Source organism: Corvus hawaiiensis, chromosome 2, assembly GCF_020740725.1.
Source record: "Corvus hawaiiensis isolate bCorHaw1 chromosome 2, bCorHaw1.pri.cur, whole genome shotgun sequence".
NCBI lineage: Eukaryota > Metazoa > Chordata > Aves > Passeriformes > Corvidae > Corvus > Corvus hawaiiensis.
In genome coordinates this window covers 116,817,900-116,962,078 of record NC_063214.1, presented here as the reverse complement: position 1 = coordinate 116,962,078, position 144,179 = coordinate 116,817,900, and the positions used below count along the sequence as shown (strand labels likewise).

General features: G+C 42.5%; 3 protein-coding genes across 4 annotated transcripts in view; all 3 read left to right on the top strand.

Moving 5' to 3' along the window:
- FUNDC1 (FUN14 domain containing 1) overlaps nucleotides 1-11,585 on the top strand; it is a 46,111-nt gene extending 34,526 nt beyond the window's left edge. For both annotated transcript variants that reach the window (XM_048289749.1, XM_048289751.1), the window contains exons 2-5: nucleotides 1,204-1,360; nucleotides 3,213-3,288; nucleotides 9,280-9,408; nucleotides 10,939-11,585. In XM_048289749.1, the coding sequence (XP_048145706.1) occupies nucleotides 1,204-1,360; nucleotides 3,213-3,288; nucleotides 9,280-9,408; nucleotides 10,939-11,016 (440 nt within the window). In that variant the 3' untranslated portion in view covers nucleotides 11,017-11,585. The remainder of the gene's footprint in view (nucleotides 1-1,203; nucleotides 1,361-3,212; nucleotides 3,289-9,279; nucleotides 9,409-10,938) is intronic.
- Nucleotides 11,586-33,744: 22,159 nt separating this feature from the next.
- LOC125321174 (spidroin-1-like) lies at nucleotides 33,745-36,413 on the top strand. The gene is made up of 2 exons (XM_048293568.1): nucleotides 33,745-33,816; nucleotides 34,491-36,413. Exons 1-2 carry the CDS (start codon nucleotides 33,745-33,747, stop codon nucleotides 36,411-36,413), a joined length of 1,995 nt encoding a protein of 664 aa, XP_048149525.1.
- Nucleotides 36,361-107,507, top strand: EFHC2 (EF-hand domain containing 2). Its single transcript, XM_048289745.1, has 15 exons — nucleotides 36,361-36,523; nucleotides 44,223-44,408; nucleotides 48,691-48,841; nucleotides 55,963-56,186; nucleotides 59,234-59,488; nucleotides 61,029-61,139; nucleotides 61,459-61,597; nucleotides 69,979-70,144; nucleotides 71,178-71,320; nucleotides 75,417-75,613; nucleotides 79,899-80,032; nucleotides 84,232-84,429; nucleotides 85,016-85,108; nucleotides 105,308-105,413; nucleotides 107,043-107,507. Exons 1-15 carry the CDS (start codon nucleotides 36,482-36,484, stop codon nucleotides 107,136-107,138), a joined length of 2,241 nt encoding a protein of 746 aa, XP_048145702.1. The 5' UTR covers nucleotides 36,361-36,481; the 3' UTR covers nucleotides 107,139-107,507.
- The last annotated feature ends 36,672 nt before the right edge of the window (nucleotides 107,508-144,179 follow it).

Sequence of the window (144,179 nt, the reverse complement as noted above, 5' to 3'; positions counted from 1 at the left end):
GCAGGGAATATTTTTCATCAGTAGAAAATGCTCTGGCAGTGTTATTTGCCACAGAATGTGTTACACTTGCGTACACGAGTTTTGGTTTAAATAATAATGATTTAAGGGCAGAATTAATATAACTGTTTATGACAGTGTTTTAATATTGTTCTCCATCTGAAGAACTTAAACAGATTGTCCTCAATACCTCAAAGAAAGACTATTCAATAGCAACTTTTTAGCATTATGGATCTTGCTATTTATTTTTTAGTACTCAAGAGCACTTAGGTACTAATAAAGGGAAATAATCCACAATTGCATGTGTACTTCTTGCAGTCTTTGAAGTTTTTACCCATATTGGTAGTAAAAGTTAAAAAGCTGTCAAAATTCCTAATAAAATGTTTTTATCTACAGTCTTACTTTATAATTCTAGGTAATAATTTAACTGCTCTTCTTTTCTGGAATGTCCCACCAGGATTGCTGATTTGAGATTTAACCTCAAATATATTTAGCCAAAGTGGGCTTCAGTTCATGTGTATATCCACAGAATGTGATACACTTCTAAAATATTTGTCTTTAAAAATCTAGACCCATCTCCTTCCTCTGTTATTCAAGTAGACATGGTGGTGAGGATCTCTAATTTGAAGTTGTAGGATACTTGTTTTGAAAACACTGACAGAATTGCCCTGCAAGCATGGAGCTTAATTGAAGTCCCAGCATCATCTGTTTCACTTGTGGAAAAGGAACAGAAGTGGCTTCTTGGCTTAGTGGCATATGCTGATGTCTGGTCCTCTGAGGAGAGCAATGGGCCAGGAGTTTTTAATCTTTTGAAGTGTTGGTTTATCCCTTTGGGTTTTGTTTTTGTTGGTTTGTTTTTTTTTTTTTTTGTTTGTTTGTGTTGAATGAACTAACTGGTAGTTTCATCCGATGCCTCTTGGTTCCTGTGCTTGAACAGGTAGGGGATTCTTCACATTTGTAGTGCCAGTCATGGATTTTATAGGTTATACACCCCTATAGCCTTCTACATCTTACCTTGATGATTGCATATTAGCCCCAAAATCCTTTGTCCTGGAGCTGCTGGACCACAGGTAGCTTGTACGCTACAATTTAAACCATTGCATTACCCAGTTAATGCCCAAACTGGATCTGGGGTTTTTACAGAAATTGTTAATGTACTGTATAACTGAGAAAATAACTTTAAAATTTTTTTTTTTTCTTTTTAAGACCACGACAGTGACGATGATTCCTACGAAGTGCTGGATTTAACAGAATATGCGCGGCGTCACCATTGGTGGAATCGTGTGTTTGGCCGCAATTCAGGACCAATTGTAGAAAAATACTCTGTAGCCACGCAGATTGTGATGGGAGGTGTGACTGGCTGGTGAGGGAGCTTCCCTTTCCATAACTGACCTAGACCTTTTACTCTGTTAGAAGATCCATTTTCCAAGGGTATTTGAAGCAGATAAATGTATCTTTAATGGGATTTCCTTTAGCATTGAACAAGATAATTCATGTGTGAACAATTTTAGCTTGTTACTCTGACTCATCATTATGAAGGTTTTTTTAATATTGGTGAAGCACCAGTTATCCAAGGGAACTCGTACTAGCTACTGTGGAAGGGATTTGGAAAAATGTCAGAGCTCTAAAATTAGAAGAATAATGGAAAATTACTGCATATAGCTTTTATATGTATGGAAAAGTTGATTACCTTACTAGACTATAGACTTAGAAAGTTATATTATGGCTGAGGCATATTTTACAGGTAAAACACATGAAGGGAAAAAAAAAGATGGCAAAATATACTTTTACTTAAGAGCCCCATTTAATGGAGACTGTTTTTTCCTCTAAATGGAGCTGGAGCTATGTTGAGCAAATTCACAGTCTGCTCTGATGTTAACTGGAGAGAGATACCATAGCCTAGTTATACCAGAATAATTCATGGTGAAAGCTAGACAGTAAAGATGAGAACTTAAACTGGACGATGTGGCTACAGCCTGAACAGCAGTGTCAAGGTATTTGTTACTTGTCAGAGCTATTTGAATGGTATTTGTCTATTCCAGTACTCAGAAAAATGGTAAATTCAGTGGAAAACATCATTATGGCAGCACAGTGACTTTTAAAGAGGGATTATGCAAGAACTGGAAGATGAGATAGACTAAAAATGAAATTGTTGTACCCAGGCTCAGTACAGCTTTGAGGTAGTGGAGGTTTAGCTTTTAGTCTGAGTTTTTTATTTGCTTCTGTAGCCTTAAAATTATTTTTAAAACTTAGATGTGTACATGTAAACTCAGAAGTTTCTAGGGAATAGTTCATCTGGCATCCATAAAAACTGTCTTATTGAATGATCTGGAAAGTGCATATTTCAGTATCTGTAGATGCACATATCTGTGTGTGCCTACTGATGAATATAAATACGAATTCACTGTTCATATGCAGGGGGAAAAATTCCCCTCTGTGTGTGGGCCAGTGTTTAGACACACTGGAATTGCCCAGGGAAGTTGCGGAGCCCTCAGCTCTGGAAATTCTTGTCTGAGTCAGGGTTCTTGGCAGCCTGACCAAGCTTCGGGATTGGATTGGGCTCTGCAGCAGTTTTGGGAAGGTGACCTTCACCTTTTTTGCCCAGGTGACCTTCAGAGGCCCCTTCCTGCCTTATCACTACTCTGTAATATCAATATCTGTGCTGTTCTCCATTTAATGTGGGAGGGTTTGGAGACTGAGAACAAGGTAATTTTCTGGTTGCCTTGATCCATTAAGAATAGACTAATGCCATGTCCCAGTAGAGTGGCCTTGCTGAGTTTAACTCTTGTATAGGGATGTGCTTCTTTTTACTGAGATCTTTCATTTAGGAGTTGTGTAGTTAATATAAATTATGGTATAATGTATTTACCTTCCATTTGGGAGCAGTTATAGTAGCACTCTTATATAATTATGTTGTGCTTTATTAACGTGCTACATTTAATAACAGTAAGATCTGGAGATCTCAAGCTTACTTTAAAGGGGCCATCAGACAGCCAGGAACAGGCAACCATTACTCACATTGTCTTGTTTTAGACATCGTTAATTTAATATTGCTTGCATTAAATAGCCTTGATTTTTAAATTTGTAAATATGAAATTATACGTTTGCTTTGTTAAATGAGATAATGGTAATAGTTGCAGTCAGGAATTGTAGTGTGGCATTGTTCAGCAGAAAACTTCATTGGATTGGGTTTTTTTTTGTTTTGTTCCCCTAAGGTGTGCGGGATTTTTGTTCCAGAAAGTCGGAAAGCTTGCAGCAACTGCAGTAGGTGGTGGCTTTCTTCTGCTTCAAGTATGTAGCATTTCATGCTTTATAAGTTGGCAAATGTTATTTACTAAACAATAGGAATAACACAGCTGTTGGGTAACATTTAATTAGGAAGGCTTCTTACCTACTTCATCTTTTTAGTCTTATCAGTCAAAACCTTACATTTCAACTGGAGTATTGTGTACAAATGTATCGAAGAGACATTGCAAAAATCAGAGGTAAATCAGAATCTACTCTGTCCTGTAAAATAGTTTGTAGTAAGATGAGAACCTTCTGGGCAGAAGCTGAGGTACTGCGTGTGATTCAGTGCTGCCAGATGAGAGGAATTGCCTGTAAACCTATGGTTAGGGAGAATTTAAAATGTGTTTATTTTAAATTGGTTTGAGAATTTTATCAGAGCTTTAGAAGAAGTAGGCTGCTTTGGCAGTTGCCTGGAAGGCTTGTTCTGGTCCCAGTATGACCCATGTTCTTCTCTTTTCTCCCCTTGCTATGTTATATTTGTTGAACCTCTAAAGCCTGCCTGAATCTTGACAGCTTCATTGCATTCCTCTCTTTGCTGGCTTTCGGGTTCAGAAGTTTTTGATTATGTTATCTGGCATGATCATTTTTATTTTTCATCAGATACTGTGATTAGGGGAGGATATATTCCCAAAAAGCCTTTGAATTAGATGACAAACTTTAAGTGAAGGACAATTTCATGTGCTCTTCTTTAAGATGCCAGATTTTTTACTGGCGTTTTTCATGTCTTAATACCTGTGAGCTTCTCATTTTTCCTCAGGTTGTTCTAGGGGATATAGATTGATGCCTACTTAGGCTCAATGATACACAATTTCTTGAGAGGGGAGGTTAAAGATGTGTTTATTCTTTCCAGCATCATCCTGGACGGCTTCTGAAAGGCATATCCTGCATTTATTTCCTCTTTGATTATAATAGCTGGTGCAGTCAAGCATTGATCAGGAAGGGTGGGGTAGTAACTGCTGCTGTGTGATACATTGAAATGTCGCTGTTGTGTTGAGTACACACGCTTCCTTCATGATCATGGTCCCTACTGGTTTGGGGGCTAGTTTGGTTCTTTTCACATGTTTTGTATGCTATTGGTATTAATTATTTTAATAATAATTCTTTTTATCAATATGACTGAAGAGCTGCCAGGACAGAGGCACCTGGGGTGGAGGCAGCACATTGCTGCAGGTGCCTTCCTCAGTGCTCCTGACTACAGGAAGCTGAAAAGTTAAAGCTGAGACCTGTAAACAAAGGAGAATGGAAATTGAATAAAACACATCCCCTCTGCAGGATTTTTGCTTGTTGAGCTGTGAGGTTTGGGGAGCTTTCCTGTATATGCAATAGGTTTGCCCTGTGGTTGAGTGTCTGATTTCTTGGTTGATCTCATTTACACTGAATCCAGAAAGGAGTATTATCCAAGAGGAAATATGAGCTAAGTATTTTGATTGGATTGTCTATATCTTAAGTAAGATCAGATTCTCTTGGAAGGAAATGAAGTAAATGCCTTGGTCTCTCCTTTAATTCAAAACATTTTGCATTTTAAGGCTGAGTCATAAATTCTATGGTGTAATTACATTTTTGTAGTCTTTAATTTTTTCATTTAAAGATCACACATCCTGATTCTATGAATACATGTTCAGTGCTTCCCGTGAGTGGGCAGAGTGTTTCAGCACATTACTAGAAAGTTCCTTTTTATCTGTAAATTTCTCTGAAGTTGCAGATTTCATTTCAACTGCTGATTGCAACATTGACATTATAATTACATGCTAGAACAAGAATAATAACTACAGAAGGCAAGATTCTTGGCTGAAGCCCATTCAGTGAAACGTTTCAGTCTTAAAATTTAAAAAATACTTTTTTTTCTGCAGTGGGTGATGACTTCATCTTGAGAAATGTAATGGGAAACTGAAAGCAGTACATTTTTTGACTGTCAGTTTGTACAGGAAGCAAAAAAGATTTTTCATATTTTTGTAAGTGATCTAGAACTTCAGTCTTCGTTTTGATTATATGAAAAGTAGTTGGAGGAAAAAGATAAAACTGACATTAAATTTGCACAGCTTTTCAAAATCAAGATCAGTTATCACATCTTTGCAGTGGATATTTCCACAGCTTAGTTTAATGAATTAACTATCTTTTTTATTTAGTGAAATAGATGTAGTTCTTCAAATATGCTGGTGTAAGATCAATATCCATGCACTATGTTAAGGAAAATGCAATGCATTTCTCATAACAAGTAAGGGATTTTTCTTGTAACTTCTCATTTATACAGCACAATTTAATGAAATCCTGAAGAGGATGAACTCGTGTACTCTTGGTTCTGCTATAATGAATTGGTTAAAAACAACTGTTCTTAATGAGCACCTAATATTTATTAATTTTTAAAATCCTATCTCCTCAATAGCAGTTTCATTGTTTTTTGCTCTGCAATGAGCATACAAATTACAGGTTTTTCTGAACTGTATTGTCTATTATTTAATAAGGAAATTGGATTTTTATTCAGTTATTTGTGCTTTCATTAATATACTGCTCCTCAGCCCATTAATACACCACTGATGAATTAAATTCAATTCTTCATTAAGTTATGTTCTAATTTGGGAAAAGTAAATACATGAAAACAACACAAGAAACAAAATAAACTCCGAGATATCCTTGGCTTCATCTTGTACAGGGATTTTTGATACTGCACCATGATGATGATCATGGAATCATAGCATGGGTTGGGTTGGAAGGGACCTTAAGGACCATGTAGTTCCAGCCCAGTGTGGCATCCTAGTCACACTCCCAGGGTGGGACCAACCTGCTTCTGGAGCTGGGGACTTAGTGAGGAAGAGTTGGATTCAATTTTATGTTGAGTATCCCACTTGACAATGAATGTGTGCAGACTCAGAGGGAGTATTCAATGGAACAGCCAAAGCAAGTGGGAGTTGGAAGTTGGACTGATAAAGAAATGCCAAGTTCCTGGCAGGTTCTGACATGAAGTGGAGGGACAGAGTGTCTACGCTTCTGTAACCTGCAGTGCTGGCTGTGGGGATAGCAGAGCTGTGCCTGCAGATGGTGGCTGAGGGTACAACCTCTGCAGTTCAGCTCTTACAGAAAGTGGTGTGTCGCTTCTCAGTCCCTGCTTGTCTTTGTGCGTTGAGCTTAGAGATTTGTCAGATCTGTTCTGGAAATTGGCGGAGTGTGATGGGGGTTGTTTCCTTCCTAGATAGCAGAAAATACCTCAAAGTGCCCATGGCTTCTGTGCACTGCACAGGCAGCTGAGCACAGGGGAGCTCACCTCTGCCTTCTGGCCTTGCTTGGGCTCTTCTTGAGAGATTTTGCCTTGAGGAAATTAAAAGTTTTTTGTCCCATCTTACTATATAAATTTTTGCTCATTACTCCTATCAGTGTTTCATAATAGCAAAGTTCCTGTGTGCCTCTCCAGTATCACCCCCAAAATGAGGTCTGCCCTTGAAAATTCTCAGTTTTCCTTGATTAATGTAAAGAAAGGTACACATATTCTTAGTGTTCCTGCACTGATGTATTTCTTCAATTGCCTTTTTGAAAAAATTCTGTTATTTTTTCAACACTTTTGGAAGGTCTTGAACAAATAATGAGCTATGAGGTATATAGATAAGTATATAATATATTATTCCATTATCATATATAGAGAGATTCCTGTATAACCAGAAATCCACCCCCCATAGGTATCTTTAGTAATATATGCAATTAAGATGTATAGACCTATATGACTACTTTATATATCCATGGATATGATAATGGGATACTGTTATTTTACTTTGTTGTTGTATGGCCTGAGTTTAAAAATACTAGTAAATTTTGAGAATTTGCATTTATGTAAATTTACTGTTATAAGCAAGTAGTTTTTTTATGATGAATTAGAGTCTAAAAATTGAAGTATATTTTTCCAGCATTTGAGTTCAGGGGTATTATTTCTGCACGTATATATGAAATTATGTAATTAGTGGGGTTGCAGCCAAAGTAGATACGACACAGGCTCTATCACTGCCAAAGTACAGGGTCTTTTTCTTCTCAGTTAAAAATTGTATATTCAAACCGTTACCCTCTGTTGCTTATTTTATAGACTTGTATAAACACTCAAAAGTAGAATTTGGAATCTCTAATTTCAGGGCTACTAAGTTCAGGGAGAAAAGATGTCTGGTTTTGATGCAAGTGTAAGCTCTGCAGTAGTTACAAACAGAAGTTAATTAAAAACTTCTGCCTCATCTTTGTGCTGTCAGGGTAACTGAGCTAATTAAAGTTGTCTTAATGAAATGTTTCTTCTAAGATCCATTTGCATTTTACAAGCAAGCAAATACATTAGCATTTCTTACATTGTGTTGGACTGGGTAGATCAGTCACATTTAATTTTCAGTTGTATGGGTGAGAAGGCACCAATTCGATGCTTGGGCCTTCTTGAAATTCTTGTGGTTATGTTAAATTCATAAAATAACAATTGCCCCAATGTACAACTATTTTTCTTTTCTTGGTATGTCATCCAGTGACTGGATGTGCAACCAGTACAGCTTTCAAACTGGTTTCCTGCTTTCATACTGTACAGACAGCCCTTAATGAGCTGTCCCTGCCTGGTACTAGTGCCCCTGTGAGTAAATGGTTTTACAATAGACAGGCAAAGTCAATTAATTTGTTACATTCTGTGGTATGAAGTAAAAGAGAGTTTAAAGTATAATAAGTTCATTTTGCATCTGTCCAGTGAATTGGTTTTTTGAATTACGCGAAGATGGAAACCGAAATTTACTTTCTTGCATAGGTGGTCTTTTAGAAGCTTTGTTTTAAATTCAAACAAAATCTGTCTGACACTTGTTTAATTTTAGAGTTTTTTTCTGGATTATGAAATCCTCAGTTTGTGGTGAAATAGGTTGCTTAGTTACTGTAGCAGTTGTAATGCAAGCTAGATGGTCTAATTTCAGTTATTTGTTGGAAAGAACCATGTGAAAGTCAAACTTCAGAGCCCGTAAGTGATGTGAAACATTTCTTTTTAGGCTAAACCGAATAAATTGTATATTTAAATACCTGTTCCACAAAAGTTCATTATCTGTGACTTACGTTTACCAGTTGAACAGTTTGCATGGCAGGCTGTTAGGTAAATTGAGTTGATTTCACACCCACATGTGACCTTAAGAAGGACCTGAGAAATGTCACTCTTTACAAAGAGTTTTTATATAACAATCATTTACATGTAAATTTAGTGGTTTATATCTGTTTGTCCTAACAGTTAAAATAAGCAGTAATCCTTAGTTTTGATATTTTTCACTTCTTTTTTTCCCCAAATAAGGAGTTGTTTAGCTGTTTTCTAGAACATGCAACAATCGAATCTTAGAAATAAGGCAAAGGTTTGGGATGATGGTTAGACATGCTAAAAAAATTGGGAGTTTGTGTGTAAATTTGTCATGAACCAATCTCCTCAAACTTAGCCGTTTTTCTCATTTTACAGAACTTGTGCTGTTCTCAGGCTGTGTTATTTTTCTACTTACTGGTTTTATTTTGTAAAAAGTGTGAGAATTCTCTTGTAATGAGTATTTTTATTGTTGGACAGTTTAAATTGTGTAGGTTAAAATACGAGTTTTCAGTATTTCTAATGATGATTTTGATTAGCCCCAGATATTCTGTCACAAATCAGAATTCTACAATTCTGAAAGAGGCTGAAATGAAACAGTTTTTCATTGTTGTCCTATGAATGTGTTTTTCTTACAAGCTACAGGAAATGCTGAAGGAAAAACATTTCAAAGCTTTTATAACTAAAGAACAGAGAACTGGTAAAATTAACAAGAGTCTACTGAACTTTGCCATTGCTTGTTCTAATTTGAACTGCTGTCACTGAGGAAAGTATCAGTGTTTGAAGCAGAGAACCTGCTGAAATTGGAACAATGTCTTTTCCTGTATCTGTAATTAAAAAAAAAATAAGAAAAGTGACTTTGTAGGCACCAAGACAATGTATTTTGACTCACGAAATGTGAATTGCAGCTGTACTAACTGCCTTTATTTTCCTAGATTGCTAGTCATAGTGGATATGTACAAGTTGACTGGAAGAGAGTTGAAAAAGATGTAAACAAAGCAAAAAAACAGTTAAAAAAGCGGGCAAATAAGGCAGCTCCCGAAATCAACACTCTAATTGAAGAGGTGAGTCTAAGGTGATACACTGTTTTCTACCAGCCAGGTTTCCTTACCTTCCACTGCAGGTGATGATGAGTTGAAAACACAAGTGCTAAATTGGAGGGCATCAGAAATAGTCTGGCTTTATAATATATTAAAAGTTACCAGATTGTGTTGTCTTTATTAATTCAGTTTTCTGGTTTGGTCACTGTTAAAGATGACACACAGACTTGTTCTTGTTGAGTGACAAAGCCAGTAAGGTCATGACATGGTAAAAAAGTTCAGGGTGGTGTGGTTAAAACATGGTAACTACAAAGACAAAAGCCAGATCTTCTCAGACTGCTGATAATAAAATTACTTGTCTGGACAATAATGACTTTACTGCAGAAAAGCTATAGCTACTTTGTAACAGTAGTTGTGATTTTATCTCATTTTTACACATTTTGGAGAATATCTGTCTGCAGAATCTGCCAGGTGCCTGCTATGTTGAGAAGAGGTAGTAGCTGTGATACTGATCAGTGTCACTGGGACTGTTGCACCCTGTCAGTTGAAGACTTCCATTTAATCAATTTTGTGGTTGTTTGGGTTTTTTTAAAGCCTGCTTCTACATTTTTGCACGTTCCGTGCATGCAATCTAAGTTTCATTCTGAATAACTGAGAATCCTGACAGGGAACGTGCTGTAGACAGTGAAACAGCAGCCACACTAGAGCTCTGTAATTAATGAGTTTAGACATCTCAGGTTTAACCTGTGTGGAGTTGCACATCGGTTAATCAAAATTACCTTAAATTTTAATTTGAATATGAACTGAAAATTCAAGAGTGAGGGTTTTCTTGCTTCTTCTGTACCTCAAATAGCTTAACCTCTTCTTCTCCACTGCCCTTAGAAATGGGTGGGACAGGATGGGGTTTTTGGTTTTCCTTTGGTTTTTTTTCCTCTCAGATTATATGACTCTCTTGTAACTGTGTGTTAGTTGCCAGTCTGAAGTGTTTGAAGCAGAGGATTTATGAAATGGCACATTTGATAAAAGGTGCTATACTCTGTGCTGCTAGTTCATGAAATACTCCGTACCTATGTCATCATACATAAGGTTTTTTTTCCAGGATTAAGTTGTTAAGAAACTGGCTCATAATGGAGTCAAGTGTATTTCTTTTCCAATGATCTACTCTTCCAAAAACCAGTATTTTTTAAAACCTTTTATGATGTGATTGCAATTGAAGTCACGGTGGTGCTCATGTTTTTTTTTGTCAAGGTAGTTTGTAAAACATCAGTCTTGTTTTAATCAAAACTAGAGTGGTATTGGCATGAAATTGCTCTAACAATTCCTCTGTATTTTGACTTTTAAAAGGCTCACTGTGTTTTAAATATATTGTTAAAGACATCTGAGAGTCAGTTTGCAGTCCATTGGTGCCACCTGTTTTTATATGGTTTTAGACACATTGCTTCCGCCTGCACCCTTCTCCACAATCTTAGTGTTCTTGTTCCCAGGAAATTGTGATAAGTATTAAATAATAAAGTCAGACACAATTAACTTTATGAATTTTATTTTTCTTCTCAGTCAACAGAATTTATCAAACAGAACATCGTGGTGTCCAGTGGGTTTGTTGGAGGCTTTTTGTTGGGGCTGGCATCGTAAGGACCCGAATGTCTCTCTGCCTGATGGGATCCGTGTTGGCGAAGAACAGTTGTGGTGACACGCTGTCTGCAAGCAGTGTGGGTCACTGGGCCTGCCAGAGCAAGACAAGTGGACTAGCTAGAGAACTTGAGAGCTTTTACATTTCAGGCTTTTGCCTCTTGAAGCTTGGCAAAACTAGGATTTGCTGAAAAACTGTGCAGTGTGCTCATTATAGCATTTCTGGGCAAAACTGGTTCATCCTCATCATGACTCTTTTTATCTATGGCCTTTCAAGATCTAGCATTTTTTAAAATGTTATTCTTGGAATATAGCTATGTAACCATACTGTAAGGATGAAAGCTCCATTTCTATGTTTTCAGTTAAATATTGTTTATTTAAAAAGTATTTTTCTTCATGCTGTAGTTGGTAGTATCTATGACTACATACTGTATATGATACTGTAGTTTCAGCCTCCTGGCTGTCCATCTTCTTTAGAAGTCACTGCAATAATAATCAATCTGTAATACCTTTTTACAGAGTATTAAATAACAAAAAACCATGAGCTTATTAAAGGTGAAAATTAACTTTGACTCTCGCCTTTGTGTACATAGAAAATAAGAAAGTGTCTCAATTATAGCCTGCAGGGACCTGGTGCCAGTGTTTGCCCAGACAGGTTTTTAAGGTGGTTTTAGTGATTTGTTACTGTTATTCTAAAGAAGTTGAGAATCCAAACAAACACTCAGTGCATTTTTCTACATTTCAAACTTGTGCACCTTTCAGAAGTTTCTACCCAAGGAGGAGTTTGCTCTGCCCTGATTCCTCTGGTTTTTACTGTAGCAGCAGATGAATGTGAACTGGAATCTCTCCCACCAGGGTTGTGTTGGGCTCCTGTTCCCTTGGCTGAACAGCAATAGTGGTTCATTGGCATCGGATGGATGGATGGGTGTGAGCTTGGGATGCACAGGACATGGGATGTTGGATGTATTAACCTTCTAAATATTTAGATTAGTGCGTCCCTTGGCTCCAGAGGTTTGTATTACATGTTGACCTCGTGTTTGTGGTGTGCTTGTGGCCAAGGTGAGTAAGGTATGAAGCATGTCCTGCATACCTCTCAGCTTTAAGGGTTTCATCAAGCCTGCTTAAGGCTTTGGAAAATAAATCTCAACACACATGCCTCACAAACTAAACCCAAGGTACATGAATGGCCATGAATCCTAAATATTTAGTTTTATAGTGAATATCTGAAGTTACATAAGCACAGTTGCAGTTTACTGGAAAAGGGAAGCCTGTGGAGGAGTGTGCCTGCTGGGCTGAGATTTAGAGAAAAACAAAGAAAATGAAAATGTTAAAATGTGAAAGCCTTTGCCGTAGTGTTCAGCCCAAAGAATAATGGGAAGGTAACCAACAGTCAGCTCTTTTTTGCTGATGAAGCTCATGGGTTTTTGGCATGTCCAAAGAGTACTGAAGCCAACTGCTGTGAGTCACCCTGACTGGAATGAACTGGGTGTCCTGAAGGGCTTTGGAGATGAAGTGACCAGTACCAAGAACCTGTAAATGTGCATTTTTGGTGTACTTTGTGAAAGGATTTAAAAGGAGCATATTTTAGTGAGCTTGCTAAAAAGGCAGCTCATGTGACTAAGGAATACACTTCATTGTTAGAATTAAAACCAAAAGTACTTTGCAAGACTGATTTCTACAGAGGAAAGTTGTTCTGCTACTCTGTTGCCATCATCTGAGATTTTCAGTCAATGAATCAAGAATTTACTGAAATATGTTTGAGGGTTCTATAGTTTTATTTTTTGAATTAGATTTATTTGGTGATAGATTTTTTTAAGCCTTTGGAATGAGAGACATAATGTTGCACATGTAAAATTGTCTGAGGGACTAAGAAGGCAAGGAGAAATGGTGTTATTGAAAAGGTGAACACTGGTGGTTTGTACTGGGATTGGCTTCATGTCCTGGACTCATGACTGGAAAAGGAGAATGGCTACTGGAACAGCAGCACTTGCTGATGCAGTTCCTTGGGCTGGTGAGGCAGAGGGGATGCTGCCGGCAGCTCCAGGTACAGCTGGCAGGGTGAGGAGGTGATGGAGTGGCAGCTTTGGTGAAGGACCACGACATGTAAGTGCAGCTTTTCTTGCAGCTACCTGAGATTTTTTATGTGCCAGCTCAGATCGGTCTCACCTGTCACTGTGTGAGGGAATGCTCTGTAAAGGTACAGTCAAAAAATGGATGTTGATGGCGTTGGGAACAGAATGGAGTGTAACAGGAATATTTAGTTTCTGGGGGTAAAATCTTCTCTGGGATGATTTCAAAGTTACTGTTGCCCTGTCTGACAAAAAAATAATCCAGGCTAAGAAGATTCAGAGGAGAAAGTGTGGTGAGGCCCTGGCACAGGGTGCCCAGAGAAGCTGTGGTTGCCCCATCCCTGGAAGTGTCCAAGGTCAGGTTGGACGGGGCTTCAAGGCTTGGAGCAACCTGGGATAGTGGAAGGTGCCCCTGTCCATGGCAGGGGGGGTGGAACTGGATGATATTTAAAGTCTCTTCCAACCTAAACCATTCTGTGACTATATGATTGTAAAAAAACCATGGAATAAAATTTTTTGAAGAGCATTTGGGAGGGGGAAGAAAAATCAGTTTTAGAAAGATGATTAAGAAGAAAGGTGTTAGAAATACTTAAATCAATGAAAGGCTGACCCAGCATTTCTATGGGTTTTAATGTATAGCTGAAGAACTTAGCTGAAAGGTGAAAAACATGGACCTAGCAGTGGGAAACAGCTTTCCATACTGCCCAATGGGTCCATGGAATTAATTTCCACTGTGTGCTACTGGGACCAAGGAAGAGCCTCCATTCAGGGAAAGATGGGGCAGCATTGCAAAAGTCTGTTATATCTAATGGTGGGAAAAAAACCACTTCAGGTTTCTCTGGCCATAGTTAATATTGTTTGGTGCAGTTCATAAGAAAATTATTCCAGTGGGCAGCTGATCCTATCTTTTCCCTCTGCAAGCTTGTGTAATTTTTTCCCCTCAAATAGTTGTTAGCAGCCACTTTTCAAAGTTGAAGGCTAAGATAACGATTGAGGAAGGCATGGCATATATCCCTCTGGTGAACAGCTTTTGAAAGCTTATTAAGTAGTGCATTTGGGGAGAGATTGCTAATAAATCATCTATTTGTTTTCTATTATCTTAATGGGATAATCAATTTCCTAAAATTATTTCTTTTTAGTTAAAGCAGCATTAGGCAGTTTTAACTTAAAGTGAGATGCCAGTGTGATCTTATTACTGAATTTTAAGAGGCCAGAATTTGGCTGAAACTTTGAAGGCTGTTTCTGCTTCAGCAGCCAGACTGAAAATTAAAATCTTGTAGTTAAAAGATAGAGCTGCCTCCCAGATTCAAGTGCATTTTTCATGAGGGCTTAAGAAGGGGGGATACAAACAGAGTAAAATGCAGGAGTCAGGACTGTAATTCAGTACTTCTGCCTGTGCAGATTCCCTAAATTATAGTGCATAGAGTAATGTGAAAAAGAATCTGTAATACCTCCCCCTAACCTTTTGAAAATTGTTGGAAATCTCGAAGAATTACTTTAAAAATCAAACTTTTATGGTATGCAACTATCTGGGGTCTGTAGGTGACAGTGGAAAAATGTAATGTTCACCCAAACTCAGCACAAGTAGAATAATGTGACATTTTGGAAGAGAGATTGGGCACAAAAAAACCCCAGCGTTTTGGTCACCCTAGGACTGTGCATGGGGTGGGTGAGTGGTGGAGGAGAACAAGAGTCAAATCTACCAGGGGAAGGAGGTGCCATCCTCCCTTGCTGGACTGGGAAGCAGGTCTGATGCAGCGTGGTGATGTCCCAGTACTGGGACACGTGGAAGAGCTGGTGTTTCTTATTTTGAGGCAGTTTGGGAAGTGAGTCAGCTGACATTCATCAGGACCTGTAAGACTGGAAACCAATTTTAATTAAGATAATTGTGGGGTGAGTGCGCACAAAACATCTGGTGCTGATAGAGCACAGCCTGAACCCTTGATTGTGTTTGGTCCCACATTCAAGCTCGGAGGCATCTAAATCTTGGAGTGCTGCAGGACGTGGCACAGAGGTGCAATACAGGATTTTGTGCTCACAGCCTGGGCTGGACGCAGCACAGCCAACTCCAGCACAACTGGTGCCAGGCTTGGACTAGGAAATTTTGCTGGACCCAGGCTGGCTCAAATTTATAGTTTGGGTTAACCAGTGCAGTGGTACAAATTTGCCTAGTTCATGGATTCCACACTCAGAGGTTTTCTGCCTCCCTTTTCCCAGTTCCTCAGAGCACTCCATGTTCCTTCCTCCCTGCTTTAGTTTTGCCTGCCTTCTGGTTTTTTTCACAGCTCCTGGAACAGAGCACCACAGCATACCCTGAGCTGTGAAACAGAGGAAAGGCAGTGCTTCAAAATGAGGTGAAGTTGGGAATAAATCCCACAAATCAGCTCAGCTGTGGGACTTCCTGACAGCTAATGCCTCTGGCTTAGCTCAGGCAAGCTGGAGACCACATTCCATTACCTTTTCCTGGGAAACCTCTCCTGCTTCCTAGACCAGTACCTTACCTTCCAAACCATAAGGTGTTTTGGCATGAGATGTCCTTGGTCTCTGCTGCTGGCACATTTGGGTGTGGATGTATCTCAGTGTTCATGGAGCATGGACAGGAACTTGGGTCTGATCACCTCAAAGTTTACCTGAAGTCACTGGTAAGCAATTGAATGTGCTGCTTGAGGTGGAAATGCTCCAGCAGGAGGGAAGGAAGACAGGTTACACCCAGGATATTTTGCTGCCCGTTTGATAGGATGTTTACCTGAGAACTGGAATATATTGTTGTACATTCAGTCCTTGATAAGGGTTTTTCAGTTTCACCATCAAACCCCTCATATCCGTAAGCTGTAAAAAACCCCATTTCTGCACATGTGGACTGTATATTTTAAAAAAAAAACTTAATAGAAGATGTTAATCCACAAAGAGAATTGAGTATTGAGCTATATGATTCCCATTTAATATAGATCATTTGAACTTTGATCTCAACAAGAGGCTTTTAAACACTTGCCACACACACTTACGGGACCTGGAGAATTAAGGACCAATATCTACTATCATTTGTAATTGAACATCTTACTTTCTTTAAGTATTAATGGGGAAGTAAAGGTTATTTTGTTTTCTTGTGTGCTTAACAGACACCAAACTCATACTGCAGCCAAATTACAAATCTTTATTACAGATTTCAAATCCTCTCCAGTGAGATAATCAAAATGCCTTGATAGCCTACATGTTGCTGAGACAGAAATCTAAGCCAAAATACATCTGAATGAATCCCTAAATGTAAGAAGACCCTACAGATGTGTGAAAGGAATGTTTGAAAATCAAGTGTTGCCAAATATTTCAAAATCCACCTGGGCCAATAAAGAGGAGGAAGGAAAATTAACAGCAATCAGGGAGCCTATATTCTTAATGCTCTTATAACAGTGTATGATAGTTAAAAAACATTGAGAAAATGCCTTTCTACAACATTAATAATATTTTTTCTATTTATGTGGAATATAAATATGTCATATGATGTATGATATCTAGTCTCCAAACTTTAAAGCTGAATTGCATGCTGGCTTCTTTAGGAGATTTGTTTTGAGGCTGCCTGTGCAAGTACAGCCAAGCACGTGCTTCAGCAACTCACCAGTTTGTATGTGAAAGCAAAGGTAGAAAAAACCGAGGAAGGGATGCACACATATTTCCTCCTTTTATGTTATTACAGGAGTCTCTGGTTAGGCTTTGAGACCCTCGGGTAGTCTGCACAGAATCAGGAAGCCAAGCACTGCTCACTCTGGGGGAGTTAGGGGTAAGGCACAAGAAGAGGAATTTGTCTGTCTGAACGTGGATGTCAAGCTGGGTGCCCTATATCCTGTTTATGTCAATGTTCTGCGGCAAATCTGCCTTACTGTAAATCAAAGACTCACTGAATGGTTTGGGGTTGCAGGGATCTTAAAGATCATCTCATTCCAAACCTCTGCCATGGTCAGGGACACGTTCCAGTATGCCAGGTTACTCAGGGCTGCATCCAGCCTGGCCTTGAACAGGTCCTGGGACAGGGCAGCCACAGTTTCTCTGGGCAACCTGTGCCAGGGCCTCACCATCCTCACAATAAAGAATCCTCCTAATATCTGATCTAAACCTGCTCTCTGACAGTTTGAAGCCATTCTCCCTTGTCCTGTCACTCCCTGCCCTTGTAAGCAGTCTCTCTCAAACTTTTTCATAGGCCTCCTTCAGGTACTGGAAGGCCACAATTAGGTCAAAGCCTTCTCTTTTCAAAGCTGAACAATCCCAGTTTCCTTGGCGTTTTGAACCCCATAGGCAGAGATTGCAGGAGTAGCAGCTCTGCTGGGGAAGGTGTGGAGGTTGTGGTAAACCTCAAACTGAATTTGAAGGAACCCTGCAGTCACTGCACATGACAGAAAACACAGGCTGAGGTGCCTTAGGAGCAGCATGGTCAGCAATTACGGAAATTCATTATCTGCCTGTCTGTACTCAGCCCTGGTGGGACCTCACCTGGAATACCATGACTGCTTTTGAGCCCCCCAGTTCAAGAGGGGTGTCAAGAAATAAGAAAGGGTCCAGAGAAAAACACCTAAGCTGATGAAGGGTCTAAAGCATCAGGGCTACAGGGGGAGCTGAGCTTGTTCGGCCTGGGGAAGCAAAGGCTCAGGGTGAATCTAAAACAGCTACAGCCACCTGAAGGGGAGTCACAAAGATGATGGAGCCAAACCCTTCTAAACAAGGGGCAGCAGCCACAAGTTGTGGCTTGGGAAGGTCACACGGGACATTAGGAAAAGATATTCCAGCAGGAGGGTGGTGCAGCAGTGGGACAGGTCGCCCAGGGTGGCTGTGGGTGCTCCCTCCTCAGGAATTTACAGGATTTAGCTGAACAAAGTTGACCTTACAGCGCTGGTTGATGCCCAACCATCCTGCTGTGAGCAGAAAACTCCAGTGCTCCCCTCCTGTGAACATCAGGTGTTATTATCCCACCCAGCTCCTCCATCCTTCTCCTGGATTTAGCCTTGTGCTCTTTCATGTCTGAATATGCAACAGAAATGCTCTCTGTGGCTGCTCTCTTCTTTCTGTTCACTCTGAGCAGGAAAAACAGATGCTGAGGGGGGGTGTGGCACTGCAATTAATACCAGGTTTTCACTTAAAAAAAAAAAAAAAGTGAATTTATTTATTATATCAGCATTGAAAAGGTTAGAGACCTGCCTTTTTTTTTTTTGGTGATATTAGATTTGCTTTTAGAAAATTAAGATCTTCTGGTAGCTGACACACAGGAATTTGTGTACGTGTGTGGTTTGCTTGGAGCTGTTGCAGCAAATTCTTAAATATGGAACAGCTGGAAAAATGCATTTCTGTCTTTTTTTTTGCAATAGGCACTCCTACACTAATTTAAAAATAGTAAACTGGGGCAAGGTAAGTATCACAGAGCTTGATGTAAAAAAAATACATCAATAGAAAATAAGGAATAGAATATGTGATGAAGATTGACACTGCAAGTAAAAAGGGAAGAGGAAAAAAATAACACAGAATAACACAAGATGCAAAGTGATTAGGGAGCACCAAGAGAGATGGGAATGGAAAGTTGGTGACAGATGAGGCTGATAAGGCAAAGGGCCTAAAGGAATTCCTCGCCCCAGTAATCACAAAGGCAGCAGAAGGCAATATCCCAGGAACTGGGATTTGTTTTCCTCAGGGAAGGAAGGAAAATGTCAAAAGGTTTTACTCTCGCACTGGAGTGGATAATAAGGCAATTAGTACTATTAAAAAGTTCTCAGGGCACCCAGACTGGGGTAATAACTCACATCCTAGGATTGTAATGGGAGTGGGAGATGCTGGAAAGCTTTTGTGGGGGACAGTTGTGATAACTTACTGGAATGGGAATTACTGAGGACTGGTGAGTGTTTAGTGAAGTTTGGGCATTTACAGATCTCTAAGCTTGACTGCACTTGACCTCAGGAGAAACGAGACACTGGTGAGTCATGGCTGTGTAGATTTGTAAGTGGCAACATGAACATATCGTTAAAACCACATAATTTTAACATACATGCCACGGGAGAAGTATATAATACAAATGATTTGGAGTCTGCTGCACAAAAGATTTATGCAAATAATCTCTATTAATAGGATTTCTCAGTGCAAATCCTTTCTTGTCAGTAGGAGAAGAGCAATGGCATGCTTATGATTTACTTTTCCAAAGGGTTTCTTGATGTTTCTACAATTTCAAATGGTGTTTTTCCCTACATTAATATATATTAGAGAGGAAGCAACTGCTAACCTTTTGCAAAGCTCTGTAAATATGTGAACTATGCAGTTTCTCATCCACAGGTTGAATAAGAAAGGAAAGGAATACAAATCCTTCATATGCTGTACCTACATACACCTCCTCTTGGTCTCCACATCTTTGTATTGCTTGATGCATTTCAGAAAGAAATATGATTCCTTTATAATACAGTTTAACTGCTGCCAATAATATAAAAATGAAGTAAAGATAACAGGCAAACTTCTCTGCTTGGTATTGTGGGCTGGTTGAATCCTGTGCTGCCCAGAGGAGTGAGATCTTGTTACCCCCATCCAATGGGATTGGAGCTGTGGGGTCTGCCCATGGTAGGGGTGACAGGGTATGGACTGACAGCCCAGAGTCATCCTGCTCCTTCCTGGAGCAGCCTGAGATGAAAAACGGCTGAAGGAATGAGACCAGGCAGAGGGAAGGTCACAAGCTGCAGAGGGTGTTTCATGTACCTTCTCCTACAGCTGCATTTAATTCCTTCCTTGGAGAGCACCACAGGGACCTCTGTTCAAAGGGAAAAAAAAGGAAATAAGGAAATGGGATGGAAAAATCTGAACCTTTTGAGGGGAGCAGCCTCTGCAGAAAGCATTTGGGTAAACCAGTCCACCTCCAGCTGGCAGGAGGAATCAGCTGCCCGAAGATGCCAAAGAAAGGATGGAGAAGATGCTTCCCACAGTGCTTCCACAGTTCTCAGCACCAGCCGCACACCTCTGACTGGGCTGGCAGAAGGAAACCAGTGAGGCAGGAGCTGTGGGAACAACAGCCTGTGTGGAATAAACACCACTGGAAAAAGGAGAGGAGTGTTCAGGGGCACAAAGGGAAGGAAGTGGCCCCATCTACAGAGGCCACCCTGCCCAGGGCACTAACACAGCACCTGCCTGAGGGGCTTCTTCTCCAGGGCAGATGCAGGCCCAAATCCCAGACAGGTGTCAGTGGGACATGATCATCCCTGTGGGGTGGCCAACAGACCCTCACAGAGCCTGCAGTCCTCTTGTGGTTCCCAAGGCTGGGGGACCTGCTGGGACCAGAGAGCAGCTGCACTGCCACAGAGCAGCCACAGAGCTGCCAAGGGCAGCCTTGACAGGACTCCCAGAGCTGGGACCTTGGGCAGGCCCCTGTCCTGCTCCCATCTGAGGAGGAGCTCCCCTCCGACACCAGCTCGTCCTCCAACACGGCCTCTGCTCTGCTTGGCGCCTGCTGTGCCAGTCTGGATGTCCAAGCTCATCTTTGGTTGAATTTCAGCACTCAGGAAAAATAAAGCCATAGCAGAGTCCAGCTGGAATTATCCTGCAGAGAGCCAGAGAATCTGGTAGGGAGCCAGTGAGTGGCTGTGTGTGCCCATGTGTGTGCACAAGCAGGCACCATCCCCCAGGGTTTGTGCACTGTGACCCCTTTGAGTCCTTGCTTCACCTCGAGGTGTCAAAGTTAATTCCTGCTTTTCCAGGAGAACATGGACAGGACACAGCCATACCTGTGTTTTGCAGCAGCTTCTCTCCATGTGTGGGACAGAACCCCTAAGGCTGGCAGGGACGTCAGGAGCTCAAAGCGATTTTACCGTAAGGGACAACAGGCATCCCAAAAAAGCTAGTTATGCCTTTGCAGTGGGAGGTAACACCAAAACCACAACCTGATCATCCCTAAATTCTGACTGGTCCCCAAACATCCTCACCTTTTTTTTGTTGTTGTTATTTTAAAGGATCCAATGTCTACCTGCACGTGTTTTCTCTCTTGAATTCTTGAGCTCTACCCCAAGCCTGTCTCAGCTTTCCCACCTCTGGCTGTAATTTTACCTCTCTAATCTGTGCAGTGACTTTCTGGGGGCTTTCTCAGGGCCTGACTTGAGGTTACACAGCTGTGCTGTGCCACAGCTGTGCCTTGGGTCCTTGGCACAGAGGCACCTGAGCTCCCCAGGGAGGGAGGCTACAGAGACAGGGAGAAGAGCACTGCATTGCCTGTGTTATGGTGTGGGTGTTTTGGGAAAGACAACCAAACCTATAAAATCATGCTTTGCTCCTCAGGTCACACAGATGGGCATTGCTCCAATTCCTATTGACTTGGGGGTGACAAGGCAGTGCCTGCAGCCATCCCCCATCACTTTTGCTGCTCCTGAGGAGCTACAGGACCTGCAAAACTAGTGTGTGCTGAGTGAAATTTGAGCACAAGTATTTCTTCAAAGTGCTAAAAGGGATACAGTTCCTGTGCAACATGTATCATTCTCAGTTTTGGGGTGGGTTTCTTCCAACCTGCTCAGCACTGGGAGATGCACACATAGTCTTGTTTTCTCCTTGCTTCTTTCTTGAGCCCTTCAAGACAGTGGGCGGTGATGGACTTATCTCCCTAGACCTGTTATCTAAACTGGAATGGTGGTGTGAGGGATCCACAGGTATTGCATGGATTTTCAAAGGCTGTCAGCACTTCTCATGGATGAGTAGCAGTGCTGTCTGATCCTGGATTTCAGAGAGGGCTTCTGTTCCTTGAAAAACAGGCTCCATTTTTCACAGAAGGCAAATGGAGTTTTGTGCAATTTTCTTTCTGAAGACACACCCAGAGCAAACACACACAGCTGAAGGGGCAGCATCAGTCCTACCCCAATGAGTAAATGCTCCTGAGTGACTTCCAAAATCAGTGTATTTTGGTTTTGCTGATTATCTGCACCACTTTTCCTAATCTCCAGCATTGTTAGAAGTAGGAAGTGTTATTATGCAGATTACCTAATGTAGCTTTCCTTGGCTCAGCAATCAGTGATTTAGGCCACTGCAAGTTCAACAGGGGATTGGAGGCACCAGTCAGTTAAAGTCTCCAAACATTTTTGTTGGAACAAAATTGCAAACCTTTATCTCATTAAAAGAATTTACAGATTGCACACGACACTGATAAATAAGACTATCAATTTAATGTCGGACAGGTCACCTCCCAAAGGAATAAAACCTGTGTTTGCAGAGGGATACAGATGGTTTTGAAATGGTCATTCCTGTCTCTTCCTTTTAAGAAAACTGCCTATTTTGTGGCCAAGTGGTACAAAAGCAAAATAATTTAGTAGAGTTATTTTAAAGCCAAAATCAGGTTCTCAGAAAATCTGTCTCCCAGTCTTCCAGTAGTTACAAGGTTGTTATAAAGAGGATTATCATCAACTGCTCATCATATCCATCAAAACAAGGACAAGAACAAATCAGCTTTGAAGTAAAGAAGATTTAGGACAGGAGATACAGAAAACTTCCTAATGATGGGAATCATGCAGCCCTGGAAGACATAACCCAGGAATGCCCCTATATACCCATGACAAAAATCTGTATTGTTGCACAGAGGGATTTAAATCACAATGACATAAGAACCTTTAATCCTGGCATCTGCTATATTTGTAACTGGAATGTTTTATCAGTCCTTTTTTTTTTTTTTTTTTCAGATCCTGTATTAATATTAATATGCCAATGAGTTGTATAAAATGACAAGTGGTGTTTGCAGTATCTCACTGTGATCTAGAAAACAGGTGGGGGAGCAACATTTGAAGGTGACACAAAGTTATCTAGGTTAGGCTGAACCACTGGAGAGAAAAGAATTCCCAGAAGTTTTGTCCAGTCTGAGCATGATGGCAGTGGGACAATAAAGCTGTGTTGATTCTCATCTATGCAAAATTGTGTCCAGCAGATGGACAGACCTGAAGTCCTCTGCACAGTGCTTGGTCCTAAATCACAGTCAGCAAAGTCAGGGAAAGACTGGGAAATTCACCTGGAAGCTCAGCATACACCAGTGGTCAAATCACAAACAGGATGTTGGGGGACATTTGGAGTGGAATGGAAAATATGTTCAATATTGTGACATTTCAGTGCCATTAGTGATTCCCCTGGAATACTGGATCTGGTCCTGGTCAGCCTAATACTCTGCAGAGACCTGCTCAGAAGAGCTGATTTAGCTTAAGGAGCTTACTCAGATCTCTCTGCAGACAGGAATGAGCTTTGGCTTTCTCCTAAGAGATATTTTAAGGATCTCATGGTAGGTGACTGTTCCCCAACATCCTTCAGAATAACCAGGTTTTCTCCCTTAAAAGAGAGGTGGCCCTTTCTCTATCAAGACACAGAAATGTAAGGCATGATTAATGAAAATTGTGAGAGAAGCTGGGAAAAACCCCAGATGAAAATGGAGGAACCTGATTTACCCAGGGAGCAATCAGAACTGTACAAGCTAAAGAATCCAAGAGCAGGTTGGCTGGGCACTTCTGACTTTTTAATAGTAAGACAGCAAAACCCCCAGTGACACTGAGAGGCAGGGTATGAGAAGAGAGGAAGGCTGTTCCACACAATGAGGGGATGAAGCTTCACTCCCTTACAGCCTTTCAGGATTAAAGAAAATGTCATCCTCTCCTCAACTGATGGGACAACCAGCATCTGTGCTGGAAGGGCTGAAACATAAGCAGCCCCAGGGCTTGGGTTGCTGCACTTCAGATTATGACTTTACTTAATGTAGAAGCTGGATTCTCTTATTTACTCTTCTTTCACCAACAAGCAGTTTAATCACCAGGTACCCCCTCATATGGCTTCTGTATTTCTCCCTGACAGCTCTGGCCTAGCTACCTCCAGAGACAAAATGTCCCACCCTCCGGATCATTACCTGTGATATCCTTAGTCATTTCTGAGTGAGGATACAGTTGCCAGCTGTGCAGAAGGAAAAGGGACCTCAGGAACAAGCCTGAATATGCACCTTGGAGCAAAAGGTGAGACAGATTGCCATGAGTGAAATGCCACCTGTCCCTTCCCTTTTCCAGTGAGGTTCCAGCCAGGCCATTACTGCAGAGACACACCAAAATATCTTGGGTGAGAAACAGTGCATACACTCATTTACAGCATCCCACTGACCCTGGGGTGGATCAGCTGTACCTGGCAGAAATCTCCCTAACCTGTTGTTACAAGCACTGGAAGATGAGGCTGCTCAGGGCCATGATGCTCTTCTTCACCATCGGAGCATTTTTCTGGTGCAACTGGATCACTTTTTGTCATGTCTTATCCACCACAGCCATTAAACACAGATAAAGAATCAGTTTTAGGTACTACATGCAAGAAAGCCCAAGGTTTAAAGTATCTTCCCCCACACTTGCTACTCTCCTCAAAGCATTGGCCCAACCATCCAGGATGCAGAACCACATCAAAATGCTGTCAGTGCTGGGGAGGTTGTCTCCCTCTTAACTGTAAAGCTTCTGGAATCTTCTCCTTGGCCACACCTTTTCCTGTTATTTGGCTTAGAAACACAGGCTGCTCACAGCCACCCAAAAAAACCAACCCCACCAACCCTCATCTTCCTCTACCTACTGCATCCTCTTTTAAAAAGGCCACAATTAGTCCCAGCTGTGAGAGCACACACCACTCACCTCTCTTCCTCCCCAGCTCCCTTCAATTCAGGTGGTCCCTGTATTTTACAGCTATTCCAGACCCCACAGTCTCCAGCATAGGCACCTGCATAAGCACTGGCAACAGAACCAGAGAGGATCTCACATTTTGTCTGTTTGAAAGCTCCCTCCAAACATACTTGTCTGCCCAGTCCTCCCTTGGCCCCCAGCACACACCCACACATATCCTTGTGTGCGGCCCACATTGCTTCTCTTGTACCTACAACATCTGTTTTTCCTTGTCATAAAAGGAAACTTGGTGGATTTGGAAGAAAGGCAAATCATATCAAGCCTCATCTAATTTTTAAACTGCATGTAATTATAAATCACCTGATTGGTTTAGTTTTTTTATCAGGAATCACAGGGGTGGTGATTGTTTCTAATTCCCTGGCTCCACAATTCCCTGCCCCGGCTTTTAACAGAAGCACTATTTTTGTCCCCTTCTAGTCTTCTTTAAAATAGGCACTAAGCTTTCTGAGCTTCTCAGCATCTGCCAATTTTCCTACCCATGGAGTAATTCTTCCCTTGTTTTCCCTTTTTGTTGCTATAAAAAAATACCCTTAAAATGCCTTATTAGTGTAAGCAAAGAATAGGAAAAGTATTTTATTTTGTGATTTAGACTTTCTGATTTTGTCTCTGTATGCTCATGCTGAGATTTTTTTTTTTTTACATTCATTTTTAGATATTTGACCTAGTTTCTGTGTTCTGTGCTTCCCTTCTTGCACTTGAGATCATAGAAGAGCTTGTGATTTCACAGATATCTCCTACTGCATTTTCTATCCTTTCTACACACTAGGATATTTCGTGATTCTGCTGCTACAGTCTTTTGTTTATTTATTTATTTTTATTTTTAATGAACCATCAACTCATTCTGGAACTCTTTTCTTCCATGGATTTGATTCCCAAAGGAATTTATCCTCTGTATTAAGTCTGCTGCCTTCAAGTCCTTTGCCTTGAGGTTGACATTCTCTTCCCCGCATTCCCTGAGGCTTACAAATCCTGCAACTCTCTCACCAACATCGTCCTCCACTTGCACACTCCGGAGTTGTTCCTCTCCCGTGGTAGGAACTCCAGGACTCCAGGGTCCCCACCTGGGAAGCTGCTTCCTGTATTGCTGCCTGGCAAAATGCTGGTGACACTCACCAAGGGCTGTCCCCTACTTTTTCATGTCCCTCAGAACTTTGAGGGTGGTAAAAGACCCCCTCAAACCAATTAGCTCTTTGTTGAGTTATTTTTTTTAAATGACTCTGCTATCTGCTCAAAAGTGAGTCTCCTCTCTCTGAATTTCTTAGTTAGGGGAAGAGGCAGAATGTAACAGATGTGATTTTTTGCCGCATCATTTCCTGCTACCGTTCAGAGATCAGGTTTATCGCACTCCACACTCTTTGTCTGAGAAGGGATGTGTGTATCCGCTTTTCCCTTGCCAGTTCCTATTTCTCCAGTTCAGTTCACTGCTTTCCATTTCTCCCTGCTGCCCACAGCCTCGCACAGACCCTGCAGAGCATCCTGGTGGGAGGGGAGGGCAGAGCCCTGGCAGTCCCTGAGCCTTCCCTGCTGTGAGACACCAGAGTTGCACAGAGCAGTAAGTGCCCTTTCACAGGCAAGACCTCTAAGGGAGATTACTTCACCCTTCCAAAAAATCACATAAATTTTGCAGTAAAATTTTGCCCAAACCAGCAGCCACAGCTTGACTATCAGGACCACTTTATTTCCCATTTCTTTAATAGGCAGCTTTTCTTCTTGATCATAAACCGCTTAAAATTTGATGCTGAGATCGCGCTGGATCACTCAGTTCAGTCTGATTCGATCTTGTCATCTTCACTATGAACTGTCCCTACAATTTGAAACAGAAACATCACAGCTACATTAAATACCAATAAAATTATGTGCAAGTACAAAGATTAACTCATTCTAACTTGATTTTTCACAGCATGATCCTATCCTCCTCATCCACATAAAAATCATTCAGCCGCAAAAGGCCCTTGAGCATAGCATGACATTTACAGCATCTCTGACTGTTTCTTGTTTGTTTCTCATAAATTTCCTTTGGTAATAACTTAGTCACTCAGCAACACTCTACAGCACACACATACATTACATGATTATCTCATATTTTATACAACACACGTTAAAGTAATTAATTTTCCCTGGCAAATGTCATACCAGTTAGTTCATCGTTAGGAGCCAAATATTTGTGCAACCATTTGTTACAAATATATGCACAACCACACAACACTTCAGCTCCCTGGTATTTATTAAGTGTAATTTAAAGGGACACTGTTGATGTTGTTACAGTCTCAACTTTCATGGTAGTTTTTGTTCCAGTTGAAATTCCCTTAATTATTGAACATCAACTCATTTATTTATTTATGAACTTACCTTGCTGCACCGTTTATCACACAAAAATAAATATGGTCTTGCTGTGGTGTGGAACATGCTAGTGACCAGCAAATGTCTGGCATGGCAGAAGGCTTTCTTCTCTCGTTTCATCTTTATCCTTTCATTGACAAGATCTGGAGTTTGCCCCATCTTTAAGGTAGAAATACAGCAAAATAGGTACCTCGTTCATAGAAAGAACTGATTTTAATCACAAGCTCAAAATGAACTCCAGGTGAAGAGATTTCTTTCTGTGCTATCACAGGTTGCCTCCAAACAAAGAGACAAAACCCTGCCAGGACAGCGGCTCAGATTTCAATGGATGGAAGGCAAGTTAGCCATGAAACATCAGGATCAGTTGCCTTGAAAAATACATTTTAAGGGCATGAAACCACCTCTGATAGACAGTGAAGTCTGCTTCTCCCATCCTGAAATTAGGTCTTACCCATACTCCTCACACACTGATACAAAAGCAAAGCCCTTCAAAGTGCATTTAGAGAGCCGAAGAACAGCAGTGGAGCCGTGCAGAGAGAAATTGTGCTCAGAGAGTCGGCAGGCTGAGCCAGACGTCTCCATTCAAGCTAACAGCCCAATAAATCCTATTCCCTGAAGATCACTTATTCTTCAGCACGTTCAATCAACAGGTTTGGAAAGGAGGACCCGACACTTTTCTCACTTATTTTGGCCTTCTATGAGAAAAGCGGCAGTGAAGAAAAGGAGCAGAACAAGTGGGAATGAGAAGGGGCAGGAGGAAGCACAAACGTAAGAAAGCAGAAAGGCAGGGGAAAGAAATATTGAGAAGAAATATTGAGAAGACATAGCAGAGGAAAGCAGAGATGAGAGTGACTGGAACAGTGCAGCACATTGGTGAGAGAGAGTTCTTTTAAGTTATTGTGCATTGCTACTTTTTATTGAAGGGAGACGCACTCAGACTGGAACAGAGAGAAAAGCAGAGCTGGGAGTTCAGGAGAAACATGAACTATCAGAAAGGCAGAGTGCCAAAAAGTCTGGTTCACTAAACTTGGCCAAAAGCTGAAGGGAGATGTGATTGCTATCTGCCATTATGTAAGGAGAAGACATTGGACAGCAAAAAAAAAAAAAAAATTACATTATTCAAAGGACAATGCCAAAACAAGGATCAAAAGGATCTGTTTCCCAAGAATGCCCTTAGGCTGGAAGTTAGAATAAAGTCCTAATCAGTAAAGGAATTAGGTTTGGGGTAAACCTCAATTCCTAACCTATTCATAACTGACCAATTTCAGCTGGTTTTGAGAAGCTGGTATTGACCAAGACTTTTGATCCATACAGATGACCCAGCTATCATTAAGACAGAGCTTGATTAAAAAAACAGTTTCTGGTGTAGTGCCTGCAATTGCCAATGTCTTGGTCTCTGTGACAAAGAGGATTACAGTCACTCCTGTTCTGCTATTATCCTGGCAGGCTTCACCAGTTTTGAGACCACTGCTTGGAAACCCAAAGTGCACTTGCTGCTTTGATAACTTAGACTACCTTAATTTTTTTCCTATGGACAATGAGCTATCATATTTGAAGCAGAATGGATGAATTCTCAAAGCAGCTTTGATCTGTCCTAGATCCTCAAAGCAGCCTGCAAGAATAGCTTGAAAGCTTTTTATTTAAAATAAGTGGCATTTCCTCCCCTCTCATTTCGAAATAGATGCTGAATGCAGGGCAAATTCTACTGTCAGCTTGATCATGAAAGCAAGTAGAATTCTAAACCGGCCTTGATCAATAGCAGTTTCTGGTAATTGACTGTAATCTATCTATCTAGTTATTGCCATGGGAATTTTAAATATTGTTGGTGGGTTTTTTTGTTGTTGTTGTTGCATCCATCAGCTGCAGAGATGAAGCTTGAAAATGGAGGATGGGAGAAGAGGGAGGAATTGATCAGTCATGCAGCCTCAGCTGATGGCATGTCCTCAAGGCAACTTGCAAGACTTGGGGAAACGCTGACAGAATTTTCCTGGGCAGAATGGAGCAGACTGGTAGGTCTGGCTGAACAGAGCCAGGGCTGGGGTTTCTTAGCGGCTTGCAGTGCCTCATTGGCTGGATGAGAGAGCTTTGGTAGTGGGCATGGAGAGTCAGGCTACTGGCAAGTTACACCCCTGGTGGAAAGCAGGAAAGGTGTATTGACACTTCTGCTGAGCCAAACCCCTGTTTTTTGTCAGAAAGGCAGCATGAGAGGAAAGCCAGGAAATGTTTGTGACCTGCATGAGTTCAGTCCCATCGACATCCCAAAGAGGTCAGGAGTGAAGGAAGGAGAGTAAGTACAGTCAGGAGGGTAATAGCCACCTCCCTCTTTTATTGTGCCCACAGGTGCAGCTCCCCATTTGTTCTGCAGTGTCTGACAGAGGTTTGGGTGCTGCACTTGACTGACAGCAGCATTTCCCTGACTTTCATGGGACTGCCTGGGGGTGGTTGCCCTGTCGGGCTGTGAGAGTCACTGTGCCTCCCTGCCTCGGGGGCTTTGTGTTCCCAAGTGATTTATCTTCACCCTAAAAGGGATGTTATCTGGAGGGAGGAAGGCATGCTTGGATCTTGCAGAGGTGACACACAACTGGGAGGCCTCAGCTGCACTTTGGCGTGTGGTTACGTTACTGCCAAGCTCCATGTTCATACTTCGTTCCCATCGGTGTTAGGAGTGTTACTTAAAAGTTTTTCCAACTCTTCCCAGCAACTGCTGCATGCTGTATTAAATGCATGTCTATAGCTTAATTGAGAAAAAAAATCTGCATTCCTCTCTGAATTAAATTAGAGGCTTTTCTGTCGGGTTCATTTTACCAGTGTGCCTGCATCTCAAATCAGCCCACATAAGGAGGGTGAAGAGGAGCTGAACAGCTACTCCCTGCTGCAGATCTCACTGAATATATGCAGCGGGGGCAGCTCAGAGGTATCTACCAGGCCCAGAATATTTCTCTTTTCATGTACTTTCAGAGGTGTGGGGGACAGAGGAAAGCAGCCCCCCATAGTCCCCCTGACTTCCATGACACGGAAGTCAGGCTGATTGCAAATATCCCCTGAGAAGCTCACACCTTATGTAAAAGAGCTGGGTATCAGATGAGTAGGAACTTCAAAACACTTCAAACAGGCACAGCAAAGTGAAACTTGCCCACCGAGCTTGTTCTGTGAGACAGAGCACTTCTTCTATCCAGTTTCCAGAGGCTGAGGAGGTTGTGAGATGGGATGGTGGGGTGGGGACACAAGGACAGGAAAACCAGCCTGTTGCAGGGCCCCTCACCCACAGGGAGTGTGCCAGGGAGGCAGCACCTGTGGGGATACTGTGCCTCCATCCCTCATCCCTGCCCAATACCTCTGTCCCCAAAGGGCATGGCACATCTCACTGAGGGGGCTCATGGTGGAGCAGGCTCAATTGGAGCAGTTGGCCATGGAAAGGTCATTCCAGCTAAGGAAACCTCCCAGTGAGACCCAAATGGCTCTAACTGTTTTTCTGTTCTCCTCTCCCCTATGGCATCATCAGGAGGAAAACGTTACAGGCCATGAGATGTGGAAATTCACACTTTGCCTTCCTGAGCCAGTAGGCAGCTGCAGGAATAATGCACCAAGTATCCATGTGGTACATGGCCAGCACAGATCTGTGGGCACAAAGGTGCCAGATTTTCCCCATGTGGGTTGTCTGGAGCACTCCACAGCTGCAGCCCAATGCTGTGGTCTCACCATTGTTTCCTGGCCACTGAAGAAGTATGTTCATGGGCTACGTGTTCATTGACTGGTGAAAACAAAATGAATGAGGTAATAAAAGACACGGGAAAACATAAGGAATCAATATTTCTAGGACAGTTCATTGATGGTAGCAGCTGACCCACAAAGTACCACAGTGCACAGCCACATTGGGGTTTGCCCTCCTTCCCCCACCATGGGCTGGCCAGGCAGGGCTGTGTTTGATTCCCCTAATCCAATCCCCTATGTGACTTCTGCAATGCCTCCCACAGCATTCAGTGTTTTTCTAAGACAGGCCTAAGGAAGAGGGTATTAATAGGTAGTAATATTCTATTCTTAATTTCTGGTACCTAATTAAGTGTATGCCACAGTTCAGCTTTGATTCAGGTTTCAGTGTGCTGTATGACGATCCACATAGGGTCATAATTCACTTTAAACTGGGAAGCCTGGGAACAATCTGATTTTGGGCAGCCCAGCCTTACCATGGCCTGTAAAACCAGTCCCAGGAAGAGGATGAAGTCACAGATATGGCAGAAGCAGAGATATGTCTTCACAGAGAAGCAACACTAAATTATGCTGATTTTAGTCAAACCTTCCTGGTCTCCTCTTCCTTCTAAATTTTCCTATTTTAAACTGACAAAACTTTATCAGACCTGGCCTTCCACTCAGACAAATGGTCTAAGCCTGGAGCCAGAAGCATTTGGTCAGAGTGAAAGCCAGTATTTTTTTTTTAAATTAAGCCTCTTTGGAAAGTTTTGCCTGGCTCAGTTTACAATTTGTACTCCCCTACTCATTTAAATTTTGCCAGTAAAACTCAATCCCAACACAAAGAGAGTAGAATAGCTGTCTTTTTATCACAAAAGCAGAGTTTTCCATGTTTTCCCCAGCTTTAGCTTCCCTCCTGCTTTCTCCCTCCTTTGAACTGTACAACTAATGCAGTCCTGTGTACATCCACCACTATCATCTGCACAGTACTCAGAACACACAGTTAATTTTCTACTGCCAACTGCTTACTGTTGTTGTCATTAACAATCTTCATTTAATAAAAAGCTTTTATCAAAATTGGTTTTCCTGGAGTACTTTCATTTTTCCCAGAAAAAGCATTAAAATTAATTTGTTTTCACTCAGTCTGTGCTACTGAGTGAATACAGCAAGGAACAAAAAAGATAAACATGTGAGAGAAACCCCAAAGAGAAGGTAATGTTGAAAGAAGCAATTGTGTTCTAAAGTAGATTATACTCTTTTTTTTTTTTTCATTTGAAAGAAAACAAAATTATTGAAGACTGGGAGAAAACATCAAATTGCAGTGGTGGTTTGGTGCACAAGGAGGTTGCTCCCCTTCTCTACAGTTCCCTGTGGCTTCTTCACTTGGGGAGGCAGAGGTGCAGAAAGATTTGACCTTAGGATTTAGGGACAATTCACAGGATTTTCTGCTGGAAATGCACTGGACTCTACTGATACTCTGCATTTCACTGACCTTCCTCCAGCAGGGCTGCTGTTTCCTTTGCATGTTTTTCACATGCAGCCTCTGCCCATACTGCCTGAAACCTTTGAGCAACAGTTTATTATTGATATCAGAGGGGATATTCAGACATTTCAACCACCCAGTTATGCAATGAGCCACAAAAACAGAACAGGAGATAATAATTCCTTCCTTCCTTCCTTCCTTCCTTCCTTCCTTCCTTCCTTCCTTCCTTCCTTCCTTCCTTCCTTCCTTCCTTCCTTCCTTCCTTCCTTCCTTCCTTCCTTCCTTCCTTCCTTCCTTCCTTCCTTCCTTCCTTCCTTCCTTCTTTCCGAATTCCTTCCGAATTCCTTCCGAATTCCTTCCTTCCGAATTCCTTCCTTCCGAATTCCTTCCTTCCGAATTCCTTCCTTCCTTCCTTCCTCCCTCCCTCCCTCCCTCCCTCCTGAATGTCTAGCAAAAAAACAAAACCAAAACCAACAAAACAACAAATCAACCCCAAAATAATTTTCCCTGAACTGACAGTTTCAGAAACTGGAACATTTTTGGCTAAATTCCAATTCAGAGAGCAAATTCTGCACAAGTGCTCCCAGGGGCCTGGACAGGGTGTCCCTCCCAGGCTCGCTCAGACTGAACACATCATCCATGCTCTTCCACGAGCCTCTGTTTGAGGGAGGAGGGATGACATGTTATGGGAATTTCATGGTCTGATGCATCATAGAGTATGAAATATGGCAGGGGAGATCCACTCCATCCATGAGAATAAGGACATTCAGCAGCTGAAGTAGAGCTCCTCTGAGACAGGGTGATGGCAGATCAGAATTGGAGTATTTCAGTTTAAGCAATTTCATCCATAAACTAATTTTTCTGTAAAAAGCCGTTCTAATTAAAAAAACCCATATTAATGAACAGCTTTACGTAAAATGGAGGAACATAACATAGCACACTTGCTGTTCTCTGGAATTGGCTTTGGAAGTGATCTGGAATGCATCTTCCCTTATTAACAAGGAAAATGTTACTTCCATTAAAGAAAGAAACAACCCTTCCCCCTGCCAGCCATCCGTGAGAAACTCTCACTGTATTTTGTGTTTGAAATTTAAATTTCTGCATAATACCACCCACTGTACAAAATGAATGTGATTAAAATGATGCTTCCTCTAATTTTCAATTAAAATATATTTTAAATATTTACCTTTCCACACTAAATGCAAATGCAGATGCATAGTACAGCTCTGGGAAACCAGAAGGTGGAAACCCACTGACCCAGTTTTGCCATCCCGGTGGACTAAAATGCAAAAAAACCAATAAAAAGCTGTAAAAGCATCCCACCTCCCCCTCCCCCAAGCCTGACAGGGCCCCAGAGTAAAATGTGCTGTGTAAAAGTCACAAAACGGAAAACATTAAAAATTAATTGGTGCAGAAAATGGCAAATGGGGTGAGATTTGCCCCATCTGTGACCCTGGTTCCAGAGGTATTGGGGGGCACCATGTCCAGTGAGGTCACTGCTCCTCACCAGGTGGGAGAGAGCAAGGGAACAAGGCAAAGATTTGGGCCTGAGGTAAATTTTCACAGAATCCTTTAGGATGGAAAAGACCTCTGAGATCATCGAGTCCAACCCATGAGCAATCACCACCGTGTCATCCAGACCACGGCTCTGAGTGCCACATCCAGTCTTTCCCTGAACACCTCCAGGGACGGTCATTCTGATGTCTTATCAGCCTTTGTGAAAAAATTCCTCCTAATGTCTGGCCTAAACCTCCCCTGGCACAGCTGTTGACTCTGTTCTCTCCTCCAGTCACTTGTTCCCTGGGAGAAGAGCCTGATCCCCACCTGGCCACAGCACCCTTTCAGGGAGCTGTAGGGAGCAGTAAGGTCACCCCAGAGCTCCCTTTTCTCCAACTATTGAGAGATGAGTGATGAAAAAGGCCACACATTTTGAAAAATTAAATAAATGGACATAGTATGTGCTAGTGTTGGATTTAATATGTATTTAGTATTCAGTAAATAATGATGTATAATAAATACTATATAAATATATGTTTCATAGATATATTTTAGATTTCATATATTTATGTATTTTAATACATATTTATATATTGTAGTATGTTTATGTAATACATATAATATGTAATATATAATATTTAGATATATTTCTATATTTATACACATTAATTAAAGGAATCTATGAAAATAATAATGAATTTATTTCTACTTCACTACCGCTGACTCCAGGCCCGCCCCCCTGCACCCCCCGCACTTGGTGGGGCCGGGGCTCCTGCGGAGAAAAGCCGGGACCTGCTTGCATCCCCCCGGGGCATATCCTGGGATGGAGCGGTTCGGGATGGAGCGGTCTGGGATGGAGCGGGCCGGGATGGAGCGGGTCGGGATGGAGCGGGTCGGGATGGAGCGGGCCGGGATGGAGAGGTCCAGGATGGAGAGGTCCGGGATGGAGCGGTCCGGGATGGAGAGGTCCAGGATGGAGAGGTCCGGGATGGAGCGGTTCGGGATGGAGAGGTCCAGGATGGAGAGGTTCGGGATGGAGCGGTTCGGGATGGTGCGGTCCGGTATGGAGCGGTTCGGGATGGAGAGCGGTTCGGGATGGAGCGGTCCGGGATGGAGCGGGTCCGGGATGGAGAGGTCCGGGATGGAGCGGGTCGGGATGGAGCGGTCCGGGATGGAGCGGGTCGGGATGGAGCGGGTCGGGATGGAGCGGGTCCGGGATGGAGAGGTCCGGGATGGAGAGGTCCGGGATGGAGCGGGTCCGGGATGGAGCGGGTCCGGGATGGAGAGGTCCGGGATGGAGAGGTCCGGGATGGAGCGGGTCCGGGATGGAGAGGTCCGGGATGGAGAGGTCCGGGATGGAGAGGTCCGGGATGGAGCGGGTCGGGATGGAGCGGGTCGGGATGGAGCGGTTCGGGATGGAGCGGTTCGGGATGGAGCGGGTCCGGGATGGAGCGGGTCGGGATGGAGCGGTCCGGGATGGAGCGGGTCCGGGATGGAGCGGGTCGGGATGGAGCGGGTCCGGGATGGAGCGGGTCGGGATGGAGCGGGTCCGGGATGGAGAGGTCCGGGATGGAGCGGGTCGGGATGGAGCGGGTCGGGATGGAGAGGTCCGGGATGGAGAGGTCCGGGATGGAGAGGTCCGGGATGGAGCGGTCCGGGATGGAGCGGGTCGGGATGGAGCGGTTCGGGATGGAGAGGTCCGGGATGGAGCGGGTCGGGATGGAGCGGCCCGGGATGGAGCGGTCCGGGATGGAGCGGGTCGGGATGGAGCGGGCCGGGATGGAGCGGGTCGGGATGGAGCGGTCCGGGATGGAGCGGGTCGGGATGGAGCGGGTCGGGATGGAGCGGGTTCGGGATGGAGCGGTCCGGGATGGAGCGGTTCGGGATGGAGCGGGCCGGGATGGAGCGGGTCCGGGATGGAGCGGGTCGGGATGGAGCGGGTCCGGGATGGAGCGGGTCGGGATGGAGAGGTCCGGGATGGAGAGGTCCGGGATGGAGCGGTCCGGGATGGAGCGGGTCGGGATGGAGCGGTTCGGGATGGAGAGGTCCGGGATGGAGCGGGTCGGGATGGAGCGGCCCGGGATGGAGCGGGTCCGGGATGGAGCGGGCCGGGATGGAGCGGGCCGGGATGGAGAGGTCCGGGATGGAGCGGGTCGGGATGGAGCGGGTCGGGATGGAGCGGGTCCGGGATGGAGCGGTCCGGGATGGAGAGGTCCGGGATGGAGAGGTCCGGGATGGAGCGGGTCGGGATGGAGCGGGTCGGGATGGAGCGGGTCCGGGATGGAGAGGTCCGGGATGGAGCGGCCCGGGATGGAGCGGCCCGGGATGGAGCGGGTCCGGGATGGAGCGGGTCGGGATGGAGCGGGTCGGGATGGAGCGGGCCGGGATGGAGAGGTCCGGGATGGAGAGGTCCGGGATGGAGCGGTCCGGGATGGAGCGGGTCGGGATGGAGCGGTTCGGGATGGAGCGGGTCGGGATGGAGCGGGTCGGGATGGAGAGGTCCGGGATGGAGAGGTCCGGGATGGAGAGGTCCGGGATGGAGCGGGTCGGGATGGAGCGGTCCGGGATGGAGCGGGTCGGGATGGAGCGGGTCGGGATGGAGCGGGTCGGGATGGAGCGCCCGCGCCCGCCCGCGCGTCTCCCGCCCCGTGACGTCACGGCCGCATGACGTCAGCGGCGCGCGGTCTCCGGGCGGCGGCGGCAGCGGTTGAGGGGCGGCCATGGCGCTGCCGCTGCTGCCCGGCTTCTCCCGCCGCCGCAACGTGAGTGACCGCCCGGGCGGCCTCCTGCCCGCCCTCCTGCCCGCCCTCCTGCCCTGCCCCGGAGCCGCGGGGGCTGTGGGGGCCGTGCCGAGGCGGTTCCCGGGGGTGGCGGGGCCGTTCCTGCCGCCCCCGGCCCCCGTGGGTGCGCTGAGCTCCCCCGGCCTTAGCGGCGGGGTGAGGGTGCTGTGCGGCCGGACGGGAGGAGCTGCGGCTAAAGCTGCGCCGGGGGAGGTTCAGGCTGGACATCAGGAGGAGTTTCTTCACCGAAAGGCTGATTAGACATCGGAATGGGCTGCCCAGGGAGGCGGTGGAGTCACTGTTCAGGGAAAGCCTGGACGTGGCACTCAGAGCCATGGCCTGGGTGACATGGTGGTGGTTGGTCATGGGTTGGACTCGATGATCTCAGAGGTCTTTTCCAACCTCATTGACTCTGTGATTCTGGATCTGACAGCTGCTGTGGGGCAATTTGAGCTTTTGTTGCAGCTCTAACAGAGCAAAACAAGGAGAGACAGATACCCTCTACATAAACCAAAAAGGCCTTTCAGAGGGGGCAGTGCCAGGGATGCTGATGTGCTGTTTCAGGGCTGCCAATACCATTAATGCAGGCTAAATAGACAAGATGCTATTTTTATCTTAGCAAAACCAAGAGAAGGCTGCCATCACTTCTTTAAAGTTTTTTGTCAGGGATAGGTAGGAATTCACTGAACACACTATTGTAAAGCGGAGCAGGTGGTAAGGCAGGATTTGTGCACAGCACTCTAGCTGGTGCCTTCAGGAGGCAAACAAAACAGTGTATTTTAACATTTTTAATAATGTTGAAATATCTGGAAGAGAATCTGCCATTTTCACACTATAAACGTGTTGTGGCCAAGGTTGCCCAGAGAAGCTGTTGATGCCCCATCCCTGGATGTGTTCAGGCCAGGTTGGGCGGAACTCTGAGCAGCCTGGTCTAAGTGGAAGGTGTCCCTACCCATGAAACGGTGTTGGAACTGAATGATCTTTAAGGTCCCTTCCAACCTAGGCCATTCTATGATTCTGTGATACATATGTAGACACAATCAAAGCTGCCCAGGTACAGGGAGCATGAAATTGTGTAGAAATACGTGGACTCCCAGCCTCACTCTGTGTGTCAGCACTGCACAGGTGTGTGCAAACACAGGACCTCTTGCAAGAGCAGCTCAGCCAAGAAACTAAGGATCTTTCAGGCAGCTTCTCCCCTGGAAACAGCTGGGTGCTGTTGTTTTGGAAGGGGTTAAAAAAAAGGTCTGGTGATGAATACTCAGTCTCTTGCTGAATTGAGATTTGTGTTGTTAAGGGTTGGTTGTGTGTATAACACTTGAGGTGGCTGCTGAGTGGGCATATCAGCAACGCTGGAACTGGTGTGTGCCATTGGTACCTGCTGGGTGGAAGCAGAATAGCTCAACTCAGTGATATCTGTGGCTTTATTGTTCTCCAAACTTCAATTTACCTGAATTGATTTAATTTAACTTCATACGCTTGGGAAGAGTTACTAACAGAGAGTGTTGAGCACCCCATGCTGAAGTGCATACAGTGAGTATGTTATGAGAACCAAAGGTGTGAAAGCTGTCACAAATTGCCATGAGACAGCATTGTAAACCCATGGTTAGACCCTTGTTTGGGCTCCAGATTGCTCTTTTTGTTAATCCTTGAGACAGTGGAGTTAATAATGCTAACTCACCTCCACAAATGAGAGCCTGAGAACAACATATTTAAAGGAAAAAAAGTGTCATTGCTATAGATAAAATGAAAAGGAAGAAAGGGTTTTCACCTGTTAGGACACTGAGCTTCACCAGCAGCGCCTCTTATTGCGTGGAAACAACAGTGGCAGAGCATTCCCTGAGGAAGGATGCACAGCGGACAGGGAATTGCTCTTCCAGTCAGCCCTTGGTTTGTAATTATGGGTATTAATTCCACTCATCACTGTTCAAGCTCCTAGTGAAATCGTCTTGTCTCTGCCCCTAATGCTTCCACCTGCCTCATCTGTAGGCCCACAAAAGGCAGTGGAGGAGGAGTACATATATGTTTTGTCTCCCTTGGGTGTGTTTGATAAGGTGGCTGGGCTGCCTCCAGAAAATCAGAGCTTTAAGATAGTGTTCAAAATCAAAATTACAGTAGTTTGTGTACACAGAAGTCCATCCATCAAATAAACCCGCTTCACCTCTTTCAAAACAGAAATCCAAAGATCTGCTGCTCATCAGCAGTGCCTGTGTTTTTTTGTTTGTGGGTAATGAGGAGATCTAACAATACAGGTATTTTGAGCATGTGGTGGAAACACAGCATATAATAGGTTTGCTCCATTACTACAAGAAGAAGTTTGTGCATTTGGAGCCTGGACTGTGTTAGGGATGGCACTGGTTACAAGTACTCATTTTATTAGTGTCCCTGGTCTGCCTCCCATTCTCAAAAGCAGCTGCTCCTTCTGATACTGGATTGATGTCCTTGCCTATGTCAACAGCTGAGGAGTAGGGTGAGAAACACATACTCACGTGGGTCAGATTTGCCAAGTGCTGGCTGACCAGTGTTTTTTCTTGCCTGAGGTAACGTGCCGGGATGACTGTTTGAAATCCCTCTCAGAGAGAAAATTCCGTGCAACAATTCTGCATGGCATTTCTTAGAGAATCAAACAATAAGTTTATAGATCTCAGGAGGAAAACACATCCTTGAAAAAACTGCAAAAAATTCTGTTGAAAACTTCAGTGGCACAGCAGAAATTCCACATCTTCCTTGTTTATTGCAGAAGCTTGGAATAGCCCAACTATGCTACTGTGGCTGTCTCTATGTTTCCTGCCCAAAATATTTTCTGCTGCTCTGTAACCCACAAAATAGGACATTAGTTTTTCTTGACCAAGAACATTTGCCAATCTCTTTATAAGTAACTGTGCCTGCTGTCCTTTCGTCTTTCCCTGGCCATCTTTCCTGAACCCTTCCACTACCCCTCAGCCCTGATCTTCCAGATTTCTGTCTCTGTTCACTACCCCCAAACCCAAATTTTCGTGTAGCTGCCCCTCATGGCTGCATTTTTATCACTTTCCTTTATCCATCTGTTGTCTTCTCCCGGGCAGTAAGAGCAGGCCAGAATCACAGAATGGTTTGGGCTGGAAGAGACCTTTCAAGGTCATCCAGGCCAATGCCCAGAGCAGAATACCTTCTACTAGATCAGGTTACTTAGGGCAACCTGACTGTGAGTGTTTCCAGGAATGGGGCATCCACCACCTCTCTGGGCAACCTGTCCCAGTGTTTCACCACTCATTGTAAAAAATTTCTTCCTTATACCTAGCCCGCATCAGCTCTCTTCTAATTTAAAACTATAACCCCTTGTCCTACTGCAAGGCTCTGCTAAAAAGTCTGTCCCCATTATTCTTAAAGTCCCTCTTTAAGTACAGAAAGGCCACAATAAGGTCTCCCTGGAGTCTTCTCTTCTCTGGGCTGAGCAACCCTAACTCTCTCTATTGTAGGAGACGTGCTCCAGCCCTCTGCTAATTTTTGTGGCCCTCCTCTGGACTTGCTCCAATAGATTCATGCCTTTCCTGTGCTGATCCAGGCTATTGGTGTTGATGCACCTTGTTTTGTGATGTTTTTAGAGGGGCACCAGAGTTGCTGGGAACAATGTCTTAGGGTGTTCCTCCTTTGCCAGAACCACTTAACCCCTGAGCAATCCTGAGACCTCTGCAGCAAACTAGGGATGATAGAAGAGTTGAAAATCAGTCACATGAATTTGACTGGCGCTGTAGTGTGTGTACACTGTAATGTGACTGGAACAGTCAAAGTGTGTAGCATTTGCATTTATTTCCATCGCTTAGTTGAAACAGCCAGGAGACTGTATCAGCAGCCTAGAATAGTTCAGAAATGCCACAGTTCATCCTGATAAAGGATTTGAGCAGGACATCCACAGTGCAGCTGCTGTTCTCAAGTTGGGAATTACAGATGGACACTGGGTACAGAGCTGGGCTGCCACTGCTGCCATAGCTCCCTCTGGGACTGAGTTAAAAATGTGGCTTCTGGGAGCCCACTGGGGGCTCTCCCATCACTCCAGCAGCTGTGCTGGGAGATTTCCAGCTGTGTTTAGTTCAGCTGGAATGTGCATCTCCCTGGGGAGTTTGCTGTGACTCTGTATTACAGAGCAAGATGGAGAGAGCACAATGCAGCTTCCCCCAAGGACTGTAGGGGCTGAGTTTGCAAAGCCAAGGGCTGCAGTCAGAGAACCCTGACCTTTGTGTTAGTCACTACTGAGTGGATCCTCAATATTTTTCAGGTGCACCGCACAGAAAATGTCCAGCTTTGTTCAGCAGATCCACAGCCTGCTCAGCTGAGCTGCATTAGCACAGCAGACACATTCAAGCTCTTTCTCTGCTCTCTAAAAGATTTCTTTTAGAAGTCATTTAATATCACTGTGGAGGTGGCATGATGTTCTGTCACTATGTTAGGCTGGATTTGGTCTGAGTTCATTAGCTGAAGTTTCCCAAATGTAATTTTTCCCTTTTGTGATCTTCAATTATAACTAATCTTTTTGTTAAACTTTCTATTTTTGTTGTTGTTTTTGGGGTTTTTTTAAGAAATAACTGTACAGACTTTTAGAAGAGATTACTTTGTCTATGGATCTAGGTACTTTTTGGAAGAAGGGGATAAGTAATTCTGTGATTAGGAATCTAAAAGAATCTTTTTGTCAAACCCTAAAAAGTTACAAGAATGACCCAAAAGATTCTTAAGAGAATTGGAGCTGTTTCATTACATATTTTTCATATAAAACTTTAAGGATGTTGTGATTTTAGCCCTAAATTCTGGAAATTCCAGCAGGGTCAGACCTAGATTTCTTTGATGAACACCTTGCCATACCGTTGCTGCTAAAACCCAAAAACATATGAACAGCAAATGCTTCTAGAAGAAGCTTTGAGGACATGAAAAGCTTTCCTTTGCTCAGGAAAACTGCCACTCTCACTGTGCTGTGCTAACTGTGCCTTTCTCCCTAACTCATGCTTTGGTAATAGAGGGAAAATAATTAAATACTTGCTGTGCCAGAAAGTGGATCTGTTCTGTAGCACCTTCAGTATAAATCAGATGTTTCTGCCTAGAAAACCTCCTTTTAAAATTCATCTTGGCTATAGTTATTGTACATTTGAACTGATAAATGCAGAAAGCTGCCTTCATTTCTGACTTCTCCCCAGCTCTTTCTCAGCTTACAGAGGAACAAAATTATTATAAAAACAAAGAGAAGAAGAAAGGGTAGTTCAGTAGCACCCACAGGAGAGGGGAGAAACCATCCCAAGTGCAGATGTGTTACAAAGCAGGTGCCAGCCCCTATCAGTGCCTGGCTGTTCGAGATTCCAGGAGAGAGCCTGTGCTCGCTTCTTGTGGGAGAGGTGGGATGACCACATGAAGCCCTGCTCCTGATGCCAAAATGTCAGTGCTCACACTGAAGCATGACATTTTATATCACAGCTCACAGAGCTGTGCTGATGTGAAATATTTAATTTTGGGCATTATTCCTGCAAATGTGTCTGGTTTGAGCAACGCTCTGTGGTAGGGGGATCCATGAGCTACTAGTCTGCATACAAACATTTGCTTTTACTGATTTTCTCTTTTATTCAGTAACTCTTGTTCTTGAGTTATATCTTGAGGAGTTCTTTTCTGTGTCCTTTGTATTATTCTCTAAATTTTGGTACTTTCTGCATGCTCTTTTCTCTACCTTTGTTCAAAACACTGCTTACCTTTTAAGTATCTCCTTTGGGGATGTACTTCCATAGCTCTGTTGTTTCTGTCCCCACTATGTGAATCTTATCTCCTTTGCAGTGACTGTTTCAAAGGCTGCTGGCTAGCTCAGCTTTTTTTAACCTAAGCAAGGGTATAGCCATTGATTATCATGGTATTAAAAGGAATGATTTGTAAAAATAGTAAGTATTCCTTTTCATACTGCTGTCCTTGCAAAAGTGGTGTGCAAAAGGATTTTAAGCAAGGTTAAGCTAAAGCAGTGATTGAGCTGTTTGTGTCAGCAGCTCTCTGTCCTGTGCCATTGGATTTGGAGCACCTGGAGGCAGGTGAGCAGTTCAGAGGGTGACCCTCATTGTGCAGGAGTTCCTACAGACCAGTGTTGATTGTTCTGTGCCATGAGGCTGGTTCCCTGCCTTTCAGGCTCCTCTTTCATACTGGCAGAATGAAATAACTGCTGGAGTACTTGTGGGTTTTGCAGCTTCACGCTTGCACTTGTTCCCAGAACTGCTCTGCTGGATGTGTGTTACGTTATCTTGGAGCACTTGAATGTTGCCATCATGAAAAAGGATTATTTGTACCATTTTTTGTCTTATGATATTAGCTTAGAACTGTCTACACCTTTTGGGGGAGTAGTGGTTTACACATATGCATGTGATAATCAGTGATGCCCAGTGTTCCAAATGGAGTGGGGAGGCAATTTTGTCCTCCTGCTACTTTACTGACATCCTGCTCTGGTGCTGCTGTGAAAATTTTGCTGTCCAGCAAAAAATTTTTTTCCTCTACCCAGGACATTTACTGTGCTCACCCATTACATCAGTTCCTCCCACTTCAACCTCATCTTCCCTCATGTTCCCCCAGTCCCAGGCTGAGGGAGGGCACAGCTCTGATGGCCTCTCTCTCCCCTTAATGGGTGTGCCAGGGATGCAGTGGCCCCTCTCTGCTTTCCCAGATAAAGTATTTTGAGGATTTGAGAGGGCAAGAAAGGGAAGAATAGCAAAGTGAGAGGAGCTAACAAGTCAGGATTGTGGCTTACGGAAGGAATTTGAGTTTTCCACTGGCTTTTCCTATTTCCCTGTCCTCTCTTATGAGACTGATATGTGGGGTTGTTAGGGGATTGCTCCCCAAGCCAAGCTCACACCAGCTAACTCTGTTGGAGAGAACTGGCCAGAAAAGCAGGTGGCTCATTAGGAGGGACATTCCCAGAGACAGGAGTGATATTTATGTGAGCCCAGAAGCTTTTCTGTGTCACTTGAAGACTGGCTCCAGCCCCAGCCAAGAAATTCGAGTGGGAAAGATGTTTTTTTTTGCAGTTGGTTGTTCCTATATTTTTAAGCATTCCATCCTTAATTGCCTGAAAAATTAGTAATAGTATAGAGGAATCACCACAGAGACCTTCTTTTGATATACTCCCAGATGGAATTAATGTCTGTCTTTTGATTCAGGTCCAACCTCCCAAAATTCAAGTGTATTCACTAGTACTAGAGGAATTTATTTTGCACTTGGGGATGCAAGTGTAAATAAGATCTTTGACATGAATAACGAGAGCAGGCTGTTCTCAGTGCTGCTGAACTGTTGCCATTTGTCCTCTGGAGAGCTGTAGGAAAGGCCTTTCCCCTCTACCTTTTACAACAGTTCTTGGGAGTGACTTGATTCTTTCTGTACCATCTACCTCAATCCTTGTGGCAGGGAAGGAGTGTGGGGGGTAAACGTCTGGTACCATCCAGTGTCTCAGCCTAGGTAAATTACTGGAATATTATTCCATTTTTGTCTATAAGACTGGCAAATTGACCACTGAAAAATGTCACTTCACTTGCAGCATTCCAGTTGTTACAGCTTTTTAGAGTCTGTATTAAAAGTAAATACAGAGAAACTTTTGCATGATTAATCCTCCTTGCCTAGATGGTTAGCTATTATAGATTTAAAAACAAACACACAGACAATTTTGTCTCCTTTTCTTCTGAACTTTTGACAGATTGGGGGAGAAAAGTTCCACAGGTCACAGCACTGTGGTTACAGCAATAATGTTCCTGTGCTGTTTGAGGATAAACGTGGAATAGGAGGTGAACTGTTACCTGGTCAGACCCTGAAACCTACAAACAGTGTGTTTCCTGAAGCAACAGGAAGTGATGCTCCTGCTTGGATAGCATTTGATAAGCAGGTATGTAGAAATCCATATACATCTTTTTTTTTAATGAATAGTTACAATATGACAGAGTATAACAATGAAAATCCATTAGTCAGATATTTCAGAAGATTATTTTGTGCATGGAGAAAAAGCTTCTAGATAGACAAAAAGAGTGGTAGCGGGTTTTTTTCATTATAATAATATGTTGGACAATTAATATAAACATGTATCATGCCATAAAGAAAGATATAAAACTATTTCTGTATTGGGATACATCTCCTACAGGATGTAATAAAAACAAGGGAGTGGGCAACATATTCCTTTTTTGGGAAAATGATGACAGTAAGGGAATAATTTGGTAACCTGGTAAGGATGAACATAAGGTAAACCCCAGTCCAGGAGAAAGTGTGCATGGGCAGTTGGCAATCAGTAAACTCAGTGGAGTGCTATATGCTTGGGATTCACTCATGCCATCATGCTTGCTCACACATCTGTGTGATTTGTTTATGTGTAATAGAGTATGTCTCATATTGACACAGGAATTTAAAATTAGGTTTTGGTTTTTTTCCTTTTTTTGCAAGAATGTAGTGACACCTTTAGAGAGTTACCAAATAACTACAACCTGTGATGACAGGAATTTTATAGCACATTGTTGTTGCTTTCCATGTTTAAATTTCCATTAAATTCTACTTAGAGATGTTTTATTTCTAAAACAAAAAGCCTACAATCAGGGAAGGAAAATGATCCAGAAAAAGGAATCACTCAGCAGAGCGCAGAAATGTTGCATGACTAAATGATTACAGTATTTAAATATTGGGAAGAAAGGCAAATCTCATAATTTTTGCTTTAAAAGAGAAGCCATGCAGGTAATTGCAGTACAATTACACATTCATCTTTGGCAGACCAGAACTACAACAAGAAAATGTAAGCCTTGAACAGATCAAGTGCCTTTGGTTGGCTTCGCCTCTGAGATCCCTGGTATTGCTTGCACAGCAATGTGCTCGAGTATGAACTGGTCCAGTGTGCCCAGGTGTTAAGGCTTCAGCCAGACCTGGACTTGTTTTTCCTATTCCCTTCTTGGAACAAGGAGGGCTCTATTGGCTTCTCAGGGCCCTGTGTAAATTAGCAGGACTTGGATCCACGTTTATGGATTCAAGGGATTCAGTAGGAGGCAGGGGGACCTTCCACTGAGCATCAGCCTTGGCTGGTGAGAGGAGCTTGCTGGCCTTTGGCCATTCCTGATCTAATCAATGTGTGCCTCTACAGGGCAGTCCAGGACAGGCGTTTGCAGAATTGGCCTCTGGAGGGCTCATGTGTTTGTATTAATGGCAGATTGTTACAGGGTACTTACTATCCAACTAATTTAGCTTCCCCAGTTAAGAGCCTGGAATGCAGCTCTGTCCTCCAGTGCTGCAGTTTGGAACTCAACAGAATGGACTTAATGAAAAATGGTTTGAGTAGGTATTTGTCTTTTGAAATGTAAGCTGCTTTCTTACCACTTTGGCTTCTAACTTCCAACAGTACCGTAAGTAATTGGAAGAAGGACAGGCATAAAACTTCATTTTTAAGTAGGCTGAGAAGTAGTTTTTGCCATTTTATTTGCCTAATAGGAAGCAGGTGTAAATTCAATTTCTTCTACTATTAAGTACACACACAAGGCCTCCTGGGCTTGAAATGATGTTTGTGATTTGACCATCACAGGTGCCAGGGAAACTTTGCAGCACTTTGCAAAGTGCCACTGAGTTTACTCAATACTTGTTAGTTTTGGTTTTCATAGGTAATATTTAATTTTTTAAGGAGTGGGGATACAAACTTTGTAGTTCTGTACTGCAGATGAGACTCAGGTTAGGAAGTGTCACATTTTGAGTATTTTTAAGACTAACTTTGCTTCAAAATGAAAAGTAATTAATCTGCATTTCTGTTCCTTCCCCTCCTCGTGCTTCCTGAATCATTTGCTTTGGTCTGCAAAATTGCAGTTGGTTGCTGCAAATATTTCAGTCACGCACTAACATGTTGATAAAGGTATAAAGAGAATAAAATGTGAGTGCAAAAGAACCCACACAAACTCCTCAAATGGAATAAACCAGGGCATAGGTGGATGCTCAGAGAAAGAAATAAATCCAGTGTATTAAGGATGTGATTGTGCTTGGAGTTCTGTGCAAACAGGCTGCTTTGCCAGGCTGGTGTCTCATGAGATGACTGTTCTCAGAAGAGATCATTGACAAAATTAAGAACAATTAGTAATGAAACAGAGCTCTTGAACAGTATGTTCATCAAATGTCCCTATTTTAGTGGGACTGGCAGAGTAGGGACAAGAGGGCACAGAAGTTTCCATGTTTCCAGTGATTTCATGTCTCAGCAGCAGCTGGGTGAGGAATGAAATTCTGATCCTTGTCAGTTGAAGCCCAGGATGTTCAGACTGGGATACAGTGGTTCCACCATAGTACCTTTTAAGTCCCCTGGAGTGTTCAAGAGATTTGTAAAGGGTTCCTGGTCATTCCAGAACAGTAGCTGGAGGCCAGGAAGGATCATTTGGTCACCAAAAATGGCACTCTACCCCAGTGTTTAGACAAATGGAAAGAGGAAGAGATGTTGAAGGTTGATAGAGTTTGCGTTGCCTCTGTTGTGTGTCAGATGTTTTGTCCAGTGTTTTTGTGTTTGATGCATGAAACAGTGAAATCCACAGTTAAAACATATGGATAAGTATTAATTTTTAAATTTATTTTCAAGTCTGTACATTGTTCAGAAACTTGCATGTTGTACTAATTAAACAAACCATAACTGAGTTTTCTAGATTCCTTTGTGTGAAAATCTAATGCACCAGGTTTAACAGGTAATGGTTGTGTCATTTGATTCTGTAATTTAAATTTTATTTCTCTAGTGGCAGAGGATCACAGTGCAGGAGAGTTGATGCCAAAAATGTGTCTGTCATGCTGTTCAATGGTTGCTGAAAATCCGTGGGATCTGAGCCTTTGAAATAATTTCTGGAAACAGAATTATTCTCATCTTGCGCTTAACCTGCCTGAGAGAAGGGAATGTGGCTGAGAAGTGTGAGCAGGACACAGGGTGGCTGTTTGTGTGTGCTCCTGGGCAAGCTGCTACTTCTCTCTCCCCAGATGTAGAAAAGGAAGTTGTTCTTGTCTATGAGGTGTTATAAAATCTCTGTCATCAGTACTCACGGAAGCACTTTGAGGTTCCCGAAGGCACGTGCAAAAGGAGTGCAGACTATTAACCAGTGTGTTCTGTCATGTAGGGAACTCAGCCAGCTTACTAGATTTCAAACATTTCCAACTCATGGTCTGTTAGATGATTGTTGAAACATAGGGAACAGCTAAATTGCCTTTTTTTCAATGCTTCGTGTTGTCTGATGAATCAAGAGTGAAGGTAATTGAATTTATTAAATATAACCAGTGTGGAAAATAAAGCATAAATTAACACTGATTTGACCCAACTGAGTTAGGGGGGACAGGATAGAAACCTGTTTTAACTAATGCCTTCCTGCACATCCTTACCACAGCGAGCATCCTGCTAGATAATGCATGAGGAAGTAGATACATCTTTCATATTCCCTTAACATTGGTGTTGGTGGTTAAAAAATGATACCAAGAGGTGCAAAATTTGTGTAATGGTGCCTGAATTTGAGCTGGGATCTCCAGGTATGAGGGCCACTGAGCACCTCCCCTGTGAATGTGGAATTTTTTGCATTATTGCTATTACAAGAGACACTGAAGAGCAGTTGCTACACTCTCTGAGATTTCCCTGCTCACTGAATTGCAGAACCAGGTAAGTTTTGAAATGCCAATATTGCACAGTTGTAAATGCCTCCTGAAAAATGTCATTTCTGTCTGATAGTCTTCAGTACCATTCATTTGAACGCTTGCAGGTTCTGCTTAAAAAGAACTCCTTCCACTTACCTTGATGGTAAAGCCACTGCTGTCATCATGCATTGTATTTTCTAGTAATTCATGGAATAGCAGTCTAAAATTTGCTTCAGTACCTAGGCAGCTCATTGTGTTATCAGAAATGCTTTGTTTGGAAGATTTTCCAAGCAACCTGCTGATAGTTTTGTATTTGATTTATTTCTTTGCTTTAGAGTTCTATCTCTGCTTAGATGTTGTGATAATAAAAATGCCAAGCAAAGAATTCTAAATTTATGTGCTTTAATGTGGATTTCTGTTCTTACATTTCTGAGAAATAAATCTACCTCCTGAAATCCATACATTTAGTTACTTACAACCTATACAAGTTTATTTGATGTATTTTGCAAAAGTGTTGGAGATTTTGCTGGTTTATATTTGTTTATTGTTTTTAATAGGCGTTGAATTTTGATGCCTATTTTGAAGAAGAAGTGACTGAAAAAAATCAAGAGCTGTATAGAATCAGACACTGTAAAATATATTTCTACCTTGAAGATGATACAATTCAAGTGACTGAGCCTGTCGTGAAAAATAGTGGCATAAATCAAGGTATCTGCTTTTATTGGCACCCTTTTTTCTCCCCTTTATACTTTCCTTCAGTACAGTCTTGGTCCCTTCCAAAGGATACCTAATGTGAATTCTTATTGCTAAAATAGGATGTAAATGCACAGCTGTAATTGTCTTTTCTTGTTACAGATCATGATGTGAACTTTTTTATTGTCTTAGTTTCTCAAGATACAGGTTTTGTAAGGCTGAATCCTCTCCCTCACTCAAACATACAATTTTTTCTCTAATACAGGAGTTTGAAATCATATGGTGGTAAGGACTTTGTCAGTGTTGTGTCAGTCCTGCAACAGCAATTTGTGTTCTAGATCTCTATTCCTGAGCCTGGCTCCTCCCATCTTGGCACTGACAGGGAGTTCTGTAGCAGCAGCTCTGTAATTGTTCATGAGCTACTGCAGTGTCTCTGCCATTATTGAAGACAAGAGTCTTTTGTGCCTCTGGCTGTTGGTTCTTTTATGATTAAAGTGCCCATGGCACAGTGATTCTTCCTCCATGCCTTTTAAGTTAGGAAGCTGCCTTGCCTCAGTGTCACATCCATGCACTGGGAGCAGCCTGAGGACTTCAGGAGGAGGGTTTACTGAGCTGATTTACTGGGGTATTATTGGACTTGGTTTATGTTAAGAAAATGTGATCTAGCGGTCAACATCCTGTTGCAGAGGGGGAACACAGCTGCTGCTTCTTGGTGTTTATGGGTCGCTGCCAGAATTAAAAGTTTTCAAGGGATATAATCCAGAGAAGCAGGATGTCTTGGGATGACTACACCTCCCAGTCCCCAAAGATGTTTTTTACATTTTATACATTCTTAGCACAGCGATTTGCAAAAATAAGTTAACCATTTAACTACCCTATTTTTTTCCCAGATCAGCAGATGCTATCAATTTCTCCGTCTACAGAATAAGATAATATTTAAAGGTGTTACATGCATCATTATTGTTAGGACTGGGATAAAATTGCTTGTGAATCTCTTCTTAAACCCGTACTTCAGCTGCTGCTGTCCTGGTGTTGAGTAGTTCTTGCCAGATTTTTTGTAGGTTCATCAGCAGGGACTGATTTTGAATGCAATGAACCCTTGTCCTACTCCTACCCGGGAAAGTGCTTTTTCATGTAAAAAAAGGCATGTTGGAGCTCTTTCCCTTACCCCCTCCCTGAACCCATATGTAAGAGGTGGGAGACATCATCAGGTTTAGGTTTCCCTTTGTGTCCCCCAAGAGTGGGAGCAGCTACTTCTGGGGTTTGTGGCTTAGAGCAAATGTCCACTGACAAAGGAAGTACAGAGAGTCAGAGGTGATGCCTTTGAGAGAGAAGGTGGAGGCCAGATTCTTTAGAGCAGGATAAAGCAAATTCAAAGCTGATTCCTTTGAAGAAGTCATTTTCATTATCTTTGTACTATGGGTTGTACAGGCTGCATCTTCAGCCCTGATGTTCCTGGCAGTTCTAGACCTGTTCCTTTGGTGACAGGAAGGCTACAATTTCCTTGGTTGCATCTTGTGTTAGTGATTGTTGGAATCACCTTTGATACTGGACCTAAAATCAACTGAATGGTATTAAAGAGAAACAAGAATTTTCTCAGTCTTCCATGCAAGGATGTTTTGAAAGCCTCTATGAGATTGTCTGAGTACTTCATATGGGATAAATTTATGTATGCAACATATTTAACTAATGGATTAAAAATAAATGTTCCAGGATCTCCAAAGTGCACTTAAATTATTTGTCTCTGGTGCTTGGGCTGGTAAGGAAGCTCTATGTATTGGTTGTGTTTAGGAAGAAAGAAAAACTGTAGATTGAAAGGTCCAAGGACTATTTGGAATGTGTTTGGGCTTCACAGTTGATGCATAGATATGGGACCTATACTTTATTGTAAACATCTATATAAATATTCTTCTGGTCCTAAAGGTTAGTATGATGTAGAGTGAAAGAGGTGATGGAGATGCCTATCAGAGGATTTTCTACTCACATGCACTTGGGGATTGGCTTCATGCTCCATAACTGAAGACCAATGACAAAGTTATTATGTTGAAGGCTCTAAATATTTGTTGCTGAATACATGCAAAAGAATGTTTCTTAAAGAAAATATATTAAATCATTGACTACTATATCTTCCCATTTTCAATAAAGAATTGTCCTATTTCCTCTTTTATTGTAATTCTATCTATCTGTCTATCTATCTTACATTGTTCAAATTTTTTATCCTGACTGGGAGTTTTTAAGCCCAAGAGCAACTGTCTGCATTGTGAAGCTGATAAACTGAAGCACAAAGGAATGAAAATCTTACCCATGATCATAGAGAAAAGGTCATAACAGGGTGAGGAGCTGAACTGAACCGAAGTTCAGGATCTTGACTGTTATGCTGCTCTCTGCACGTCTGCTGAAGTACAACTTTTCAGTTAATTAAAATTCCAGAGAATTGTAGAGGAGAGGTCAGCTGTAGGAGAGCTTGGGGTGCTAAAAGGCAAACTGCACTGAACAAAGAGCACAGGTGTGGGGATGTGCGTGAAGAAAAAGGTGTGGGGACATCAGGAGCAGGATGGGCTTGGTCTGTGTGAAGAACTGGAGAGTTGCAGTGGCAGGAAAGGGGTTGTGTAAAGGAGGAACAGCAAAATCCAGTGATGGATAAAGTAGAATTGAACTGTTGAAGGCAGAAGGTGGTGGTGACTTTAACTTGGATGTTTGCCCTGTCAAAAAAGATGTAAACCAGACAGCTGGGATGGCTGTTTTCAGGAGGCTTCTTGGAGAGAAGGTAGAGCTGTGACAGGGTAGATCAAAGATAGATCTTGTCTTGGCTGGTTAATGCCTTGAGGCCATGGGTTTGCCAGTGCTTGTGCCATAACCCACAAATGAGACTTTGATGGTCTGAATGGGTGTCCCTGGGAGTGGTGGGATTGGAGAAATGCAGTAGTTTCCCATTGTACTCTTGTAGTGCTTTTGGCTTTGCAGAAAGAAATTTGGAGATGCTCACAGACTGCAAGAAGATCTGGTGAAGAACAGTGGTCAAAGAAGTTAAAGGAATTTCTAAGTTCAATTATGATTTTACAAAACTAATTGTCTTCAGTGAAAAAAAGCCAGAAAATGTGCTTTTACCATTGATCAAAATCTCAGAGCAACAAAATAAATGATCTGTGGGAAATGTTTCAGTGATTTTAAAAACTGCTTTATGAAATTGGCTGCTGTACTGGACATGAATTTGGTCTTAAAAGGTTGCTACTAAATAATTGAAATTTAAACTTCATTTAATTCTGGATACTGCCTTGCTATTTGGAAAATATTAGAAACATTAGAAGAAATCTATACTGAGGAGGGAATGCAGAGACCTTGAACTTGAGAAACCAGAATCGGAGCAAGAAACAGCAGGACAATCACAGTGCACAAGGCCCAAGGAAAGATAAGGAGAGAAGGACGGTAAACTTAACCACATAAAAAACTGCAAATGCTTCTTCCCCAGCCAGAATGATAATTATTCTTTCAGTAAAAAAAAAAAATTCTCCCATGGAGAGCCAGGCTAGATATGGCACTTGCGAGTGTTTTGTACATCTAATTCCCAGTTAACAGGACTGTGGCTGGCTGATACTGTCTTATCAAAAGGTCATTTCTGTTCCCATGGGGTTGACTGTAGCTTCCACTGCAATCCAGACCCTGCAAGCCAGAGCAGAGTGGAGCAGCTGGCTGGTTTCCCCAAGGTCAGCCAGCTGAAAAAGAGAGTGGAGCTGCCTCCTGGCTGGGTTCCCAAGGCCGGCTGGCTGAAGAGGAAAGTACAAGTGGGAAAGTGAAGTTGCATCAGCTCCTCCAATATAACAGATTATCTAAGAGTTTAAGCCTCCCCCGAGGCCTTGAAATAATTGTGATTTTGCCATATTTGACGGTGGCCAAATCATGACCTTGCTATGTTCTGAGAAGGATGAATAAGTGAACGTAAGAAGCCTCCTTGTTTATTGGGATGAACTGCATGAATAATAGTGGTGGCTTCTCCTCCTTCCTGTGCAAACAAAGTGTGTACAAACTCCAGGTATTACTCATTCCTCTCCTCTGTCTAATGCAGTCTTGAGCTGTGCAGAGTCAGAGAGCTGTGTTGAGGAAACTCTGGATACCATTTAAGTTCTTCTGCAGAGCAGAGAAGCAGAAGAGACCAAATCATTTGCTGCCCAGCTTCATTGTCAAAAGGCCTTCACAGCTAGTGAGATCTCCTCAAGCATCTTCTGGGGTTGCCATATAATCTGAAGCCCCAAGAGAAAAGAAGGAATGCTACAAATTATGGTGTGGGAACTCAGTGCCACCACCACCGTCAGAGAAAAGCAGTACCTCAACTCCCTTTCCAAGAGCAGGGTAGAGCAGAGCTTTAGTCTGACCAGATGCAAATATTTAAATCAATGCTTGGTGGTGCAGTAGAATGTCCTGCTCAATAAACTGACAATCAAAGAACCATTAGGAGTAGTAATCCATCCTGAGCAACCTGAAAACTGCATGTCCAGATGCTCCTTTAACAGTTTGCAACAAATTTCTAGATGAAATTTATTATTTTCCAGAAGGAAGAACAATTTAAAAAATGATGAGACCTAACCTCAGCTGATCAGGTTTTATTAAATTTAAAATTCAACATTATGAAATGTACCCTCTACAGGTGTACATCAGGCACAGTGATACCTAATAAAAGAGAAGGATTGCTAGAGATATTATCTTTACAAGACATTTTCCATTAGGAAAGAAATCTTTCTCCCTCAGAACAAAATGGGTATGTGTGTTTCACCCTTAAAAGTGATATGAAAAACAAACTGAGGCTTATTCACCAAATCTGAGGTCAATATACCCTCCAAAACCACCTCATATTAGAAAATTATCAACCGTTATATTTTAGTTGAAGTGATGATTCAACAGGATTTGCATACTCTGACTTAACCCATTATCTGTTGATTGACCTAAGGATTATCCAAAATCAGGTAAAATATTTTAAAGTATGTGGTTTTGTTAAAGCTAATGCAATGCAGTTTTGCATCATTTAAAATGTGCTACTTCCCACATTTTCTAACATCTTTAATGAGGATACATCCTAAATAGGTGTATAATATGCTTAAGCAGATAGAGGTTAATGTTTATTTTACAATCAAAGGTCAGTAACCAGAATGTTGGATTTGGTACATATGAAACATCAGGATGATGAATGGGTCTTAAATAATTATTTTAATGAGAACATAAAGTAAATCTGCTTTGTTGCTTTATTCCTCTGAAAAATTAAGGATGTGTTTTCATTGTAAGAATTAGAATTTAACAAACAACTCTGATAATGTAGTAAAGAAAGGTATTTCATACAAATTATTCCATAATATTGAACAATGAAGAACAATAAAGAATTTCCATGGACTAACCTAGGAATAAGGCCCTTCAAACACCAAACAAAACATACAGTGGTATCCTCCTCCCTTCTGCTCTGCCTCTCTTTATCCCCTCTCTTCCCAGGCTCCCCTCCACCCTCACCTACTTCCAAAACAAGGTAGCAGTGCTGGAAAATCATCAAATGGGATTTAATGAGAAACCACAGCAGATACACAGCTGAGTGCACTGGAAAGAGATCCAGTGAGCAATAATGAGATAGACCTTTCAGCTAATTGTGCCTAATAATCTATTAGTGTAGGAGTAGGTTGGTGCTGGAACTATTTTTAGTTTGGGAATTTTTGCATCTTTACTGTATTTGTTTTTAAGTTGCAACACTTTTTATAATTCCTGTAATTTCAAAGTCATGGGGAACCTATGGTAGCAAGTAATTATTGTAATATTATGGGTTGGTGGTTCCTATCTGGTCTTAGCCAGCAGGCATACACATTGTAAAGCTGGTGTACAGAGGTGTCTGGGTTGGTAAACAGAGCAAAGAGCCTGAGGTGGAACACTGGACCATCTTTTTATTTTCTGCAGGGTATTTTTACACAACTATATTGAAGTATGCATGTGGCAAAAGTATTGTCCTTCTTGTTCTCTCAAAATGTTGGAAGAAAGATTTTAGTCCCATCTGTACTGATCTGCTATTCTTTGAAAACCCAGAACAAATCAGAGCTGGTCGTACATGAGCTGCATACCTGTCTTTAATGTATGTATTACAAATTTGGGTAACCTACTAGGGCTGCAGCTTTTAAGTTGATTCTAAAATTCTTGTAAGTTATTTCTAAAATATTTTTGGTATCCCTAAATCACTGAAGTTGGAAGGGATACCTCAAGATTCTCTAGTCCACGCCCCTGCCCCGAACAGAATCAGCTGGAGCCAGATGCCCAGGGCCATGTCCTGTTGGGTTTCAAGTATCTCTGAGAATGGAGACTTTGCAACCCTTTTGGAGAGCCTGTTCCAGTGTTTGATCTCCCTCACAGTAAAAAAGTGGGTTTGTGTGCTCAGATGGAAATTTGTATCTTTTAATTTGCTCTCATCCTGTCAATGGGCACCATGGAGAAGAGCCTGGATCCATCTTTTTCATTCTCTCCCATCAGGTATTTATAAACTTTGATAGATTTTCCCCACCTCGAGTCATCTCTGTTCCAGACTGAACAGTTCCAGCTCTCTCAACCTTTCCTCGTATGAAAGACTGAAAGATGTTCCAGTCTCTTGCTCACAGCTGATGAGTACTTTTGAAGCATCACCCAATTCATCAATGTAGTTGAGAGTTTTCAGCTGATTGGCCAATAGAAATTTATTTGTCTTTTAATGTCTTTTAATCTTTAAAATGTTATCAAATTCAATGCTGTCAGGATAACAGTTCTTTCATTTAAAGACAATAAGAAAATTTAAGTGTGTGATTACTTTATCAAAGTTAAAATATCTCTCTTTTTCTCCTCTCTTCTCTCTTTTTCTTTTGGACAATGTTCTTGTTAGACTGTGGGTTGCAAGGTCCTGGCTCTGTATTTTTGAGATGGATTCTTTGCTTCAGACCAGCAATCAGCCCAGCTCACCTCTCTTGTCTCTACTTTCCATGTGCTCCTTAAGGAAGCTCAGTTCAATGTCCCTGCCTCCATGCTTGACAAGTCACACTTTCTTTCCTTGCTAGGGCAGTTTATTTTCTCTAAACTTAGTTCTATAAGGATCCTTAGAGCAAAAATATTATTTCCTCCATTAATTTATTCTAACTGTTTTACAGGAACTATTGTCCGACGGCATCAGATTCCACTTCCACCTCCTCATGAGGACCAGTTCTATACTATACATCATTTCAATATCAACACAGAAGTAACTTTTTATGGCCGAAAATATAAGATTATAGATTGTGATCTGTACACAAAAAACTTCCTGAGGAAGATAGGAATCCGAGTAAATCCTCCTGCAAGCCGTCCGGATGACCCCTACACCACAGAGCGGCAAAAGGTCAGGGGAGGCAGCAGCAGCGAAAACTTGATTTGAATAAAACTTGATTTGAATGCATATTAGTAATATGCATCACATAAATTATTTCTTTAATATCAAATAGAAAGTAGCTATTTTAACATAGTAAATCCCAAGAGAAAACTTGGATTTAAAAATTTTGGTATGTGGCTCATTGTACTATATAAATAATTTTCTCCTGATGTGTTCACACTCCTTTTAAAACAGAACAAAATTAATTAGGAAAAATAATAGAAACCTTTCAGTATCACCCTGAAAAGAAAAAAAAAAAGAGTACCTCTTACGTGTTTTACTGGAATCTACATATGCTACTTGATTTTGTTTGAGCTAATCTAATGATAATATACACTTTTAAAGTGTTTAAAAGAAGATCTAATTGGAATTGTGGTTGCAGCACACCCGTGGCTTTCTGCAGACTCCTTTCTCCTGTTCATATGTTATCTTTCACCTCTACCCCTACATGTTTTTAACAGCTCTTTGCACATGTAAAGCAAATTGTTTTGCCATTCAGAACCCAGTGCTCTGCAGTTTTAAGACTTGTGAGGTTTTATTTGGTTCCCTCTTTTGTAAGTGTATGGGAATGCATATACACAAACATACACACCTCCAAGAGTCTCACTCAGGACTCCTACATTCTATGTGCATTCCCCTTTACAGGATTTGTTTGTTTGTTTGTTTTTTCTCTGGGAGTAGTAATGGGAGTGATGTTTTCTGTCGGGAATAATGACAGTTTCTTTCAGTTCTGTTTTTCTTGATTAATATGAGCGCAGATGGTACTTGACCTGACTCTTAGGACTCTTGGCCCATGATGTGCAGCCTGTTTTGACAGATCCAACCTGCTCCTGTGAAAGCAGCAAATACTCCCTGTGTCTGCGGCATCCTTAGTGCTCCCAGTGAGAAAACTGCTGTAGGTTTCAGCAGCAGTAATGGAAGGTGACTGTGACTGAGATGTGTAGGACAATTTCCATGTCTCTGAGGCACTCTCAGGCCAACACTTTGGTTTCTCTTCGTTCATGCTGCCAGGCTTGTGCAGTCCCCCAGTGAAAAGCAGCATTTGTAATACATCTGGTTCTGTGTTGTGGTGACTCAGTCTGGCCGTGGGTTTCTTACTCAGCCCCTGTAGGTAACAGCTGTGTATATAAACACATACTGAGTTGTCTTGATACCGTCAGACTGTGTCAACATTATGTGTGGTACTGCATAACCCACTTAGATTTTATTTTTTTTTAAACAACATGCAAAACATTCAAGTATTGGGCATATTTGTGCCTAAAGAAAATGGAGAGGGGGAAAGGGTTTGAGAAATAAGAGCATCAGAAGTTAAAAAATGGCTAAAATCTATGTCTTCATGTTGTTGGGGAATTATTGAAAAGTTATTTAGCAGGTTCTGGCTGCCTTATGCTTTCACTTTTCTGTGCCTAATTTGTAGAAAGTAATTTTTTTTTTTGATTGCTCTGGACTACTTTGAGCAAAATTAAATTGGTTTTTACTGGACTCCTAATACATGGCCAGAAAACGAAGGTATGAAGGAAGGTAAGGAATGGGATGGGATAGAAAATGAGGCCAGTGAAAAGTGCAGCAAACCATTTAGACTCATATTTCACAGAATTACAGAATCATTTAGGTTAGAAAAGACCTCTGAGATCATCAAATCCAACCTGTGAATCCCCACCTTGTTAAGCAGACCAGAGCACTGAGTGCCACATCCCGGTGTTCCTTGAACACCTCCAGGGATGGTGACTCCACCACCTCCCTGGGCAGCCCCTTCCAATGCTTAACAATCCTTTCCATGCAGAAATTCCTCCTGTATTGTTGGAGATGGTATTCCATGGATGACAATAGTGTTACCTGGTTCAGTGTTTGTTTGCTTATTGCATCTTCAAGGGTCAGGAAGGAGGAAAGAGAGCTCTGGGAAGGTAAACAACTGAGTTGTAGCATATATGCCTGCAATAGAATGAGTGCTGCAAATCAGCAGGGACACTGGCAGGCAAAACTTGGTTCTTCTTTCCTTATTTTAAGATTTGATGCTCTGAAAGAATGGGACTTTTCCCTCTCAGATTTTTAAGGCCAGAAGATCTGTTAGTGGATTAAGAGAAATTTAGACAATTATATGTACTGTCTATAGTCAACGTTTTTTTTGTGTTCAGACAGTTCAGGTTACATTTTCTCATCAATGTCTGTCACCATTCATCTTTGGAAGCAATTTTGTAGATGAGAAGGATTTTCTTGTCCCTTTTAATGCACTTTGGACATGTGGATTTTGACTTAGGAAAAACACTCTGTTCAGGTCACCATTTATATATGTGAGCTAACATTATGTAAATGCAGTGCTTGGATTGGACCATCATCCTGGGATCCAGTTCAACACACTGCCACTGGTTTTGCAGCAACCACGACTGCAGGAAGTGCCTTGTCCTAGGTCATGTCAGCTGGAAAGTATCTTTAGCTGAAGATCTGCTGTTCCTTGTCAGACCTATGGGTGTGTTTTGAGAGGAGAACAAACACATCCAGTACCTGCCAACTGTATAACATGAATCAAAAGTTAAAAATCTATGTTTTAAAGTCTTTAAAGAAAGATTGTCTTTAAAGAAAGACAGAAAATACCAAAGGGAAAAGAACAAATTAATTCTTTACGCCATATTATCTATAAGAAATAATTTTCAAGGAAGTTAATCGGAAGAGTGATGCTATTTGGCATTTTAGTCATCTGATTACCACGGGCAGTTTCTTGAAAATATGAGCTGTACTGTAAATAATTTAACAATTCTCTGATCTAGAGGACCTTGTTGCAAGAAAAACAAGGATTAAAACCAATCCAAAATTGTTTTCATATTTTTTCTGAGGGCACAGCAACCCTGTAAATACTTCTTTGATAATGACATAAATAGTGTTTCATGTATTGTAATGGTGTGGTGTCATTTGAAAATCCTCAACCCATGTTCTAAGGTTAGACAGTACCATGTTGTCATGATCCTGTTTGTAAGAGCAAATGATTAAAAATATGTTTCTCTTAATTTCCCCTTTACCAGAGACATTTGGCGAGCACGAATCCTTTGCACCCTTATGAGCGCTTTGACACTTTGAAACAATTTCTGGAGTTTGATGGACAAGTTTTAGGGTTTTCTTGTGTGTGGCATGACCCAGAATCCCGGCTTTCTGGCCCACGGGAACTTGTTCTTCGTTATTATTTGGCTGATGATACCATTGATATAAGAGAAATTTTGCCAGTAAACTCAGGCCGGGATACAGTTCCATATTTCCTCAAAAGAGATAAGCTTCCAAAGGTGAGGAAAGAAAATTTCAAATTCTTCTACTAATTAAGAACTATTGAATGTTTTGTTTTGAAAATCCTGTATTAGGATTGTAATGATATTTAGAAAGTGTTTTCTGAGTATTAATGATAATTGCATGATTTAGGATTTGCACACATTCATATAGTAGCTTAATAAGTGATGGAAAAATATCTTTAGGCTTGTCATGCTTAAACTAAAAGGAGCATTTAGGCAGAGAGATGTCCTATGATTTTCTTTCTCCTGTATTAATGTATTAAGGTAACTGTATTAATAAAGCTCTGCCATAATGGGGACTAGAAAATGAATTAATATTGATAAGCTTATGTTAAACTGAGGTGAATTCATATTTGATCAATGACTTACATTTGCAGCCATTGGAAAAGTCAGTTTTGTATTCTATAACATTACCTCTTTGTAGCAAATCTAGTGTGATTTCCTGAAACTGAGTTTCTGGGTTTGGAACCTTAAGCAAAATCAGTTAAAATCAATAGAATCCATCAATAAGCTTTGTTGGGCATTAATCATGAGAAAGGCTCCACTCAGAGAAATCTTCAAAGGGTTTGTGTCCTCCATAACCTGTTATGATTATAAAATTACTGATCTGGATACACTTCTGTATCACTCCAGACAGATCCTGATGATAGAATAACATCAGCCAACAGGTGGAATAAAATACTGGGAATCTCTTCCTCCTTTTCTTCTGACACTGATAATCTATTTGTGATGCCATAGATGTATGTGAGATTTTATAGTAAAAACCTACCAGCAAAATATTACATTTTTCTCACCCTGTGAGTCCTGTGTTCTGAGATGCTGATTTAGCAGTGGCTCTGTGATACCAGACCCCTTCTACAGCTGAGGTGCATGTTGCAATTTTAAGGACTGGTTTCTTGCTCTGGAAATTTTGAGAATGGCAGCAGAGGAATCAGTAGTTGTGGTGTCAGGGGAGGTGGTAAGACAAAATAACTCATTTTGATTACCCTGAATCAGGAGTTAGTTCATAATTTTAAAAAATGTAACATAAATGTGTATTAAGCTTGATATTACTGGGATAAATTACTACTGTAATTTTAAAACTCACTATAGAAACAAAAATACATCTTTGCCAACAGAATCACGCTAACTTAAATCTGCTGTGTTTGTGCAGTGGATAGGGCCAGCCTTGGATGGTTCTTTGCATGTTTTTATAATTATTACCAATCAAAATAATAGCCTTTAGAGCAGATGTTGACAACGATGTGATACTTTGGGTGTGCTGACCTTTGCTTTCTGTTTGCTTCCAAGAGAAAGGAGATTTTATCCTTGGATAGAGATTAAGATTCTGAATGCTGCTTCTGGCATAAGTACTGGCATTGGGAATAAACACTGGCTTTTAGGTTTGGTGGTAGAATCTTAGAATTTACTAAAAATTCTCCCAGGAAAATACTACAGTAACAGTCCGTGTATAACAAACCTGCTGGTTCTAAGGTAACAGAATTCTCTTTCTTCACTGTCACCTGTATTTCTGAAGGGTTGGTCTCTTTCCTTGCAGAGTGCTCCCGCTCCTCTGTATCATCCAGGCACCATCACCAATCACACTCTGCTCAATGTGTTGGGAAGGTCAGAAAGAAACAAAGGCTGGTACCTGCGGGACATTCTGCAGGTCAGATATTGTTGAACGCTTCCAGCTTTGAATATAGTAGTTTTTGTAATTTCTGTGGTTGTTATCCTCTGCAACAAAGAGAGTCATTTATAGAATTGTGCTGCCACTGGAAAATAGCTCAAATGAGAACTACTGAGATTCACTCTGTTAAATCCCACATTTGTAAAAGTGAAGGAGCTTAACGGGGTGAAATATACTTGCCAATAGACTTTTAAGGTTATGTGTTAAATCACACGCAATAAATGACCTGGGTTTTAAGAAAGGTTGTGTGATTCTGAGATTTATGGAACTGCTGTATAAATGTTCCTTCTTTTATTAGACAGGAGCAGTGCGTCGGGAATTCTACAAAGACAATGACTTGAAAATAGGGGCAGTAATTAATGTTTGGGGAAGGCAGATATTAATCTGTGATTGTGATGAATTTACTAAAGAACATTACAGGAGAAAGTATGGAATTGGTAAGTAGTGATAATTATCCTTTCCTTATGAGCATTTTTATAGTTCTGAGTTTAACAGACCTGTCTTCAAATTTCCTTACTGACAAAACATGTTCATTAAAACCTTTAGCAATAACAATCTATTGTAGGCTGTTAGCAGCAAAGCAGTAATTTTGCAGGTAATCCAGAAGAGCTTTCCTATACATTGCTCCATTGAAAACTAACACATAACGTACGTGTTCTGCTCCTAATGCCTCTATTTGAAAACTACAGTGACAAAATAGTCATATGGATAGACTGCCATTTATTCTTCTCTCCTTCCCCCTCCCCTTCCAATAGCTGTGTGTGCAGTCAGAAAATAATAAAGAACACGTAGTAAGTGGGTAAGTAGAATGAGCTCAATTATTCCCCCTTATACTATGTTTCATTTTATATGAATGTCAAAATCCTCACATAATAAGATTTTCTGACATGACAGTTTTAGTATATGACTATTGGTTTTTACAATGCAGTTTTGAGTATTCTGGACCATTAGAGTGTATCCTGTGAAGTTCCAGCATTAAATTCTGGAAACATTTAGCAACTATGTCCATTATGGAAAAGTATTTCGGAGATGACTAACAATAGGGGCTTTCATTTATCTGTCTTTGAATGTCCCCAGTCAGACTTGCTAATGGTTCCATCATGGACATCTTCCTGCAAAAATGACTTAGTTATTTTCTGGCCGTTTATCCATTCAATAAATATAGCTGAGCATCTGACTATTCAGAGATGGTTGGAAGAATGCTACTATGGCCTTTCCCTGCCACTGTGAAATAAAACACCTGAGCAGACTATTTCTGTTACCTTGTGATCAGATAGAGTGTGTGTGTGCATCAGAGCTTGTCTGCTGCATTGGGGGAATTAAATGGTGTAGCATTGCCATTCAAACACTAAATTTCTTAATTGGCAAAATATTTCTCATTAGGAATTTTTCAATAATACCTTGGCATGTCTGTACCAAACTGAACCTGTTCTTGCCAGTGTGTGAAGAAGCTGTGTCCAATAACGGTGATATTATCTGTAATAGCAGCAAATTTAACTCTAGAGATGGAAAATAGGGGGTTCTGCTCTGAGAATTTCTTCAGCCAAGACCACTGCTGCTTTTTGGCAGCAATATCCTCTGTCTGAACAAATTATCCTGAACAGAGAAAGGGGACTTCTTACTCAGAGCAGGCAATAAATGAAATGCAGCTGACCATCCTGGATCAAACAAGTAGTGCAACCAAGTAATACACAAATGCAAAGACCCTTCCCTTCCTCTAATGCTGGCTCGGTAATTACTGTTTATGTCTCTGGATGTTAAAGTTAGGTGGTTAGCGAGTTAGGGGAATTCAGAAGTTGCTGATGTGCAGAATTCTAGAAAACTGGGACTGTAGGTGGTCTAGTCTGTTCCTGTTCTGAAGTAAAGGAGATTTCTTTGCCTCCTGAGGTATCTTGTCCTAACCTCATGGTTAAAAATGCTGCTTAAAAGCTGCTCTGAAGCTGGTTTGTGTAAACTGAGAGAGTAAATTTTTTCTCTTATCTCTGTTGGACTTGGAAGAACAACTGCTCAGTATCCTCTTTTTATAATAACCTCTTACATATCTGAACACTATTCCAATACAAAAGCTTATTCCCCTGCTCCCATCCCAGGCCATTTACTGCTATGGGAAAACCTTTCAGTCTTTCTCCATAGTCCATTCTTTTCTATCTGTGATAATTTTTCTCAGTGCTCTCTCCAGTTTCTCTGCCTCCTTGACACCAAACACACAAAGATGTGCTCTAGCTGAGACCTTTGGGCCACTGGGAAGTGTCTTACACATACCTTTAAGGATATATGATGGCAGAGACTCTGACTAACATGGAAAACCATCCATCTTGATGCAACCTGTCTTGTTCACAGAAAATACTTTCTTAGAGCTAAGGGACTCACACTTTGCTGTAAAGTTCTTTTCTGCTTTCCCCACAAGGATTAAAAAAACGTAGATATAGCTTTTTAACTGGAAGGGACCAGGAGTAGAATCAGGGTAGGTTTTGTCTTAGAAGCAGGTTTTTAGAGAGAACTAGTGAGTGTTCACCTTTTACTCTTAGTGATTTACACATTTTGTGTATGTCTGTGGATGTACAAGGTATTCTCAGTGGGCTCTGTCCCACAAAGCACTCGGAATTCCACTCCGATCCAATTAAACACTGGAACGGACTTAATTGCAATTCCAGTCCAGGGAGACCATTTACTTGAGCAAGAGTAAGCAAGTAGATAAATTAGTTCTTACATCAAGGCACAGTACTCAGCACCTCATGGCATCAATCCAGCTGTTTTGTTACTGTGTTTTTACATTACTCCCCTTCAATTTATACTTTTCTGCCAAAGCCATTAAAGAGGCTGACATTTATTTTTGAGTCTGCAGTTTCAGCACAAATTGCTTGCCCACAGAATTTGGCTTTTAGGAGAATGAAAAGTTTAGATTTCTCTTGAAGAACATGATGTATTTCTAATGTGGGGTTTGCCTGTTTTAATATGTTCGTTAAAAGCAGAGTTTTTCCATGGATAAATGTGGCTAATGCTCTTCAGTAGGAAGCTGATGGCATTACTGTCACCCAGAAGTACTATGAATGCAAGAGAAAATGTATTTATGTGTGATATTACCTGTCCAGACTTGCTAGTGCAGGCTCAGAGGAGGAGAAAAAGACTCTGTAGCCGTAGAGGTGTTGTGGACACCCTGCTGAAATGGGAAATAGGCTGATGTACAGTGGGGGGAAGCTGGTGCTCGTCCATCTCACTTAATACAGAATCTTAGCACAGAGTATTAAGTATTCGTTCTTAAATAACAGATTACTCAAGATGGAACAAAACCAGTAAAATCTGGTTTCCTACTGCTTTTTTTTCTCTGTCCCGGCACCTCCCAAGCCTGGCTGTTGAGCCTTTTCACAGCACCCTGCAATCCCTCTCCTGTCCTGGCTCTCCACCCCTCCCACCCCCTCATTTCTCAGGCTCTGTCCCTGACCCGCTGCCGGGGCAGAGCTGTGTGCTCTTGGCCAGGCAGCTGCTCCTGGATAACAGGGATAACAGCTGACTCCTTGCTTTCCCCTCAGCGAGGCATTAAAGCCTGCTGCCAATTTTCACAAAGCTCTTCAGAGGTCAGTGTCTCTGGTGTTTAACCTCTCCACTACACGTGGTGGAGACCAAGCAGCAGCTTCTAAATATACTTGGGCATATACAGATGCTTTTTTTACTCAGGTAACTGTAATAATCATGAAGTAAGACTGTAAATGGAGATTTTCTTTGAATCAGGATAAATGCTGTCATGTTTCAGCTGCATGGACAGTTCTGTGAGCACTAGGTTTTCTTTAATCCTGCATGTAGAAGTTGTGGACATGTATTTTTTGCCTTCTTATTTTAATTCTTACCTCAGTTGTGAAGCAGATGCTCACTAGAAGCAGTCTCAGCTGTACATCTCCTCTGATGTACAGAGAACACCATGCTAACTGCCATCTCCCCAGGTTATCGCCACCTCTTTATATTGTCCAAGTCTAGTGGGATTTCTTTTTCCTGCTCCTGGCTTTAAAGTTCAGAGGTGCCTGTCTTCTTCCTCTGAAAGCAGAATTTCTTTCCTGCTTCTGTACACTGATGTTCAGTGTAGTTATCATTCTAATCCAAAATATATAGCACTTGGCTCTTCCTTGAAATATGGTCTTATCTAACACACTAGGGTTTTCCGGCAGTTCTTTGAAGAGGGCAGAAGGTAATCTCACACTATATACCAACATCTCAGAATGTATATTGAAACTGAAAGCTGACAAGTCCATTCAAACTGGTTTAATGCTGCCTTTCTGGCAACAAATTCTTCTTGAGGACTTTAGTTTTTCTTACTAAGAAGACTTTGCTATCTTCAAATTGTTTATATGCTAAAGATGTGGCTGGAACTGTTTTGTTTCTTGCTGTTCCCAGCGCTTGTTCCAATCTCACTCAGGTTTTGATGTCGTGAGAAAACTAGAAGTATGTGGTCCATGTTTGCTAAACGAGGTGGAATAACCCCCCAAGTTACTGCAGTAACAAGGGATGAAACTATGGATGGCAAAAATACCTATGCTGCTCTTTCTGGAAGTAGAAATTTGTAATCTCGGTCTTTCGCTTTACTCTCTACCTACTCTAAATTCACACTGAAAATGTTACAGCCTGGAAGAAGTGAGAATTGATTCCTTTCCAGACTGGACAGAGGTAATTTTCTTAAACACCAGTGATCACCTTGACAAGAGTGCATTTTGTGTGTAAGTGCCAGCTGTCTGATTCTGCTGTAATACTGTGAGGCAGAGCAAAGATGAAACGAGTTTTGAGCTCTGGTAGCTGGCTCTTCATAAGTAGCAGAAATGAGTTTTTGACTAGTTTTGTAGCCTGTATTTCTCCATGGCAATTTCCTTCTGAATTTCTTCATTCACAGGAGAGAAAATGAATATATAATCCTTTAAAATCCTGGAAAATATAGGTGACACAAGGCTGGATGTTTGTAATTTTCTCTTTAGTGAGCCTAGTCAGGTGGGGGTCAGTCTCTTCTCCCAGGTAACAAGTGACAGGACAAGATGAAACAGCCTCAAGTTGCACCAGGGGAGGTTTACACTGGATATTAGGAAAAATTTCTTGACTGAAAGGGTTGTCAAACTAGAACAGGCTGTCCAGGGAAGTAGTGGAGTCACTGTCTCTGGAAGCATTCAAAAAACGTGTTGATGTAGTGCTTGGGGACATGTTTTAGTGGTGGATCTGACATTGGTGGGTTAATGGCTGGACTTGGTGATCTCAGAGGTCTTTTCTAAAATAAGTGATTCTATGAGTCTATGAATAACACAAGATCATTTTACTTCAGGGATGAGATGGGAACCAAAGGGCTGAGCTTCCCTTTGGATTTCACTTACTCCAAGCTTCACTTGTGAGGGATTCAACACATCCCCCAGGGATAAAACATTATTCCTCTTAATATGTGGTATCCTTCTAGTTTATAAATCTAATTTCCATTCACATGTGCTCAAGTTTACAAAAGGGAAAATGCTTTAGTGTCTTTTAATGAAAGCCTTATGCGTGGGTGTGAATGTGCACACTGTGACCAGCGTGTAAACACAGGAGCTTCTTGTCCTCTGCGTCCAGGGGTCCCGCACAGGTGCCCTGATGCCCCGAGCGCTTTTGGCAGGATCTGTGACACCTGAGCAAAGAGGAGGGGCTTGTGTCTGCCAAAGTACGCTGTTGCATATTGCATAACTACAAAATCAGCGCTCGGGCCGATGAGCAGCACCAGCCCCCGCCGCCTCCGCCGCGCCGCCACCGGGTGGCGCTGTAGGAGCGCGGAGCCGCCGTTCCTGGTGCCGCTGCCGGCGCGGGAATGGGGAATCCAGCGGAGAATCCAGCCGGGAATCTCGCGGGAGGGACCCCGTGTGCTACCTGCGGTGCTCAGCATCTGAGGGCTTCGGGCTTTGCTTTCCGCCTCCGTCTATGCCGATTTATAGGCTCCGTGTTTTTATGGTATCAGGAATTGCCTGTATCAGGCAATTCACAGCTGCGGAGCTGTGAAAATGTGGTGTTTTGGTCGCAGTGTCTAGAAAATAGGGGTCTCATAAAGTTTAGTGGGAATCTCATGAGGTTTAATGAGAACAAGTGCAAGGTGCTGCACCTGGGCTGGGGCAACCCCCGGTATCAATCCAGGCTGTGGGATGAGCAGATCCAGAGCATCCAGGCTGAGAAGGACTTGGGGTTGCTGGTGGATGAGGGGCTGGACATACCCCGGCCATGTGCCCTCGCAGCCCAGAGGTCAAGGGTGTGCCGGGCTGTATCCAGAGCACAGTGAGCAGCAGGTGAGGGGGAGATTCTGCCTCTCCGCTCTGCTCTTCTGAGACCCCACCTGCAGTTCTGCATCCAGCCCTGGGGTGCCAGGACACGGACCCATTGGAGAGAGTCTAGAGAAGGCACCAAGATGATTAGAGGGAAGGAACACCTCTCCTACCCGGAATGCCCAAGAGAATTGGGGCTCTTCAGCCTGGAGAAGAGAAGGCTTTGGGGTGAACTAATTGTGGCCTTCCAGAACCTGAAGGGAACTGACAGAGAGAGACTTTACAAGGGCCTGGAGTGATAGGACAAGGGGGAATGGCTTCAAATTGAGATTAGATAGCAACCTATTAGAGATTAGATGATTAGATGTTAGGAGGAAGTTCTGTGCTGTGAGGTTGGTAAGGTACTGGAACAGCTTGTCCAGAGAAGTTGCAGATGCCCTGTCCAGAGCAGGTCCAGAGAAGGGCAATGGAGCTGGGGAGAGGTCTGGACCCCAAGTACTGTGAGGAATGACTGAGGGAGCTGGAGGTGTTCAGCCTGGAGAAAAAGAGGCTCGGGGTGACCTTGTTACTCTCTACTACTCCCTGAAAGGAGGTTGGAACCAGGTGGAGCTTGGGCTCTTCTCCCAAGAAACCAGCAACAGGACAAGAGGAAATAGTCTCAAGCTGCACCAGGAGAGGTTTAGGCTGGAAATTAGGAAGAAATTCATCACAGAAAGAGTGATTAGACTTCGGAATGGGCTGCTCAGGGAAGTGGTGGGGTCACCTGCAGGTGTTTAAGGAAGGACTGGACATTGCACTCAGTGCCATGGTCTGGTTGGACTCAATGACCTCAGATGGTCAAATTGATTCTGTGATCCCTGGAAGAGTTCAAAACCAGGCTGTATGGGGCTCTGAGCAACCTGGTCTAGCAGAAGCTGTCCCTGCTCATGACAGGGGGGGTTGGAACAAAATGATCTTTAAGGTACCTTCCAGACCAAACCATTCTATGAGTCTCTGATTTTGGTGCATGTTTACACACACACACATACTCTTTCATGGTGCAAATGGCTTTGAAAATTTCTGAATGATCTTTCTTTGGGCTTAGTTTTTTGCTTCTGAATCACAGAAAGGGCACATGTAGTTTTTATGGAGAAGAATGTTGGTGTGGTTTTGCAAAACTGCTTTTTGACTGATTCAGGTGAAAGTATCAGCTTTTTGAGGCAGACCCTATTCTTCTAAGAAGTAAGGGCTAAAGGAGAACTCGTGTTTTCAGGCTAAAGAAAAACTCTGACATCTGAATGCTTGCTTTATTTTTAAACTCACACTGCTGTTAGGCAAGTCAGATTTTAGGAGTGCTGTGCTTTGATCTTCTGATACAGCTATGTTTAAAACATTTTAATCACAAACCAGTTCAGTATTCCAGGTGACAGTACTTTTGTCATCCTCCTCTATTTGCACTGAAACCCATGCAACAAGTTTAGGTTACCCATCTCTCTTCAGTTCTGGGTAGAAAAGTTATGGTTTTTTTTTAAAAAGCCTTTGTTTCATGTGATCCACTTTTATACACTGGTCTCATATAGCTCTTATATCCCTCTGACCTGAAGCTGACCCTGTGCTGAGCAGGAGACCTTCCAAGGTCCTGTCCAGCCTAAGTTATCCTGTGTTCCTATGGCTGATGTTTTCATGTCCCTCAGGTCTGCCCATTTGCTTTCTCCCATATGCAAGTTCCCTTTTTTCCTCTCACCTTTTCAATTTTCCATCAACCTCATTTAAGCAGCAGACTGAGCTCCTCTGTTAAGTTTTATGTGAACGCACTGGAAGCTGTCCTGCAGCAGAAGGGCAGTGCAGGGGTGCAACAAGGGGCCAAATGGGACAAGATTTTCACCAAGAGAGGAGTAACGAGGGTCAGGGAAGCAGCATTTTGGGAGCTACCTCTGTGGGAACTGAGTGCAGGTCCCTGACCAGATGTGCCTCTGCCGAGTCAGGACAGCTCCTGCTTTGCTCCTGGGATGGTCAGGACCACTGATCACTGTGAGACAAGACTTGAGTCTGGGGAAAATAAGGAAAAAAAAAGCTTCTAAAACTCTGGATATAGTGAGTTGTGGACTGAAGTTATTTGCTTTAGTGTACCAAAGACTTTTTATATATAGGTATGTTTTAAATAATGAATACTATTTTATTTATTTATGTATTTATTTTCCTCTGCCCAAAAGCACACGGCAGGAAACTCATAAACCAGTTATTTACTTAATCATGTTGTCTCAAAGGATAAAACTGAAAAATTAATTTAGAATTTTTAATTTACTATTTTATCCCATTTTGAAACTGTATTTGTCTTTCATTTTGCCTGTGTATCTTAATGATATTTTTCAAACATTTTAAGATTATAGATGAAATCCTGAAACCCTTGAAGAAATAATTTTGCTGTTGGCTCCATGGAGCCTTTTTCTACCCTCTAACAGTAGGAGGGATGCTGGTTTGACTTTGATCAGTGGTCTGTTACAGAAATAGGCTAATAAGTATTCATATTGGAAGTTTAAATCCTTCATAACAGCAGTAACAAATAAGTCTTGCTCTCTTTGCTGCAGTGGATTTCACCCCAGTTCAGTATAAGACTCCACCACCTCCAGAACCAGAAAAAACTCTTCCTCCTTACAATGGATTTGGTTCTGAAGAAGATTCTTTGAGCTCCTGTAAGGGTTTGGTTATCAAGCCTGCCCATAAGGATTACAGGAAATTCCTGGTGAAAGACAGGTATTTTCTGTGAAAAATAATTTCAATTTTTTAAATTATGTAATTTTGTGAAGGAGATAAATGTTATGTAGGGATGTAATTTTTTTTCAGCAAAATAGATAGCTCATCAGACTTGTAAGGGACAGGTGCATGAGACCTGGGTTAGTGACATGGTACTCCAATTTTCTGCAAACTCTGCAAAACTTCTCTTTGGAGAAGGCAAATATTATGACCCTTCCATCCTCTACCTCCTTCCCTCTGCTGTCTTCAGTGGAAGTTTGACGGAAATCTTAGTCCAGGCATTAGTCAGGAATTTTGTATGATCCAGCAGACCAACACAGATTTGTTTTTCTGTTTGACTTTCTAATACTTGTTTTTTTTTTCTGTCTGCTGGATTTCTTGCATTTTACTGTAGCACTACTAAAGCTTTAACCCTTTACTTCCCATTTTGAAATGCTTTGTCAGGCAGCAGTCGTTGAAGCCAAAGCAAAAAAGCAAAGTCTCCTGCTAAAGATTCACCTGCAGAACCTCTGTAAATGAGGAAAGCTGTTAGAAAAGGCTCGGGAATGTATTGATAGTTCACACATAGACACTGCAAATTATTTAAAACACAATCATTTAATAAATATCCAACTAAGAAGATCATCTGGTGGACCTGAATTTGTGGGAGATAATCCTAGTATTAATTGCTATTCAGAATTTAGTTTGAAAATATACACACCTAAATGTGTTTTTCCTTTATAAATTTTCTGGAAAGAAACTTGGGGCTTGATCTGTAACTCAGCTTGAATAAAAATTAATTGCAGACCTGTGGCAGAGAAGCAATTTTCCCCTGAAAAGTATTCCTTTCTATCTGGCTGACTCTATCTGGTTCTGTTAATTTAAGCTGAAAATGGTTTTTGACGAAGTGGTGAATCTTATGCCATTTTCCTTCTTGGTGCAGTAATAACACAATGAATGCATGTTACAAAACTCAGGAGAAGGCATCTCATAGGGGTGAGAACTTTTCTTGTACTCTGTTTTTGAGTTCTTACCTGTTCCTTTGGTTTTTCAGATATGGCATGGATAGTAACATACTGCACTATGGGGCGAAACTCATCACGGACAGTCCTATTGACAAGGATCGGAAATTTATTATTTCCTACTTCCTGAGGGATGACAGCATTTCAGTATTTGAATATGCAGAGAGAAACTCAGGTAAGATGTAGCAATGTATCTAATCAGTCCCAGTTCCCCTGATCATTTGGTTGGACTTTACTGTAAACATTGTGGCCAGACTCAGCAGTAGCAGAAGCAGGGATGTGGATTTTTAAATGCAATGGGAATTACATCAGCAGGCCTGCTGCATTATCCTGCATAGCTGGATGTCATTGTAATTCGTGATCTTCCTCACTCAGAATTACATTGTTCATTGCATGACAGTACTTCACAATATCCTTTGGGAACTGCAAGTGTAATGCACTAGAACTTTTATTGCATTTTAATTTGAAAATCTGACCCTTAAACATTTGTTTTTGTTGTGGATAACATACAGGAACAGTATTGTAACTGATGATAAATAGGGACAGGAAATATAAGACATCAAGAAAGAAAGACTAAATCCTTTGTTTTGCAAAATTGTGTTATGAAACCTATACAGCATCCATTGTATAGAAGCAACTCATGAAAGGTACACAGCTATGACGCATTCTAACATACTTTACCATTAATCATGGAGTGCTGAGCATTTAAATAGGGAAGATTGCCCTGTGCTAGAGTCTGGATTTGTGTTTGTGTACAATACTGAACTGTATTCCAAGAGCCAGACTGTGTTTAAGTGACAAATAAATGCTTTGTTACTTCTCAGTTGCTTGAGCCCATTTATCCTATTGCTGGAGCATGGTCATCAAATGTTGTCATGTTTAAACTCTTTTTGGCCACTGTTGCTCATTTTAGGCTGCCTCCAGTTGAGGATATGAAAGGTTTTGTGATTTTCAAGCATCTTTTCATTTTTCTGAAGTGTCTTGTGCACAGATGGAAGGACAGAGCAGTGGGAAGGGTGTCAGAAGTCATTCTGTAATTCAGAGAGATGGGGGAACTTTGGTTAAGCACGACCCTGTTGGAGAGATTAGTGTCTTTCTGTGAAGCCCACAAAACATCTTCAGCAGCAGTTTCAGAGCAGTTAACATCCAGAAGTGCCTTTTCAATCCAAAGAACCTCTGATGGCATCTCTGCTTGTATCCAACTATATTATGAGTGCATAAATAGGCACCTCACCCCCAACTAAAATCCAATAAATTCTCTGAGAAGTGTTTGGAAGAGGTGTAGAGTACCTGCTTAGGACTTCAGTGAGCATTCCCAGTTAGTCCTGCTCCACTACAACATCAAGATTCGGCACTTTTATGGCAGCAGTGTCGTTATCAATATTTTACTCACTTCCTGGCATCCAGTGGCCTGTAATTTATGGAACTTCTTCTGTTGCAGCTAACTACACACACACGGTTATGTATGTATTTAATATGTAATGCTGCTGTGAGGCTCAAGAGCAGCTCAGTTCTCCACCAGTGAATGACACATTTGATTGGCATTTTTTATGTCTGGAGACATAAAGGGTGCTAAAGGTACAGCTGCACTGTTAAATTGAAGAAGTCTAGGGAACAGTTTGAATTTTGGACTCCAAGCATGTGTACTGCCTGTTCAGTCACTTCTAGCTCTCCTTTGCACTATTTCAACTAGACAAGGCCCCAAAGTGCCTTGAATACACAGTAATAATAGCTGTAACATGACACCCCAGATTTATCCCACAGAGAAGAGTCAAAGCCACACACTGCAGTGCAGATGTGGTCAGCTGGTCAAGCCATCAGCAGCATGGGTGCAAGGCCAGAGATTGCTGCCTGCCTTCCTTTCAGTTTGGAATGAGAATTTGTGCTGGGATTTCATCTGGGAGCCCATTGAACACTGCTGGTCAAATAAAATGTGAAACAATAAATGGACAAATTTTCTCACTAATAGTAATAAATGCTTCAAGGCACACATGAAAGGCATGTGTCTGTAAGTGGACTTCTAACTTCCCTGGGCTGTTAAAATGGATGGAGTAGCTGATTTTTAGAGGTCATAGAAAGGTGAAATGGAAGGATGTGGCTAAGAACTGGCCATTGGAGAGTTTAGTGAGAACTGCATTGAAGAGGCAGGATGAAGAGTAGGGATGTGGTGGAGGAGGTAGAGCAGCAGTTGGAAAGAGGCCTGGGGCTGCAGAAGTTTCTTTGTTCTCACCTTCCTTTTCTTTCTACTTCTTTTCTCTAACTATCCCTCCCTCATTTTAGTCATGTCTGAAGGAAAAGTGTATAATTTTCTTCAATGTTAAGAATGAGAAGGCTTTGCAGAGGTCAGGTAAGAGTGGCTAAGGAGAAAGAGTAAAGCATCCAAAATAACAACCTGGCCATCGCTTTTGTGCACAGGTTCAGAGGGCTATTTTTGCCTTTTTATTTATATGAGCTGGTACAAAGTAATACTTCAGATCTCAGTCCTAAAATGGAAGTAATAAGTTGCTCTTAGTTTTCCCCGTTCAGCAACCTGACGTACTTCACTCTATGAAACTCTATGAAATTCACAGGGCTGGACATCCTGAAGCACTTCTTGAGATGGGGATCAAAGCATGAGAACTTTGGCTCCCCATGAAGAAGATCACAACCCCTTTTTTACTCAGTGTAAGACCCAGCCAACAGCTGTACAAACACCTGCAAACTCTGATCTGATCTTAATGGAAGAGGGTCTTTCGTGGTGGTGTTTATTTTGTGCTTTGAGCCTGGCTTTTGTAGATTTCCATCAAAACTCCTTATCAGGTTTCAGTGTAAAATCTCTAACTTAATGAGATATTTTCAGTCATTTTTCTTTATACCACTTGTAATGTATTAACCTGTAACATTTAAAAACCATTATGGGATAGAAGTAGGTTTCCAGTATAAGTGCACAATTGCAGGGAAATAGAGAGGCAGGAGTGAATTTCCAATCTTACAAAGACATATTAAATATTAAAAACAGTTGCCAGGATTATATAACCTAAAATTTCTTATTTGTTTTTATAGCTGGGTGAAAAGGAATGTGTTAACATTAGAGTCACATTAATGATTTGAATTGTTTTTTGGTTCAAGCAAGGACTGATGATTACCATAGTGGAGGGGTTTTTGTCTTTTATGGTGCTAATAAAGCAATTAAGACGGACATCTGCTCCAAACTCTGGTTTAATAAGTAGTTTGGGTTTCACATTCTTTTATAATTTTGACTATAAAAGGCATTTGATTACGCTGTTCAATAGCCTTTTATTGGACTTGCATCACTATCTGACATAAGGGCATCATTAAATATTACTAAAGTAAGATTTTGGCTTTTGACTTTTGGCTTGGAAGCTCAAGTATCAACAGGAAGCAAACCTCAGAGTTGTTGTAGGGCACATATCCCAGTGAAACTAAACATGGGACAGAAGGTTTTCCAGAAAGCTTGGTACATGCAGTGCAGTCCTGTGGTACACCAGAAGTTAATACAGGAAAGTGAAATGTTCCTTTTAGCATCTTACCTACCCTTGAGTACATCGTGCAGTTTCTAGTGACACAAATAAAATCATTAGACTGTGACAAGGAACCATGTGGCATACCCACCTCACAAAGCAATGAGCAGATCACAATTAAATTGCATTGGCAGAACAATGTGTGGAAGACAGGGTCATGTCACTCCTATGTTTTTAAAAAATTTCAAAAGCCCTTTAAAAGAAATTAGAATTACAGTGCACCAGAATTCACCATCTTTGTAGGACAGCACTCTCTTAAGTTTTGATTTTTATTTTCCTTTTTCTGCTTTTAACTGCCTTTTAACTGCTTTTAACTATTTTCCTTTTTCTGCCTTTAGTTTAAGGATAATTGCCTACATCTTACTTTTTGGATCTTAGGTTTCTCAAGGGCCAGTTCCAAGGCTGGCAACAGAGTTATGGGAAAGATTTGAAGAGGCACATTTCTGTCCCATTTTAAAGAAAAGAAAAGCAGGGAAGGTGTTTGGCAGGCATTCAAATGAGACATGTCACAGAGTGTGCACAGTGTAACAGTTGCTGTGGACACTGGCAGAGACAGTCCTTTTAGCAATGAGAGGGAGGGGAAGAGAATGTTCTGAGACAGGAAACTGGAGCACAAAACATGGTATTTAAATACAAATCATCTGATTTGGGGTGTCTTTTTGTTGATGGCTTGGAGGTTTTTGTGTGTGAGGGTTTTTTTTTTTTTCCAAGTAAAGCCGTAATTAACTATTTTTAATTCTATTCCCATAGGGATACCTGGTGGGAAGTTCCTGGAAAGAGGTTGCATTAAGAAGCCTGGGCAGGAACTCTTTAAGAGTGAACCATCTGAATACTACAAGGCTCGGGATCTGTTTGTTGGAGCCAGAGTTTGTTTCCATGGTCACAACTTTCTTTTGGTGGATGCTGATGAATACACGTTCAACTACATGGAGAAGAATGCAAATGAGGTGAAGTAGGCTCTTGTTAATTTGTTATCTCTCAGGACTGTGGTTTATCCATATATTGTTCAGAATTATTTGTTTCCTCACCCAAAGTCCGCAGCCCAGTGCTCTCTGTTGAGCAATGGATTTAGGAGATGCCAGCTGGGAGTGCATGCAAGTCTGGCCACTCTTTACTGTCCATTTCCTTTTCCTTTCTCAGAATCCACTCAGGCTGCATTAGGGGTTGTGACAAGGAATATCCCTGCCTATTCCTTCTTGAGGCTGTTTATGAACCTCTTGAGTTGATCTAACCCTTGCTGAACCTACAGATGCTGTCAGCTTTCACAATTTTCTGTGGCAGTAAGTTGAAAAGTTCACTGCTGCTATGAAAAACAAATATTTGATAAAAGAAGTATCTTTTATCTGTTTTAAACCAGCCTCCGACTAGTTTCAAGGCCAGTTCTAGTGTTCTGGGGTTTGGTGAAGATCCCCATTCACCTGATGCACCACCTTCATAATTTTGTAAATCTAGGACATTCTTCCCCTTCAGCCTAATCCTGTCCTAGTCCTTCAGAGTCTCACCTGTTTTATTCTGTCCTTGCAAAGTAACTGTGAGGTGCGGAGGCTGGAACAGTGTATGGCACTCCAGGTTTGGACACATCCAATTTAGTCTTACTGATGAGGCTATTTTGTCCTGATTTGATTTTTTGAGTTCATACCTATTTTTCTGTCAAAACGTTTCCCTTGTAATATTAGAAATTCATATCACAGTCAGGAATTCAAGTTTACAGTGTTCATTGTCTTTTTCGTTGCCTTCAGAGGGGAGAGCAACAATAAATTGTGAGCTGGGATGCATCTGCTGATTTATGCTTTAGCAGAATGGTGCAATTTTTTTTGTAAATTAATGTGGATTAGCACCATCTGCCTTCCCTGGAACAACGAGGAAGATCTGAAAAATGCTTTTGGATGTAAAATGCTAAGGCTGCTAAGTGCTTTAAGCAGTAAAAGACAAAGCTGAAGCCTTAAAAATGCAATCCAGTGTGTTTCCTTCATGCTGGAGTGTTTCTCCTCCTGGTAGAATCAAAACCAAACCTATTCTCCAGAATTCAGAGCCCATCCTTAGATTGTAAATGTTCTTTGGAATGTTGTTTGCATTGATTGTCCTGGATAAATTGATGAGACTTTAGTTCGCCCGACTGAATGATTGTATAGTATCAAAATAAAATCCGCAAAATGGGAAGAGGCAACATTGAAAATACGTCCTTAAAGTGAATTTTGAAAGGTTCTTTGCACAATTAACATTTTAATGCAGCTGGTAGAAAAAAAAGGTTGATTCTCCCAATTGGTAGGTGCTTCACTCACATCCTTTGACTAGAGCTCCAGAATTTTGCCTCAGTTCATCAGGGGATCACGTACTCAAATCAAAACAACTTCAGCAAATATTAGAGAAGATCAGAGATGGAAGATTGTTTGAGGAAGGAGAAAACTTAAAGATTACTATTTGTTAGTTGTTTCTAAAACTAGAAAATAAATAATTTTCATTCTGAATAGACAGAGGTTTCCTTTCAGCAGAACACATCAGTATGTCTTCTGAAAACTAGTGAAAGAAATCTGTATGGAATGTTTTTTTAATGGAAATTGCCATTTTGACCACAGTTCTATAGGCATATGGTGATTTAGATGAAATTTTGATTGGTAATCATAATGCAGGTGGATATTGAAAATCTGTTTGACACCATCTAATATAGTTGGAAAGTTTTAATTTTCTGTTTCAAAATTATACTTATTGTATTGTTTTTAAGTTACAGGGAGAGAAAAATCCCTGAGTCTTCTCATTTTGATTCCCACCTTTACTGAAAGTAACATCAAGGACCTAGTTCAAAACTTTTTAGCACTTTTTGTTTCTTTTTCAATTTGTGGGAAAAAAATTTATTTAGGAAGTGTAGATTTGTTTGCAAAACAGAAAATGTGTGTTGTACACAGTCCTACTGGTATTCAGGTTTGGGGAGGGCTGTTTCAAACAAGACATCACTGGAAGGGAACCCAACATCTCTGAGCAGCTTCAGTTGTTCTTACTTTGCTGTCTGCTGCAGAGCAAACATGGAAAAGGATTTTACTTCCATTGAATTCAGCATAATAACCTCTGACTTAAGCAAGACAATCAAACAAAACTAGACTGTGACTAGAAACATGTCAGCAATTACATGGGAAGGGGGAAAGCAGGTGAAATTATTGCAATGCTGCTCAGATACTCAGTGCCTATGTAGGTGTTTGGAATATGTAGTTTAGAAAAAAAGAGGTGAAAATAGTTGTTTTGATAATGTAGAGAAGGCAGGCTCTTAAATATTCAGAATACTTTGTCCAGCCTGAAATACTCTGCTCTCTGAACCCTTCTGCTCAGTCTTTTCTCCCTGTTCCTTGCTTGGTCAGCAGAAGGCTGTGTGCTTATGGCTCAAACTCTAACATCTTGGAGAGGGGCCTGGAAAAGCTGCTGCCTCTAAAACTCTTTGATTGCTGCTCCAGCTGCTCCAAACCACTGCCTTGCAGGGCACTGCCTGCCAGGGCTGCACCTGGGGTTTTGGCGTAGAAATTGTCTTCTCTAATTCTGAGAAAAACCTGTAAGCACTGATGTATTGATGAAACTTGGATCAATTTGTACTGCTCTGGCAGTGCCACAGGGACTTTCAATACCCTTTTCTAGATCACTTTGAACTGATACAAACCTGTAGATACACTTCAGCATAGTTGGGACTGAGGCCCAATTTTTATGTCCTGGTCCTTAATACCAGTCATATCAAATTTCAGATAATTGCTATTGGAAGAAATGGGAGAAAAGTATTTTCAGGCAGTTCATTGTGCTTTTTAAGTTAGGTAGAGCATGACAGATGTAAGGACATAGCAGATAATCATACTGGGAGTCACCCTCAATTTAATTACTAAATACTTTTCTATGTTTTATATTAAAAATGAGTATAGCAAATAAATCTTTGGTAGAGCATTAACACAAAAACTGAATATAGATTGAAAGCCTTAGTATTTCAGTTCTTTTTAATCTGAGTTCAAATTTATTTTAATGGTCTAATTAGGAAGAAATAAACATTTAAGCATTTTGATATACAACAGGTAAAATTGGTTCCTAAAAATTTCCACTGTGCTATTTCTGAGTATGTAAGACAATGTAGTCCAAAATTAATGAGACTACCTGTTGAAACTTTTCACTGGAGCCAACAGTGAAAAATTAGCTTTAACTTGGTGAAATTTATGACTTGAGAATTCAGTGAGGTACACCAACATAAAATGAGGACCAAGTTATTAGAACTGTATTTAAATGTTTCTACTTCTGCTTTAAAAATGCAACGTTTCAAGCAAAGGTGGATGTTCTTTTATGTAGCTGGACTAAACTTTCTGAGAATGCATGGTCTTAAGATTTTTAATTGTTTATATTCTTGATAGGAAGTAACTTTATTTTCCAGTAACAAGCTTCCCTCCAAACTTAACACAGTGATGATCTATGCATTTGAAGTGAGGAAAAGAAAAAACTAATAATACTCTGCAGTTCAATATTGCCCTACACCTTGATGACACACAGGGTGGGTTGCAGAGTGCTTTTCATAGAATGGCTTGGATTGGAACGGCTTGGGAATGGAAGGGACCTTAAAGATCATCTCGTTCCATCCCCCCTGCCATGGGCAGGAACACCTTCCACTATTCCGGGTTGCTCAGAGCCCCATCCAGCCTGGCCTTGGACACTTCCAGGGATGGGACAGCCACAGCTGCTCTGGGCAACCTGTGCCAGTGCTTCACCATCCTCACAAGAAAGAATTCCTCTTAATATCTAACCTAACCCTACTCTCAGTTTGAAGCCATTCCCTGTTGTCCTGTCACTCCAGGCCCTTGTACACAGTCTCTCTCCATCTTTCTTATCAGCTCCCTGCAAGTACTGAAAGGCCACAATGAGGTCACCCTGGAGCCTCCTCCAGGCTGAACAATCCCAATTCTCTCAGCCTTTCGTCATAGCAGAGGTGCTTCAGCCCTCTGATCACCTTGATATCTCCTCTGGACTCGCTCCAGAACTGCACGCAGCCGAGGCATGTCCAGCCCTCACCCACCAGCCCCCCAAGTCCTTCTCCCACAGCTGCTCTCCATCTGTTCATCCCCCGACCTGGATTGATACCAGGCATTGAGACCAGCACCTTGCACTTGGTCTTACTGAGATTCCCATGGGCCCATTTCTCCAGCCTAGACAGGTCCCTCTGGATGGCATCCTATCCTTGAGGCCTTTATAATCTATGTCTTACTTTCCTCTCTTAAGTTCCCCATGTCTGATATCAGCGTTGTCCTCAACAAACTGAAGAACATGACTGCATCTCGTGCCAAAGAAATCAGAAAGACTTTTGCTACGACTGACCCTGAGCATACCAATGTGATTGGGTATGACACGTTCAGGTAAGACAGTGGATTTGGGGTTTTAATATTTAATAAAGGCGGATGCCCCCAAAATGTATACAGCATGACTGGGTTTTGCTTTCTCCACGTTAGCTGACAAGTGGCATAGATTCGTTTTGCATTTACTTGGAATTGTGTGTGAAAAAGAAAGTAAATCCATGATCCAGAAAAAAAAAGTGATCGTTTCAAGTAAGCTGAAGAACACAACAGAAATCTGTCTACTTTTTATGGAGCTGACACAGAGTGTTGTGAAGAAGGGCACAAGTCAGCAGTAATAGATATGCTGAAAGATAAAGAAAAGTCCATCCTGAGAGTCAAACAATAGTTTTGAAATTCAAGTAGGAATGTTCAGGTTGCCTCCCAAAAATGGTGTTTGGGTTTTGAATCATTGGTAAAGAAGACAGTCTTTACAGAACTAAAGTGTATTGAAATTATAGAAGTGGTAAGCGTGTTTAAAAAAGATTGGAAAGCAGTCGTGAGAACAATAATTAATACTTGGATAGTGATTTAAACATAGATAAAGGGAGCAGAAATCTGGATTCTGGCAATGATCCAGATATGGCAATCAGCAGATGTAGAAATACTTGAAAGAAGAAATCATGCTCAAATACAAGCTTATTTCAGTTTATTCCACAGCCAGAATACTTGAGCTTATGAACTGTGTTGGGCACAGTACTGGTGAGGTTAATCCTGTGAAACAGAGGAGAAAACTTCACTTAGCAGCATTTGGTTATCACAGAAGCAATACTCTGTGTGTTTAGGAACTGTCATAATAACTAAGGCATTTAAGTAGATGAATATTGCATGGAATGTCATCTCCATAGGAATGCTAACCAAGGCAGAAATTGCTTCTGAAATATCTCAGAAGAGAAATACATCAGCAGAAGGTTCTTTCAGCAATTCAAAGTGAAAGTAGTGAGAAATTAAAACAAGATGATACTCACAAATGAAAAACAAGTGGTTAAAGCTAGGATTTAAACTATGAGAGGCCACAGTTTTTGGCCGCTTTTGGTCAAAATATTTCTGAACTCAGGTATTTTACTCAGCAGAAGCAAGATTTTGAATTGCTGATTGCATTAAGAGGGAAGACGTTATTACTTGAGTAAGAAGGAAGGAAATTGAAAGTTAATGATTGTCAGGAGAAAGTTTCAAGCACTTGGAAAAGGGTTTTTAATTTATGTACAAGGTAAGTATATAAAATAAAAAATATGGTTTTAGTTCAAATTATGAAATAACCATCTGCAAAACTTTGTGCATGCACTAAGAGCAACTCAAAGGTTTGGAAGATTTGCATGACCAAATTAGAGAAGCAACCTTTTAGAAGGGATGATTGTGCTTTTAAATAGCAGGGAAAGGTTTTTATTTTATCCAGAAGAGGCTCAGTTGGGTGTAAATTTAATCACGGACATAATCTGTGCAGCTGTGAACAGCTCAACTGTTTAATTTAGGGCGGTGCTATTCTGTGACATGGAGAGAGATATGTCTGATCATGTGGTATTGAGGGACTTGGCTTCAGCCACAAAAATTGCAGGAGCCCTCTCCATGAGCAGGAAAGCTGGGGGAAATCAAGGTTTTCTGGGCCTCAGTGCTCACCTGGGACAGTCTCAACACCCACCAATGGTCCCCGTCCCTCCTGTGGGGGGAAGGCCTGGGGTCTAATGGGGAATGTTCACACTGCCAGAGCAAGAATTTGCCTATTAGGAACATTGAACATTTGTGCTCTATAGTGATAGTAGGTTTTGTTTCTGTAGATTTGTATTACATCCAGTAATTTAAAGGCTCTCATTATTGTTATCCGTGCATCTCATTTTAGAATGAAAGAAGCATTTTTAATGACAAAAACGAGAGCACTTCTTTACGTATATGAAAATTCCAAGATATTTTTATGTGAATAGAATATTTTTTTTCTTTCAGTTTCTTATTGTGTAGATCTCTGTTTATTTTTAATCTGCCATGACATTTGATGATTATAGCTAACAACAAATGATTATTTTTAGTACAGGCAATTATCTGTATGACAGCTTCAATGATAATCCTCTTTCCTTATCTTAAATACAGCTGAGGCTTTACTGTGCTCTGAATTCGGCTGTTCAGATGTCTTCCTTTCTACCTATGTAATTTTATATGATCTGCATGTAAAAATACATCTATAAGTATGGTGTAGTGAACAGAATTGTAATTATACAATTTATTTTAACTGCTTTCAGAACCCAAATCTTCAGCATTTCATCTGGGAAATAAATATGTAATGTACACTGAAGCTATCCCCTAAGCTATCATTAAAACTACTGATATCTTTGTTAAAAAGAGAATTAAAAAAATAACTAAAACTTAGATGCCTGTGCATCACGCAGCCCTATCCAGTCTGTTTTTTCTCATAAGCTGCTGGCAAGATTGTTTGCTGTTAGAGACAAAGAACCATGTGGGTCTAACAAAGATGTCTATCTTCAATTCAGCTTGAGAAGCAGCTCTCTTGAGCAGTTAATTATGACTTCTTCTTTCTATAATAAATTCAGATTGCAATCTGTCTTATTCTTCTAGAACAAAAAAAAAAAGTAAAACAAGAGATAGCTAAGCTGTGGGAACAATTATTGCAGCTTGGGGTTTTTTGTCAGGGAGAGTTCAGATGTCGTTCTGTTTGTGAGTCTTGGGTCTCACTCATTAGTCCCTCACAATCACTAAAATATTCCTTAATTCCCAAGTGAAATAATTTTATTTGCGGGTTTTTGTGATTTGATTGTCACTGACTGCATTGAGAAAATAAAAGACTTTTTAAATCCTGACACTGGAAAAATCTGTGCCATGTATGGAAATCCAATCTGTGGAAATGTTCCAATGGCTGATGTTATCTACAGCCCCCAGCTCTGCCGGCCCAAGCATTGGCGTGCCAGGCTTATCAGGCTGCATTGTCCTCTTTGTGTGTGCAGTGGTGTTACTGCAGGCTGCAGGAAAGAGGCTCCAGCTTTGACTGGATCTCTGAATGCTGCTGCAGTATAAATAATAATATCCACTAAGTGGAAAAATAATACTGACAAGATAATGATAATATTAGTAGATGGACCAGGTCTTGGTCATGACGTTTGTGTAATCTCAAATAAGTTTTGCTACTGTCAACAACTTGTCACTTCCTTGTATTTATTTCCTGCCACTGCAAATAAAGGATCATTCTGATTTATTTAATATGAAAAAAGAAGCAGTTGAATCAAAGTAGACACTCCACAGTATTTAACCTTTCTTTAGTAGCTGTGTAAGTGCAATCATATTACATGAAGTGGTACCTTCATTTGAACAGGACCACACAAGCCTCTGCGAGGATGCAAGTGAAGAACTATGTTTCTTGTTAGAAGTTTGCAAATTTGGAAGAGTCCTAAGTTTCTGTGCTTTCAGTTCACATGCGGATGTTAAAGAGGCCCTTCATCAGATTAATTCAACAATTTAAGTATTCTTCAGGCAGCTGTTTGAGTCTTGTGTCAGAACTTTGTGCATCACTACTAATTTCTTCTATTTGTTTTTGAGGATTGGTGTTTAATCAGTATCCTCATGGGTATCACAAGGTACAGCACTAATTGCACCAGCAATTACAGTGAAGTTTATTCTTAGTGCAGTTTATCCAGAAGTATTATATATAATTAATCTAATTTTGACTGAGACACAGAAGCCTATGTTAATGCTTGCTGTTAAAAAGCCTGGTTGAATGTGAGTGCACCAGAGGGAGATGTTTGGGATCAGAGAGCCAATGTAGTTACACTAATCCAGATTTAACAAGAGGCCTTGTAACAGCTGAGGGAGCTGACACTGTCCCATCAGATGGATCTCAGGAACATTTCTTCTTCCTTGAGCTGGGCTGATTTGTTTGAGCAGCACACACAGGCTTGGGAGAGCACAACCCAGGCTCATCCCTGCATGGGATCTGATTCTCCACTTACAGCAGCCAAGTGTAAGCTGCTCTTGCTGCTGCCTTCTCTCTTACATTCTTGCCAGGGAAACTTGTGGTTGGGTGTAATTTTCTGTACGGTATCTCTGGTGAAACACTTCAGTCATGGTTAGGATGTATTTTTGTATGTATAGGCAGCTACTGAGGAAATTTGGACATCCTTCCTCCCTGAAAGTTAGTGATTATTAACTGGTTTTAAGTTATTTACTTATTTACTTAGTTTTATTCACTTAAAACTAATGTAGGCTGTTGTTTTTGTGAACAGAAACTGGATAGTCAGTGTTGCTGGTGGAGCATTTTCAGAACATGAAATTATGACCCTTGGGCGTCATTATGGCATGAGAGAAGACAGTCAAACAGACCTGCACCTCCTCCTTTCAGTGGCTCAAGAAAAACTAAAGAAAAACACCTTTGAAAATTTTGATCAACTGACTACAGTGTTTATGTACAACGACCGAGAAAAGTAAGTTTCCTCTCTTTATCCTAAGCTGTTATTTCAGAAGCTCTTCTTGTAAACCCACCTACTTTCTGTTTGTTGCTGAGCAAATGGTGTATTGTGGCCAAAGAATATTATTCACTATGTTAAGCCTCTCTCAGCACTTTACAGGAGACAAGAAAAGGACACCCTTTTTGTCTACTTTAAATTTTGTGTGGACTTTTTATTATAGATGCTGTACTGAACATTCTGTGACATCAGATACCAGTTCATGGGCAAAACAGAGGATTTTAAATCGAAGAGGAGAAATAGTGATTTAAGGGGGAAAAAAAAGAAAGGATTTGGATTCTTTATATGACTCATTTGCCCTTTTTGTTCTCTGACATCACAGATAAAGAATCACAGAGAATCACTGAGGATCTCAGTATGAGAAAGGCTACAATGTGACCTTCAAGTTTCTCAGCTTCGTAATAGCAAAATTTCATAAAACTTTGTTTTCTTTACTTCTATCCTGATATTCCTCATGTGTTTTCCTATTCACAGAAACATTCACTTGAAGTAAACCTGGAAAATACCTAATGTATATTTCTACCTCTCTCTTTCTGATGTACAGGTGTGGATTGTTGCCTTATGAGACCTGCAGGACCATTTGCAAGTCCTTTAAGTTGCCACTTACTGATGATCTTCTAGAAACTTTATTGACCAGGTAACAAGGGCAGATAGCCTGATCTGCATGCACAGGTGCAAATCAATGCTAAATATTTACTGCAGACACAAATCTTCAGCATTTCAGGAGGAGGTGCAGTATCTAATATGAATCCTTTCATGATGCAGATTTTGTCCCTACACACATGCAGACTTTCCTATTTATAGAATATTTATAATCAACTGAGATGCATCCATCTTAGCAACTTCTCTTCATTTTGCCTGGCACAGTAAATCATCTGGGGTTTGGCAGAATTCTATGGAATTAATCTTTCCAGAGTCAGTTACTGATACTTATCATTTTCAATGAGATTCACCTTTTTTTGCTTTAGTTGTTCCTGTCTATAGATGTAGGGTAAAAACAATAATCTTATGAAAGCACATTGTGTGAGTTCCAAGGAACACACCAACATGAATACAATGAAATTTCTTTATCAAGTAGACAGCATCAGTAGTAAATAAAATAGCTTTGCTATTCCTATTAATCTCAGCTGAAACATATTCTTAAAAGGAAAGGAGTCTTGGCATGGCTTTGTACTTTTCCATAGCACATTTAGGTGTTTTGAGACAAATTGCTTTACTAGCTGTATTAATGGGAATAGAAGTGAAAAGAACTTGTGTTAAAGACTAGAGTTCAGAGTAAGCTGTGGTGCTCTGAACACTCATGTCTTGTTGAGTTTGGTTTTCCCAGGCAGATTTTCTGGTGATAGGTTTAAATGCATACTTAACTGGTTTATTCTTTCCCTTGTGGGAAATCCTTAAATGTTTTGTCTGTGCTTTCATACTGTGTTAAAAACAGGAACAGGTCTTGTCTTCTGTCATGTTAAGAATCTTTCAGGTAGATACAATTTTTGATTTCAGGAGGAGTTGCAAATTAAGTATCTGGGTTTAGTAAATAGTGAAAAGACCCTTGTCAGGCAGAAATGTGGAATCTGTTTTAATAAAGCTTCTTCATACTGCTGTTCATCACTTCTGACACTGAGTTATAAGCATTAGTATTCAGAAACATCTGAATTTTAACAGTAATCTACAACTCATGTTTTAGAACTCCCACCAAGCTGCCCAACACAATTGTTGAAAGACAATTGACATCCCATACTAGACAAGGGGTTCTAACAGATTCCACTTCTTAAGGGTTGAACTTGAATAGATGCACAACAAGGCACTGGAAGTTTTCCTTCATGTACTAACTCAGTTCTGATAAGAAGCAGACAAGCCTGACACATCCTGGGCTCCAGGGATGTGTTTATTGTTTGTGAATTTATACCAGGGAAAGCTTCTGTGCCCTGACCCTCTTCTCTCCTAAAGAATCTGAGTGTAGGCAGTTAAAAAGAAAAAGCCCAGTACACTATAATAAAAAATAGAGATAAGCTTAGAACACAGGGAGAAGATCAAGGTCTGGATTTCACCCAATTTTAGCAAGGTACCCATGACAGCTGGGTGAGGTTTCAGCTGCTGTAGGTTCTTTCTGTAGGTGGTGGAGGAGAGAGTTATCTCCTCAGCCTGTATGAGAGCTGCATTTCTAAATTATCATTCATGTTCCTTAGTTTCTAAAGGGGCTGAGGCCAGCCTGTGTTACAGATTTCTGGATGAGAAAGGTAAATGAGAATGGTGTGAAGCTGGGCCTCAGAAATCCGTGTGGGAAGTGCTTCATTTGGCAAAAAAGCCTTGCGTAAGGCACTTCTAAGTTACAGCATCAGCTGCTTCAAATGTGGCAGTTTAGGTGGTGTCACAGCACTGCAGGTAACGAGGAAGATTGTCACATTCTTCATAATGTGTGCACTTGGCACTGCTTGGGAAGTTTATTGTTTTATTGAACTCTATTTAATAGGACATAATTTCCAGTAGTCTGTAAATCGAGGAGTTGAGTTGGCTTAATGGGATTTAGACTTTTCCTTTCTTTCTGCTTCCTGTAGTTTTCTTCAACACTGAAGAATCATGAAACAGGCAGGTTTATTGTTAATGAAGGAACAGTCTCATTCCTGGGGAGCTTGCAATTCAGTGTGGGCCAAATTTGTCAACAGTATCCTTCCTTCCTTTCCTTCCTTTCCTTCCTTTCCTTCCCTTCCTTTCTTTCTGGGAAGCATGTAGTTTTGTGTCCACTGATACTTCTAAAACAAGTGGTGGTGGTGGTACTACTTTGTGGATCTGTGTTTATGAAGGAAGAAAGTGGTACAATAAAAGTTGCTGGACTGATTCCCACAAAATCAGTATATATAGCTAATGCACTAGCTGGACCCTATTCAGCTATAAAATGATGCTGGACAGTGTGATCAGATAATAGTTGAAGGCTGAAGCTCTGTGTTTATTCAGCTTTGCTATCTGAGATTAGGTGGCAAAGACTTTCTCCAGGACTTAATGACTCTATTTTTCCATTTTGAAAGGTAGTACTCTTAAAGTATTTATTATTTACATTTGTAAATTATACTGCAGTGATCTGTCACTTATTAAAAGCATGGGGTGGGACTAGAAATAACTGTCTAATTTTGTGGTCACCTCCAAATGACCCAAGACTTTGTTTATTGTACCCAAAGACAACTCAGTTGCTATGGAGTGCAGGGACAGCACAAAAATTGGGGTTTGTTAAGACCTTTTCATATTGTCCATCTAGTATAAATTTATATTTTTAATTGTGAGATGTTGAAATAGTAAGATTTAGGTACCCAACAATGTGGACGTTTTTCCAATTTACTTGTGCTGGCATGTTAAAAAGTATTTCCTTTCTCCATAAGCATTTTCTCACTTACTTTTTTAATCACAGAACAATACAGAATTTAATCACGTTGTATTAAGCAATACAGATGGTACACAGTTGTTTCTGCCAGAAAACTACAGTAGTCATTACAAATATGTCTTTAAATTTATGCAGGCATAATGAACAATTACAGTTTGTTTAATAAATAAATTTTGCCGAAGTGCTTAAGTAATGAGTTTAGGGGTTTTTATCTGTTATTTTTATTTACTGCAATGCTAAATTGATGCTAACAAGGACTTAAAAAGAAACAGTCCTTCCCTGGAGGATTTATAAACAGCTGGTAGATAAGGAAGGAAAAAATTGAGAGAAGAAAGAAAGGATGACAAGTTTACAAGCATTACATGTTGATTATTCTGCATTAATTTAGTTGTTAATTGCAAGTCCCTATTTTTTAAGATGATGTTTTTAAATTTCTGTTAAAAGCATCTGTGTAGTTCTTCACCTCTCTACACTGCCAGGTGAGTCTGTTTGACTCTGCTTGTGTTTTTGAGAATCTCCAGTCCCTCAGGTAGCAGTGCCTGATGACAGAGGGCCTCCTACATGGTCATCCAAGTTCTCAAATCACTTACAGGCCAGGCCAGGCCACTCCTACTTGCTCAGTTTTTCCCAGGATTGTGGCTGGGTAAATAATTTTTTACCTATCTTCCGACCTGTAATGGGTTTTTTAGGGCTGCCCTTTCCCTTTTCAGGAAACAAACCCTCTTTTCCTGCTACAGCAAGTGTCCAGTAGCAGAAGCAGCAGTGGAAATGATCACAAGATCTTTCTCCTGCACTCTGTCTTCTTGTTACCTTTGGTGCCTGAGACTCCCAGTGCCATTCGTGATTAAAAGGTTCCCTAGCATTCATATTTGGGTCTCTTAAGACAAATTATTCCTGTTATTCAGTTTGCTAAGGAGCTGGTGGTTCAATTCATGGTTGTTCAAGGCATGAAGAAGTGTATTATAAATATAAATTAATAAAAATGAGATGGTAGCCATTATTATTTAATACTGACTTGTTGTCCTGGGTTGCAGTGTATTCTATTACCATCCCCATCAGCTGTTGAAATCAGGTGGGGCAGTGTTTCCTTGCCTCCTCCCCCCAGACTATCTTTCTGTTAATTGCCCATCATTGTCCTGCCACATGACTCAGAGATAACTCCCTCCGGACTATCTTCTGTTAATGAGCCTAATCAACACTTTGCCTCATGACTCGTTACCCCATTGTGAGATGCTCCACCCAGAGGGAGGAACCAAGCATCCCATCGTGGATATAATCTGGGACTCTGAACACCAGAGACAACCCTTCCACTGGATTTCTAGAGGACAGGAGCTACACAGCCACCACTGGACCTTCTGAGGAGGAGTAGACCCTTTTTCTACAGGATCACAGCTTCAGAGGACTGCAGCCACCATTCTACCAGACTGCTACCACCACCCTGCCTAACAGGGTGTCAGGTTGTACCTTGACTCTGTCAGTTTGACAGTGTTTTCTTTTACCTTTTTTTTTTTTTTTTTTCCCCCCTTTTCTTTAATTTCCATTAAATTGTTATTCTGACTTGGTGCCTCCCACTGGTTTGTTTTCAAACTAGCACATAATTTGGCGCCCAATGTGGGGCAGCTCTGAGAGAAAGTCAGAATTACAATTTTGTGTTAACGGAAACCTATTCACCATGGTGCTCAGCTTGTCTACATGGGTACTGTATCTTGCTCTCTATATTTTTCCTCACATGGGGAACTACCTGCCTGTTGTATTACTCCTGTTAAAACCAGGGAATGGTATGAGAATTGCTTTAATGGTTTATTATGTCTACAGCATAATAACCTGTGAGGCGATGAATACCATTCGGAGTATATACTCAGTTTTGTTTGGCTGTCCTAGTCTGGGCTCCTATGTCTGGGATCTCCTCAACAATCGCACCCAGCCCCTGGTGGGAGGAGTAGAGAGTGGTTTCTTCCAGCCTTTCAGGCCAGGCACAGCAGTTTTTGAAAATATTGAATTCCCTCTGGATGTCAAAGACGGCATAAACTTGCTGTCAGTTCTGCTTTGTCTTCTCTGTACAGCCTGCACCATGTACACCATGCTTAGAATCAGAGCTATGGCACAGCATCCTCAGGATGAGGGAGGAAAAAAGAGCAGAGCAACAAACACCATGCCTATGCAGACTGACACAGAGGAGAAAGGAACCAAATGCAAAACAACAGCGTCCATGTCCACGCAGACTGACACAGAGGAGAAAGAACCCAGACGCAAGACAACAGCGTCCATGTCCACGCAGACTGACACAGAGGAGAAAGAACCCAGACGCAAGACAACAGCGTCCATGTCCACACAGACTGACACAGAGGAGAAAGAACCCAGACGCAAGACAACAGCGTCCATGTCCACGCAGACTGACGCAGAGGAGAAGGGAACCAAAAGCACTGTCAGCGTCCCCATGCAAACCATCACTGAACCAGAACAGCCTAAACCGATTGCAGTTGCCCCCGTTCAGAAGAAGAAATCAAAAAGCAAATCAGCCCGCATAGTGACTGACGAGGATGCAGCAGGATCTTCGCACCCAGCAGAAGAGGCAGAGCCAGAGATCATCACTCGGTCGCTATCCCTGGGTGAGCTGCGTGACCTGCGGAGGGAATTCACCCGCCAGACGAACGAGTCTATCCTGACCTGGCTGCTCCGCATCTGGGACGCTGCAGCCAATGACACCATTCTGGACGGAAGTGAGGCCAGGCAACTGGGATCTCTGTCCCGGGATGTGGTCATTGACCAGGGGATCGGGAGAACCCAGGAAACCCTCAGCCTCTGGCGGCGACTGCTTACAAGTGTAAGGGACAGGTACCTTTGTAAAGAAGACCTCCAGGTGCACCAAGGAAAATGGAGCACAATGGAACAAGGTATCTGGTGCCTGAGGGAATTGGCTGTGCTGGAGATCATTTTCTCAGAAGATGAGAGATTTCCTAAGAGCCCAGATGGTGTCCAGTGCACATCACAGATGTGGTTGAGGTTCGCACGCCTTGGACCAGAGATATACTCCCGTTACCTGGCAACGCTGCAATGGAGGGAAGGCGAGGACAGGGTGGGCGTCTTGGTGAACAAACTGAGGATTTATGAGGACACCGTCACAGCCCCGTTTCGCACCCATGTCTCATCCGTGGAAACAAGTCTTTTGGCTGAGCAAGTCCGGAGCTTGATTGAAGAAGGCCATCAGAAATTGAAAAAGGAACTTAAGGAAGAGATTTACCAGATCTCACCAGAACCAACAAGAGTCTCTGCCATTAGGAGCCGGCGACCCCCAACCAGGGAGAGAGGATACACCCCACGAGGTAACCTCTGGTTTTTCCTTCAGGAACATGGAGAAGACACGAGTAAGTGGGATGGAAAACCCACCTCCTCCTTAGCAGCTCGGGTACGTGAACTAAAAAGAGGGACAACTACCACAAGAAGCGCATCTAGAGTCAATATTGCTCCGGTCTCTCACACACAGAACTCCAGACGGTACCGGAATGATAATATGACCGATCCTCTTGAAGGGACCTCAGGAACGTATTCACCGGAAGGGAGCAACATGCAACATGACCAGGAATAGAGGGGCCCTGCCTCTAGCCAGGTAGAGGAAAGGGAGAATCGGGTCTTTTGGACTGTGTGGGTCCGATGGCCTGGCACATCTGACCCACAAAGATACACGGCTTTGGTTGACACCGGTGCTCAATGTACTCTGATGCCATCAAGGTATGTGGGAGCAGAACCCATTTCTATTTCTGGGGTGACAGGAGGATCCCAGCAGCTGACTGTACTGGAAGCTGAAGTGAGTTTAACTGGGAACGAGTGGCAGAAACACCCCATCGTGACTGGCCCGGAGGCCCCGTGCATTCTCGGCATAGACTATCTCAGAAATGGATATTTCAAGGACCCAAAAGGACATCGTTGGGCTTTTGGGATAGCTGCTGTGGAGACAGAAGATATCAGACAACTGAGTACATTGCCTGGCCTCTCAGATGACCCCTCTGCCGTGGGACTGCTAAGAGTTGCAGAACAACAGGTGCCAATCGCCACAGCAACAGTGCACCGCCGGCAATACCGCACCAACAGAGACTCTGTGGTTCCCATCCATGAGATGATTCGCAAACTGGAGAGCCAAGGGGTGGTCAGCAAGGCCCATTCACCTTTCAACAGCCCTATATGGTCAGTGCGTAAGTCCAGTGGAGAATGGAGGCTGACGGTGGACTACCGTGGCCTGAATGAGGTCACGCCACCATTGAGCGCCGCTGTGCCGGACATGTTGGAACTTCAGTACGAGCTGGAGTCCAAAGCAGCGAAGTGGTACGCCACTATTGACATTGCCAATGCCTTCTTCTCCATTCCTTTGGCAGCAGAATGCAGGCGCCAGTTTGCTTTTACCTGGAAGGGTGTGCAATACACCTGGAACCGACTGCCCCAGGGGTGGAAGCACAGTCCCACCATTTGCCACGGACTGATCCAGACTGCATTGGAAAAGGGTGAGGCTCCAGAACATCTGCAATACATCGATTGTTGCTGCCTGTTTTGAGCTTCCCATCCCCCCTCCCAAAGACATGTGCTCCGAGTTCCTTTGTTCCAAGCGCGGGCAAAGCCAAATGTAACTCAGACTCTTCAGCAGTGTCTGATTGGCCGCTCACCCCGGGTCCGCCCCCAGTCATCCCCTTGCCCCTTCTCCGAATAAAAAGATGGTCGAGGGGAGGCAAACGCTCTCTCTCAGCTCAGCTACCTTCCTGTAAACACCTCTGGTCGTCTGTCTCATTTGAAGGCTTCTAACTGCAGGGAATTGAGCGAGCAGGGAGCTATATTTCTCCCTCTTTGCTTCTGCTGATGGTATTTGCTCTGCAGCTGATTCAGGTACCGATTTTAGAGCTACTAAAGTGCTAGATCGCCCGTGCTACCTCTCAAGGCTGCTCGAGGCTTTCTAAGGCATTGAAATACAAGCGCTAGCCGGTATAAAGCTGAAAAGATACCTTTACATTTGGCGCCCAATGTGGGGCTATCTCTGAACTCCGGTTCTGAGAGACTTTCAGGGTGTCCCGGCAGCTGTGTGTCTGCTGGAGTTAGCTCTGCACGTCCTGCTGTGCCAGCTCTGTGTGGCGAGGTGTTACTTTTTGTGTAACATCGAGCCCAGAGCCTCAGCCTGTGCCCTCCCCCACGCCACGTGGCGAGGGAACGGCTGGAAAGCAGAAGACCCTTCTCGCGTTTTTTTTTTTCTCCGGACCTGCTTTCCTGTGATAAATCCAGAATTCTGGTGAGTATTTCCCTGCTGGTTTAGGGGCTCCTGTCTTAAGCTGGTGCCGGTGTAAACTTTCTCTCTTTTTTTTCCTCTTTTTTCGTGAGTAAGGGGTTGAGGTTTCGTGTGCATTCATAATGGGATCTGAAGTTTCTGCACACCATAGAGAAATATACCACCAAGTTCAAAGTTACCTTTCTTTAACTGGGCATAAATACCCTAAAAATCTAGTTCAATCTTTTGTACAATGGCTTTTTCAGTACTTTCCTAATCTGACCTCCGAAGACATAAGATCTGCTGAATTTTGGGATAAGGTGGGGAGAAAACTCTCCTCTCTGAGGCGTGCAGGAGATGAAACAGTTTCAAAATTCTTTCCTCTCCTGTTACTAAGTTATGCTTTGCCGGAGAAAAAGGCAGTACATGAAAAGCCACTGCAAAACCCCCCTGTTAATTCCCTCATACCCTCTTCCAACCCCTGTGTCCCGGACCCCTCTTCCCCTACGCTGGAAAACACAGCTAGAGCAGACTGCTTCTCAGCACAGGAGAGCTATCGTCCTCCTGGCTCACCCGTGTTTCCTCAGCACCCTGCCTTGGATGGGAATCCGGAGCCCATCCCAGGACCTTCCCAACCCCTCTTCTCCACTGCCTTTTCCCCAGTTTCTAGCCCTCATGTTTCAAGCGCGCGTAAAAACCCCTTCTCCCCTGATCTCTTTGTTCCCAGGGACGGCCATTGCCACGTGCTCGCAGCCTGGGAAAAATCCCCTCCCCCCAACCGCTTTTCTCCCAGTTTGTTTGTCTCCAGTAATGGCGGACGCAATGGTCCTTCCTCTCCAAACTACACCTCCCACAATCCCTTTCTCCCCCATCCCACAAATCCCTTCTTGTCCCCATCCCCTCCCACTCCTGCGTCACACCCTGACCCCGCCCCCAACCCCGTCCCCACAGCGTCGTGTTTCACCCCTCCCTCTGTTCCCACCCATGGCTCAAGTGCCGCCCCTGCCTCCCACAACCCCGCCCCCGACCCCTCCCCTCCTCCGGCCGTGTCCCCACCTCCACTCCCCGCCCCTGCCCCTCCACTCCCCGCCCCTGCTTCCCATTGTCCCGCCCCAGGTTCCCACAGTCCTGTGACTGCCCCTCTGAATCCGAGAACCCCTGCCTACCAGGAAGTAACTCCAACTGCTTCTACTACACTCTCTTGTACTAGCAATGGAGCTAACCCTGACTGGAAACCCCTTTCTTATTCTGATATTAAGGATTTGTGCAAGGCAATTAAGGAGTTTGGAATGCATAGTAATTATTTTAAGAGCCTTTTAAGTGCTACTTTTGCAACTCACTTACTTGTACCTCATGATTTACTTACATTAATGCAAACTCTTCTCACACCTGGTGATTTTATGGTGTGGAAAAAGCAATGGAAAATAATTTTATCTGATTTATTGAAAATTTTGTGGCAAACTCCAGATAATTACCTGGATTTTGAAAACAATTATATCACATTAGACCTTTTATCTGGTGACAATAATATGGCAAATCCTCAAAAACAAGCAATGCTTATCCCTCGTCCAGTTCTTACTGAAATCACACGTGCTGCTGAAAAGGCCTTAACATTATTACCATCTCAAACTCCTAATTCTCATTATACCACCATCAAGCAATCGCCAAATGAAAATATTATTCACTTTTATAACCGTTTGTACGAAGCTGTCTCTTCCCAGGTCCCTAATCCTGACCTCCAACAAGCACTCCTACTTGAACTTCTCCAAGTTAATACAAATGATGCTTGCAAACAAGTCATTCTCACTCTCCCGCTGTATCCTCCTCCTACTGTTGAATCCATCCTCGAAGTCTGTACGAAGAAGGTGCAGCTGAACACAGCTGCTCCCTTTTTGAAAAGAGTGGGGATGGTTGGGGAGGTTGTGGAGAATGTTACAGGTACAGGAGAAACTCAATCGCGCGGTAACTTTGTATGCTATCGTTGTCAGAAAAAGGGACATGTAGCTCGCAATTGCAGAGCAATTATAACTGCTGATAAAAACTCTCCAAAGACTGTTTCCCCAGGTCAACAGCAGGGAAACTAGCGACTCAACGCGTCCTAACAGCTCCGCGTTCAGACATAAATAGGGCTGCAGACAAAGCAACTTGGACTTCTGGACTCAGGTTTAAGGTAACCTGTGATAAAGCACACCATTTCAACAACAACAAACAGGCTGTAATACCCATCTCATTCCAGAATGTGGACCACATGCCAGAATTTACATACCTTTTTGTTATTGGGGATACTCGGGAAACACCTGCTGGGATAGAAGTTACACCCACACTCATGAAAATGGATCAGAACGGGTGTTCTAACCTAATTGTACAATGTATATATCCACCGTACTTTATGCCTAAAGGTCAAGTCATTGCACAGGCCTTTCCACTGCCCAAATACCTGCCCACAGATGGTCATATCCCAGCCATCTGTTGGACTGAGGTTTTGGGAAATGACAAACCTGTAATAGAATGTAAGCTCCGTTACAAATCACATAAAATCAGTATCATGGGAATGTTAGACACAGGTGCTGATGTGTCTGTCATCCCATTTGATAAGTGGCCTACGCAATGGGAATTGCAATCTCAGGGCATCATACAAGGGATTGGAGGTACCCAAATTGCAAAGCAGTCCAAACACACCATCCAAATTGAAGGTCCTGAAGGACAAATAGCGACACTTCGTCCGTATGTCCTAGACACCAAATTCACCCTGTGGGGAAGGGATGCCATGTCTCAGTGGGGAACAAAAATTGATATCACGCCTAGACATCAAAATTTTCCCTTGCAGGCCACTGAAGCAGAGTGCCATCCACATAAATTAACTTGGAAAACAGATGAACCCGTGTGGGTTAACCAGTGGTCGTTAAAAAAAGAAAACTTAGAGGCACTCAAAACATTAGTGGCTGAACAATTGGCTAAAGGAAATATAGTTCCAACTAACAGCCCATGGAACACACCCGTGTTTGTAATACAAAAACCGGGAAAGAACAAATATAGGCTACTCCAAGATCTTAGAGAAGTTAATAAGGTTATTGAAGACATGGGACCCCTTCAACCAGGTATGCCATCACCCTCAATGCTCCCACAACATTGGCATTTAGCTGTTCTTGACATCAAGGATTGCTTCTTTCATATTCCACTCCACCCTGCAGATGCCCCCCGATTTGCATTTTCTGTACCATCTCTTAATCGTGAAACTCCCATGGAACGTTATCATTGGCTTGTGCTTCCCCAAGGTATGAAAAATTCCCCAACTCTCTGCCAAGAGTATATTGCTAAAATTCTATCTCCCATCCGTGCCAAAGCAGAGAAAGCCATCATCCTGCATTACATGGATGATGTGCTGGTGTGTGCTCCCAATAATCAGTATCTCGAGCAGACACTTAACATGGTGGTTGAGGCCCTAGAGGCCAAGGGCTTTGAATTACAACCTGAAAAAATGCAGAGAACAAGCCCTTGGAAATACCTCGGACTCAAAATCACAGAAACCTCTATCACCCCAACACCTGTCACCATTAATAATAACCCAAAAACATTAGAGGAAGTGCAACAGATCTGTGGGACACTGAAGTATTTAAGGTCCTGGTTAGGACTCACCACAGAGGATGTAGCTCCTATTGCAAACCTAGTAAAAGGGGAAGGCGGTCCAGCATCCCCTAGATCCCTGACAGAAGAGGCAAGGCAGTCTCTCAAAAAGATACAAGAGCTCATTTCCACCAGACAAGCACACAGGTATCAGCCCTCCCTACCCTTTAAGCTTGTCATTCTAGGGAAGGTACCACGCTTTCATGGCCTCATATTTCAGTGGGACAAAGAGCAGAAGGAACCCCTCATCATAATTGAATGGGTATTCCTTCCACTCCAACCTCCTAAAACCATCACACAGCCACAAGAACTAATGGCAAAAATTATCATGAAGGGTAGAGCAAGGCTCCGCACCCTGGCAGGATGTGACTTTGCATGCATCTATTTACCTGTAACAACTGACACATTAGATCACCTGCTCCAAAATAATATAAATTTACAATTTGCATTAGATAGTTACTCAGGCCAAATCTCAAATCATTACCCAAAACATGACATGTTTAATCTGCCATTCTCTTTCATCCCTCGAGAGATTCAAAGTAGAAAACCCCTCGATGCGATTACCGTTTTTACTGATGCCTCAGGAAAAAGTAAAAAGTCCGTGGTCACATGGAAAAATCCAAAGACGCAAAAGTGGGAATCTGACATCGAGGTAATCCAGGGATCACCACAAGTAGCTGAATTAGCAGCTGTTGTTAGAGCATTTGAGAGGTTCAAAGAGCCCTTTAATTTGGTCACAGACTCAGCATATGTAGCTGGAGTAACTGTTAGAGCTGAGCATGCTCTCCTAAAAGAAATCTCAAACAAGAAAATTTATGATTTACTCTCAAAATTAATTTATCTGGTTTCCCACAGAGAGCATCCCTATTTTGTCATGCATGTGAGGTCACATACAAACCTGCCAGGATTTATTGCAGAAGGTAATCGTAGAGCTGATGCTCTGGCTATGCCAGCAGACATAGTTCTATCAGCCGACTTACCAAAGCTCCCCCAAGTTTTTGAACAAGCAAAATTGAGCCATGCCATGTACCATCAAAATATTCCCGCTCTTATCCGCATGTTCCATCTGTCGCGGACACAGGCAAAAGCAATAGTGGCAACGTGTCCCAACTGCCAGAAGCTACAGCTTCCATCACTGGGCATGGGGGTCAATCCCAGAGGCATTAATAGCGGTGAAGTGTGGCAAATGGACGTCACACATTTCCCTGAATTTGGGAGATTAAAATACGTTCATGTTTCTATTGATACCTTCTCTGGTGCTATGTATGCCTCTGCACATGCAGGTGAAAAGGCTAAGGACGTTGAAAAACATCTTGTCCAAGCTTTTGCTGTGCTCGGTATACCTGAGGAGATAAAAACTGATAATGGACCTGCCTACACCTCCCAGGAGTTTAAAAACTTTCGTCAGCAGTGGGGATTTCGACATGTTACAGGTATTCCTCACTCCCCAACTGGACAAGGCATTGTTGAACGTGCCCATCAAACCCTCAAGCGAATGCTGCTACAACAATCAGGGACCACCAAACTCAACTCACCTGTCCTCAGACTCAGCAAAGCACTGTTTACCATAAACTTCCTGAATGGCACCTTTGAGGATCCAAACCCTCCCATCTATCGTCATTTCCAGAACACCAGGAGACAGAAACTGCAGGAAAATCCAGAAGTCCTGATCCGGGACCCAGAGACTCAAAAAATCCAAGGACCGTACAAACTTGTGACTTGGGGACGTGGGTATGCCAGTGTATCTACCCCTCAAGGACTGAGATGGATCCCAGGGAAGTGGGTAAAACCTTATGTCACTTCCTCAAAAGTTAAGGAGGTTAAAACTGCCTCCTGGAAGAGACGCCGTAAAAAGAATCCTGATTTTGCACCTTCATGTAAACCCCCTACTGCAGATCTTTATGTTAATCCCTTAAGTTAAGTTGCACTGTTTTGCACTCAGGTTTTTGCACTGTATTTTGTAAATCTTTGTCCTGATACTCCATACCATAGATGTCCTGACTAAACCCCTGAGTTTTGACTGGGGAACTAGTTTAAAGGCATCCTAGGTACTGTCGAGTTGTAGGGACGATAGATTACAATTATATTTTGCACTATTGTTTTGTTACTGTTCTATGCACTTTTAAGTTACTAAGAGTTACAACCCAGCTTTAAAGAAAAAAAAATAGGGAATTGTTGCTGCCTGTTTTGAGCTTCCCATCCCCCCTCCCAAAGACATGTGCTCCGAGTTCCTTTGTTCCAAGCGCGGGCAAAGCCAAATGTAACTCAGACTCTTCAGCAGTGTCTGATTGGCCGCTCACCCCGGGTCCGCCCCCAGTCATCCCCTTGCCCCTTCTCCGAATAAAAAGATGGTCGAGGGGAGGCAAAGGCCCTCTCTCAGCTCAGCTACCTTCCTGTAAACACCTCTGGTCGTCTGTCTCATTTGAAGGCTTCTAACTGCAGGGAATTGAGCGAGCAGGGAGCTATATTTCTCCCTCTTCGCTTCTGCTGATGGTATTTGCTCTGCAGCTGATTCAGGTACCGATTTTAGAGCTACTAAAGTGCTAGATCGCCCGTGCTACCTCTCAAGGCTGCTCGAGGCTTTCTAAGGCATTGAAATACAAGCGCTAGCCGGTATAAAGCTGAAAAGATACCTTTACAATCGATGACATCATCGTGTGGGGAAACACAGCAAAGGAAGTGTTTGAGAAAGGAGAGAAAATCATCCAGATTCTCCTGGAAGCTGGCTTTGCCATCAAAAGGAGCAAAGTCAAGGGACCTGCCCAAGAGATCCAGTTCCTGGGAGTAAAGTGGCAAGATGGACGACGTCAGATTCCCACCGAGGTCATCAATAAGATCACTGCGATGTCTCCACCGACCAGCAAGAAGGAAACACAAGCTTTCCTAGGTGCCATAGGTTTCTGGAGGATGCACATTCCCGAGTACAGCCAGATCGTGAGCCCTCTCTACCTGGTTACCCGCAAGAAGAATGATTTCCACTGGGGCCCCGAACAGCAGCAAGCCTTTGCCCAGATCAAGCAGGAAATCGCTCATGCGGTAGCCCTTGGCCCAGTCAGGACAGGACCAGAGGTGAAGAATGTGCTCTACTCTGCAGCCGGGAACAATGGTCTGTCCTGGAGCCTCTGGCAGAAGGTGCCTGGTGAGACTCGTGGCCGACCACTGGGATTCTGGAGCCGAAGCTACAGAGGGTCTGAAGCTAACTACACTCCCACAGAGAAGGAAATCTTGGCAGCCTATGAAGGAGTCCAAGCTGCCTCAGAGGTAACTGGCACTGAAGCACAGTTGCTTCTGGCACCCCGACTACCGGTGCTGGGTTGGATGTTCAAGGGAAAGGTTCCTTCCACGCATCATGCCACCGACACCACATGGAGCAAGTGGATCGCCCTCATCACACAGCGTGCCTGTATTGGAAACCCGAATCGCCCTGGGATTCTAGAAATTATAACAAACTGGCCTGAAGGTGAGACTTTTGGATTATCTTCTGAAGAAGAGGAAGAGCAAGTGACTCGTGCTGAGGAAGCCCCACCATATAATGAGCTACCGGAGACTGAAAGACGTTATGCCCTCTTCACTGATGGTTCCTGCCGAATTGTAGGCGCTAATCGAAAGTGGAAAGCTGCAGTATGGAGCCCCACACGACGAGTTGCACAAGCTACCGAGGGACAAGGTGGATCGAGTCAGGTTGCAGAGCTTAAAGCCGTCCAGCTGGCTTTGGATATTGCTGAGCGAGAGAAGTGGCCGAGGCTCTATCTGTACACCGACTCATGGATGGTAGCTAATGCTCTGTGGGGATGGCTGGATCGCTGGAGAAAGGCCAACTGGCAGCGCAGAGGGAAGCCCATCTGGGCCGCTGAGATTTGGCAGGACATCGCCGCCCGAGTAGAGAAGCTGACCGTGAAGGTTCGACACGTGGATGCGCACGTACCCAAGAGTCGGGCTAATGAAGAGCATCGCAACAACGAGCAGGTGGACCGAGCTGCCAAGGTGAAAGTATCACAGGTGGATCTGGACTGGCAGCACAAGGGAGAATTATTCCTAGCTCGTTGGGCCCATGATGCCTCTGGTCATCAGGGGAGAGATGCAACATACCGATGGGCCCGTGACCGAGGGGTGGACCTTTCCATGGACAGCATCTCACAGGTCATCCACAGTTGTGAGACCTGTGCTGCAATCAAACAGGCCAAGCGGGCGAAGCCTTTGTGGTATGGTGGACGATGGTCAAAGTACAGGTATGGTGAAGCCTGGCAAGTTGACTACATCACCCTTCCCCAAACCCGCCAAGGCAAGCACTACGTGTTGACCATGGTTGAAACAACCACTGGATGGCTGGAGACCTACCCTGTGCCTCATGCTACAGCCCGGAACACCATCCTGGGCCTGGAAAAGCAAGTCCTGTGGAGACATGGCACCCCTGATAGGATCGAGTCAGACAACGGGACTCATTTTAAGAACAGCCTCATCAACACCTGGGCCAGAGAACACGGTATCGAATGGATATATCATATTCCTTATCATGCACCAGCTGCTGGAAAAGTTGAACGCTGCAATGGACTACTTAAAACTACCCTAAAGGCACTTGGTGGGGGGACCTTCAAAAATTGGGAAGTGAACTTAGCAAAGGCCACCTGGATAGTCAATACCCGAGGGTCCATCAATCGAGCTGGTCCTGCCGAGTCTGAAGCCTTGCACACAGTGGATGGAGATAGAGTCCCTGTGGTACACCTGAGAGGTATTTTAGGAAAGACTGTTTGGATTAATCCCACCTCAGGCAAAGACAAACCCATCCGTGGGATTGTCTTTGCTCAAGGACCTGGTTGCACTTGGTGGGTAATGCAGAAAGATGGGGAAACCCGTTGTGTACCACAAGGAGACCTAATCTTAGGTGAGAACAGTGTGTAGGTTTCACTGTGTGTATATATATATATATATATATATATATATGTATGTGTGTTTTAGAGTTTAAGAAGGTATTGATTTGGGATAATGTAGATGGTAATAGAATAAGGGGTGGATAATGTCCTGGGTTGCAGTGTATTCTATTACCATCCCCATCAGCTGTTGAAATCAGGTGGGGCAGTGTTTCCTTGCCTCCTCCCCCCAGACTATCTTTCTGTTAATTGCCCATCATTGTCCTGCCACATGACTCAGAGATAACTCCCTCCGGACTATCTTCTGTTAATGAGCCTAATCAACACTTTGCCTCATGACTCGTTACCCCATTGTGAGATGCTCCACCCAGAGGGAGGAACCAAGCATCCCATCGTGGATATAAGCTGAGGCTGAACACCAGAGACACTGGCTTCCCACTGGATTTCCAGAGGATAGGAGCTACACAGCCACCATCGGACTTCCTGAGGAAGAGCAGACTGTTTTACTACAGGATCACTGCTTCAGAGGACTGCAGCCACCATTCTACCAGACTGCTACCACCACCCTGCCTAACAGAGTGTCAGGTTGTACCTTGACTCTGTCAGTTTGACAGTGTTTTCTTTTACCTTTTTTTTTTTTTTTTTTTCCCCTTTTCTTTAATTTCCATTAAATTGTTATTCTGACTTGGTGCCTCCCACTGGTTTGTTTTCAAACTAGCACACTTGTGCTCGCTGGTTTGAATCCTTTCATATGAGCAGTTTATGACAATTTAGGTGTACACCTGTGACAATTTAGTCCCTGTAGAACTGTGTTGCACAGGGACCATCAAACAGATTGAAGAATCCCAACATTTTCTCTAAGATTAAAGAAGCAGATGCTTCTGCTCTATTACGATCAGATTAGCTTCTTAATAAATGTTGTTTGAAACCAAGGAATTAAAAAAAACTCTGCATGTGCATTAAACTTTCATATAAATCTTTGGGGTACAGATTTCTTGATGGGGAAGGAAAAAGTATTAGTAAGTAACCTTTACCCACCAAAGCATCCTCAGGAATGATAGTAATGTGATTTAACCAGATTTTTCATCTATCTGGAGTATTTAATTATGAATGTATTTTTAGAAGCAAAAATGTGTGATTATTTCTGTAATGATAAAGAAAATAAAAAGCTCTGCAAACTATGAGAGAGATGAAGGAGTGATTTTCATAGTCTAAAATCACATGCATTGGTGAAGTAACAGGGTAAAACTGAAGAGAAGGGTGGTTTAAAGCTATCTTTGTTGCATCTTCTTGATAAAACAAATCTAATTTCCTTTTCTGAAGAGCACTGTCTGTCTCAGCATTATTAACTCCAGCCACTGAAATGTATGACATCTCTGTCCTAATAATGCACAAATTGATAGCATCTCCTCAGTCCACCTGGATGCTCTGTGCCAAATCTCTAGTGTGTGCTTTTAGTAGATTGATTCAATAAGTCACAGCAGTAAAACATCTAAGGAGTAGATTTTTTTTTTTTCTTTCTGGGTTACTCTAGATTAGCATTTTAAGATGCTTTCTATATCTATTTAATTATGGGATTTAGGAATCCCATTTCCTCTGACCATGTTAAAATTTTTGGTTATAGTTCATTTCAAGCCCATGTTGTCTTCTCAGCTCACTAGTGCTGTCCCATCAAAGGACTTTTCTCTTTGTAAATGTTTGTCAAAAGCAGAAGCAATGCTTTCCTCAACTTTGGTACCTCAACAGAGTTTAAGTAGTTACACACCTTCACTTGTCCTTTGTTTAAAAATCTTGCTTTTACAGCTCAGCATCTTGCTGGTGGAATTAATCTTTTGACTTTTCACAATGAGAAAAAGGTAACGACATAATAGTAGAAGGCAAAAGAATTTGTCCTGATAGATCTGAAATTCCAGTCTGTGTGCCATTGTTTTTCCAATAGGTATAAGCTTTTTGACTGCCTTATTACATCTAATGCAAAACTCATTTCTTTTCCCTATTTCCATCTGCAAAAAAAACCCCCCTGAAACTAAGAACCCACTGGAAGTGGAAATGGTAGTTTTCTTGTATATTGGACATATTCCCCAAAAGGAAGGCTTTATGGAAATGTTAACTTGCGTGTGAACTATGATAAAGAAGCAAGCTGTCATAGGAGGGTTTCTCATGGCAGTGTTTCAGGCTCCATTTAATTCTGGTAGCAGTAGCATTCTTTTCTGACTTTGCTTTCATCTTCAGCATAACTCACTGTACTTAACATTCCAGTTTATCATTGCCATCTCTGTTTATGGCTCTCAGTATATTTTATTGTTATCTTTCCTGCTGACTATTAAATGAAAGGTGTGGGGGGAGGAGAAGGAAAGGATGAGTTGCAGTTTATTGCAGTTTATTTTTGTTACTGGATCTATTTCTCCTCTGGTATTGTTTTCCAAGTTTGTGCTGTAAATTCTCCCTTAAAGTGCATTCATGCTTAATTTTTGTTAGAGCCCTCTGCAGTGATTGAAGGGTTTTGAGGCCCATGTTTTGTGCACTGCTATTTCATTAAGGACAAGGCAAAATAATTTTCTGAAATACTTGTTTCCTGTTCAGTAGTTTTTGTCTCACCAGATAGCAGGGCAGAATTGTTTAACCTGGTGTCTCCCACCAGATAAGAGATACTGAGTCTTGCTGCATGTCTGTATCTCTCCATGGACCCCAGTGAAGCACAGAACTTCCAGACTCTGCTTTTGTGCCCAAACTGGGTCCCTTTTGCAGGTGGGTGGTGTTGGTTGAGACAGGTGTCCTTCAGCAGCTGCCAGTGCTTTATTTATTGCAGAGCATTCCAGCTGTTCATTTCAAGCTTCAGCTTAAAGGTATTTTTCAACATTGGCTGGTGACACTGAAAGAACAGTGGTTCCCAAGTGCCTGAGTCACCTCAGTGTTCTGCTGAATTGAGGACTTTTATTTCTGAAGCTCTTTCATCCAAATCAATGGCAGAAGGATGAAGTGCCTTATAAATCTGTTCCCATGGGGCTTATTAGTGCAGGGTAAAGATTTTAGAAATCTGAGGGAAGGAAATAGCATTTTCCACAGGTACCTGTAGACCTTAGCTGGCAGCATATATATCTTCATGCATTTAAGGGATAGCCACAACTGATATAAATGTATGTATTTATCAATAGAAATAAAGAACAGTGCCATAAACCTGTTACAAAATGATTTTAAAATCTGGCTATTATTTGATATGTTAGCAAGCTGCGTGTTTGTCAGTTGCAAATTGATCCCAAGGTGTGTGCAAACAGCATTATTGAAGGATTACTTATTTTCGGGAAATGATTGTAGAAGTCACAATAAAGCCAGTCAGTTGTATTACAGCACAGGTCTCTTGTTTCTGTTTCATTTCTACACAATGGAATCATACACTGATCATCCCAGCTCTCTGTTTGTCAAAAGCTGTGAGATTGGTGTTGGAAAAGGTTGGACAATGCTTCAAAACTAAAGTGAAAATAGTTGAAATTAAATAAACCTTAAAAAAGTTGAATTCTATTATAAGAGATAATAATAAGGTGTAAGAATATGGAAAAGAATGTATAATATAGGAGTTCGTGACATTTTGTACTGTTTTTTTCACTCCTCCCAGTGTCTTGGAATAAAGTAGTATAGAAATTATTATGATTAGTGTACTGTAGATAACTTGACATAACTTTGTTAAAAATTCCCTTTAACCTTGAGTCATCTTATGGGTATTCTGCTTAGGTTTGAAGATAACCAAAAGCAAGTAGACTATAGAAAGTTTGTGCATGTGCTGAACTGGAGAGAGAATCAAGTCCGTGCTTTCAAGGAGGTAAAGGAGCCACCCAAGGTAAAACCAGCGTATCAATATAAATTCTCCAACTTTAACATGACTGTTTTAACCAACACACACGACAACATTTTTTTCATATTTGTGTATTCGTGCCTGTTTTCTTCACGTAATTACTTTTTAAATAGGTTTAATAGGGAGGTTTAGGATGAAGCAGAGAAGTCAAACAGGGACAAGGAGGTGCCTAGTAGGTATCACATCTCTGGGCCTTTTTATAGAAGAAAAAAGAAAAAGAGAAGGGAAAGCAGGTGTATTTATCCATGGACAATGGACATAAATACTGCTTCCCCCACAAATGTCATTGTCACATGTCAAATGATCTGCCCACTTGCTGAGGTAGTCAGAAAATACTTTCAGCTCCACTGACACGTATGCAGAAAATAGCTCTGCATTTTGTATAACTGCACAGAAACCTGTACATAACACACCACATCTCTGGTAGGCGTGCACAGTGAGAAGAACTGATGGATCAACTTTGTATATCTCCAGCCTGTTACTTAGGGTAAATAAAAATGCAGTATCAACAAACTGCAGAGACTAATCTGATCTTGCCATCTTGTGCTGAGTGGAACATTTTAAAATAGAAGGTCCATAAGGCAATTATGCTGAATTTTATATACTTTGTAACAGATAAATCCAAAGGCCTTCTGCCAACACATCATTTTGCTGTTCTGGCCTGGCCAATGTATTGTACAGAATGTGTTTGATTGTACTCAGACCATTTGGAAACACAGCATTCCTTTAAATTCAAGTTCAATCGTGGCATGGTTTAAACCAGTATTCCTCAGGCACTGTGCTCCTGACTCCTCTTACCAGGACTTTCCTCTGTAGCATCTCAGACTGTTGGTGGTGTCTAACAATGGCCCAGGGCTGCTGGTTTGCTCTGCGTTCCATGGTCGATTATTTTCGTTTTGTCATTGTGAAGAATTTTTCTGTCTTGTACAGATAAAATCAAAGCCCTTCCACATGTTTTATACAGCAGTCCTGAGGATCATTGTGTTTATTAGGCTTTGTTCAGGGGGCATTTTTGTTTTTACAGATGAATTCTGTGCTTAAGTTATAACTCAATATTTAATATTTAGTATTTTAAGAGAGGTAACTACAAAATGGAAAAAATCAGAAACAGGAAAAGTTTTAAGTCTTGTTCAGCTTTAAAAATCAGTTGTTATTCTGTGCATGACTTACATGAATTAATAGCATTATTTTGAGGCTACAGTACCTCTATTTGACAGATATATTTCAGCACCAGAATTGTGCTTGTTTAGCTGGCTTTCTTTTTTACTCCTTCTTTTTATCTCATTATTTTGTATGATTTTTGTTGTTGAGACATGGATGACTTTCAAGAATTTGAAGTATAAGCATTTTAATGAAGAAAATATAGCATTATTTAATTTAAAAATATCTGCAAAAGGGCTAATGTTAGAAAATATTTTCATTAAAATATTTTGCAGCATTGATAAGAATGTGCATGTAGTAATCTTTTAAGAAGATGCGCTATATTAAGACCCAGTTGTTCACAGATTCGTCTGTGGAATTGAAGCAGCTCATTCAATCTTATGTTGACCAGCTTTTAATGGTTCTTGTTTTTATTATTATACAGTAAGATATTCTCTGGGTTACTAATTTCAGAGGGAAGATATCTGGAACCAACTACCACGATCCCCTCCTGTGACTGGGATCAAATACCCTTGTCTTCTGGATGATCTGTTTGGCAAGGAAGAATAATCTCATCTGTGCAAGACACTGATTTAAGATTAATGCTTCAGCTCTGAAGATTACTTAGAGAGATACAGAAAGCATTTCTTGTTAAATAAGAAAAAATCAGATATAGGTTTTATTGCATTTAATTTCTTGTTCCAACAGAGAGGTATACTTGTGTGTTTTTGGAACTCTTTCTAAATCAACAGCACTCTGTCATACTTACACAAGCATAATTAAAACTATATCCTCTAATCTCTGTGTCTGGTTGCATGAAGAATTTGCAAGTATTGAGAAATCTTTGAGTCAAACAGTGCAAAATCTGACTGACCCTGCTTTGTTCTGCAAACAAACGTTGGATGACCTCTTAAAATTGGGTCGGATTGCTTAGCACAATAATGCCATTCCATTCACATTTCCTCCCTTGCTCTTCAGCTTCTATCTGTGGTTTTGCTCTATCCCCGTGGTGATGCTCAAGTGCTGTTTGTGTCAAAGTTGGTTATTTTGTGGAGGAAACGCCAGCAAGGGTTTTGCACACTATAAAGCTGCTCTGGTATCAGAGATAATTATAGCCTTCTAAAGTGGAAGCAAATGTTTTGCAGGCACGGCACGGAAGCTGTCAGTTCTTGCTTTTTGTTTTAAATGTGAACTCAGGTTAGTCCCACCCAGCTTTAGTTGGGTGGGACATGTCTGAAGAGAAGGGGTTTCTGTGTAATTTCAGTCTGCAGCATTCTTGCAGCAGAACTACACTTGCCCTTTGAGAATTAATTGATGCCTTTCTCTTTCTCCATGGCTTAATGGAATTCCTGTTAGCATTTTTGTATCTTTTTAAGATTATGCCAGCTCAAAGCCATGATTAGATCTGGGTTTACTTTGTTCTTTTGTGAGAGGAGTAATTACTCCAGTCTGAAGAATGGAAGAGCTGAGGTGAAGGTGGAGCTGACTCATCCATGAGAGGAAGGAGAAGAGGTGTGAGCCAGTGCGCCACTGCTCGTGCCTGGGAAGACTAGGAACCCTGTATTTTCTTTAATCTGAAATTACAGTTTTGGGGAGGAATTGTTTGATTTAGAAAGATGAGAATTCAGTGTATCTGAATCCCCAAACTGAGGGAAAGACAATAGTAATTTTTTGGAAACTTGGAGATCCCTCTTACAATTATGATTCTATATAGAAATACCTTCCTACACTTTTTCCTGATAATGTAAATGAAATTCTTGTTCTTTTTGTACCATATGGCAAAATACGAAGCTTTTGAGAGCTCTTTGCCTTTTTTGCAGCGAAAAAGGTCTTGAGACAAGGCATAATTATGTAGTTGCTGCTGCTGAGGAGGGGCTAGCAATAAAATGGGCAAGGAAATGTCTGTGTCCAGAGGCTTAAAAAGAAAAAGGCGAAACACTAAAGTGCACTAAAGTGCTCCAAGTTGTAGACAAGACCAAGAATTGCTTTTTGAAACAAAAGAGGAAAATGGTTCCTTACATGACAAGAAATGTCTGAGCACAAGGACAGTGTCAGCATCCGAAGCAACAATTTGTGTTTGAAGCCAATTTGGTGAAAGCTGAATATAACATGTCACCAAGACTGAGATTGATCCTAAATGAATGGAGTTTTTCTTGTAAATTTTTAGTGTTCCCAGGGCTTCAGAAGGATTTGTTTCAGTTGTGGGCATCTTGTACAGCTTAGGGTTTCCAAGAAAATGGGACTCTGAACATCGAGAACCTCCCAAGTAGCTTTTAGAAAAGACAAATTCACTTTAGTTTGTTTCCCTTTGTGAGTATGATACAAGAGAAACCTTTTTAAAGAAAAATTTAGATCAAAAAATATAATCTTTTGTAATTTCATGTGGAACCATGTGCATGGGTCTATTCAATCATGGTCTGGTCTGGTCCGGTCAAGAAAGGGCACTGTAAACTTGAATCAGTGCAGAGAAGAGCTGGAAAGGTGACCAAGAGAATGGAGATAAGAAAGGTGACTGAATGAGCATGACTTATTTAGTGAAATAAAATGAAGGCTTAGATTGAATGAATATCCTTTCTCTCTGTAAATACATTGTTGCCAGGTGAGGGATATTTTCTGATTCAGGTACACTGCTGCTCTTAAGGAAAAAATGGGTATAATTTGCCATGAATAAGTTAAACCTGGACAACAAAGGTGGTTTCTCACTTCTAAAACAATGAGGGTCTCAAACAGCCTTCCAAGATTGATGTATTCAGTTTTAAGATTGAGATGGGTTCACCTGATGATGGTAATTTTAGGAGGTTTATTAATACTATTCTGAATTTTTAGTCTCACTTCTGGTTTTCCCTTTTTCCCATGCATCTTGCATAACCCAAACAAACACAAAACAATCTCCTAGGAGAGGGCAGACAGGGCCTGAAAAATATTTTCATTGCTTGTCACTGTGCTCACAGTGGGTGATACACTGTGGCCCGACATGTCATGAACGCTTTTCACCAGGTTTTCTTTCTTACAAGCAGCAGTGCCTCCAGAATGGAAAGCCCTGGCCAATGAGCAGCCCAATAATCCTCTTTGTATAATATGACTTGCAGCATATGCTGCCCAGGATATTTCAACCTCTCCTCTAATCCTGCCACCAGCTTCTTCTCTCTTTTCACATTGCTGATGAGGGGCCTGAATGAAGACAATACCACAGGGTTATGTTTCAAGATGGCAGGAAGCCACAGCTTTAAAGCACGCATGGCACAGAGGGGAAGGCAGCCCCCACAGTTGCCATTAATCTCAGCTCTGGATCTCTGCAGGGCAGCCAAGGGTATCTCCTTTCCACAAGTATCTGCGCTGTCCCGGCAGCAGCGGAGGGATTCACGTTACAGCGCCAGCTCCCTGTCCCACTGCTGGGCTCTGCTGCGTGCTCAGTGTTAATGTTTGCTTCCTCAGTTTGGCATTTGGGAAGAAGAGGCTCCAAGTTCTCTAGAATAGCTGCTGCTGCAAGGAAATGGCTGCAAACAGGTTGGGTCTGAGTGCCTGGGCTGTCACCTGCAGCTGGGCCCCCTAGGACATGGGCAGCCACGGACATATGCTGTGGGCAAAACATGGATGTTCCTCACCAGGCAATATTTTTTTCATCATACAGGCAGCTACTGTATTTTTCCAGGCAGAGCCATTTGCACCTACATCAGGCAGATGTTCATCGGCATAAATGGAAGGATGAAAGTCCTCCTGCATTTGTTCCTCATGTGCTGATGTGAGTTCATCCTACTTCATGGAAAATGTTTGGGCTCAGTTGGCTCCTGTGTCCTTTTAGCCCAGGAGACATTGCTGCCTCCCAAAGGAAAACTTGCTGTGGGAAAACTGCAGGGATCCTAATTTTGCAATAACCAAAATACTGGATGTTTTCAGTCACTTGACTGCATTCAGAGAACTGCAGTCTGTGTAGCATTAGCAGTAATTCACCAGGCGTGTGCTTGCTGGGCTCTTCTAACTGTTCCTGTGGTTTGAGACATGGAACTGATAGAAGAATTTTCCAGTTTTTAACATTTTCTAGTTCAGTGACATGGAGGGAAACATTAGTTCTTGAAGCTATAATGTCCTGTACTCTCAGTAATTTAACTATGTGTATTTACTTGCAGAATTTCTTCCTCTTCAAGGTGGTTTAAGCATCAAGCTGCAGTACAATGAGAAAGATAGAACAGCGGCTTGTTTGTGAAGAATTTCCAATATAAGGAGGAAAAAAGTACCACAACCTCAGCTCAGCCAGATTTTTAAAATTATTTTTAGGTTTTAGAGGACAGTATAGATAACATCTGAGAGAAAACTATCTGGAAAAAAGACTTTTTAAAGTTAGTGTTTGCTCTAAATCAATTTCTTCTTGTACTTAGGGGAGTGACTCAGACCCAGTCAGAAGCAGCACTCCTGGTTTAGGCAATGGTCAAACAAGCCAGGTGTGTGGGAATGTCCATGTCCCTGCCAGTTTCCAATGTAAAGTTAAAACTAGGAAGCATAACCAAGATGAGGAAGTTGATATAGCTATAATATATTAAGTTTATGGATTGATTAAATGAACTCTTCCTCTGAACATTTCCGTGGTCATTTCTGAATCATCTGGAAATTTCTTCTGGTATGTATTACACACAAATGAACGAGCTATCCTCATCTGCCCTTCACCCCAGCCATCTGTCCTCTCTGCTCTCCTCTTTCGTCAGGATAGTTTCATATTTAGAACTACGAACAAAGAGAAGTAAAGGAGCTGATTCACAAACTTACCCGAAATCTGATGCAGATCCCTGGCAAGCAGCATGGTGGGATGATCTGTAACAGCACAAAATTCACTGCATCACCTGACAGTACTTGACAGAGTTCCCACTTCCAAAACAAATCTGTCAGGATGGCATTGGCTTGGAAGACAAGAGGAAGACCCTTTGCAGAGCTGCAAGTGGGACAAGGCCACCTCCAAATTAGAATGTCTCTGGGTGATACTCATGTCCCCTGCTCTCAGATGTCAGCAGTGCAGGTGTCTACACCTGCACTTGCTCTCTGGATCCCTTACTGCTGATAGAAGGGCTATCAGTACCTCTAGGGAGTGATCAGCCTACAAGAATATTTAGAGGCCTGTTATCCCTGCCCATCCCTCTGCGCTGACTGAAGGGATTGGGAACAACCAGCTGACTGTAGATGTTTGCATTGCTGCTGGGGGAGAGGAATCCCACCCTTGGTGTCCACCAGCATTGCGAGAGGAGCTCTGAGGCCAAGCACGGTGACCTCGGCTGCTCCCCGCCTGCGAGCAGGTTGTGGCTGGTGTGGGAAGGGCTCAGCTGCAGCCAGCTTTGGGTAGTCTGGGTTGAGCTGGGTAGACTGGGCAGAGTCCATGAGACCACGAGACCATGAGTTCACACTGAACGTGCACAGGGTCCCTCTCATGGGATATTCTGGAGCTCAGGATGAGCAGATTCAGTGCCGCGCTTATCAGGTGGACCTGGCTGTGTTTGAGCTTGACTCTGCCTGGTGGGTCTTGCTCAAACTTCACTCCAGCTGGGTAAACAGGAATATCTGGGTTGACTTAAATGGAACTACGATTTCTTTTGTTAGAGCTCTGTGAGAATCTAATTTAGCAAAGTATTTGTGTGCATAAGGCTGTCTTGTTTGTTCAAAGCCACCCGAGTGTGTGCGGGCAGCTCGCTAAAATCTGTCAAACAAAGCACTGCTGGAAATGCTTTCCTAACAAAGAGGAATCCCTGATTTGAGGCATTTAGGAATTAAATCATTGTAATAACCCCCTCCCCAATCCGTATAAGAAGGTAGCAGTGAAAGGAGGTGATACAGAATTGTCTGGACATGTTTATAGGCTATATATTGTGTGCCGTTATTGCAGTTCTTCTACAATATAAGCTAGCAATTAGCAATTAAATTCCCATTATGGGATCATGTTGGTAATTGAGACAAACTGTAAGTGTGTAATGGTTTTAAACCTTTCTTTTAACTAACCCAAATTCTATAGTACTTTTATAATTTAGAGATAATATCCCCATTAGTAGAGTTTATGACTCAATAAACAGCTCCTACAAGTTCATAAAAGCCAAAACTGTAAACACCAGGACTATTAATGCAATAGAAATTCTGTGCCTCCCTCTTTTCTTGGTGGTCTGGATAGAGCAAAGGGAAATGCTATCGCAGAAAAAAAACCCCAACATTTATTTTGGCTATATAAATATAAATATAAATGAATTGTCTTAAAACCCATCTGGAAATTTCCTCTCCTCCCCATGTCCCAGGTGGTCTGGCAACAGTGATGCATTCTGCTTTTGTCTGCAAGCAAGGGCAGGAGCTCCCGTTGGAAATCATTTACATGAAGGAGTTGCATGTGAAAGCCTGGTGGTATCCTCACCCTGCCTCTCCCTCAGGAGAAATAGGAACAAAATCTTCTCTAGAGTTGGGTTTCAGTGTACTTTTCTATTATTATTATTACTACATTTATTATTATTCTAAAGGAAAATCCTCATTGAAGTGCCTGGAGTCCACAGTTTTTGAACCTCTCTGCTGCTGGCATTTTTTTTGACAGCTAAACGAATTTTAGGGAAGTGCATCTGCTTGCCCGGACATTAATTCAAGCAGAGCTTTTGTAGCTCAAGCCTCTTTCCATTTGGGACTTGGGGTAGTGATTAATTTAACTATTTTCAACAAAAAATGAACACTTTTCTTTGTTCAAAAGAACTTCATTTTGCAGAGTGGTAATGCGCTGATCTGCTTAGCAAATCCTTGTGCAAGGAACCACCACTATCTGGTGTCTTGCTTTGCTGCTGAAGGACATTTCTTCCTGTGTTGTTAAAATCCTATTGCTCAAGTTCATCAAAATGCTGGAAGCTTTTTTTCCTCACTCGCCATCTGGGTTCAAGTGGTTGTAAAAAGCTGGAGGAACACACAGAGCCACTGCTCCCACACTCCCTCTCCCAGGAGGTAACTCACCCTGGGATGGAACACACGGTTTTCATCTGTTTTGCCATTGCATCAGGTCTCCTGTTCTTGCCACTTTTGTTGTGAGTTTGTTTCCAGAGTAAGCATCTCCAGTGACTGCTGGGATTCACGTCTGCTGGATTCCTGACCTTTACACCTACGAGGGAGTTTAGCTTTCAGGATGCCGGGAGAGATCACACAAGGCAGAAACTCAGACATTTTGCCCTGCAGAAGCCTGGTAAGGAGGGAGCAAATGGTCTCTCTTAGGCTTCCTGACATTTCCATTTCACTGGCCTTCCTGAAGTTTCAAGTTTCCATAACAATGGTATCAAACAGGGAGGGCACTCCATCGGGAATGTGCCTGCCCACTCCCTCTCACCCCGCACATAACCCTCTCCAGTAGAGTTTCATGGCCTCGCAGCAGGTTCAGAGATGCCCCTTTTGACTCCCTGTTGGCCCCTTTTGATTCCCTGTTGCCCCCTTTTGACTCCCTGTTGTCAGGCACGTAATGAAGACAACTCAAGACCCGAAGCAAATCAAATATGCGAATTAGAAAGACTCAGCATCCTAATGAAGCAAAATTCCTTTTTGAAGGCAAACAATCATGAAGGACCTGAGCTGTCACTCCTGAGGCCCCAACAGTTTCTCCATTGATTTCTGTGAAACGGGGAAACAGGGTTTCCTGTGGGAACAGGGTTTGGCTTTGCTTTCCGAGAAAGGGTGATTGCTTTGCTGCATTCCTACCCTTGCACACAAAATCTCTGATTTGTCTCAGGGTAGCCCACGTGCTTCTGCTGCAACAGCCAGGTCCCAGGACTGGGTCAGTTCCTGGCAGATCCCACCTCAAAATTCAGTATTGCAGATATTCAGGTATGGGGTCTGTGACAGATGCACTCGTCCCCTTAACCAAACTAGTGGTGGTTTGGTGCAGACTCCAAAGGGGACAAAGCCCTAAGCCACAACTGGGCCAAGAACTTATCTAGTTCCCACCTGTCCTCTGAAAACCCATGAAGGAGCAGAGTTAGAAGCTTATCCTTTGAAGTCTGCAGGTGACTGTGGGTGCTGTGGGTTGCTCAGGTCCCTGTGTGCAGCTCAGGAGCCGATGGGGGACTGTTTTCCCAAAGCAAGCCCAGCAACTGTAGGATTACCTCCTCACCAAGGAGAGGCTTCAGCTTTCTGATCATTCTTTGGCCTTCTGGATTGCTCCTCTCAGTGGCACAAACATACCCTTTACCCTGGGTAAGAAGCAACACTCCCTTTTTTGGGGGTAAGGGCAAGTGCACAGTCTTCCTCCTGCTTCATCAGCTGAGGGTTTCAGATACTCTGGGCCTGTTGAGCCCCACCCTGCAAAGCCCCTGGCTGAGCTTTTCCTGGCACATGGCACTGGTGGCACATGGAGAGCTATGGAGAGCACGAATGGCATGAGCATTAACACCCAGCAAGCAGGAGGAAGAGCTGCACCACTGATGTGTGGATGTTGATGAACACTTTCCTCCCCTCATAACCTTTTTATAAAATTGTGCCACTGGTGGCATTTGAGGCATGTCTGGCTCAGTGTGCCAAAGGCCTCTCCTCTTGCAGGAGGTAAGCTATAAATCATGGTGCAAGATACATTTTTTTGGATTTAATATCGCTAATTTAATACATGTTAGTGATGCTGAGCATGCATCAACTAAAGAAAGCGATCAGTTGGCCATCTCTAGGGAGCATTTTCAGAATGTTTAAGGTCCAAAAGCTGGACCCCAATTTGATGGAACAGGAGGTTTTCAGCACAGATGAGTAAAAATAATTTTCAGGATGATACAGTATAATGTTGCATTTATCTCAGGTGTAAAACTAATAAATACCATTTTAAGTATTAAGTACCATTGCCAATAGATTTTAAAGTATGATGTCATAGCAGCCTTTCATCTGTGCACCTAAATACTCAAACCATCCTTGAGTGAAATGGTCACTGTCTATCTGAAGGGTAATAATGCAGGATTTAGCATTGAAAGTTTGCCTTGTTCTGGACTACATCACTTAAAATGATGGTGGTAAACAAAAGAGAGGTGGGTTTATTAGGATGGTAATGGGATTGTTGCCTCTTTCCTCCTCCTGTTTGCATTACTCACTGTATCTGCTATGGGTGATGCAGAGGAGGGAAAATGGGGACCTCTGAGTCTGCCAGGAAAGCAAGGGTGGGTTGCACCAGGACATGTTGTTTCCAAGAGTCAGTTTTAGGAATGATGAGCAAGAAGGACTGGGAAAGACTGGCTGCACAGAAATGATTACAGTTGGGTGAGTAAGCCTTGGATCACCCTCTGGGAACTCACGGCCACTGCTTCAAGAAAATCAGATGGCCAAAGGTGACTCATTAGACAGCATGTGCTGGAATTGCACTGATGTAGTGGTGAGAAGGATCAGGAATGGAAAGAGAAAGAGAAAATCAACAGTTATTTTAACAATACTGAAATTAAGTGGGTTTTTTTATTATTTTCATGAGGTTGGTATGCTCCCTGAACCCCTGTCCACAGCTGTTGCTGTTCCTTACCCAGAGTAGTTTTCAACATAAGGTCAAAGACAGTGTTACGAGCTGGGCACTGGCTGGTGTGACCAAGGAAGGCTCTGTCTCTGCCAGACTTCATTTGCCATTCAAGTGGTAAAGATTTCAGTCTGGTTTTTTTTCTGTTTGTGAGTGTGATGCTGTAATGTTGGCCTGGTGGCAACACTGCTGCACACAGTTGCTAGGGAAACATCTTCAGGTTCATTTTTCTTCGAGTTTTTTTCATTCAACTCACAGCACTGCTGTAATTATTCTTTTAAAAGTGGGACGTGTGAGCCATGAAGGGGTGCCAGTCACTGATGTAAGAGCTGGCATTGACCAAACACTCTGGCTTGAATCTCACCAAGGGTCTCAGGGTCAGCAGAGAGGTTTCTGCAGGTGCTGAAGGGGTGTGGGAAGCAAAACAGCTTCAACATGAATTTGAATAACGTGTTGAGAAACCCCTTCAATTATGCCTGCAGCAATGAGTCAAGTTCAAGCTTATAGGAGTGAGATGTTTGGCTAGACTTTGTATTTACATTTCAGTAGCCTTTTCTTCTGAAAGTGATGCCCCTTGTCTTGTTAATGAGTCTGCTAACAGTGTATTGGCGGGCTCTGTAATGAAAGGAAATGTGACAGGATTTATAGACACAATGCCCAAAACTGATCAGAAAATTCTCCTCTAAAGAGGAAAGGAAATGACAAGCCTTTTTCAATTATTCTACTTCGAGTGTTATTAAAATCACCCCTCATCAGATGCCACAGAGGTGGTGACGGAAGTTGTAAACACAAACCTTTGTGGAAGAAGGGGCCTCTCAAAATAGGTATATCTTCCAAACATTTGTATGTCTAAACTCTACCTCGAAGAGATTATCAGGCACAAAATCACTCACCCCTCTGCAGGGACTGAGCTGGGAACTGATTTTCTGATGGACAGTTCTAGGAATTGTTTTGTGAGTAGAGGCAAAGCAGAGATTTTGGAAAAACTGGTACACTTTTGTCATCATCCTTCTGTAATGTCTGTTTGTCAGCAAAGCTGCCCCCAAGCCTCGTTGTCTGTGCACAGAGACAGCAGGATTCAGGTTGTGATCCACAGGTACTGTCCTGGAAGTACATCCAACAAAAGTCACGAAGGGGTCCTGAGCAGTGAGATGAAGTAGCACATCTGAGATGAGCATAGCAACCCAAGGCAAAATCCTGACCCTCTGAAGCCCTAAACAGCACCTTCTCCAGTGTCTTCATCTTTTCCTTTTTCCTTTTGGGTCTACAGCTCAGGTAATGTCTTCAGAGGCCATATGCTCTTCCCCAGGACTTGTCAGCTGAACCATCTGGGCTCTTCTGTGGGTTTTGTCTTCCCTGAAGGCCCAGTGTCCTGCACTGGGTGATGATTTGCAGAGAGGGGACACAAGGAAAGCCCCCACATCTCCCAGGGTCATGCCACAAGGTGCTCCTGGCAGGCTTGACCACTTCTCCTCCTCCTCCTGTCCTTGGTATCCTGCACAGCTACAGGCTTCCAAGCCCAGGGAAGCTTTTTTGGAGTGAGATGGGATCCTGGGCTTTGGGAGAGAAGAAGAATGATCCCATACCAGCTCTCTCATCCCCCTCCCCCCCTTCGATGGAAAGTTGGGTCAGTGTTGTTTTTGTTTCTGCTTCTTTCTCCCTTGCCAAAGAAATCATTGTGACTAACTCCTCATCATACATGTTCAACAGTGTTCCTGGGATTGGGTCCTCCTCATGAAAACAAAAATAATCCCTCTTGTTTCTCCTCCCAGCTATCTCGTAACATACGTAAGTGTTCAAGGAGGCCAGGAAGGTATTTTAATTCAGATTATTATTAATAAGTTCAGGAGCTATGAGTTTTCCTCTCTTCATTCAAAATGAATTATGGATTGGAGAAAAATATATCCATCTTACAAAGTTTTAATCCAAAGGGACATCTCTTAATTAAATTAACCGGCAAAAAGGAAATACTTGTAATAAGGGTGCAAGATAAATATTTGTAACATGCACATTCTAATTTATCACAGCCTTGAAAGAGTCCATAAGGTTTGTTTTTCTTCACTGAAATGTGATGCATTCAGATATCATTCTCATTTATAAATTAGTGTGTGTCACATGGGACACCCCCCCCATGGGTTGGGGTATTGGCCTACAAGTGATATATTGCAGCTGGGAGAGCTGAGAAGTGAAGACGAGTAGTGCTGAAACTCAGGCCCTAAATTTAACATTACCCAGAGACAAACACAGTCCTGAACTGACTCGGGGCTAGAGGCAAAGCTGCACAGCCCTGATGTGTTATCTTGTGGGATTGCACAGTGCAGTGGTGCTGCCAATTTTGAGGGGGGGGGGGGGGGGGGGGGGGAAGGGGAAAGCACCTACACTTCCTCCATTAATCTGCTTTTATTTACCTGAATGGTAGCATGGTGATACTCACTGAAGCCCTGGGTGGGCAAAACATTTAAGTGGGAGCCTGTTTTTAAGGCAGCTGATAGGTTGCATTAATTTCACAGGCAGTGCTCTCATATTTGTAGTTGTGTTGATGATTAAATACTTGATGCCTTCACTGCTGTAGGTAACTTCTACATATTTGGGCTTTATTTAGCAGTTTTCAGGAATAAAACCCCAAACCACAGCTCCTGTACATATGCATTTGTTTGTACATTTATCCTCTCCAATGTCTGCATGAATGCTCATGGAAAATTTTGCACACTCACATATGCCTGGGTATACAGGACACACAGACAAGTCAAACAGAGACTTTCATATTTTTACCCAATGTTATACATCTGACAACATTTTAAAAGTATGCAAATTTCTGGTTTCCAAAACTGGGGAAAATCAGGCTGAAGGAAAATATGCTAAAATATCAATAAATACGCACAATTATTCCAGGAAATGAGTGTGCACAGGGAAAAGTCTGATTTAGACTAGATTAGACTAGACTAGGCTAGACTGAAATACAGTTGGAAGGGTCCTACAGAGATCTGCTAGTCCAACTGGCTGACCACCTCAGGGCTGACCAAATGTTAAATCATGTTGTTAAGGGCATTGTCCAAATGTCCCTTGGACACTGACAGGCTTGGGGCATCAACCACTGTGCCAATATATCCAAAATTTTTAGAGGCAAGAAAACACTGGTGCATTTTCCAGTGTAGGAGGGCTCTAATTATGAACTCAGATCATGGCATTAATTGCAGATGCCAAATAATGTGATGATGTCTGGAAGTTCAGTTGATGTCTTTTGTTGTGTTTGACCCACAAGAGATTATAGGAGTGAAAATTGTCAACACAAAATTGGAGTTTACAGGGGAAAATTTTGCAGTGGAAAAAATTAAATCCATGCTTTATTCAAAGAAAAAGGGCAACTTTCTAAATATTTTAATTGTAGATATACTTTGGCCCAGTTTGTGGAAGAAGTTGCACTTCTAACAGGGAAATTAGCACAGATAACTGACTTGTCTACAGGGAATATTTGTTGTCCTTTTAATTATTAATAAAACCTCACATCTGAGCATTTTATTCCAGATGTATTAACTGTAACTAGAAATAATTCAAAAATGAACCTGAGAACTGCAAACAAATGTGCTGACCTTCTATACCAGTCAGGGTATTGAAAAATCTATCACAGATTAGAACTGGCAGACATGGATGGATCCTGTGTGCATGAGAGAGATGATGACAATAAAGAAATGTTGCTTTTATTGGGAAGAGTCAGGCTTTTCAAATCTGTTGGCAGGCTTTGCAGAGGTCAGTGAGGATGTCCCTCAGCAGGGCACCACTGATAAAGCACATCCAGCTTTCCAAAAACGGCACTTTGCCCCAGGCACATTGGGGAGCCAAACTGTGGATGAAAAGGGGCTCAAGTTCTCTCACAGAGCTTCTCCAGTCTAGAAAACAGTGTAGATGTATGTGGTATCCTCCAGTCTGTTAATCAAATGTCTGTAAGATGGGATAAGCAGCGAGTTAATTTTGTTTTTTAAGTTCAAGGAGATCCACATTTGTGGATGGTGCAGAACTCTTCAAAACAGCCAACAGCAAACAATTGCAGGAGGATCTCACTCACTCCCAGCTGAGTGACCAGGATCAAAGGCCAGTAGAAAGCCAGTGCTGGGAAGAGCAAAGTAGTGAAACAGAGGGGAAGAGACAAAATGACCACTGCTCAGCCAGCAGCTGGCAGTCAGCATGCTGTTGCCTTTCAGAAAGGAGTTTGGGATATTGATGGGAAATTCTCTAAAAGCACAGTTCTGATACTCAGCAATGGAAGGAAGAAATAGTTAAATTAAGTACTGGATACTACCAGGAGAGGAAGTTGTCATATGAATCATAAGCCCAAGCAATGCCACACTTGAACCACCCTAAAAAGGTATGGGAGAGCCAGAGGTAGAGAGAGAATTAAAACAAGAACAAGGAGGCTGTGACCAAGCTTGCACAAGAAGGGTGATGAAACAGCTTATAAAATGGCCTGTTCAGGGGAAAAAAGGCAATTCAGTGTTTCTCGTAATTTAAGAACAAAGAGTCTTCCAAGGACATGACCAGGTTTAAAAAGAGGGTGAGGATGTGCTGATTTCACAGTGCAGCTGCCTCGTGCCGGTGCCCTCCCCACAAGATTCTGCAAAGGCCAAGAGGGAAGAGGGGCTCCAAATCAGGCAAATTCAGAGAGGACCAGGCTGTTGGTGACTGTCAAACACAGCATTCCAGCTCCAGCTCAGGAATCCCTGTGACTATGGAGTGGTGGGAGCACTGCAGGGACACCAGGAAAGGCCCGATGGCACTGGTCCTGTTTCTTCTCTGCTGCGCTCTGAGCATCTGCTACCAGGCATGGTCAGAAACAGGATCCAGGGTTGGATCAACCCTTGTACCGACCTCACAGGGCAGCTCTTGTGTCCCTCTGTCTCACCGAGAAGTACAGATGTGCTGTGCTGATAGCAAAATAAAATAAAATAAAATAAAATAGTCTAACTCTTAATAAACAGCATGTTCTCCTTGAACTTAAAAAACAAAACAAAAAAAAGCCCCAAAATAAAACCAAGACAATGTTTATACTGGGAAATGTGCATTTTTTTCTTCCTGGATAACTCAAAAACAGCTGTAGGGGTTTTATTCAGACTCCCCCTCTCCAAAGTTCAATTTTAGGTTGAGACAAATGTTTTCAGTGCCAAAGAAGACATTTGAAGAAGACCGTAAATGAGAGAAAACAGAGTTAAGATGCAAATGGAGTTTTGCTGCAACCAAAACCAGAAATATCATGATTTACAGTCATTTTGCTAACATTTGCTTATCTTCAAGGAGAAGGCTCTGGTTTAGCGGAAGCTGTGTTTTACCAGGAGGATAAACAATGGTCTTACTGACTAACCAACATTTCCCAATGTTGTCTTGTGAAGATTTCAGGAAAAATCTCCTCAGAATAATGCTCTTGATGCTAGGGTGGAGAGATTTGAAAGAGAGCATTAGACCTGATAGCACTTAAGCAGTGCTGGGACAGATCCTGTGCATGTCACAAGAACCTAAGGAAATCTGGAAATAATCTTGGTGGCAGGCCCAGTGGGGGATTTTGCCTTCAGTAAAGACAGGATTGCCCAACACTTCCCATTATAATCTCTTGCTTATGCTTTCTCATAACATTGGCAAGCTTTAGCTCTTCAGGCTAGTATTATGTGCACTGGATATCTTGCCCTAGCTTACAAATTTGGGAAAATGTCAGTGTAGATGAAAAATTCTGAGGAGGAGGAGAGAAAGGAAGGAGAAATGGGGGTTTCCAACCCACCTGCCAGCTCATTCCTGTAAAAGTTACCAAGTCCCTGTGGAGGTGTGGCAGTGATTTGAAACCTGGGAAAAGAGCTGGTGTCAAGGAAGAGTTTTCTTGCTGTCACCACAAAAACTAGCTGTCATTTAGATCTGTGATCCTCTAAAGTCCCATTTTTACATGCTCAGAGATGAGCAGAGGCTGCCATTGCATCAGCAGAACCAGCAATGCTCCTATCCCATTATACCATTCCTGGTTGGTGTGCACTGTGCTAGAGGAGTTATCCTGAACAGTGTTTTGGGGGGTAGGATGAACCATGCGTACTTGGTTTGGCTCTTCCCCTTGCAGGTAACTGGAAGGTGATTTTGTAAGAGCAACAGTGGTGTGACTTCAGGCCCTGCTGCATGAGGGAGTGCTGGAACAGAATGTGCAACCTTGGCAAGGATGGATTTCAAGGACAAGCTCCCAGAACTTCAAGAAGTCCCAGCACTCTTCCATCTTCCAGGTGGGGTCAGCCTGGTTCTCCAGTGTCAGAGGCAAAATTGTGTGTTAGCAGGCATGGTCCTCCCCCTCTGAAGGGGAGATGAGAAATGACCAAGGGTGATAAGTACCAAAAAGCTGTTGACATGCATTCAGGACTCTGGGAGAGAATGTAGGAAATTTGTGTTTCCTGTTCTCCCAGAGACACATTTGATGAAATAACCATAATATATACATCCAGAAGGTCTGAATGAAGGGTCATTATATGTTAAATTAACTGTATTGCAAGAACATTAAAGAAAACAAGAACAGGAGAAACTCTTCAATCCATGAGAGGATTTGTGTGATGCCTCAGAAAAACAGATCTTCGTGTTAGCAGGAGGCCTATCATTCTTGTGGGGTCATTGGAAGACACCCAGGGCCTTTTGCACTCTGCATGTGCAGTGTAAAATAGCTTTGCATTTGCTTGATCTTTTTCATTATATTATACAACCTTGAAGAAAGAAAAGCAAGCATCGAATTTGTGATTTATGGCTTGATATTTACTTGCTGTATCCGGGTGCGAGACCTAGTCCAAGAAACAAAAAGAGACCATGAGCCCAGAATGAAAAATACATGCTTAAGGACTAAATGTATTTTTCTTGGAGCGCAGTCCCAGCGAGCTCTGCTTGGAAAGCCGACCGCCTGCTCACCCTGCGAGAGTTTCCAAGTTCAGCTTCCACGCTGGATTCTCTCTCTCTCAACACTCTTTGCACTTGGCTCAGCAGACCTTAACCCCCATCCTCACTGCTCCTTGTGGAGGAGATCCCTGCACCCCTCAGCTGGGCTGAGAAAACCCCTTTTTAATAAATTAACACAGTGCGATGGGATGCGGGAGCATCTGGTGCTCCCAGTCCTGATTTATTTCTGCAGCAGCACACAAAGCATGGGGTGATAAATTATTGAGAGTCAATGGGCCCTTGGAGAACAGGGCCGTGATGAATAGTGAGCAGTTGGCATCCCACATAACTGTGGCTCCCAGAGGGCTACCTAGGGAGAGGGTAAGGGGAAAGAAAAGGCCAAAGCCTTTGAAGGATACAGCTGTTGGGAAAGTCTTCCTTTCAGTGAGAGATTACTTTTATTTTTAACGCCTTTTTCAGCAGTGGGAAGTGAGGTTAGGAATCATCTGGGGATAAACAGTAACCACTAAACCCATGTTACCTGCAGCCTGGTGTGATATAGGACAACAATGAAGCTGAGTATTGACCTACCTAAGTGAGTTTTTCATTAAGAACATCAGGGGCTCATTTAAAAGATGCTGCAGTTACCAAAGCTGTCTTTTGCAAATTCCAAGGCAGAGAAATCCACAGTCTGTGTCTCACCAGCAAAGAGGCCACAATGTGCTTGTTTAGTATGGAAATCAGAATTATTTTGGAGTCAGTGTTCAAAGATGTAGGAACAAAGGCCAGGTAATGTAAATCCTTCCCAATTGCCCTTATTTTGTAGCACTTTCACAAGAAGCAGTGGAAAAACCACTGAGAAATACCTTTCCTTAATGATCCTGGAGGTTGTAGTCATGGGGAAAAGTTCCCCAGGCAAGGGGATGCGGTAACTGGGGTCACTGCAGGGGCCTGCTAGGTGGCACTGGGGCAGGAAATCACTCCCTGTGCCTCTATCCCATCACTTGGGAGCTGGGTGCAGAAAAAACACCATGGGTCATGAAAGACCAGTTGGCAGAAGGTTTGTTGTACATCAGGTTGTTAGAGCAGCCTTTTCCAAGCCCGTACATATCATGAGCTTCACTACGCCCTCTGAAGCAAAATACACCCATATCTGGCATGCAGGGGTGTGAGAGTTAAAACGAGCCTTGTGCCCAGAAGTGAGAAGATTGATCCAGAACGAGAGCTAAAAAGGGCAGTGCACTGGACGCTGACCTCCCCACCTGACTCCAGCTTTTCACGCTGGATTTCCCTTCAGGAGGGCATGAAGGAACCTGTTCACGGACCACTGGAGCATCCTTGTGCAAGCATTTTGAAAATCTTGAGCTGCTTCTTCAGCCTGTCATGCTTTCTGACTTACCTATATTATAGCTGGCAGACAGATTATATCCCACGCTCACATGGCCATTAGTGATAACTTCACTTTGGCTCGAAAACTTTCATTTTAATTGCCACAGAAGCCATCAAATGCTACATCTTCCTGGCTGCTTCTGCTTCAGACAGCTCTGCTTTCACATACTTGAATTTGGGGGAGTTGTTCACACGCATAACTACCACAGAGAGAAAAAAAAAAAGAGTACAACATTTTGGTGTTTGTTTTCTCTTGTTTGCATCTGCAGCTGGTCACATGTGACAGCATGTTGGCTGATGAAATTTAGCTTTGACTGTGCTAACTGAAGAGTCACTGATCTGGTGCAGAGTCTGGAGCAGATGAACTTGTACAACTCCTCTGGAGGGCTTCACAGCCCAGGCTGGGCTCTGGGCTGGCAGGGGTCAGTTCTGGCTCCCTCCAGTGTTTCAGGCTATATCCATTTCTATTTACACCCTTAGCACTATTTTACTGCAGCTGTCACAAGGGAGTGGCTTCTGAATTGCCCCTAGGAGGGTGTTTATAACACAGCCATGTCAGGGCATTTTGGTGCCCATTTAAAACCTTCCTTGTTGCCTTTCTCGCTCTCTAATTTTCACAATTCCCAGCCTCCCTTCCTTCTGCAGTGACATTGGCACAGGTTGTCCATACTGCCTTGCCTCTTCTTCCCTCCATCCTTGCTGTCAGCCTGCATTTAAAGCTCCAGCAGAGACCAGGGTCTGAAGGGACATTACAGCCTGAATTACTTCTGGCAGTCTATCCCCTTTGCCAGCCCTCTGAATGCACTGCCTGCCTCCTGGGCTGGGAAACACTGTCAGGGTGTCCACTAGAAGGTACCTACCCTGCTCATTCACGACTTTATTTTTATCAGAGTTAAACCAGTGATTTTCATTCATGCACTGCATGAAAGAAAAACACAGCACAGATATGTCATTTAGAATATTAATTAGAATAAATTCACCACTGATGTTACCAATAATGTCCTTCTTAGAGCATGAAAACAAAACATTTGCTCTTTTTAATGGAGCATTTTTTCCCCTCTGCTTCCCAAGTGAACAGGGGTTTACTATCATCGTTTCCACTCCTGTATTCCATATGTGACTCCAAATCAAACTCTGAGGTATTTCATCTCTTACCTGGCAGGGCCAGTTTAACGTATTGAAATCAGCCTGACTTACATCTGCTTTGCAGATCATCACTGGCATCTTTAAAAATTGTTATAAGTCTATAACGATGCCTTTCTCCCCTCCCCCAGTGCTCCAGTAATGTCAAGATTTATTGAATCTGAAGGTCCAGTTGTGACCTTGGCTCCCACTCGCTAAATCTGAACCTCTGGGGTCCATAAATCTTTGTGTGCTGTTCAATTTATAGAAGTGAACATCTGCTTATCATACAATATTGAAGTTGCAGGTGTATTCTACCAGTAAAATAAACACATGGGTTCAGTTGCCTGGGCTGTAGGACATTAGACAGATGTTGAAGGGATGGTGATGGTTTTGCCTGTTGGGACAGCCCTCACTGTTGGCAGAGCTGCTGGGTGGTGAGGTGGCTCTCAGGACTCTGCACCCCTGAGAAGTGAGGGTGGCACAGCTTTTACCCCAAAACTCAGCCTAATCCTGCTTGAGAGCAATGCCTGAGATACACACAAATCACAGAAGGGAAAAACTCCTGTCTTCCTGCCCCTCCTATGTCTGGTGGGAAAGGCATCAGCCCACGTAAAGATGGTTAACTTTCTGCACAACCCAGGGAATGAGAGGCAGAGCAGTGGCTCTGTTTCTTCATTCATGTGATGAAAAATACGGTGCACGAGAGAACCCTATCTCAGAGCAAGCACAAAGAGGGAGAGGCCTACAAACACCTGAATATGATGAGAAAGGCTGAAGAATCCAACTCCATAGTGTAAGCAAAGCATTGCTGACCACAAATCATTGGGAAGAAAGAAAAAAAGGAGCAGAAAGTATCCACTGTGGAAAGGAGGAAAGAGGAGGTGACCAAGCAAGTATAGGGTCAGTGGTGACTGAGCTGGGAAACTGAAAGGCAGCAGAAAACCAAGGTCCCTTTGTATGACCCATAGGAGATGACAGGACACAGGATTTTTGACAGCAACCGAGGAAACCAGAGGAGTTCCACTACCGTTCCACTACAAAAAGAGGGAGATGGGACAGTGGGATCCCTTCACCCAGCTGCTCTGCTCTACCCATGACTTGTACACTCACACTGTACACAGAAGTGCCTCTCCAAGCAGTGTCTGGAGAGTAACTGAGCTCCGATTGTTGTGGGCATACACAGAGGCTGGGGCAGCATTTCTGGTAGCCTTCCATCCCAACAGCTGGCAGGGACAGAGCCTTTGTCCTGTTTTGCCCAGGAGACTCCTTCTAAAGGGCTTTGGCCCAGTGCAGGGTAAAGTGTCAATTGCAAGCAGGTCATAAAATTGTCCTTGGGCATGAAGCATTTTAAAAAGCAGATTTGCATTTTCAAAAGTGCTCATGCTCCCTTTGTGGGAGAAAGAGCCCCTCTGCCAGCAGCCCAGCTCCCACACTGGAGAATGGGGCTCTCTCCTCCCTGTGAGCAGCTGCCTGGGGAGAGAACTCTGGAATGCAGGCAGCTCCACAGCATGACATGGTGCTGAGTGAGAAACTGAGGGGGGTCCCATGTGGCTGTGTCAGCAGTGGGCTGGCACCCAGCTCAGTAGCCCCGTTTTTCAGGAGGACAAAGGAGGAGCAGCACTGGAATATTTCCAAGGCAGACCCTAGTCAGTCCAGGCACAGGGTTGGACACTGTCCTTCTTCCTGCTCACTCCTCCCTTGATGCTCCAGGGTGTCCACGTGGCCCTGGAGCAGCCTGTGACACTGCTAGAGATACTTTGCACAGACTTTCACTGAAAATTCACTAATTGGACATGAGTTGCAGTGGCGCAAGATGTATTTTCCATCACTTTTGTCCCTGCTGCCAGAGGTCTGCTCATCAGCCCATTGTACACATGTTGGAGGGTGACCAGCTCAGATTATTGTTGCCCACAAAGAAGGGCAAGAGGGTGTCTAGTTAACAATAACAAAGCACCTGAAGAAAAAATATTATGAAATGTTGTAGCCCTACTTCAATAAAAACATCTATTAATATATTTCAAGACCTTCCACAGTTGTTTTCTCCTCCCTCCAGGGTAGTCTAACCCCAGCCATAATTTAGCACGAGGCACAAATATCTTCACTTTTTGTACCCATAAAAGAAGAAAATTGGGAATTTGCTCAGACTGCCAGGAATCTGGAATTTGTTGATGAATGGACATTTGGCTGAACATAGTGAATTCCCTGCTAATTGAAAGCAGATAACGAAATAATGCATTTACCTTGAAAAATATAATTTTCTTAATAAATAATTGAAATGGCATTCTTCTGACAGATGAAATAAGAAAAAAAAAAGTGAATTCAGGATTAATTCCTGTCCTATATATTATAACGTCAGTCATACCTTAGCAGGAGATTAAAAACCGTAAATCTTTTTTTCAGCACAGTGCCAGAGAGTGCTTTGGTCTAGAAAATGCAAGGGCCATCCTGTTCAGGGGAGTGTGGTTTCAGTCATCATCAGCCTCTGCTTCTGTCTCCAAGTAACATACCTAGGGAGAAGAATGGAGAGGCCAGGGGGAAGAAAACAACCTCAGAAAAATGAAAGGGATATCCAGCATGATTACAAATACTCGAATTAACATGTTTGTAGGTGTTCACCCTTCTTATCTCCTTCTCATCCTTGGGTTGGGCCAGCAAACCTGTTTCACATTGCACTGGTGGGAATCTGTGGCTAGGAATTACACTTCAGTCAAGGAGCAATGATTTTCAGCTGAGGGAGGTTAACAGCTGAAAACATGTCAGCTTGAAACACTTGCAGATGATCTGATCACACCCTCCATTTTAAGGAAAAGATTAGCAAAGGATCCAAGTAAAAGCATATGGGTCCAAGTACCCCAATCTGGGTAGGGCTATGACTTGGAAACCCTTCTGGATCTAGAAGTAGGTTCCTCCCATATTTATGCAACAGGACAAAATTAAACTGCAGAACTGAACTCCAAAGTGTGGAGCTTACAAAATGCAAAGGTGGATTTTTTTTTAAATTGCTTTAGTTTGACAGTAATAATTTCTTGTCAGATTGTGGTTTGAGTGGAACACAATGTTCCCAAAGAGACACGAGACCTGACAAATTTTAATCTGCTAAACTGCAAAACTTGGCTATCCTAATTAGAAGTGTTATTAATCTGGGTTAAGCTTAGAATTATTTTTCAGTGAATTTGCAGCAGGTTGTGGTTTTGGGCAAAAGGCACGGAAAAATTGGTAGTTTCACAGATTATTAATGGAAATAAGGGGAAAACCACAGTGATTTTTCTTGAGTTGTGATTTAGAACCTTTAACATCACCAAATTGATGGGCTGTGAGGCCGTGTGAAATAAAAGAACAAGTTTTGTAAATGGAAACTTCCCCACCAAGTACAGCAGATCTGCTCACAGAGATGCTCCCCCTCAGATCAGCTCCTGAGCTGTTCAGCACCAAGACATGTCCAACTTCTTCTTAAAATCAGTGGGAAAGAAGACCTGCAAGGCCACAAAAGGAGTTGGGGAGAATGAAGAAATGGGATAGACGGTTTTGAACCTCTAGCTTCCTTGCTACTAATGTTCACTGATTTGCAACACCTGTAAGTCCTGCTGCCTTGAAGAAATTTCTGTGTGGTCAAGACAGAATAAAAATAACAACAGCTGAAAAGCTTAACATTGACTAAACATGGTGGTTGCATGAGCTAAGACATCTTACTTTGTCTGTAAGAGCATCTATCTGGTAAAAGCAAAGAGTAACTTTGGGAATGTTTGAGCGCTCTAAGGTGTAGAAAAGGGTCTTCCCAGTTGTCTCAGTGGTGAGACAGTCTGATGGTTGAAAGACTCACTGAAAGAAAGTGTGTGTCACCATTGACAATCTATTTTCTCAGATTTTTCTGGGATTAGAATAGACCTTAGGACCTTCTTGAATGATCTTCATTGTAATACAGCCCATGGAACCTACATCAGTTTCTTCAAAGTCAGCTTTAAATTCCCAATGCCAATATTTTAGAATACCTTTTTTTTGTTTGTTTTTGGGGTTTTTTTTAGTTTAGGGAATACTCAAGGCTTTATTAGAAACTGATTAATAACAAGTACTGATAAGTTCTTCTGGCAGTTAATTATTTCCCCCTCTGAAGAACAATGTCTTATTTCCATCAGAATGAATCTCTCCATCATCAGACCATGAGCTTTGTTAAACATTTGTCCAACATGTGAAGGATTTTGGGAAAGTTCTGCTGTCTGTGCAGCCGTAACTCATTAGGATCATTCCATCCTTGAGCCTTCCTCCGGCTGTGTCACATAAATGGAGCCCTTGAGTCTCTCAGAATAAGGAGTGCTTTCCTATCCTTAATTGAGTTAGTGTGGTTTTTTTCTGAATCCTCTCCATATTTTTTTCCGAACACCAAAACAACTGTAGGAGCTGTCCCACCACTGTGAAACACAGTGGATACCTGCTCCATGATGGACCCTGATTTGCACAGCCAAAAGCTGTCTTGGCCCCTTCAGACTCTGTGCTGAAATTTGTCTGACTTTCTACCAGGATCTGGAGATCTCTGCAGAATCACCAATCTACTCACCTGGAAAGTCTGGCCTTCTTTGCTCTCCCTGACTGTGCTCTGCCACAGTTAAGGAGCAAATGGACTGTGCCATTCACCAGTCCCTCACAGTCTCTGTCTTATTTGCCATCAGCAGGGAACAGTTGAACAGTGATGAGCCAAGAACCCAGCTCCTTAAATTGGGCAATTCCCCAAACACAGTTTTATCTGAGGTAAAATAGTCCATTTGGTAAAATAGTCCAACAGTGTCATTTATATCCACTCTATCACCTTTACTGATTAAACATGTTCATGTTCCAGCATTATAAAATTATTTTGACAGGGTCTGTTTTTGATAATCTCATGATAATTTCAATGCAATTCTATTTTCCCCCTGTAATTCTTAAGAGATTTCCCAAATAACCGTTCTATTATTTCGTTCAGATTGGTGTCAGGCTGACAAGTCTATATTTATTCACATCATCCTAGTTACTGTGTTTAAGTGCTGGCACAACTTTATCTCTGCTTCACATCTGTAACTTCTCTAGTGTTCCAAGACTTATTCAAAATCAGCAGCAGGGGTTCAGTAAATATCTTTCCCTTTTGGATGCAAATTATTCAGGAACTGCCAATTAAAAATTTCTAAGTTTAGAAGGCATTGTTATAAAAGAAAGGGTTGTTTTTCTTACATAAGATGCAGCACATTTTCTGGCTTTTTCCCAAACAGAAGTGGGAAATATTTACTCATCATTTTTACTGCCTTGGGTTTATTATTGGCAGTCTTAGCCAATAGACTTTGTCCATTTAGAAGTAATCTGGTACCTTGCTGGTGATCCCATTTGTAACTAACATGTTTTTAAAGCTCCTGCTCACCATAGATATCTACATTTGTCCTTCTCTTACCATGATGCTATAATGTACAGCCTGTAATTCATAGTCATTACCATCAATTTACTCAGGTATTTTTGATTAATGACTTCTCTGGACTTAAGTCTTTAGTACAGGTTCTCAGCTGACTAGACATCAGAAAACTCACTTCAGAATGTTTGTTCCCAGGTTGCTAGAAATATGGAAGCAGACCAAAACCTTTCTCACCAACAGTGCAAGTCCTCCTCAGATGGTGCTCAGCTGATCCTCGTGAATTACCCAATAAAGATTGATTGAAACTTTCCAGCTATGGGAGTCTTCCTGCCAGATTTCAGCCGTGGTGACCAGGTAAAACTTGTGTTTCTAAAGGAGTAAAAATCATTCCCAATTCACTCTATGAGCAATTGCAGATTTTTTTTTCCTGTACTTTCTGCTTTGGTGCTAAATAAATGGTTGGATCTTCTCTTGCTCATCACCCCTCTGCTCCAGTGAGCCTGGGAGGTTGGTCCCTTCCTGAGACAGAGGCTCCCTATCCCACCACAGCCCCTGCACCAGAGAACAGGACCAGCCAAACCACAATGTCCTGACAGCTCTCTTGGTATTTTAAAATGGCCAGTGGTGTTTTTGCTTATGAAATAAAGTTTCTAGCTGTTTCTCACGTAACACAGGGGACAGCCTGTCTCAGTGCAGATTGAATTATTATAATGAAGCAGTCATCCTTTTACTGCAAGTCTACCCAAGTGATAAACAGAAACAATAACAAACGCAGCTGAAATATTGGCTGGTTCCCTCCAAAAAGTCCCCTCAGGTCTTTACAGAGACATGGAAAATTAGTCTAGGTTAGGCCAATGTTCTGCAATAATTAGGATAAAGAAGGGAAACATGAAGTCATTCTTCTTTGAGTGTTTCATTCATCCTACTCATTAGGATTATCCGGCTGGTTTTCATGTTGATTTAATGGGAATGTATCACTTAAAATTCTCAGCTTTATTTTCTTGTTGATATTCAGTTTTGGATGAAAAACACAGAAAGAATAATACAGCTTGAAACAAACTGGTCATCTATTAGCAAAGGCTTATTCTGCATTTTGTACATACAAAAGTTGGATGGTACTGGTAAGGCTGAGCACAGTCATATTAAAAATAATTTTCCAGAATAAAACCTCTTGGGAGTCATGGCTTGCTCTGACCAGGTGCTTCAGGTGGAATCTACCCAAAGCAAGTAGGCACTGAAGGCTCAAATAAATTGAGAGCAGTATTCATCTCACCTGGTTTTAGGAAGCTGAAAGGAAACTTTTCTGTCATCACTGGAGAACGGCAGGTTTGTCAGTTTTCCTTTTCTGTTACAGGTGTCCACACAGCCTTCAGTTTTAATTAACCATTACTGTTCATTCTCAGCTGTCCCAAACTCTGTGGACAGTTCTGGTCCCTGCAAAAGGACTGTCCCAGGAGCAGAGTCCTGCCCAAACTGGGTGGGGTGGGCAGAGACCAGGTCTAAGCCAGCTCATCATTGTGCACTGAAAATGTGATTTGATCCGCTTGCATTTCAGAGTTTGAGAGGCAACAATGGAATTCCCACAGCTCTTCCCTCCCAACTGTCCTGCCAGACTTGGAATGCTCTTCAGCCATTTGGGAAGATATTAGACTTGCAAATCAATTTATTACTTTGACTTTGGCATTCTCATTAGGGCCCTGGCTGTACATCTGAACTGTTACCCTGGCTCAGTTTACCTTCTTGTAAACTTTGCTGATATGTGAAGTGCTGGATGGGTCCTTTCTAAAGCATATTGTCCTATTAAAACACATTTAAAGAGTCTTGTAAACCCTGGAGATTAACCCCAATGTTTATGGAGAGTTATAGATGCTAATTCTTGCATATTTGTCATTCCAAAGCATGGCCTGGTGGCAAACTTTCTTCCTACACCACAGCATTTGCATTAACGGGATTTGTCCATGCTCTGATTCCTTAGGACAGAGAAAAGAAATGGTGGGAAAGTGAGGAACATGGGCATTTACCATCCTAGACTACATTAGCTGGTCAAAAAATCTTAGAGCTAGCCCATAGCAGAAGACTGGAAAATAGAAGGACCATCCCCAGAGGATGGTTTTTGTTAAAAACATCTCAATAAGAGATGGTCTTACTCTGAAGAAGTAGAACACTCTCCTTCAGTTTTTGTTAATGTTCCAGTCTTGGAGCACCTTTGGGTATGATCTCTCCTCCTTGTCTTGCCAAACACACTGAGCTAGCTGCAGCAACCCCACAAACCTTCAGCTTCCTCAGCAGCTGTAGGTGTCTTAATCTGCCCAGCACACATCAGTTCCTTCTCTTCTTGGGATGGAAGATTTTTAATATCTGCAAGCCTCTGTCTGGTGGTGAAATAGTAGATAAAACAGTGACAGACTCAACTGTTTGGTGTATATGGGTGTAACTGTAGGGAAATATGTCCTGTGTGATCGTAAAAATATGTGTATTGGTTTTGTGTGTGTATATATATAATATATGTACATGTAATATATATAATATATATTTATATATATATATTACATATATAAAAATATTTGTGTGCACACACACACGAAGAGTTTGGTGCATATTTATATGGCCAACACAAATCTGAGCAAATTCAATTTGTCTTAGTTAACACTTTACTGTACCCCTGACTTTGGTGATATCTTTAACAAGTAACTTTGTAGATCTCCATAAATCTAATCCTAGGAACTTCTTCTGAGGAACAGAAAGCACGTTTTGGGTGATATAGTTTCTTTAGGAGACAGTAGATGTATCAATTATGACTCTCAGAGGAGTTACAACTAGCTCAAGAGTTTAAACCCTATGGATAGATGGTCTCTTTGGGGAGAACTGAGGTTTAAAAGAGAGATCACTATGGAAGGAGACATGATGATGATGATGATGATGATGGAAAGGTAGCACAGCTCTGACCAAGTCCTTTGTAAACAGCTGCTGTCCAGAAAGGTTGGGAGGGGTGCCCGCAAGGAGCTCCCTTCCTGATGTTGATTATTCTGACCTTCAGGAGAACAGGTCTTTATTGTTTTGGTGGGATTTTCCTTCATGCCTAATTTGTTAGATAAACAGATGCCTTCAATAAGTCAACTGGCTTTATTAGCTATTTAATTTGACAGTCTTCTGGATCCCAAATTTTGGCTGACTGCTCTGAGTGAAGTAGATGGAAATTAATCATCCTCAGGCTAGCCAACTCAAATCCAATTTTTTTCTTTTTGATGGAAGATTCTTTTAAGCTCCAACAAAGAGAAGAAGTTCTGTATACAACTGGGAAACCAAGAGGCAATTACAGGACAGTTAAAGGAAAGCAGATCATGCAGTCTTTTTTTGCTACTTGACAAAGTTGTGTTAGTAATTTGTCAGCAAAAATAAATCTGATAAATTTAATATTTTTTTTCCCCCCTTTTTAATGCATTTCCACCAGAGCTCATTATTTTGAATACATTCATTAATCAACAACATTTTCTGGGTAACTTTTCAAAAACATTTCTTACTCTCTTGGCCTAGAGCAGGCCACATTGAATAGTAAATATTTACAATGTCTTGGTCGTATGTTTCACCATGTTTCACACTTCTGCTCTCTGCCAAAGGAAGTGCAGTTCAAAAAATCAGGTTTCTAGCAACCATCTCTCTTACCCAGCTATACCTGTGATGTAACACAGAGAAAGGTGCATTCACCTGTTTAAAAAAATTTGATGTGCAGCATAGATGGTAAAAAGACACGCTCCTTTTGGCTTTTGGAGCAAGCTGGGGCTCTGGGTTTCTAATAACAGTGAAATCTTTGGAAGCTCTTTCCCTTAATCCCTTTGCTGTGGCCAGCCTCAATAAACAGATATGACTAAGAGAGGGCAGCCTGTGAGCAGCAATGCAAACCCCAGCACACTTTTCTATCCGATTATTTGGTTATACTTCATTAACTAAGTTCTCCTGTTAATGGTTGTGTGGGCACTGCATGGAAATTTTACTGATAATGCTTGAAATTCACCTCTTGCCCTTCCTCAACATCTCATTTAGGAAACTTGCCTCGTGTGGGAGCAGCTTCTGTGTCCTGCTAATCCAAGAGCACAGGTCAGAGCGAAAATGAAGCCATAATATAAAGATGGTTTGGCCTTAGGATGACTAAGAAATTTGAGTTTGTTATCTCAAATAGCTAAAACGCAGGGAGCCAAAATTACTTCATCTTGGAGCAGCACAGAGTTGGATGAAGACAGCTCCTCCATGGACAGAGAAGAGGGAAGGCTCCCCCTCCCAATAATTTATTAATTTCACTCCTTCCATGGGATGGGTGATAGCTTCAAATAACAAATCCAGTCATTGCATTTCCTTGTGGGAGCAGACTGCAGCAGTTGATCCTGCAGCAGGGTGTGGACCAGGGAGCTGCCTGCCTTTCCCAGGACTGTGCAGGATCCTTCCAGGCACCACAGCTTGGGCCCTGGCGCTGCCAAAACAGAGCCAAGGGTGCTGCACCCTGACTAGGTACAATCTCTTCACCCAAAGACAGGAAAGTTTTTTAACTGGTAAAGAGTTCAGTAACAAAAGGCTGGCAAGTTTTGCTTGTATTCTGGGAGTCACAGTGGCCCCTCAATGTTTGTGTCCCTACTGTTTCTCTCAGTAGAGTCAATTTAGACCTTTATTTTGCAACACATGTTATGTGCAGGCTCCTTATGCTCTGCCTGAGCTGGAATTCCTTCCATGGTCACAGCAGGTCTCTGTGTGGGCAAGGGTGGTCGTGGAAGTGATTGCAGTCTCACTTCTCGAACACATCCAGGAAGGATGGAAAAGCCTCCAGGCTGCTGTGTGGCCTCCCTCTGCAAAGGCCTTGGGACAAGGTGCTGGGCAGCAGGAATCAGGCTCTCAGCATTACAGGGAGAACCCAAAACTCCAGGATTTCCCAGTCGCTAACAAATGTACCCTGACTGTATCTGGTTTCTTCCTTCCTTACTGAAGAAAAGAGAAGATGTTATTTATTGAGTCTACAATGAAGACTAATGGGGTAGACACCAGAATACTGAATGTCTAACAAGTTAAAGCAACGTGTAGTTTGTGCAGCTACTGCAAAACATAGTGTGGGTGCCAGTGCAAACAGTTTGCCATAAAGCCTTGGGGAACACTGCATTCCCAGTAACCAGAGGCTCCCTCTCCTCTGCTGTTAGGGAGGGAGCCTCTGGAAAGGCATTCAGTTCCATGGCAGAAGGTGGAAAGCAGTGCAGACCCTGAGAATTCTGGCTGTCCTTAAGACCACCAGGAGTCAGGAAAGCCAGAGGAGATTCCTGTCAGGATCACAAGCTCTTTGTGGAATCCAAGGCTGCAGAACTATCAAGGGAATAAAAAGTGGCAGCTTCAAATGAAAACAGGCCTCTCTGCCTTTCTGCTTGCGAGGGCGAGGCCACAATGCCACCACAGAGACAACCACCAGCTCACTGTTTGCAAGGATGGGCCTGTGTTAATTCCTTGCTGTCCCAAGCAATTTCTTGTTCCAATTAAACTGCAGCTCTTTCTCCCTGACTGGAGCTTTTGCTGCAGGGCTTTAGCTGGTTGGGCTGCAGTAGGATGACTTTAGCATTTGTACCACCTTCAACCTCCCAGGGCTTGTGTCAGCATTGAATGGCTTGGCCAGGCTGCCCACAATTGCTTCTCTGCTTCAACTCCGCATGGGAGCTCCTTTGGATGAGCAGGGCTGGAGGGATGAGTAAGTCAGCTTGTCTGGGCTGAGCCCTGGATGGTGTTCCCCTGCTTGGATGAGCACAGGGGGAGAAAGAAGGTGCAGATCATGGGAAAGTGGTGAGAACCACCCTCGATGAGCCAATTACTCAAACTTTCCCCCTTGGATTGTGTCAGGTGCCTCTTTCAAAAACCTTAACTCACACTGTTAGGAGTTTAATTTTAGGTTCTTGCCTCCCACATATGGCTTTTATACTGTGGGAAGCCTTCAGACATATCACACTTAATCACTGTTTATCCTTACTCATTTTCTTGCCATGCTGGATATTTGTTTTTAATCAAGAACAACTTTTCTGTGTCATGCATTCATCCAGCTAAATGATAATGTGCAGTTCTGCTCCAAGAAGCCACTCTGTCTTGCTGCATCAGTTCAAAGCAGGACTTGCTGCGTTGGGTAACAATCTGGCTTTTTCTTCTGCCACCCCGGGGCAGCTGGCACAATACTGAGGCAATAAAATAAATTATTTCTTGGTTTTTTTCCTTGTCAAAAGGAATAGAACATAAATTCTTTATCTCTGGCCAGCTGTGTGGCATTTTTGGGACATAGGACTTTTCCTAGGAGAGGAGTAAGGACAGAAAGATTCCTGTTTGGGTGGCACTGTCCCTCTGTTAAATAGAAAAACCACAGAGAGTGAAATCTTGGCCCTTCAGAAGATAGCAAGAGCTTTGCTGCAGACTTTCATAAAACCAGGTTAAACTCACCTATTTTTAACACTAATAGAGCAAATTTTGCATCCAACACACCTGACACATTTCTCATTGAATTTACTAGTAGCCCAAGTGGGATATTTGGTCTGAGAGTTAGTCAACTCCAAACCACAACCATATTCCACTGGGGAGCCAGTGCTCTCATACCACAGCTGACGTTGCCAGGGCAGAAGTATGTGGAAGACAAATGCAGTTTTAGCTCTGTAAACCTTGGATTCAAACTGGAGGAAGAACTGGATTAAAGGAAAATACACTCTTGAGTCCCCCACAGTCATTGAAACCATGACAGAGAAAAAGGAAAATGCTTGTCCACAATGTGTGTCAACACAAACATGAGTTTGCAGGGTATTGGGGGAAGCAACTTCTATGAAAACAGCTGTGTAAAAAGATAAGGAAAAGACATGTATATGTGTTGTTTGTTGCTGGGTTTTTTGGTTTTGTTTTTGTTCAGCCATCGCATTTTAATCTGCTTCTCTACTTCCACTGGCTATTTCCAGGCATGTGAGTTGTTTGGGAATACCTGACACATACATCATGTATTTTCCATGTCAGAATCACCAGTAGGAGATATCATTATGTTTTTGAGCATTCATTTTTATCTGTTAGTGAAAGAGATGAGTGAATGAATCTGTGTTCCCAGCAGAGCTGCCTGGGTGGGATGGACATCCTGTACAGACACCAGCTCTTTAAAACTGCTTATCTTTCACCTTCTTTCTTGCCTACAACACACCCTGCAAAAAGTGCATGTTCTGGAGGGATCAAGGGTTGGGTGAGACATAACCATACCTCATTACTCTTCTACCCTTACCCTCTCACAGCCACCACCCTCCAAACCTCAGCTTTTAACATCAGCCTTGGTCTGGTTTATAAAGGGTGTTTTTCTGTGTGGCCAAGTTTTACAGCACTTGTATTGATGTTGGGCAGCTCCTTCTCTGCTCCTGGGAGCATCAGCTCAGACACAAGTGGCCAAGAGGGCAGAGCTGGGGTGACCCTGCTGTGCACAGGGGAGGACAGGGCACATGGGGGCTGCTGCTTCACTCAGCCATAGATGCAAGAACAAGTTTTAGCTGACCTGTGTGTAACCCTAGGGAGAGCAAGGCCCTGGCCTGAGGCTTTTTATCTTCTTGGGGCCTAAAGCCTTGGCACTGCCTCAGTTCTCATGTGATTTCTGGAGCTGACAAATAAAAAAACCTTGCATTCCTGGAAGGTGCTGCATTTGTGGGACAGCTGGGAAAGTGGTGGCATTACAAAAACCAGGGTGACCACAGGGCAGCTCTAAGGGAGGAGATGCCCAGTCAGATAGTTTGCTCTTCACTGGGTCAGAAATGCTCCCCTGCTGAGGAGATATCCCAGTGTCAATTCAATCTGTCTCCTGTTCTGGTGACAGACAATTTTGATTTTGGTTTCTGTCAGCGCTCACATAAGTCAGTGACTACTTCTTTATGGAAATAACCATTAAGGACTCAAACCATCTGACACTTCACAGGCATGTGTAAATGACCAGTAAAAAATAATCCATAATACCATCAAAACTTCTAGAACAAAGATAAGATTTGATTTTTTTGGGGGGGGGGGAGGTTTTCCAGACAGAGACAGAAAGCACATCTTTAAACTTTGATCTTCTTATATGTCATTAGCTAAAGCAACTATAATCCTAGGTTAAAATAAAATACCCTTCTCAAGTCCTCATTAAGTTAGTCTTACTTTTCAGTCAGGTGCTGGAAAAGCAAAACAAAGCAAAGTAGCTCATAAATCCAAAAGCTTTTCCCATCTTACTAAAGTTTTGTACCAGAATTTATTTAATAGATAAATGTACACATATGCTCTGTCTGAAACACCCACTACTGCTAGAAAGCACAGAGAGGCTTTGAAGGATTAAAACAGAGCACGGGACCTGCAAAAAAAGATGGGATAATTAGGGGGGTTTTCAGTTCACTGACAGTACTGAAAGAATTAAACCACCATGTTTTTCCAGGTTACCCCAAAATTAGAATATTCAAAGTGTTTTAGATGAACCAAAGAGTGAAAAAAACCAAATTGTGACTGAACAAAATGACTTTTTGTGCCTGAAATTAAACATTACAAGTACTTAACTGAAACTGGAACTGTGTTTTCAGACATGAAAGCATAGCATTTCATTCTTGAAATGTGAACATTTCATTATTTTTTTCACTTTTTTTGGGTTTTTTAGGGTCTTATTTATCTGACCAGTCCAAGGCAACATTGGACATAAATTAGAACTTATTCTTGTCAATTTGTGCCAGCATTTTCTAGGAAAAAATCTATAGTTGTAAACAACATTCCTCTGTCCAGCCAGAAACCATGATGTTACCTGCTTCTAATTTGTATGACAAGTGTGATTCACCAATGACATACAACTGTTTGGAAATTATCATAAATTCTCACCCTTACAGCAGACCTCTAGTTTTCCATCCTCCTACAGTAACATTGTACTGAAGAGAAGACAGATGAGCCTGGTCTCTGTCGCCTCTGTGGGAGATGGCTTTTCCCTGAACTCCATCTCCCATGCAGTTATGTGAATCATGCAATTCACTAGGGCTGCCTGGCGTGAATAAGTTTGTAGACCTCAAGTGAACAAGTTCTTGAATGTTGTAATCAACCAGCATTTTTTAATGCTGGGAAATCTCCCATCTTGCAATGGATTCTTATCTAAAATTCTGTACAGGACAGATTTTACCATCCAGTCCTGAGGTTATGCAGAAAGCTTTTGAAAATGCATAATACATGTTATTTTACACACTTAAGTTTTATGTGCAGCACATATTCCAAGTTATTTTCTGTGCAAAGACCTGTGGTAACATTACATTGACTCCAGCAACATTTCCTTAGACCAATGTCCATGGCTGTTGAAGAGCCAGAACTTTGCTATCCATGACAGCTGCCTTGCATTTGAGAGCCAGTGTGGGAACAGAAGGCTCATATAATGCAGAATGAAGATACCTACCAACTTCATAAGTCTTTATGATGCCTTAGGTTTTAACTTTTATATTTTTCAAATCCTGTACTGCTTAGTGTGTGACTGTGAAGTTTCTTGTAGCCTGTTAATATCTGCTCTCTCGTGCTCGGTTGACATAACAAAGCCTCTCCTGCCCTGCTCTCCAAGGACACCCGGACCGTCCTAGGCCCAAAAAGTATAAACCAAAAGCCTCTGAAAGGGGGGCAAGCTGAGGGGAATTACATCATTAACTGAAGCTTTAATTGGAGACTTAACCCTGATATACAAATGCACCAAACCTATCAAAGTGTGAAGAACTCGTGACCTGTTGTCCATCTTGGGGTCCATCTTGGCAGTGGCCTCTGGCTCCCCAGGGGGTACCTTTGAAGGCCTTTCAAATAAATACCTACCTTATTCCCTTACTCCTGTCTAGTGTCTGTGTATAGGAGGCCTCTTCAAGCATCATTTATGACATATTAATGCACTTCAGGGGGGCAGAGCCTCAGTTGCTGAATATTTGGCCCCAATATTGAGCAATTTTTTGCTTTGTGTTGTTCTGTACAATGTACGGTGAAGTCCAAAATGTAATTCAACAAAGCAAACCCACTGAGCCTGGAGCAACTGCAGAGTTTCATAACCCAGAACATGAACACAGTGGGATGTTGCCAGGACTGTCAAAGCAGCTGTCCAGACTCACAATTCCTGATGAGTTAAAGGCTGCACCTCGCTCAATGGAAATGAGGACTTTGTGGGAGTCAGCATTTGCATTAATTAGAATAAACCGAGATGCTTGTCTGTTTTTTTCGTTTGATCTCTACCTTCCATGGATACGTGTGCTCAAGCTGAAGAGTATTCCTCGGACTAGGAAGCCCACAGTGCTTTTTATTTCTTCGTATTGTCTCTCAGGACTAGCTCTTTGGACACAGTGGAGGAGGATTTTCAAAGGGAATAATCTTTTTATTCCCTTTAAATAAATCTTTCTTTTCCCTTTTTCAAAGGGAAAAATCTTTTCTTTGCTGGGGACTGTGTACAGCCCCCAGAAACAAACACAGGGCAGGGCTGGGAAAAGCAGCAGATACTGAAAGCACTGTCACATGCTTCTCTTCTGTTCTCAGAAAGCCTGGTTGTATACACTGCTTGCTCCCTAAGGGGAAGAAGTCATGGGGGTGAGGACAGGGAGGGTATCTTTCAGTTCTGTGGGGAAACAACTTCCCCCTGCCCCTCTCCAAGTTGGACTGGGAACCCTCCAAGAGAATCCAAAGGGATGCACAGCCCCAGAAGATGTGCTAGCAGTAAAATACAAGGCTTTGCACAGCTTAAGAAATGTAGCAGACGTGCATTAAATCATGTCCTTTGATGGGAAAGACTTTTCTACCCTGGGTAAGATCACAGTGTTGCAGATTTACTGCTCGGTTGGGGCGGGCTTGTGGAAAGCCCTGAGTATTCTGGTATGAGCTGTGCTGTGGAGGTGGGGAAGGTCTACACCTGCCTAGGGCTGGACCACTGTCAGAGGGTAGTGGAATTCTCTAATGTGATCCAGTCCTGCACTACAGAGGACAGTTACTCAGAAAATTAGTCTGAAAACAGGCAGTTGATGAAAAACACAGAAATCAATAAAAAAAAAGTCCTCTTCAGTTCCAGAATCAGTCTTGAATCATTTATCACAAACCTTCTTTCACCAGGAGAGGTGTATGGGTGAGGGAAGACTGAAGGGCAGCATAAAAGCAGCCAAGGTGAAGTTTGTGAGTAAGAAAATCCCTGGACTCATTGGTCTGTACAGCACAGCACCAGCCAAATAGTGACACCATGCTTTTGTTACCATGATCTGCAAAGCAAGCAAAATTCATGGTCACCTTCGATTTTGCAAAAAAGACCCAGGCAGAGAGGAATGGCCTGTGAAGCACAGGAAAAGTGAGTGGATTTTGATTTTCCAAAGGCAAACAAGCCCGATTTTGGCAACTGCCAGAGGCATGTGATCTGCCCTTTACCCTCCCACCCCAAAATGAGTGGTACTTGGCAGAGACAACGCCAGACTGTATTGCTAGGAGGAAGGCACCCTGTCCTCACCCTCCAGGCTGATGACTGTTCATAGGAAGACAGTCCTGGTCAAGAGCAATAACCTCCAGCTCAACCTCTCTCAGCTGACTGGTTCACTATTTATATGGAGCTAGCACACCTGAAGATGTCCTTTACTTCACATCCGGAAATTACTTGCTGTTGTCTTTGTTAGTTTTTGGTGGTGGTGGTTTGGTTTGGTTCAGCTTTTTGGGGATTTTGGTGGGGTTTTTTTGGGTTTTTTTTGGGTTTTTTTTGGGGGGTGGTTGGGGGGGTTGGTTGTTTTTTGTTGTTTTTTGTTTATTTGGGTTTTTTGTTTGTTTATAGGTTTGGTTTTGGTTTGGTTTTGGGTTTTGGTTTTTTGGGGCTTTTGGTTTGTTGGTTGGTTGGTTGGTTTGTTTTTTTGTTTGTTTGATGATTTTTTTTTTGCAGGAGAGTACTCTTGCTGCACTCCTGCCTAGCCACCCTAAGCGTGCCATGTGCCAGAAGACAGACTGAGAGTGGGGTCCTGTCCTTCCCACCCTGCATGCCCAAAGCTCATCATGGCATCCTCAGGGGCTCAGCATTTCCTAAGGAAGTCACACATTGAAATGCACAGCATGGGACTTGGTCCCCTTTGCTCCTTTCACCAGAAGTATCAGCTCAGACCAGGGGTTTCACGGAAGGTGGTAGCTCTGGTGGGTTTGGATCTTGGTCAAGAAGAGCGTGGGACTCTGAAGCAATGGCCTGGGAGGTCAGCAAGCCCCAGTGTATCTGCCTTGTCCCTGGTAGCCTGTTTGTTCCCAAGCATTTTGGACCAGTTCCCCAGTTCTGTGCCTGATATCTCTCACAGACCACCAGCGTAGCTGCCCCATGCCAGCAAACCCATGAATTTCCTCATTTAGTATTATTCTGTGTATTATTTATGGCAGAACACTTTTTCTAGCCTGAACAAATTACTCCTTCATCCTTTCCCCATAAATAATGCATTTCAGTCCCTCGCAACTCCTCTTGCTCCTCTTCCCTATATGTTCCCTCTGCCTAAATCCTTGGCAGAACCTGGTGCCAAGGTCTGGGCACAGGGCTGCTCCTCAGGCTTCTTCAAAGCAGAGCAGAGTGGAGTAATTGTTTACAGCACTTGCTGGCGTGTCCCAGAATGACATTTGCCTTTTTTCCAACAATATTACATTGTCAATTGATGCTTGATCCCTGCTTTTCTCTGGCCCCTTGACCGGTTTGTGCAGCAGCCCAGTCCATCTGCCCAGCCTGGCCTTCTTCTGGGCACCTGATTTTCCTTCCTGAATGCGGCCCTCTCACTGAGTTTCACTCTGCTGATTTTAGATCCATTTTATTTTTTTTTATCAGGGCTGCTTTGAATTCCAGTTTTATCTGTGAAAGTGCTGCTCAGACCTCTCCAGCCTCATGCTGCTGAAAATCTTACTGGAGCCAAGATGTACCACATCCACAGCATACCCTTACCCACCAGCCCTGTGACCCTGCCAGAGAAGGAAATTTGGTTGGTTTGACTCAATTTGCTGTTCACAAAACCACATTGGCTGTTTCCCTTCCCTTTATGCTCTCAGAGTCACTGACTGGTTGTCAATAATTCAGCAGAGTATTTTCCATGTTGAACTTCAATTGACTGCTTTATCATTGTCCATGTGGTCTTTCTCTTCCTTTCTAAAGCCAGGTACAGTGCTTTTCCCCTTGGTTAGCGAATCCCACACATCAAAACTCATTCATACCTGACTTTTTGGGAGCACTGTTCCTGGGATTGCCAGGAGTGCCAGCAGCACTCAATGGGTACGTGGCCAGTCCTGCAGGTAGATCAACATATCCTTACTGGCCAGATTTGAATGAGCTGTGTGTTCCTAAAAAGCAGTTTGTTGCTTTCCAAAACACTGCAAAACTGATGTCATTGGAAGAAAG

Bases quoted from the DNA above. Each gene is read 5' to 3' on its own strand.
- LOC125321174 (XM_048293568.1), top strand. From the start codon at position 33,745: ATGTCCAGTGAGGTCACTGCTCCTCACCAGGTGGGAGAGAGCAAGGGA. The intron at 33,817-34,490 runs GTAAATTTTCAC...CGCTGACTCCAG, and splicing joins GGCAAAGATTTGGGCCTGAG to GCCCGCCCCCCTGCACCCCC.
- EFHC2 (XM_048289745.1), top strand. From the start codon at position 36,482: ATGGCGCTGCCGCTGCTGCCCGGCTTCTCCCGCCGCCGCAAC. The intron at 75,614-79,898 runs GTGAAGTAGGCT...TCCTCTCTTAAG, and splicing joins TGGAGAAGAATGCAAATGAG to TTCCCCATGTCTGATATCAG. The intron at 80,033-84,231 runs GTAAGACAGTGG...TTTTGTGAACAG, and splicing joins ATTGGGTATGACACGTTCAG to AAACTGGATAGTCAGTGTTG.